Source organism: Lutra lutra, chromosome 5 (genome assembly GCF_902655055.1).
Source record: "Lutra lutra chromosome 5, mLutLut1.2, whole genome shotgun sequence".
Lineage (NCBI taxonomy): Eukaryota > Metazoa > Chordata > Mammalia > Carnivora > Mustelidae > Lutra > Lutra lutra.
In genome coordinates, this window is record NC_062282.1 from 33,009,159 (window position 1) to 33,122,586 (window position 113,428).

A 113,428-nucleotide genomic window follows, 5' to 3' on the forward strand; every position below is an offset into this window, starting at 1 on the left:
CTCACTGTCAAATAAATAAATAAAATCTTAAAAAAATGTGTTCGGTGTTCTTGTCAAGAAAGAATCTTTCTAAGATTAGGGTTTAGACAGATAAAGTTTCAGTGGCTATATGGGTTTCATATGGCTGTTCTACATAGTTTCTTTTATTTTTAAGTTGAAGTACAGTTGACATACAATGGTACTTTAGTTTCAGGTGTGCAACAGTGATTCAACAAGTCTGTATGTTATGCTGTGCTTACTACAAGTGTAGTTCCCATCTCTCACCATGGGACACTATTTAATACTGCATTCTACCTAATTTCTATCAATCAGTGATTAGGAAGGCTCTTAGTTGGATGGTAGGAGGTATGGAGAGTAATAGTGGAGATATATAAATTAGTATCAGACAAGGTTCTGTGTCAGTCGATTTATACTCATTGTTGAGAATGTCCCATAGTTCTGAGGTGCTCAGCTCAAATTCTCTTAGGACTCTTTGCCCCATTTTGGAAACTCTTTTGTGTAATACTGTGGCTACTAGCTACATATGGTTACTTAAACTTAAAATGTTAATTCCTCAGACAGAGTAGCTACATTTCAAGATCTCAGTTACCATATGTGGTTAGTGGCTACCATATTAGTCAGTGCAGATACAGAATGTATCCATCACTGCAGAAAGTTCTAGTGGACAGTGCTATTTTGAAAGTCTTTTTGACTTGAGATAACCTGCCAAAAGAGGCCGACTAAACCCATAGCTTTCACTTTCTTTTTCTTGCTCTGTTTCATATATGTTATGCTTGGGAATAGCTTCGGACTCCATTAAGAATTTAATGAAAGCCATTACCCTGAAAATGCACCTACACAATTATAAAGAAATTTGTGTACAACTTTGGAGGTATCATGGACTCTTTGTGTAATAGTTACCCACTGGGGCACAGAAAATTACCCCAAAACTTAGCAGCTTAAAACAACAAAGACTTATTATCTCATACAGTTTTGTGGTTCAAGAATTCCGTAGTTCCGTTAAGTGATTCCGGCTCAGGACTCCCATTAGATCAAAGTAGGGTTGCCAGACTTAGCAAATAAAAATACAAGATGCTCAGTTAAACTTTAATTTTAGATAAACAATAAATTTTTTTCAGTGTAATAATCTCATACTTAACTAAAAAATATGCATGGTTCACCCAAAATTCAAATTTAATTGGGCCTTCGGTATTTTATCTCATAATCCAGTCATGTATCAAATGATGGCTTTCATCGTTTGAAGACTTTCAGAGTGGGGGTCATGGATCCATTTCCAAGATGAGCACATGAACATACCTAGGAAGTTAGCTCTGGTTGTTTGTAGGAGCATCCGTTCTTTGCCACGCGGAACTCTTTTTGGACTGCTTGAGTGTTTCCCTTACATGACAGTTGGCTTCTCCCAGAGTGATTCAAGAGAATTCGATACCATTTATAACCTTACCTTGGAAGTCCACATTTTGTAATTTCTGAAATATTGTACTGATCACACAGGTCATTTCTATTCATTGCGGGAGAGGATTAGATGAATACCAGAGGCAGGAATCATGGGGGGCCATCCAGGAGACTGGCTTCATCCTCTGCAATTTATACACGGAGTTCGTAGCCTCTAAGTTCCATAACGGTAAGATTTTTGTTTATTTTCATCATAGTCATAGCCCTGGTGGCTATAATAGTGCCCTATAAATTTTAAGCACTCAATTAATATTTGTTAAATGAATGAATAAATGGATTCAGTTCATATTCTCGGACCCAAAAGATTCATCTGGTCCCTAGCAGGTCTTGTAGGAACAAAAGGTGTTCCCCCAAAGAGGTTGAGAATGAGGATGTTAAAATGTAGGTAATAGGAATTTATAAAGGAATGCACCGGATTAATAATGTTGCTAATGAATGATGGTGATGGTGGTGGTATTCAACAAGGGCCAGCCTCTGTGTTGGAAGCTTCTTGTTATGTATATAATTTCATGTATGTGAACTTTCATGTAGGCATTGGGAAAAAGAGTGGGGAGTTATGATTCAAATGTTGTAAGGAAGGTTAACACATCCATGTTCTCTCTCTCTCTCACACACACACACACACACACACACACACACACACTCCCCCCTCCCCAACACACCCATGCACACCTGCCATTCAGAGGAAGGAATGTTCTGGAATAACAATAGAAAGGAAACTATGAGATTTAATACAATGTAGGAGTGGGTTTTTTGTAGAAAAACACCTGACATAGTCTCGACACAGAAATTACAGCCCGAGAAAGAACACACAGGTTAAAGTTTATCATAAGACTGCTTTTTAGAAAGTGAAGAGTGTGGGCAGTAATTCAAGGCTGCAGAGATAATAAAGGACAGGGCTCTGTGTGGAAATAACGGTGGCCCGCTCCTTAATGGCAGAATTGTTTCAGCTTCTGTCATTTTTTGAGATCTGCCTGGACATAAGCTTCCCAAGATAGAGGGGTAACCTTCACAAAGCTGTGTTGTCCGCACCACACGAATCACAGGTTATTGCTCTAGTGAATTTGTGGGATTTACGTTTTACTAATGGAAGTCGGCAGGGAGACCCTGGAGGGTAAGGAATATACCATCACTTCAAGCTCCCCAGGCTAGGCACCATCTCTTTCCTCAAGATGCTGCCAGTTTGTAGGTTGTAAGGATGAAGACAGGAGTCAGTTGTAGAAAAAGCCTAGCTGTTTATTTCTTGATGGTTTACAGAAGGATGCCTAGCTCTTTACACCTTCTCAGGAGGGTCTGCAAGGCAGCTTCAGCTGCTCTCTGGACACTGATGCAGGGGTCTTGCCGAAGAGCTTGGAGCCCTGAAACAGGACGAATGCGGAGTTCAGTGAACGAAGAAAGGCGAGGCTCAAGCTATGTCACGGCGTGAGGCTCCACGTCAAGCTCTATGTGGAGCTGGGGCCCCCAGGCTTATGTTCTATCCCAATGGGTAGGGCTTAACTCTGCAAGTTGGGAATCTATTTTAACAGAGAGCAGGAGAGAAGATCTTGACCTAGTAATCAGTAGGTTTACAGGCAATCAGAAAACAATAGTCTTTTGGGAATGATGCCTGCAAAGGGCTGGGCTTGGGGGTTGCTTTATTCTCGTGAGAAATTCCAGGATCTAGGGAACATCAGAGACAGTCATGAGGTACTAGGATTTTCAGTTTCTGGGCTAACAGGGAACTTGGTGCAGCATTAGCTTTTCTTTCTCAAAGATATGTCTTTAACAACATGCTGATCAGAAACTAGGGTTGGTACTCACGTGTGGTCAGTTGTTCTTTGTCTAATAACTGCACATATTGGTTGGTCAAATTGAGAACAATGGCATCTAAAATCAACAGGGGAAAAAAATACTAATTTCATTATAGAGGAAGAGGCCATGAAAAGCGTGTCCGGTCAGACTCTGCACCTGGTCAGAAGTTAAGTGGTCTGGCTGGTGAGTCTTTTTGTGACCCCAGAACAATGCCAGGGTGATATCTCCTGGGCCTTGAGTGCCATGTCTGAAAGTGGTCCCTCACCAATGTGTACTTGGGAAAGGTCACTCAGTGTCCTCCCAGGGGATGCCAGTTGTAGTCTGGGTTTCAAACGTGAGCAAGATAGGATCATTGTCTTCAGATCATTTACTTCAGAAAGTATAGCTGGAGGGATCAGTCATATGATCCAATAAAAAATCCTTAGGTTTTAACTCAGTCTTAAAGGTGGCCAAAAGAGTAGGTCTGTTCAAGGTAGACTGGATAAGTTGGGATAGGCGTCATGATAAAAATTAGAATTTCATAATAGAAGGATCCTCAGGGATTCACTTACGTTCCTCTTTTATTTCATAGATCAGACAAAGAGACAACACAGAGAGGTTAAGTGAATTGTCCAGAATCATATAGCGGAGCCAAGATCTCCTGGTCTCCTCACCAACACATTTTCCACTTGTGTCATGTAGCTACTAAAGATCTTGGCTTCAACTGAGCCTAGAAGGTTTACTATGGCTTATGTTAAGGGATGATGCAAAGGAAGCATTCAGGCATGGCAGCAGGCTTGGGGTAAAGACTTGGGTATAAGAAGGATTGATGACTTGGAACCAGAAGAGGCACGGAGGGCCCATGAAGAGGGAGTGGCTAATGGGAGGAGAGGAGGAATGGGAAGTCAGAAGATGCTACAAGTTTTCATTTGCACAGGTTCCTTTGTGGGAGGATATTCCAAGACACAAGACAAATTCCTTTCTTGCATTTTTTTGGTTGTTGTCATCCCAGTCATGCCCGTGTTCATGGTGGAATAGTTTCCCGTTGAAGCAAGACTAGATGGGAAGGAGCAGACTCACCTGAGTAGGGAGAGTGGATGTGCCCTCACCTGTGAGTTTGACAGCAGTGCTCCGGATCATCTCCCAGTTGCTGCTGAAGAAGGTAAATGAGTGTGTGTGGAGGATCCACAGGATTTCCTGGTTTTTCTTTGCCTAAAAGAGATATATATTACAAAGAGAACAGCTGGGAAGTGACTCATCATGAAATTTGGCATCTGGTAGGTCCTACAAAAGGAAACTAAAAGGCTATGAACACTCACATAGCCATTAATTATTCTACTGGAAGATGTCTTATGGTTATGGTTATCAGAAAAGCACTGAGGGGCGCCTGGGGGGTGCGGTCGGTTAAACGACTGACTCTTGGTTTCAGCTCAGGTCCTGATATCAGGGTCGAGGGATCAAGCCCCGTGTCAGGTTCTGCACTCAGCACTGGGTCCAAGGTTCTTTCTCCCCCTTCCTCTTTCCCTCCCTTCTGTGCTCTCTCTCTCTCAAATAAATATCAATCTTAAAAAGAAAAGAAGAGGGGCGCCTGGGTGGCTCAGTGGGTTAAGCCGCTGCCTTCGGCTCAGGTCATGATCCCAGGTCCTGGGTTCGAGCCCCACATCGGGCTTTCTGCTCAGCAGGGAGCCTGCTTCCTCCTCTCTCTCTGCCTGCCTCTCTGCTTACTTGTGATTTCTCTCTGTCAAATAAATAAATAAAATCTTAAAAAAAAAAAAAAAAGAAAGAAAAGAAGAAAGAGAAAAGAACAGAACAGAACTGGGCCTTGTGGGACTAATTAACAGGTGTATTTCAGGAATCTCAGAGAACAGATCCTAGTCAGGACTTGGGAAAGAGAGGAGGGTAGTGGGACAGGACACCAAGAATTGTTGGGATCCTTCCAAACCAGCTCTGACTGTGGCCACAGACCCCTTGCTGTGTTGTTTGCCTTTTTGGGATTTGCCCGGATTCTGGGCTGTGCGTTTGCAGGCAGCATTTACAACAACTCACCAGTTTCACGCAGAATTGCCTGTAGAAATCCCTGGCCCTTGGTAGATCCTGACCATCAAGGAGATGATCTAACACCCCATAGAGTTCCTGAAGGCCCAGGAAAGGGATGCAGATGATCAGGACATCACGGCAAGCCTAAGAAACAGGGCGTTCCAAGTCACCGTCTGTAAGGCTGGATCCTCTACGGGAAGGGAAGGATGCCGCCTAGTGGTGGGAGGGGGCAGTGGGCACCAGTGATGCTTGGGGTTTAAAGTCAAGGCTGACACCTTCCCAGTTTCAATCTCTGACAGAGAGAGCAGGCAAGAAAGAACCTAGGGTGGAAGAAGCAGTTTTCAGGTTCGGTTGAGAGAGGTGGCCTCAGATCTGGCTTCCGGAACAGCTAGACCAGACTTACTGGCACTTGTTGGCTATGGGGGGAGGAGGAGGTAAAGCTGTCTGTGCAGAGGCCACTTACAGCTCCGATCTTGGGATTGGGATCCCAGAGGTGGAGAAGGAATGAAATCATGCTCTTTTTTATTTCTTCTGCAAAAAATATCTTCCACCTTCTTCCTGTTAGGGATGCCAGATTCTCAAATAAGAAGATGGCAGTCAGTCTCACATCATCCTGCTCCTGTGGTGACAGAGGCATGTCGTGGGTGAGTCCCCCCTCACAGGCCATTCCCAGAGAGTCCCCCCTCACACCCATCACCCAACCTGCCCTGTCCCACGTCAGCAAAGGGAGACTGCGACGAAGGCGCTGGTATGCTCTTGTCACAACCTCTTTGTGCGCCAAGAATGTTCCTCCATTCCTAGCCGCTGTGCGCTCCCACTGTGAGTTTAAATGGTCACGGGTCTGGGTTTAAGTGATGCTCTAGAGCGGGAGACTTGGGTCCTGTCCTCGAGTAGCTACTAGGGAAACAGATCAGAGGAAGGGTAAACAGGGAGTACTGGCAGCAAGAGGTCGGGGAGGGTTCCTGCTATTGTGTATTTTATGCAAATTAGCATGAAGGCATCACTGACCTATCACTGACCTAGGATTCGTGGCTTCTAATCTAAATTGCCCAAGGCCCAGGGCTCTTGTCTAAGTTCCCAAATACTTTTCAATGGGGTTAAAGGCAGCTCAGAAATTTGGGCTCTGGTTCTCAGACACAGAGAATGAACAAACAAGTGCCTATCCCGATGCTGGCCTATGTGAGATTCTGGAACTTTCTTGCTTGTTGTCCAGGATGGTAGGGGTGATTTTTAAGAACCAAAGGGTGAGGTGGGGGAGAAAGATGGCCGCCTGTTATCCCAGACACTTTGCTGATACCATTCAGAGTTCTAACAAACACTGATGGGTTTGCTGGGGGGTTTTCTTTCTTTCTTTTTTTTTTTTGCTTTTAGGTCTAGCAAACTAGTTTAAAATTCCCATGTAAAGGCTGAGGGATGAAGAGAGAAGTCATCCAGAGTAGCAGAATATTATCTTGGATTAGCAACAAAAAAGGGGCAATGAAAAGCATCCCCAGGAATATGAGGAAAAGAAAAAAGAGAGTCATATTGATTTTGATGACAAGGTAGAATGTGTCAGAAATGGGCACACAAACAGAAATGTCATAAAGAAGGAAGTTAAAGATTTGCCAGAAAAAAATAAAGACGGCAGGTTGGGATAAAGCCAGAAAAGTTAAATGATACACAAGACATGGCCTTATATAATGGAAGCAACGGAAGTAGAAATGTTTAAATGTACTAGGAATGAGGTCAGGATATATTTTTAAAAGGTCCATTTATTTATTTTAAAAGACTATTTATTTATTTATCTGTGAGAGAGAGCATGAATGTTCGAGAGCAAGGTAGGGGCAGAGCAGAAGGGAGAGAGAAATGGAGTGAATCTCAAGCAGACTTCCTGTTGAGCATGAAGCCACATTCAGAGTTCAGTCTCAACGACCCTGAGATCATGACCTGAGCCGAAACCAAGAGCTGGATGATTAACCAACTGAGCCACCCAGGCACCCCATTTATTTATTTATTTAGAAAAGATTTTATTTTTAAGGAATCTCCACATCCAAAGAGTTGCATGCTCTACTGACTAAGCCAGCCAGGTGCCTTGAAATGCCTCTTTTTATTTTATTTTATTTTATTTAAAAAAATGATTATTTATTTAGCAGATAGAGAGAGAGAGAGAGAGAGAAGCAGGCTCTTTACTGAGTAAGGGAGCCCGATACAGAGCTTGATCCCAGGACCCGGGAATCATGACTTGAGGCTGAAGGCAGATGTTTAACTGACTGAGCCCACCCAGGCGCCCCTAAAGGTCTCTTTTTAGAAAAAGAAGACAAACCAATTATAAAACACCAAAAAGGTAGAAAGCTATTTACTTTTTTTCAAACTCTTTTAAATTTTTTGAAATCAAATGATAGGACCTAACGATAGGTCAAGGAATAATAGGAAAAAGCAGAAAAGAAGCAGCGAACCGGTTGTGTGTTCTGGTGGTGATACTCGAGTTTCGTGTCCTTGTTTCGAGTTGAGAAAATGGAGTCACACACAGGAAGATGACTTCGGGGTCAGTGCAGAGACAGGATGGAAGTGGGCCTGGCACGTGGGGTGGCAGCCATATTTTCTGTTCTACCATTTTATTGAAGTGTCACCATGTTTGAGAATTCCAAGAAAGTGCTTAAATATTGAAAGAAAAGGAGGAGGGGAGAAACTTGGCAATTACAGAATTGCATGCTTAATCTATAGAAAACTCTTGGGGCAAAGTTTCATAAAGTATAGTTAAATTTATTTGTGGGAAGAGAGCATTAGCAGAGAATGAATAGCAGCATGTCATTACTAAGTCCTAAGTTTTTACCAAACTTCGCTTTGATACAAATACGATGAAACTGATACCTCCTGAGGATGACAAAGTTCTAACCTACAACCTGGCAAGGCTTCAGTTTTTTTGTCTTCTGCATAAGACTGAGAAACATGATATTGACCACAAAACTCGTAGGTGATTATTGAAGGCTCAGATCCAAAAGATCTCTCGTCACTGGATCCACAAGAACTCCAGGAAGCTAACAGACGGGGCGGGGGGCTCTGTGGGGGGTGACTTCAGCCCTTTGTTGCCATCAATCATCTGTGTAATGAAGAAAAGAACATCTTTGTTATTTTACAGAAGATACTATGTTGAGTGGGAGCCACATAAGCAGTTTTGAGGACCAAATGAGAATTAAAAGGAATGTTGATACTTTTGAGAAAGTAGCTGGAAACCAGCAGAAAGCTGCTTTCAAAGGCTGCGATGAGTTTAGGAATGAAATAACGGAAACTGAAAAATGCACACCTGCAGAATTATTGACTGTGGGCATATATTGCAGATTAAAATCTAGAGGCCTCCATGGAGAAAAAAATTGCCAAGGAGTCAAGAAGAAAGGGCAAGATTAAAAAAAAAAATTGGAGGGTGCCTGGGTGGCTCAGTGGGTTAAGCCGCTGCCTTCGGCTCAGGTCATGATCTCAGGGTCCTGGGATCGAGTCCCACATCGGGCTCTCTGCTAGGCAGGGAGCGTGCTTCCTCCTCTCTCTCTGCCTGCCTCTTTGTCTACTTGTGATCTCTGTCTGTCAAATAAATAAATAAAATCTTTAAAAAAAAAATTGGAGTGGATAAATGGGAAAAAATCAGACCTGAGAGGTAATTTTTCTTTAGGTCGTATTCAGTAGTGTGCAGGCCACATCTAGAGACACAACACAGTGGCTGACTTGTGAAATATTTAAAGAGCTGAAAAATTAGGTTTATGATGAATAATGGAGGAAATGAAGACTTTTCAGTCTGGAGACTGGAAGGTAGGAAGGTAATTTAATCAAGCCTTAATGTTGAAGAGGAGGAAACCAGCAGTTTTCCATCTCCTCTGACAATACAACACGAGGAAACAGGTTTCAGTCACAAAAATAGATAAGTTGGAGGGGAAATAGATTTTTACATTGATGACAATGAGTAAACCAAAAACAAATAATAAAATCTAGTTTTCTGGAAGGCATGAAGGAAAATGACTTTCCTTTGTTGAGGGTCACTGACGGATCTTTTTTTTTTGAAATTGATTTCTAGGTTATTGACTAGATTGGGGCTTTTACAGAAGCTTTTTCTGTAAAAGGCCAGTCAGTAAATAATTTAGACTTTGGGGGCCATATAGTTTCTGTAACAACTGATCAACTCTGAAGATGAAGTGTGAAAGCAGCCATAGACAACACGTCACCAAGGAGCATGGCTGTGTGCATAAAACTTAGTTTACGAAAAGATGCTCTGGGCAGGGTTTGGCCCTCAGGCTGTGGTGTATCCTGACTCCCAGATTAAATGAACCACAGGAACATTTGAAACTTTGAATCTTGGAAATGGAGAAGAGCATTGGAGGTGACAAGGCCCTTATATTGGCCCTGCTCTCTGTTGAGTATTGTCATAATCTGTGGGAATAAGGGAAGAGGGGAAAGCTACAAAAAGGGAATATTAAAGAGTGTATTTCCCTTATGGGCAAGTGGGGCTCAATCTTTCTGTTGGGGGAGGAAGCTGGGGAGTTTATCTGCAAGCTCGCATTTCTTATTTCTTGAGGGTTCTCCCCCAACACATCTGCTCCCCCCTGCTCAGAAGGATCATGATTCCCCAGCCAGAGAGGACCCTCAGGCAGAGGCAGACCCAGGAAGGCAGCATGGGACACCCAAGGGAAGGCCGAGGAATCCAGATGGGACACGACATTGCCTGCTACATGCACTACCTGAACCTTTCTGTTTGCTCACTTCTGGGGAGGGAAGATTCCCGAACAGGCTCACTTACGTCTTCAAAGAAGGTTCTCGTTTGCAGCACTATCTCTTTGAAGTAGAAGCTCACGTCTCGGTCTGTGAGCAGCTCCAGGATCTTTTTTAGAGCCTTCAAGCTTTCACAGACGACTTCGGTGCGGGCCAAGTGGTACAGGCCTCTGATGATAGATTCTAATATTATCTGCTTATGCTTCTTCACCTATTTTGAAATAAGGTCTCTTAATCTAGAAAACCGTTCTACATGCAGGTAGGTGGATGAGGTTAGGGGGCTCTCGGCAAGGAAATTAGAATTCGGTTAGGGTCCTGGGTTTTTCCACCCGAGAAACACCACTGTAACAATATATTAAGATTTTTACTGAATTTCTAGGTAACCACGAGGAGTGAGTTAGTTAATCATTATCTTCAACTCTACTTAAATGTCCCCCAGCCCCATGCTCCTTTCACCTTGTGAGGGGCTCCAGAAGCTGTGTTACCAAGCCCTCGGATGGCCATTTGCCTCAGCGTGGCGTTGGAGTCCCAGGCGCTCTGGTCCATGAGGATCAGCACTTCCCGTAGATTCCCGTGCTTCCAAAGGATGGGCTCCTTCATGAGCTGAAAACAACCACTTCACCCCTTTAGTGGAATGAGTGGCCTCCCTCCAGAACAGTGCCAAGTGCATCACAACTACGATGAAAACGTGGGGTCCACCCACTCATGGAGGGGAGGAGGGAGCCCCCCGGTCAATCAGCAAGTGCTGCAGAAACTTCTCTCTAGATGTGAGCAGCCCATGGGTCAAGGCTACGTGGTGACAAGAACCACGATATCTAGTTAAGAAGAGGTTTTCTAATCTAATGGAAAAATGGGAAAACGGGAGTTAGCGACAGTGTTCCTTCTCTGGGTCGGCTGGGACAACTTTAGTGCCAGGGTAAGAGGTGATGATAATATCCCTATTGAGTACTTTGTGTTTTGTCCCTGGTATAGTTAATTCTCCAGGCTTCTCTGTCCTGGGAGGGTTGGTTTCTGCAGACTTGAGCGATGGAAGAGGTTGCGGGCGGGTTCTTTTTTTTTTTTTTTTTTTCTCTCTCAGTCCCTGCTTGGGTACCATATTTCTGGCAGTGGCTGGATCTCTCGACCCCCAAAGCTTCCCTGAAGGGCCCTCCTCTGTGGTTCAAGCTCCCTCCCACTGAACTCTTGGCCCAGAGAGAACTGCCCCAAGGGGACCCAGAGGGCCTGACGAGCAGGGGCGCGGCTACTCTCTCTTGCCTCAGAGAAGAAAGCTGTGCCGGTGATGCGGTAGTTCTCCGAGGAGGAGGTCAGGGATGAGAACAGTTGCTCTATGATGTCCAGCATGAGCCCACGCTGCCACAGTGCCATGCTCCTAGAAAACACAAGCCTCCAGTTGTAACACTTTTTTCTTTCTAAACAATGGAGGAAATTTGGGTCTATTTCTCTCTCAGGAAAATAAATGATCTAAAAAGGGAGGTTTGATGAAAAAGCACGAATGCTTACATTGCAAATAGCTTATCCAAGTGCCCGATTCAGGTGCAGCTTTCCTAACACTGTTGCTGCATCGCTTTATTTTGGGGGGAGTGGTGGGATCTGAGCTGCTCCCACCATCTCTTCCCACCTCCTTCTGCTTCTTCTTCCCTCTTTTTTCCTCCTGGACTATAAATCCTTAGTGAGTCCTCTGCTCCCAGTGAAGCTGTCTCCACTGCATTTTTACTCAATTCTGAGTGTTCTCCTTCGTGTCCAGTTCTAGAAGGCCCGCCCGTTACCTGGCCAGTGCGCACACTCCCACGTGGTGGGTACTGGGACTGCTGAGGAGGGTCCATAAGTTGTCCCCCTCATCAGATTCCTTGGCAAGACCTTCTTTCATGGCTTGGGCTTGCACACACTTCAGAGTCACCGTCGAGAGCCTGAAGGAGATAGTCGGCCCCACAAAAGTAAGCCAACCCCTCGCAGGGAATTGTGAGTCCCTAAGTTCGCTCTGTCTGTTACCCACAAGGCTCCCTCACTCCTGGATGAAGGGACACTGTGAAAGGGGGAAAACCCACTGCCCGATCTCACACTTGAATTTGGGACACGGAGACGATCTGAATCAGTAAGGAAAATGCCACAGAAACTCATTAATCTCTCATGAGAAAAGAAAGCCCCAAGGGGGAAAGGGCGAACTCTTCTCTCTCTCTCTCTCTCTTTTTTTTAAAAATTAAAATAAATTAAAAATTTTTTTAAAGATTTTATTTATTTATTTGACAGAGAGAGATCACAAGTTGACGGAGAGGCAGGCAGAGAGAGAGAGAGAGGGAAGCAGGCTTCTTGCTGAGCAGAGAGCCCGATGTGGGACTCGATCCCAGGACCCTGAGATCATGACCTGAGCCGAAGGCAGCGGCTTAACCCACTGAGCCACCCAGGCGCCCCAAAAATAAATTAAATTTTTAAAAATTTAATTAAATTATTATTATTATTTTTATAAACATATAATGTATTTTTATCCCCAGGGGTACAGGTCTGTGAATCGCCAGGTTTACACACTTCACAGCACTCACCATAGCACATACCCTCCCCAAACTCCTCTCTTTTGAGGATTCTAAAACAGCCTGCTGGAACTAGGCAGCCTCTTGCCCTGGATGGTGTGTTGCGACTGGAGGGTGGTCGTGCTGGAGTTAGCCGGACCCGCATAGGCACGGTACAGGCGTGGATGGGAGCACGGTCCTTTATCTTACTGTCCCTGTAGTGAAGCGACATCTATTAATGGAACTATGTGTGCTGGGCCTCGATGCTGCTTGGAATGTCTTTCAACAGGTTGATTTGACACCAGGATAAAAAGTTATGCAACAGGACAGGGAAACAGAGCCTTGCAATAGAGGATAAAAATCTATACCTAATCACTCTAAAAGAGCTCTTTGAATAAATATATAGCAAACATTTGAAAGTATAAGAAAGCATGGGTTCGTGGCTTGGTTGGGATTCTTTCTTTTTCAATAATACACAAAATAATTTTGCTTCCTTCCATGGGTGACATCTTCAGTTGGATAAAATGTGGTGTCGATTTTTATTTTTCTCCTTCTCTTGGTGGCCTTGGATATTATGGAATCCCGGCTTTCCTTAAAGGGTCTCCATGAGAGAAAACAAGGGAGACAGAGCTCTAGGGAAGCGCATAGAGCTGCCATTCGTTGTTCTGGGATGGTTCTGGGCAGCTACACGGGGGCCCTGCTCAGGGAAGAAGAGCACGAGGGCTCAAGATCAATGGAGCCTTGTTTCCTCCTGGGTAGTGGAGGCCACAGCAGATGGTATATAGGCCTTGACTTCCAGAGCCCCTTGTCTAGTCTGGGACCCAGGCAGCTGGGGAGGGCCCTCCGGCCTGGCCACGTACCTGCAGGGGTCTGCGGTCTGCTGCCGTTCTCCCTGCTGCATTACCCGCCGCCTGTGGCTCCCGGTGGAAATGGGCATTGTCTGGCCCAGTGTGCAGCTGACCAGCTTCAGGAGAAGAGTGAACAGCTCCGGGTACAAGCTGGTGATGGGGGTGCCTGTTGATACCACTTCATACATAGCACAGGCCACCTGAGGGGAGAGAGGACCCCACGGTCAAGCAGGCTCCTTTCCTCCCGGAACATCTCCCTGGCCTGATCTTCAAGTTTGTTTTCTCCCCAGAGGATTGCTCTCCAGGTTGACCTCATTGTAAAAACAAAGCAAAGCAAGAGCGAAACAAGAATAAAAACAGCCAGAGAGGAGAGGATGTATTTGTCTGGAAACTTCTCAACTCAGAATATGTTTCTCTCTCAGGACTGCCATGTTGGTCAGCTCCAAATTCCAGGGGGCCACAGTCAGGTTAAACGAAACCTTTTCCAACCCTGAGGTCTTTCTAAAGGGTGCTTTTTGGATATCTTGAAGACAAATTTGGAAATAAAGATACATGGATTTTCTTCGGGATGATGAGAAATTTGGTTCCAGAAGGGACAGCCACAGACAAAATTAGGGCCATCCTTGTCCAATTTTAAGATAGAATTGATTTAAAATCAGGGTATGAGAGGGGAAGAAGTATGATTAGTGCTACAATCACTAAGCTCCAGGTGGGGGCAGACCATGGAGCGGAACGCTATACCAGGCGTGTGATGGGTTGTTGTCCGACTCACTGAAATCGCTTCTGTCCCGGCCATGTCATCTTCTAATTCATTCTCAAGTTTGTCTGTTAAGGCTCTCAAGAGTTTACTACTGGAGGCTATGTTCTCAGCCAGAGCCTTCCACAACGTCTTTGTGTCCCTAGGGTGGTAAGGCAGGAAGCTGATAAGAAACAACTCTTTGGAATATGAGCTTTTTCATCTGTTCCCCTCTAAAACCACAGTATGACTAATCAAAATTTCAAGGGACAGATGGAGATGCTAACATGCTTAGAGATAAGAAGGATGTGTTCTTTAACAGTCCAGCATTCTGGACGTGTGTGACTGAGGTTTGTTGATATCTGTTAAAGCAGAAACCTCTCAGCTAGGTGTATTCTAGGTGACCAGAAAGAGGAGAAATACTTATTTTCTAATACTCATTTATTCCTATAGTGTATTTAAAAAAAAACAAAACTCATCATTTAATGAGGATATGTATATGAAAAACACTTGGAAAAAACGTGCTTTGTGATTCAAGCACCATTTTTGAAATGATTATTTAGGTGAGATGTTCTCAACCTTTGTTTTTGCTTTCCTTCTCTTAAACCACAAATTCTTCCTCAATGCAGATTAGCCCTTCCCGGGAGAACAGAGCAACTCAGTTAGTTAGCCTCTACCTGTCAAAGGGCAGTGGTTTCTGTAAAAGGTTGGTGACGACTGCCTCCATGTGAAAGCTGGCGATCTGAGAGACGGCTTCCAGCATGAACTGGAAACTTTCCTCCTTTTGCCTGAGGACTGGCATGTGACGGTAAATCATGATCAAGATCTCCAACAGCTAAAAGAAAAAAAAATCCAAATCAAACAGGAAGTTGCTGTTTTTTCCTCTACATGAGCGGCTTAGGACACATGTAGACAGTGTATGATTCATGGGTGGTTGATGAATTATAAACCAGGTAAAAATAATCATTATTTCTATGCGTGGCCTGTCTCTTACTCAGGGGGCTTGTAGCTATATTGGGTATTTATTCTTAAATTGATGTAGTAAATATTTAGTGAAAGGTTGCATTAGATCAAATATTGTGCTAGGCATCATGGGGAATTTACCAAAGATGAGTAAGATGTGGCCCTTTCTCAGGAGGAATCAGTTTTCTAATAAAGAATGTTAGTGGGGCACCTGGGTGGCTCAGTGGGTTAAAGCCTCTGCCTTTGGCTCAGGTCATGATCACAGGGCCCTGGGACCAAGCCCCACATTGGGCTCTCTGCTCAGCAGGGAGCCTCCTTCCCTTCTCTCTCTGCCTGCCTCTCTGCCTACTTGTGATCTCTGTCTGTCAAATAAATAAATAATCTTAAAAAAAAAAAAAGAATGTTAGCCATATACCCGAAGGTCTGCGCACAAGGCAGCATATGGCCAGTGATCTACGGGAGGTTCACTGGACTGATAGGGGAATCCAGAAGTAACTGAGGTCACTGTGGAGGGACATATGGTCTGAGTCTTGAAGGATAAACAACAATTTCGAAAGGCAAGGTGGACTGGGGCTAATAATACACTATATGTTAATAAAAAATAAAAAAATAATTTAAAAAATGCAAGGTGGAGATGGTAGGGGAAAATCATTCTCATCAGGAAGAAGAATACAGATGAAGATGTAAAATAAAAAAGCATGAGAATAGATGAAGCATAGAAGATTTTTAGAGCAGTGAAACTATTCTGTGTGTTAATGCAATGCTGGATACATGCAATTATATGTTTGTCAAGGCCAACAGTGAACCTTAACGGAAACTATGGACTTGGGGTGATAATGATGTGTCACTGTAGGTTCACTGATTGTAACAAATGGACTACATTTGTAGTGTATTACAAATTACAAATTACATTTGTAATGTAGTACAAATGGACTACATTTGTGGGGTGTTGATAGTGAGGGAGGAGGCATGTGTGTGAGGAGAGGAGGTATATGGCTATCTGCTCAATTTTGCTATGAACCTAAAACTGCTCTTAAAAAAAAATCTAGGTAACAAAATAACAGGAGAGCGTGGGACTGAGCAAATATGGCAAAGACTTCTGGAATAAGAGAATGGTCCAGTTTGAAACGCAAAGAAAATGAGGGTGATAAAAGAAGATAATTTGATAGAAAATATGAAGCCAGATCCTAGAGAACGCTGACAGTCTCCCTTCCAAATTTGCATGTTAATCTGCGGGCAGTAGGAAATGATGTTATGCATTTGTATTTTAGCTGTGGAGGACAGCAAGTCTCTCAGCTAAAGAAACTTTGCTTCTAGCAGATACTTCTCTTATTTATTTTGGATAGACATTTTTAGGATAAACATAACATTTCCCCTGAATTATAATTCCTTAAACAAATATCTGGCAAGTATGATTACCACAGAGTCCCATTTCAATGATGTTAGGAGAGGATTTATGTCCCTATTTTTCCCTTTTTGTGCTGAACACTCAAATACAATGGCATTCCAGATTTATAGGCCTTTGATTCTCTCATGCCTAGCCTAGTGCCTGCCATAGTATGCACTAAAAAAATGTTTCTGGGGGCGCCTGGGTAGCTCAGTCAGTTGGGGGTCCGACTCCTGGTTTCAGCTCAGGTCATGATCTCAGGGTCATGGGATCCAGCCCCACATTGGGCTCTGTGCCTAGAGGGGAATCTGCTTGGGGATTCTCTCCCTCTGCTCTCCCCTGACTTGTGTGCTCTCTCTCTGAAATAAATAAATCTTTAAAAAAATAAATGTTTTTGAAAAAACTGATTGGAGAGTAATTAACACAGAAATTATTTCTAAAGGTCATATGTTAAGAGAATTCTTTAAGGTGACCGACCATGGGATATGGGACCATAACTTTCAACTATTCCCCTTGAGATGATTTCATTGAGTTAAAGATTCTCTTCCTTTTTATTAATCTTTCAATTACTTGAATTCTGCTTCTGACCTCAAGAGAGAGGATAGAGCATCTCCATTTGGAGCTTTTAACCAAGCTTCCTGAACTCAAGTCTTCTTCACACTGCCTAACTCTCCAGTTGGGAGCAAGTATTGAGGACTTTCCCCCAGTCAGCTCTCCAATGACAGCTGTCCTTACCAGAAAACCAACCCTAAAGTTCTGTGGAAGAGCAGCTTGAAGAGTGGCAGTGGGATTAGGAACTCTTCTGACCCTTAGTGGTCAACCCCAAGGGAATCCACACGGTCACCATCCTCCTTAAGATCTAACAATCCAGTTTTCCAGAACCCAAATGTCCTTGTTCAGAGCGGCTGTCTCTGGCCAGAGAGGAGAGTTGGACAAGTTTTTTTCTTTTTTTAAGTCACAGACTAGAGAGACAATTGAAACAGATTGGGGCAGGCACTCAACATGAGCCGGGTTGTTAGTACACAACTTGGGTCTCTGCGGAGGACTCCGAGGCTGTGCGTGCTCTTGCCCGTTATCCAGCAGAGGACAAATTGAGAAGTGACCACCAGCATGGCATTTCAAAAGTGTTAGAGGTCAGTTCTGTGGCCAAACTGGCTGGCAGTTCACCTGTTCTTCCAAAGCGGCTCCCTGCTCCTTCAGGACCGTAATCATCCATATGCCACAAGCCTGGGTACAGGCGGAGTTAAGGCTCTCCAGACCATCCAGGGTTTCCTCCAGGAACAGTAGGATTTCTTCAACTGGGATGAGTTTACTGACAATCTGAGAACGTACCCAGAAAGATTCATGTTATCAACACCTCTACATATACTAATTCAACATGCTGCTACTGTTTTAGGAGATTGGTAGAAACCACTGGAATTTCCAAACAGCTGACCCATGACTAGGACATAGAACCTACAGAAAATACAAAAACAAACAGACATTACCCTGCAACTCTAGGCAGACTTTTTTTCTAGAGTTGCCCTTTTATAATTTTATATTTATTGCATCCCAAGACTACTGAGGTAATTTCTTCTCCAGACTTCGAAGTTATAGAGTACTCCACAAGAGAAAAATAATGTATGTGGTTTATAATCCAATTTATATGATATAAATTTCATATATCACAGAGATATGTCTTGCATCTACCAGAATAGCTAAGCCTTGAGAATTTAGGAAAATAGATCACCATGTACTAAGTGCCATGTTCAATACTAGGCAGATCACAATATCCATGTAAGTATGAATTATTATGAGTTCTGTCTTTTGCTTTTCCATGTTTCAAAATTAAGACTAGTTAACAAAAGGTGCAGAAAATAAAAACTTGGCAATTTTGGTCTCTAAGTATAAGAAACTTACAGAAGGAGTGATAGCAGTGTGTGAGTATGAGTGTGTGTGTGTGTGTGTGTGTGTGTGTGTGTACGTGCTAATGAAAAGGCAGGCAGGTGAAAAGTTGGCCATTTGAATGAATTCCAGGGACATTGTCTGGGGCATTAACTAAGCAAGATGGTTTGTAGTATGAGTTTGTAGGTATGAAAACATTGCTATTCACAACTGACTTCCCTCTGCATTAAGTGGCCCAATGACTGATATTTGGTTGAACAGTTCTTGGAAGGAAATTAATCCCTTTTCACATCTCAACCGGTTTCTGAGTCATTTTGATTCCAAGATCAAGGGACTAGACTGCCACATGTGTTCTATGTAACACCAAATGCTTGCCTGGGCTCCAAACTCAATGGTTATCTGTTTTTTTTGTTTTGTTGTGTTGTTTTTGTTGTTTTCCCCTCACATTGGGATGGATGATGGTTTAGGAAGAAAGGATGGAGGTGGGCTCATGTTTTTGAGAACCTAACACATCAGACACTTTCTTAGGTATTTGACATAGTGTGCATTCTGTTCTCCCCCACCCCACCCCAAGTGGCTTCTCTCCCTTATTCTGGTCACCTTCTTATCATCTCTGCTGCTGCCTCCTTAGTCCAAGCCACCTAATCTCACACCTGGATTCTTGTAGTTTCCTCTAAACTGACCTCATTAATTTCACTCTGGCTGCACCTGTATTGTAGTCTGAACATAATAGCCAGATGACCCTTTGGAAATGCAAGTCTGATCATGTTCCTTCTTGCAGAAACACCATGGGTTCAGAAGGGGCTTTTATAAATTAGTAAGAGACACCCTGTCTTCACGACAGTTCACTTCTCTCTGTAAGTACACAGTCATAATGACTGAGGGCAGGCCTTTTGTCTTTTTCTATTCTTAGAGGCTAAAACAAAGTCTGGCACATGGTAGGTGTATAGGGCATAGTAGGTGAATGAATAGGTGATTAAATAAATGAATGACTTCATTGACCAATCCTCAGAACAACTCTGAGAGGTAGGTTATGCACTTTTTTTTTTTTTGAAATGAGGAGAATGGACTTCAAGCAAGTGCACACAGCATCATCTGATTGACCCCAAAGCCTTTCTTTGTACCTTCCACTCCACCACACTGCCTCCTTCATCCTGAAAACGGATGCTTGGTTCATAGATTTCCTCAGAGTATGAAATGATCCGTAGCAGGTGTAGCCTGGGCACATGACCCCAGGGACAAGCAATGGCTAGACTTCGCTCTCCTTGGTAGTGGAGCGTCCACAGCCTACTCATTTGGAAATCAACCCAGAATAATCTTGCCACCCCTTGGCCAGTACTTCGTATCTATTACCTTCGCTATTTTAGAAGAAATCTTGATCTGGACCTGCCCGTCATCACACTGCAGCCCTTCCTGCAGACTCTGCAGTCTTTCCACCTCCGGGTGGGTGCCTGAAATCCACAAGGGGAGACAGATGCACGAGTTCAAAGACCCCATAGGGTTAAAGAGGTTGGCTCTACTTTGATATGACCCTAATTTAGCTGCTGGATGCTTTTAACCAATGCACGAAAGCCTGTCTGATGAAAGGCTGGGCACAAGAGCAAACACGGATCGAGCAATTTCTGCTTGCTGGTACTGGGCTGAATCCTCTGCATACCATGATCTCGTTTATTACTCATAAACATTATCTGAGGTAGACGCTCCTGATTTTGCAGACAAGAAAGCTGATGCTGAGAGCTATAAAGCCATTTGGCCACAGCTATCCAGAGACTAAAAATAGGAGAGTCCGAATTTGAAGCCTAGTCTGCCTGACACCAAAGCCTAGGCTCTCACTCTTCTGCTTGTACTGCTGTCTCTGTTGGAGTTCCCTTGAGCAGTAAGCGCTTCTGGAAAAATGGAAGTGGGGAGGTAACTATTGCAACAAGAACATCAGCAATGTTGTAACTGATTTTAGAAACCAATTTATAAACTCAGACCTAAACAGTAATAATTTTCTCTTTGTTGTTTGAATGGAGGGTAACCGTGGAAACTAACACCTGAACCCTTCTATGGAAGGCAGCCCAGCCCAGTAGAGCATACATGGACTTGGCAGTCAGACAGACCTGGGTTCACAGCCTTGTTCTACTACATTCTGCAGCTGGTAAATTTCTTACCCTCAGCTCACTCATCTGAAAACCGAGTTTTAAATGGGTATTTAATTTAGCGTCACACTAGTTACTTGCATTCAGCAGGTATTTAATAATCATACCCTCTGCCATGCTATTTGATCCATCAAGGAAAAGAGTTAAAATAAATAATGAAGTATGGGATTTCTTATTAACAAAGAATATTTGAGAACCTGAATTTTGCATGTTTTAGGAAATTTTGCTTGTTTCAGGAAAATAAAGGATGCTAAAGGAAGAGTAGGTAGAGCAATAATAGAATTGAAATTCCTCTCTTCCTCTGAAGTTCCTCCCTGACACATATCTTCTTTTACTAGGATGGCCTTACTCATTTTTTATTTTCTGGCTTGGTGCAAGCATGTATCCTTAATGAATTATCTTCCCATATCCCAAAGGACTTTCATACCCATTTTTACCCTGCTGAATAGTTTTTTTTTTTTCTTTTCTTTTCTTTTCAACCAACTAACCAACCACTCCCACCCCCTAAACCAAATCCCACCTTTTGGCGTTAATATACTTTCCTTTCTTTCCTTTTTTTTTTAAACTTTTTTTTTTTTCAGAGGATTTTATTGATTTGACAGAGAGAGACACAGTGAGAGAGGGAACACAAGCAGAGGGAGTGGGAGAGGCAGAAGTAGGCTTCCCATTGAGCAGGGAGCCCACTGTGATCCCAGGACCCCAGGATCACGACCTGAGCCGAAGGCAGACGCTCTACGACTGAACCACCCTGGTGCCCCTAATATACTTTTCTTATGTGAATTTTACAATTGTAATATCTCTGTGCTTCCAGCATAAGAGAAGTGGTTGACACATGGAAAGAAGTTAATAAGCATCTTCTGAATCCCTAAAAGAAAGAGGAGTGGAACACAGGTGTGAAATGGCACTAAGCCTAGACCAGTGTTCCTGGCAGTGCCTGGGCTGCACAGAAATGCACATGCGCCCTACAGGGACATTTTCCGGGAAGCAGCTTCTGCTTTAACTGGGAGCAAGGCCCTGATTTGTCGGTTTCAGCCTGAGACTGAGGTTTTAAAATTCCTTACATTTCTTGATATTGTCACTCCACATATACTTGGAGAATAGACAAAGTCCTGTTCTGGAAGCTGGAAAAACCTCCACAGGTTTGTCCTTCTTAGAGGACTTTGAGAATCACTTAGCATTGTAATTGTAGTGCGATTTCCTCCTGAAGAAATCCACGTGATAGAGGAAGCATTGCTCTACTCCCAAGTGTTCAATGATTTAAATCACAGCAGTTTTACCTATCTCCATGGACTTTTATGATGTTTTGGTGTTATTATCTTTATTTTTAAAAATAGAAAAACAGAGCCATTGGAGAAAAAAGATCCAAAACAGAGACAAATTCTGTGGCATAATTAAGGCATTGGAACACAGAAATGGCTGAACTGGGGAGAGAGAGGGACAGAGAGAGACAAGGAGTAAAACCGAGAACAAAAGAAAACAGGTATCTTCTCTTCATTTGTGGGTTTCTCATCTTTCCCTCACCTTTTATACAGAACAGACCAATAGTGGAGCTAGCGGCTGCTTGACGGATGGTGGGCAGGGTGTCACAGGAGTGAGGAGCCAGGAGGCCGAGGAGGGAGCCGATTTTAAAGTCCTCTGGTGCCTGCAGGATAAAGAAGACCCCCAAAGTGATGGGGCGGCGTGCCGACATCCCAGGATAGTCCCAACAACACTGGATGTGAAGTCCCTTGTTTTTCCCTGAAAAGTCCTTAGGTTGAAATTGAATTGTGAACCTTCCCTTTAAGGACACTGGAAAAGTGAGCCTGGGAGCTTGTAAAAGCAACCAAATAGTTTAATCCTGGTGTGCTTGCCACCCCCCGGGGTTAGGAGCTTCCTCTTAGGTTCTTTTTTGGGAAGCACCCCATTCTGGGACTAGAGCTTCAGCATGCAGGGACTTTGGATTCCAGAACCCTCGAGATCCCCGTGTTTGCAAGCAATGAAATCTACTCATTCCAGGGGATGGCTTACCTCGATATCGTTTGTCAGCACTTTTGCAGTGATCTGGAAGGCTCTTTCTCTTTCCCAATCTTTTTGTGAGACAAGCCACATTCGGAGAAGCTGTTGGTCAAAGAATAAATGTTCTTTCCTTAGTACTTGTCATAGTCACTCATTCCCATTCTTCTGCCTCTTGTGCTCTCTCTGTCTCTTCTGAAATAGGGCGCTCACCTCCCACAAACAATTCTTAAGTGGACTGGCCCTATGCGATGGGTTAAATGGGTCAGGCTGGACATCTCCCTGTGAAGAGGATGAGGTAGATTCTGGAGGGCTGTTTTGCAGCACAGATGAGGGAATGTGGGAATCAGTTTGAGCAACGGCCCTACTCACATTGAACATTTCTTGGCAGTCCTCCGCTTTCACATTATCCCACATCATGGTCCTCAGCAGCCTTCCTAGGGCATCCATGGATCTTTCATAGAGGAACTGAAATCCAATGTGAGCATGAGCGTCAGGCTGAGGCTGGAGGGTAAAGTCCCACTGTAGCTCTCGAGTCTCCTCAGGCCTCACCCCTACGCACATTGATGTGCTCCTTGTCCTTGTCTGTCTCGCCTTCATCTTTGAGTTTTTCCAGAGGTGGAAGGGGAAGCAGCCTGCGAATATTTTCTTCGAGAATATTTAGGTGGTCATTGAGTGGGAGCTGAGGTTTCAGTTTACTGGAATGAGAACGATGTGGAGGGATAGGTATTAAGATGACAAACAAAACACAGCCCAGAAGAGTTCCCTGCCAACCACATCTAAGTGGTCAGATATGCTTGCTGACATGTTGGAATGTTGAGGGGAGTAGTGACAGAAGTAGGGAGAGGTTGGGGACATAGAATCAAACTGTACTGTTGCGCATAGTCAACACACCTCATTTCTAATTTTTTTAGAGTAATAAACAATCATCATTAGCGTTGTGTTACTTAGTCCTTTATTATATGATCTGTGATAACATTAACCTACTTGTTTTTTCTAGTGCTCATGGGTTTTGTGTGTGTGTGTATGTTTGTGTTGGGGGAGATTCTAAGTTTGGAGCAGTTTTATCAATTTCATATGATTTCTCATGTTATAAGTAGCATCACACATACTGAATGTACCTATAGTAAAGTGGCTAGACTCTTCCTCCACTTCCACTCCCTCCCTCCCTCCCTCCCTCCCTCCCTTTCTTCCTACCTTCTTTCCTCCCTTCATTCCTTCCTTCCTCCCTCCTTTCCCTCCTTCCCTCCCTCCCTTTCCTTCCTTCCTTCCTTCCTTCCTTTTTTCGTTCCTTCTTATCCTTATTCCTTTCTTTCAGTCATTTACTATAAACATCATGAGGATATGAACAAACCTAGACATAACTTGGAAAAATGCAAATGTTTAATAAACATGAAAATCCCCATGTATTATTTAATAAATGTAAATCAGGACAATACACTACCACTTGTCAGCTATCAAATTATTAAAGAAATTTATGAGACTGGCGCACTGCCTAATGCACTAAGGAGGTAGGTAGCAAAGAAATTTAAAATGATGACATGGTGAAGTCCCAAAAGTTCATTTTTGATTTTGTTTCCTTTGCCTTTGGAGACATATCTTGAAAGAAGTTGCTGTGGTCAAGATCAAAAACTTCTGCACAGCGAAGGAAACAGTCAACAAAACAAAGAGGCAACCCACGGAATGGGAGAAGATATTTGCAAATGACACTACAGACAAAGGGCTGATATCCAGTATCTATAAAGAACTCCTCAAACTCAACACACACAAAACAAATAATCACTTCAAAAAATGGGTAGAAGACATGAACAGACACTTCTCCAAAGAAGACTTACAAATGGCTAACAGACACATGAAAAAATGTTCATCATCATTAGCCATCAGGGAGATTCAAATCAAAACCACATTGAGATACCACCTTACACCAGTTAGAATGGCAAAATCAACAAGACAATAAACAACAAGTGTTGGAGAGGATGTGGAGAAAGGGGAACCCTCTTACACTGTTGGTGGGAATGCAAGTTGGTGCAGCCACTTTGGAAAACAGTGTGGAGATTCCTCAAGAAATTAAAAATAGAGCTTCCCTATGACCCTGCAATTGCACTACTGAGTATTTACCCCAAAGATACAGATGTAGTGAAAAGAAGGGCCATTTGTACCCCAATATTCATAGCAGCAGTGGCCACAGTCACCAAACTTTGGAAAGAACCAAGATGCCCTTCAATGGTTGAATGGATAAAGAAGATATGGTCCATATATTCATGTTTCACATATATACAATGAAGTATTATGCCTCCATCAGAAAGGATGAATACCCAACTTTTGTATCAACATGGATGGGACTAGAAGAGATTATGCTGAGTGAAATAAGTCAAGCAGAGAGAGTCATTTACCACATGGTTTCACTTACTTGTGGAGCATAAGGAATAACATGGAGGACATTGGGAGATGGAGAGGAGAAGTGAGTTGGGGGAAAATGGAGGGGGAGACAAACCATGAGAGACTGTGGACTCAGAAATAAACTGAGGGTTTTGGAGGGGAGGGGGTGGGGGGCTGTGAGCCTGGTGATGGGTATTATGGAGGGCACGTATTGCATGGAGCACTGGGTGTGGTGCATAAAAAATGAATTTTGGAACACTGAAAAGAAATAAAATAAAATGAAATGAAAAAAAAATGATGACATGGTCAGAGAAGGGGGAAACTGGTTCTCTCATAGGGGAGTAAAAGTCAGTACCAGCTGGGATAGGTCTATTGAAAGTGTTAAATATGTTGATACAAGCTGGATAGTCTTTTCATCTTTACTGTCTGGCTGACTTTTAAAAAATTAATTTATTGAGGTATAATTTATGCACAACAAGCTGCATCCATTTAAAGTATGCAATTAAATGAGTTTCACACCCATGAAATCACCACTATAATCAACAGAGAACACCCACATTTTTCCTTATGCCCCTTTGCAGCTCATCTCTTCCTTCACACTGGCCCAGGCAAACATTGATTGGTTTTCAGTCATTAGAGATCACTTTGCAAGTTCTATAGGTGTTCTGTCCAAATGAGGGTAGCCACTAGCAACATGTTGTTATCCAACACCTGAGTGTGGCTAGTTTGAATTAAGACATGCTATAGTTCTAAAACATGCTGGATTGTGGAGAATTAGTGTGAAAAATCATGTAAAGTATTTCATTACATTTTAAAATAACAAATACATGTTGAAAAGATGATATACTGAATATATTAAGTATAATCAAGCAAAATAATTATTAAAATTACTTTGTCTCTTTTTTACTCTTTTAAAAGTGACTGCTAGAATATTTTAAATGACATATGTGACTTGCATTCTATTTTTACTTGACAACACTGTTTTAGAGCCTAGTAACTCTTAATTCATCTTCAAGATTTATTTATTTGAGCTTCCTTCAAACTTCATTTATCTTTGTAAACATGGCAATCTGTGCCTTCCCTTAAGTTGCTTCTTACTGCATTTTAGAGAAATTAGGTGGGTATGTTTTGCATCTATTTTACTCGGTAGGCAAGGCCATATTTTGTTAATGATTATCCTTTTTAAATCTAGCTCCACGCCTGATACATGGATGACACTGAATAATATTTATTGAACCAAATTGTCAGCTTTTATAATCAAAAGTTCAGAGAGCACTTTTTGCACAAAAATGTTCACCAAAATATTACTGAAAACTGACAAATATATACAAAATATACAAATATACAAAAACTGACAAATATAACAAGGGGTGGTTGGTTAAGTAATATGAGACATACTATACAATAAGTTATTAAGCAGCCATTAAAAATGGTGTTTGTGGGTGCCTGGGTGGCTCAGTTGGTTAAGCGACTGCCTTAGGCTCAGGTCGTGATCCTGGAGTCACAGGATCGAGTCCCAAGGGTATCCCAAATAGCCAAAATAATCTTGAAAAAGGACATAGTTAGTTTTCATTCAGGTCATGATCTCAGGGTCCTGGGATTTGGCCTCAAGCTGGGCTCTGAGCCTAGTGGGTAGTCAGCTTGAGATTCTCTCTCTCTCTCTCTCCCTCTGCCCCTCACCCTGCTCATGCATTCTCTCTCTAAAATAAAAAAATAAACCTTAAATAAAAAGAACCCAGAAAAAAACAAATGTTGGCAAAAATATGGAAAAATGAGAATCCTTATGCACTGATGATGGGAATGTAAAATGGTGTTACTCTTATAAAAAGCAGTATGGTGGTACCTCAAAAAAATAGAATTTTTGTATAATACAGCAATCCTACTTTTGGGTATACTCAAAAGACTTGAAAGCAAGGTCTAGAAGAGATATTCATGGGGTCCATGTTCATTAGTGTCACTATTCACAGCAGTCAAAACATGAACACAACCCAAGCATCCATTGGATCAATGGATTACCAAAATATGGCATATGCATTAAATGGAATATTATTCAGCCTTAAAAAGGAATGAAATTTTGACACATGTTTTCACATAGATGGACAATAAGAAATACTACATGATTCCATTAATATGAGGTTAACTGAAGTATGTAATTCATAGAGACAGAAGGTAGAATGGTGGTTGCCAGCACTGGTGGGAGGAGGGGATGGGGAGTTTAATGCATGTAGAACTTCAGTTTTGTAAGATGGGAAGAATTCTTGAGGTTGATTGCACAACAATACAATTGTACTTAACACTACCGAAATATACACTTAGAAATGGTTAAGATGATACATTTTGTGGGTACTTTACCATGATGAAAATATATTTTTTAAACAATGGAAAAAACAAAGTTGGTGACGAATTGGTAATAATGGGGGAATATGTAAGACGAAGTGGGGAAAAAACAGGATGTATAGCTCTATGTAGAGTGGCATCTCAGGTCTGTACTTAACATGAAGAATTAGGTATAAAGACTTGAAGGACATATACCAAAATGTTGAAAATAAGGGGTGATTTTTATTATGTTTTTAAAAGTTTTTAGAGTTTCCAAGTTCTAACAATGAGTTTATATTACTTTTACTGCAGGGAGAAAATATTATTTTAAAAATTTAGTTAAAATCATTTCCTCCTGCAGGTTTAGTGCTACTAACCAACTAAAATATGATTAGGGCTTTCATAATTTTTAATGGGAATATTAAAATTTCCTTCTGCACAGAAACTTCAATTCTCATGTATCAATAAATGTGACTCCTCTGAGTAGTTCTTTATCCCTTTTAGTCTTCGAAGGGTCGGCCTCTCAGTCCTGTAAGTTTGAGAAGAGGGAATATTGGAGGGGGAGACAAACCATGAGAGACTGTGAACTCTGAGAGACAATCTGAGGGTTTTGGAGGGAGGGGGTGGGGGGGGTTGGGTGAGCCTGGTGGTGGGTATTAAGGAGGGCACGTATTACATGGAGCACTGGATGTGGTGCATAAACAATGAATTTTGGAACACTGAAAAAAAATAAAATTAAATTAAAAAAAGAGAGAGAGAGAGAAGCCTCTCTTTGGGAAAAACAAAACAAAACAAAACCAACCAACCATTGATGAATTGTGTTCATTTGTGGGGAGGGTACACTGGAGTATCCACTGATTGATAAGTCAGTTGATCAGAAAGAGGATCTTGGGGAGGAAATTGTTTTTTTTTCAATGAAAGCAAGAAAACTTCTCTACCTGAGGTATCTGATGGCGATTAAGGCTTTCCACCGAACTGGGCTAGCTAGGGAGTCCAGGGGCTCATCCCTGATGAAGTCCTGCAACACAAAGGGGTGAAATATTCTAAAAAGGATGTGGGGAGTTTCCAGATGCAGCTGCAGCCCCATTGGACTGTTGGGTGCCCTTGGTCCATATAATGGGAGAGATCTGTTACCTGGGACTGGTGCGTTGTACCCGTTTAAAAAAGACAGCTCTGACTCTCAGTAACAGACTTTTCAAGACCTTGACCATGTCCTCTCTTCACACTTACCAGCATGTAACCCAGCAGCACCTCCTTGTATGAGAACTTGAATCCCTGATCCTCAACATCGTAGACAGCAATACCAATCTCAGTGACAGTTCTTGTGAAACTCATTTGCAGATCCATGTCCTAAAGCAAAATGATTCACAGTGCAAACCAAAGTCCTGGGTTCCACACTTGGTTCTATAAACTCAGTTCTTGACCTAGGGTTGAACTTTGTGCCCAGAGAGAAATGAGAATCTCTCTTCTTTAGCTCTTTCTACCTCAGTCTAGGGTCAAAGTTGCAGGGAAGTTAAAAACCAAGATCAAATTCTACTCTCACCCTCCACCCCTGTCCCCCATAGATTGAGGTTATCTACAGCAGTGGCTTTCAAACTTTTTGAACCATTAAGTACACAAACTGTAAGAAACAATTTACAAGTCCACTCTGTATTTACATGCAGTATATATATATATGTGAACATATATGTATAATAACTGAAATGAAAGTTTTATGATACTTTTTGTTGCTAAATGTAATGTACTCTTCTATTTCTCTTTTATTTCACCACAAAAGTTTGCTGGTTGTGATCTATTCGATCTGTTAGATTGATTTCATGGTCTTCTCGTGGGTCATAGTGCATGGTTCTAAGAACACTGCTCCAGGTTCAGTATAACTCTCAAACCCACCTAGAACCAAATATAGCTCTCTGTTCTGTCTTAGATTAGGCTCAGGGATCCTGGCTTCAGGATCAGATTGATTAGTCATATATCGGGATCCTTTCCTCTGGAATCAAACTAAGAGGACATCTGTGCTACTGCATTTCCAGGAAGCATGTTATGTATTCAAGTATATCAAATATATTGCATACCTTGCTCATCACAGACACGCCCAGAACCTGAAAACCAAAGGCAAAAGCAGATACTAGAGCAGCAGTTAGAGTTCCCTCCTCCAGGAAAAAGACCCACCCCCAACCTGAAAACAACAGCTAAGCAGGACACTGAGTCTTCCTAAAGGGCAGGGGCTGTTTGCATCCTCCCCCACTTCCAAAGAGAGACCCTGTACATTGACAGACTATTCCCCCAGGGGAGTCTAATCTATAGAAAGCAACATAAAGAAATCAAGCCTTTGGGTTTCAAGCCTCATGATTTAAAGAGGTTCTACCAAACTTCGGTAAGAAGAAAAGTAGAGGCTCTTGGCAGAAGGAGCAGTGAAAAGCTGTAAAATGAAAGTTAATAGGGCAGCTGACTTTGGAACTGGGACACAATCAGTTCTGCTGGGATGCTTGCCTTGGAAAAGGAAATTTGTCTCATTGAAATTGATATGTGAATACTTCTAGTATATTCTGAATTTTGTGTTTGCTTATGCACAGTTTTGTCCATGACAGCAGAAGGTGAGCTAGTTGAACTGACTTGTGTAGGAATAGTCACACGAACACCTCAAACATGTCAGTTGATTCAGTTTACCGTGGTATGAGCTGCTTTCCATTCAAATCTGACATTCTAGCTGATTTCAGATGACCTTTCTTCCCATCACCATTTCACAATAACTCATCACTTTCCCAAGTGCACTCAGGTGTTTTTCAAGATAAGTGCCATGTTTTTTTTTGTAGTGTTTCTGAACTTCTTAGATGGTCTTCAAAATTAGATGCCAGGGTCACATGGGTGGCTCAGTCTGTTAAGCATCTGCCTTTGGATCAGGTCATGATTCCAGGGGCCTGGGATCACGCCCTGTGTTGGGCTCCCTGCTCCATGGGGAGCCTGCTTTTCCCTCTGCACCCCCCACCCCCTGCTCATGCTCTCTCTAGCTATCTCTCTCAAATAAATAAGTAAAATATTAAAAAAAATAAAATTATATTCCTATTTTTTATATGTCATTGGTGGGGTTTTTGAATGTTGTGCCCCTCCCTCATTTTCTCCATAATCCCTGTGTTTTTTCTTCTTCTATCTTGTGTATATGTTGTGCTATGGAAGAATTGACTGTACCTTGAAAGTGTACAGTCATCCTTATCTAAAACATCTATATCTCCCTTTCTCTTGTCTTTTTATCATAATTTGCCTCAATGATTGACTAAAATTAACACAAACCATCTTTTTTTCAATTACGTTTTCAATTATGTTTTGCTTATTAAATTTTGGATACATCAGAATCACCTTTTGGGGGGGGCGTGTTAAAAATACAGATTCAGAGATCCATCTCTGAAGACTGGGATTCATTAGGGATCTCTGTCTTTAACAGGGCTCCAGGTCATTTTCAGACAACTGAAGTGTGAGGATCACTGTCCTATTTCCTCCCACTAGCATATACTTTATCTGTGATATCACGAATTCCTTATGATTCCATTCTTATCACATACACACATGAATACATGTCAAGAACAGATTTATCAAACAGGTGGGGTGTGGAGAGCAAGAAGTGGAGATAAGGGAGCATAAGGTACAATCTATAACATCAAGGTGTCGACAATCTAATGTGGGAGCAGATGTGCACATAATCAGTAAAAGCTTCCGGATGGATAAGAATCACTTCTAAATCTCTTAAAAATACAGATGTCAGATTCCAACCCAGACCTACTGAATCAATCTCCCTGAGAAATGGCTCTGGGAAGCTATATTTCGAACTTGAACCCAGAGTGATTTTTAGGTGGCTAACCTGGTACTACTCAGCAAAATGGCCAAGTTGACAATATATCTAAAGCACTTTATTAAAGATATAAGAAGTACTACAGGGGACAGAAATGATCAGATGAATTCCAATTCAGTTGTGGGGTTCTGAGGCAGGAATATTCCTGGCATGTTTGAGGAACATCAAGGACAGTCAGGGTGACTGGTATGAATGTGTGTGTTGGCGGGGGTGTAAAATGGTACAGCATGGGTAGGTTAATTAATGATGTATTTTTATTTGTTTAAAAATACATGTATTGTGGGGTGCCTGGGTGGCTCAGTGGGTTAAAGCCTCTGCCTTCTGCTCAGGTCATGATCCCAGGGTACTGGGATCGAGCCCCGTATCGGGCTCTCTGCTCAGCAGGGAGCCTGCTTCCTCTTCTCTCTCTCTGCCTGCCTCTCTGCCTACTTGTGATCTCTGTCTGTCAAATAAATAAATAAAATATTAAAAAAAATACATGTATTGCACTTCTTATTTGTGAGGCACTGTTTTGGGTGGTTTATCTATACCACGTAAAAAGTTACACAACCACCATTAGTAACATTTCAGAGACTATAACAGGGAAGTAATGAAACAGCTGCTCTAAAGTAGTACTGGAGTAATTATTTTAAGTTCAAACTTGGGGGAGAACACTATGGGTACTTGATCTAGGAAGGTATCATAGGCCATGAACTACCTAAGGCCTTAGAAAAGAAACAAATTACCTGACCCTGTTTCATAATGAATTTTTCTGTTCTCATCTTCCAAACTACCAGGTGCTATCTTGCCTTTGGCCTGTATCCTTTGAGCATGAATATTCCCATGAGGTGAGCCCCTCCAAGGTTTGGGAACCCTAGCCTGGAAATCGAGGCACCTTGTGCTCGCTGTTACCTGAGAGCACTGGCCATAAAGAAAGAGGACTTGGGAAACAATGTCTTGATCAAGCCTGGTGAGGAGTTGACCCTTGGGAGCATGGAGGGCCACGGCTCCATAGATTACCATGACATCAATCTTGGTCAGGCTCTTTTTCCCAGAAAAAATACCCTGAAAGAGAGACATGAAAACTATGACTGAAGGTGTTTCCTTTCCTCCATGTTGCTTCCTAATTCTATGGACCACTACAGGGTTTAAGAAATGGGACTGGGATGATGAAAATTAGTTTAAAACTGATACTCTTGCTTGTCAAATTTAAACACATGGGACTGTGTTGTGGCTCTCTTGGGCTTTAAAAGAGGTCCCTGTGAGAAAGCTTGGGTTATTTTTTATTTATTAAATCCCCTTTCTTCAGGGGAAGGGCAGTGTACACAGTGGAAACTGACCATGAGGCCTGAACGGCTGGTAGAGGGACAAACGGAGGCACACAAAGAAATCATTAGGACCTTCCAGGTCAGCACTAGTGACAGAAACTGGAGGAGACCTGTTAGACAGCTGGTCATTCTACAGGGTCCAGGCTTGGGCAATTCTCACCTGGAATAAAGACCTGGGGACAGGGACAAGTATGATATGGAAAAGGATGTTCACTGAAGGAATCAGTGTGGTTTGCCCTTGCTGTGACCAAAAGCTTTGGAAGAGAAGGTTAGTCTTTTTACCTTACATCGATTCATGAAAAACTTTTCCCGATCTTGGAATGTTTTAAGAACTTTTAAAACAGTATCCAAGTGGCTCTCAGCACAGTATCCTAAAATAGATGTTATTCCCTAAAGTCAGAAAAGATAGGAATTTTGAGTTTAACCATTCATTTATTCAAAAAATATTTATGGAGCACCCGTTATGTGTCAGGCACTCTTCTAGGTGCTTGGGACGCAACAGTGAACACACACCGAACTCCCCATCCTTGTGGTGCACACAACCAGGGGAAGTGACAGGGAAGTGACATTAAATAAACACATAAATTCAGTAAACATGTAAATATCTAGTACTTTGAGGGTGACACATGCTATGGAGATAAGGAAAACAAGGAAAGAGAATAACTGCTGCAGGTTAGGGGGAGTTCTCAATTAAATAGGGCAGATGGAGAAGGCTTCATAAACAGGGGTGACATTGAGCAGTGTTCTGAAATAAAGGAGGGAGCAAGTCATTGGACTGTGTGGGAAGGAGAGTTTCAAACAGGATGGGGAAAATGGTGTTAGAAAAATTGCCAAGAGCAATAAGATAACAGGACATCTGACAAGGAGAAAATAAATAACATAATAAAAAAGCAGTTTCAAAAATTCAGTAAGTCTAGTGGTTTCTGAACATTTAATATGAAAGAAAGGATCGTGTAAACATCTCAAAATTTCTGAGGAGAATGTATAACAAAATATACTACAGGGTTTTTTTTGTTTTGTTTTGTTTTTTGTTTTTTATACTAGGTGGTCTTTATTAGCCCTGGGAGTTTTTCTTTTAATTTATTTTTTATTTTTTAAATACATACACTCTCCTTTCTCCACATTTGCAAACATTGTGCAGCCTAGCCAGGGTAGGGAATGGCAAAACTGCTTTGAAAAATCTCCCCAGGTTAGGCTTATGTTTTCCCTAGGTTGAAAATCCATGGTATGTAAGGTTATTTTCAGGTTGTAAAGTCAATGATTTTGAAGCTTCTGATCATATAAGGTCAAAATATGTCAAAAATATTTATTAAGGATAATTGAAATTCATTTTGCAATATTTTTACAAATCTGGTTAAATAAATGAAATATTAATCTGAGGATGCTGGTTCAATATTCAAAAATTAGTCAACATGATACACCATATCAACAAAGGGGTAAAAACAATATAATCATTTCAATAAATGCAGAAAAAATATTTGACAAAGCACAACATCCATTCATGATAAAAACCCTCAGCAAGGTTGTTTAGAGGGAACGTACCTCAACATATAAGACCATATATGAAAAACTCACAGCTAATAACATACTCAATGGTGAAAAACTAAGAGCTTTCCCCCTAAGATCAGGAACAAGATAGGAATGTTCACTCTCACCACTTTTATTCAACAAAGTACTAGAAATCCTAACCATAGCAAACAGGCAAGAAAAAGAAATAAAATGCACCCAAGTTGATAAGGAAGCAGTGAAACTTTCACTATTTGCAGATGACATGATATTATGTATAGAAAGTCCTAAAGATTACCAAAAACCTAGTAGAACTGATAAATACATTCAGTAAGGTCACAGGATACAAAATTGGTATACAAAAATTGGTTGTATTTTTACACAGTAATAATGAAATAGCAGAAAGAGAAACTAAGGAGGGGATTATGCTAAGTGAAATAAGTCAAGCAGAGAAAGACAATTACCATATAGTTTCATTCATATGTGGAACATAAGGAATAACACAAGGGCCACAGGGGAAGGGAGGGAAAACTGAATGGGAAGAAACCAGAGAAGGAGACAAACCATGACAGATTCTGGACTCTGGGAACTGAACTGAGGGTTACAGAAGGGAAGGGGCTTAGGGGATGAGGTAACTGGGTGATGGATACTAAGGAGGGCAGGGATTGTGATGAGCACTGGGTGTTATATGCAACTAATTAATCGTTGAACACTATATCAAAAACTAATGAGGTACTTTATGTTGGCTAACTGAACATAATAATAAAAAGAAAAAGAAATTAAGAAAATAATCCCATTTATGATTGCACCAGAAATAATAAAATTATTATATTAACTATACTTAATTATTAACTATACTACAGTTATTGACTTAGTTAATATGGTAATTAACTTAGTTAATATAGTAATTAACTTAGTTAAGTATAGTTAATTATATTCAGTCATTAACTATAATTATTAACTATACTTAGTTATTAACTAAAACTTTAGTAAACTTGACTAAGGAGGTGAAAGACTTGTACTCTGAAAACTATAAAACATTGTTGAAATAAGTTGAAGATGACACCAATGGGAAGCTATTCCATGCTCATGGGTTGGAAGAACAAATATTGTTAAAATGTCCATACTACCCAAAGTAATCTACAGACTTAGTGAAATTCCTATCAAAACACCAACAGCATTTTTCACAGAACTAGAACAAATAATCTTAAAATTTGTATGGAACCACAAAACAATTGGCAAGAGCAATCTTAAAAAAGAAGAATAAAACTGGAGGTATCACAACTCCAGATTCAAGTTATACTACAAAGCTGTAGTAATCAAACAGTATGGTATTGGCACAAATATATACAAATAGGGACATAATTATAAGGTCAATTAATCTTTTGACAAAGGAGGCAAGAATGGTGCTGGAACAACTAGAAAGCTACATATAAAAGAATGAAACTGGACCACTTTCTTACACCATACACAAAAATAACCCAAGATGGATTAAAGACTTAAATGTGGGTCTTGAAACTATAAAAATCCTAGAAAAAAAGAGCAAAGGCAATAATTTCTCTGATATTGGCCTTAGCAACATTTTCTGCCTATGCCTCCCGAGGTAAGGGAAACAAATGCAAAAATAAACTATTAGGACTACATAAAAATAAAAATTTCTGCACAACAAAGGAAAGCATCAATAAAACTAAGAGACAAACCACAGAATGGGAGAAGTTATTAGCGAATGACATATCTGATAAGGGGTTATTATTCAAAATATATAAGGAACTTATAAACTCAACAACCAAAAAACAGATATCCAATTAAAAATGGGCAAAAAACAGACATTTCTGCAAAGAAGACATACAGATCGTCAACAGACACATGAAACGATGTTCAACATCACTCATCAATAGTCAGGGAAGTGCAAATCAAAACTACAATGTGATACCACCTCACACCTATCAGATGGCAAAAATCACAACCATAAGAAACAAGAGTTGGCAAGAATGTGGAGAAAGGGGAACCCTCTTACACCGTTGATGGGAATGCAATTGGTGCAGTTACTCTGAAAAACAGTATGGAGTTTCCTCAAAAGGTTAAAAATAGAAGTACCCCATGACCCAGCAATTGCACTACTGGGTATTTACCCAAAGGACACAAAAACATAGATTTGAAGGGACACACCACTCTGATGTTTATAGCAGCATTATCAACAGTAGCTAAGTTATATGGAAAGAGCCCAAATGTCCATTGACTGATGAATGGATAAAGAAGATGTATTATAATATTTACTTAACCACAGAAAGAATGAAATCTTCCCGTTTGCAATGCTGTGGATGGAACTAGAGTGTATTATGCTAAGTGAAATAAGTCCATCAGAAAAAGACAAATACCATATGATTTCACTCATATATGGAATTCAAGAAATAAAACAGATGAACATATGAGAAGGAAGAAAAAGAGAGAGGGAACCAAATCATAAGAGACTCTTAATGATAGAGAACAAACTGAGGGTTGATGGAGGGAGGTAGGTAGGGGATGGGCTAAATGAGTATTGTGATGAGTATTGGGTGTTACATGTAAGTGATTAATCACTAAATTCTACACCTGAAACCAATTTTACCACATGTGTTAACCAACTAGAATTTAAATTAAAAACTTGAAAAGAAAAAAAAGAGAAAAAAATAATAACATACTAAGTAAAAAGTAAGAAGTCAGAACTTCTGCTAAAATCCATCCATCAATGATATCAAAGATAACAAATAGTCCTTTTCTGAATATAGTTTCACAGTAGATACACTCTATTGCACTCTTAGCAAAGAATCATTATCCAATTAGAGTTGGATACAGAAGTTGGTTCCTGAAAACTCTTCACATTAACATCAAACAGAACCCATTGCTTGATAAAAAATGTCTGGAAAGCAAAACATTTTAACTCTTCCCAACTCCTCCCCACCCACATATATTCAGATATAGAATTTGGAAAATATAAATCAAAGAAAATTAATAAAAAACCAAAATCATCCAGAATCTTCCACCCAAACATAATGACTATTTAATATTTTGGCATATTTCCTTCCAGTTTTTATAATTATAAAAATTAGGATCACTTTCTATATTCAGCTTTGTATCTTCATGTTTTTGACTTAATATTAAAAGCACTTTTCCATATTGCTAAATAATTTTCAAAAACATGACTTATGATTGTGTAGTATTTCATGGATGATACACCATATTTATTATAACCATCCCCCCACTGTTGGACACTTCCACCATAATAAATAATGCTGTGATCAATACATGTCTAAATCAATTAAAAAAAAAAGGAAAACAGAACTACCCTATGATCCACTAATTGCACTACTGGGTATTTTTCCAAAGAATACAAAAACACTAATTTGAAAGGATATATGCACCCTTATGTTTATAGCAGCTGTATCTATAATAGCTAAATTATGGAAGCAGCCCAAGTGTCCATTGGTAGGTGAATGGATAAAGAAGTTGTGGGGGGAAAAAATATATATATATATACATACATATATATAATGAAATATTACTCAGCCATAAAAAAGAATGAAATCTTGCAAATTTGCAACAACATGGATGGAGCTAGAAAGTATAATACTAAGTGAAATAAGTCAGTCAGAGAAAGATAAACACCATATCTTTTCACTCATATGTAGAACTTAAGAAGCAAAACAAAACAAATGAACAAATGAACCAAGGGGAAAAAAGAGAGAGGGAGAGAGAGAGAGAGAGGGAGAGAGAGAGACAAACCAAAAAACAGACTCTTCACTATAGAGAACAAACTAAAGGCTACCAGAGGGGAAGCTGGCCATCTCTATGTCCTCTTTGAAAAAATGTCTATTCATGTCTTCTGCCCATTTTGTAACTGGATTATTTGCGTTTTGGGGTGTTGAGTTCTGTAAGTTCTTTATATATTTTGGATACTAATCCTTTACCAGATATGTTATTTGCAAATATCTTCTCCCATTCTGTAGATTGCTTTTTAGTTTTGTTGACTGTTCCCTTCACTGTGCAGAAGCTTTTCATTCTGATGAAGCCCTAAAGTGTATTTTTGCATTTGTTGCCCTTGCCTCAGGAGGCATATCTGGTAAGAAGTTTCTACAGCTGATGTCAAAGCGGTTACTGGTTGTGTTCTCTCCTAGGATTTTAATGGTTTCCTGTCTCACATTTAGGTCTTTAATCCCATTTTGAATTTATTTTGTGTATGGTGTAAAAAAAATGGTCCACTTTTATTCTTTTGCATGTTGCTGTCCAGTTTTCCCAACACCATTTGTTCAAGAAACTGTCTTTTTTCCATTTGATATTTTTTCTTCTTTGTCAAAGATTAATAGATCATATAATTGTGGGTAGTCAATTCTGTTCTATTGATGTGTGTCTGGTCTATTTTTGTGCCAATACCCTACTGTCTTGATCATTACAGCTTTATAATATAACTAAGTCTGAAAATTGTGATACCTCCAGCTTTGCTTTTCTTTTTCAAGATTGCTTTGGCTGTTTGGGGTCTTTTGTGGTTCCATAGGTAAAGGGGTTTAAGAGTACACATCACGATGAGCACTACGTTATACACTTGAAACTAATATAACACTGTATGATAAATATTCTGGAATTAAAATAAAAAGATAATGAAGCATTGATATTTAAACAGGGAAGCACCACTTTTCTGACAAATTCTGTTTGATTATTTTGAATGTATCCATGAATTCTTGGTAAGTAAGACATTGTCATAAGACCTGCCAGTGGCTTTCCAGATGGAATTAATTGCCATTTTCATAAGAGGACATTGAGAGAAAGGGGTCCCACCTGTCGCTGATCCCCCAGTTGGTTGGGAGCAATCAGAAATTCCTTAACCTGTGAGCTTACAAAGTCTATATCTTGGCAGGATGCTAAGGTGGTTCCCAAGGCTTTCCAAAGGAATTTCTAAAAGACAAAAGATAAGCAACAGCATGTTAAAGATTGGAAAGAAAAACTCCAATGAAAAGTGGAAAGTGTTAAAACAGTCATCCAAAGGAAGGAAATTTAGCTACTTAATAAACATGTACTTCTAGTATTCTCTTGCTGAAAGTGTTTTCTCCCCATCCCCCCCTCCCCAGCAAGACTGTCCTTACCAGTGCTCTTTCCTATTCCTCTAGGCCTTGTGCTGAGCCATGATAATACCTTTTACTCTTTATTGTAACATTCAATTTTCTTGTTTGTCTTTGTGCTCAGCATTTCAGTTCTCCATAACAGAGGGTCTTATGGTCACTCTCAGTGTATAGTCCCTGGTAGCTAATAAATGTTCAACAAATGATTTTAGATGCATATATGAATGAAAATAAGATTATTTGAAGATGATGTCATCAGATATTCTCAACCTCCGAAGTATATCAACTTATTTTATTTAGGAAATTTAACCTATAATAGTTTTGAAAATAATACTTTGCCATCTCTACTATTATCTCTCTCTCAGGAGTAGGGTGAGTTGTCCAGAAGTGCTATAGCATGGTGTTCAGGTGAAGGAGAAATGCCATACAGGAACTTTTACATACATGTTGTGTCTTTAGTAAGGGACTCTGAGTGAATCAGGGAAGGAAAACTCTCAATGAAAGAACACTGACAAGAGAGTATGTGGGAAATCATTCTGTGGCTTCCACATCCCTTAGAGTTGGTGAGAATATTGGATTCATTACACAAGCCCTAATATGGTTACCTCTGTAATGTCCAGATGGAGAAAAGGTGAGCAGAACAGACATGGCTTCCTCTTCTCTTTCATTACAAGCCATACAAGATTTAGAAGTAAGGCTGAGGGAACGGGGTAGCATAAGAGTGGCATCTGTTTGAACACCACAACATATGCCTGGATGTGAATACGTGTATGTACATGTGTGTATACATGTGTGTGTTACATATAGAACAGATCTGTAGTCTTGTGGAAGTAAGATACAAGGAAAATATTCACAAGAGAAGATACTTGCCATATGGCTAGAAAAATGAGGTCATGAAGTCCTAATTTGTTTTCTAGGACTCAAATCATTTGTAGCTGTATAATATCAGATTGTCATCTCCTTATTTAAAATGTCCATCTGGTCACACACAGGAGAAAAAACTGGCCAGTTGCAGGTTTATTTCAAGGACTCTGCAGGGCCTGAAGGATTGTAGTGATTGAAGTGGTCATTATGGATCAGAAGGAATCTATGGCACAGGAGGAAAGGAAAACCTGGTAGCAACCAGTAGAGTTCAGTTAGTCCATTCAGGAGAAATTGTACAGATCAGTGCAGCTAGGGGTGAGCGGTGTGCATGAGGTAACAGAATAGGAGGAACAACTGCCCGGGTAAGAACCTGATGAGGCAGCACCCATTGCGCTCTTGGATTTCCAGGCAAAAAGCCCCCATGACAATGTAAACTATGATGAGAAAAACTGTGTACTGCACAGGAGTAAATATTAATTAGGGTTAAAGCTGCTAGAGTCTTGTTTAACTCCACCTTGGAGGAAGTACAAGAGAGAGTCTGGAAAAGTCCTATGTTGCAGGAAAAAAACCCAGTGTTATGAAGGGGAATTTTGTGTAAAGAGTTGGCCTCAGGGCCTCCCCTTCCCCCGTACTGATGAGCTGTTGCTTCTCTGCTGATGGTGGTCAGATTCAGTGTATCGTGCATTCTTCCTTTGAGACTTGGAGAGGAATTCCAGAAATCAGGAACCCAGAACTGGGAAAAAATGTGGTCAATTGCAAAAACAGCCAGAGCCTTTCTATCTCACCTCTATCCATGCCTCCTTACTGTGAGAGTTTGCAGCTCCTCCTATTAGTATAGTCTATTTTGCCACTCCTCCAGTCTGGGTTGGCCTGGTGATTTGCTCTGGCCCACAGGAAGTGGCAGAAGTAACAGTGTGCCTCTTCTGAACCTAGACCTCAAAAGACCTTGTATACTTCACGGCCACAACCATGAGAGCAAGCCTGGGCTGGCCAACTGGAGGAGGAGAGACCACAAGGAACAGAAACAAGTTGACCTAGTTGAGATCATGGCAGACCAGCCAATCCCCAGTATATGCCAGTGGGAGTAGTTGAGACCATATGGCTGCCCAGCTGAGTTCAGCCCACACTGTCAGCCTGTGGACTTAGAAACCAAGTAGGTAGCTATTGCTTTAAGCCCCTAGGGGTAGTTTGCTATGCAGCTAGAGTTAACTGGCATACTCTTACTTTCCCGTTGTTAAGTATAATGACTGAAAATCATTTAAGCAGCTCACTGCTTGAATTGCTCTGCCTATCCATATCAACATGACTTTGGACCCATCTCGGGAATCTGGAAGCTGTTGGACAGATGGTATTACATGAGATGCACGAGTCTAGTTTGTATATGAGACGATGAGGCATTGCTCACCAAATCCTCTTGAAGAGCATGTCTGTAGGCTTGATAGACCATGTGGAGAATCAGTACTCTACCAAATTAGAGAATCAACCAGTGAGAGGAATTTTGAATATTGCATAGGAGAGTTGAAAGTTGATAATAAATAATTTGTTAGAACAGACACTTAATACTAGATCTGATGAGTTAGGAAATATTTTTCCAGGAAAAAAAATGAGAACTGTTAGAACCATACTTATAACATTGATCTACTCCTTATTGAGCACAAGTCTTCAGCCAGGTACTTACTTCACTAGGGACTTTATATACTTTATCTTTTTGAAACCTTATATCACCTCAATCCTCAGAGCCTGGTATAATTTCCATTTTAGATGAATATACTGAGGCTCCAGAGAGGTTAAGTAACTTTCTTACACTTACATACATAGTAAACCGCAGAAGCTGGATTCAAACCCCTTTTAGAATGAATGGCTCCAATGCAGAGGGTTAGGTAGAAGCCATCTGGGGACAGAGGAAGGAGACAGCTGGCCTTTGAGCATTCTTTTAACTCTCAGTTTTTGTTAATTTGTAGTAGATTGTTTCTTGTAGCCAGCATCACAAAACTGGCCCAGTGGAAACCAAGATATAAACTGGCATTAGGGGTGCCTGAGTGGCTCAGTGGGTTAAGCCTCTGCCTTCGGCTCAGGTCATGATCTCAGGGTCCTGGAATCGAGCCCCGAATTAGCTCTCTGCTCAGCTGGGAGCCTGCTTCCTCCTCTCCCTCTCTCTCTCTCTCTCTGCCTGCCTCTCTGCCTACTTGTGATCTCTGTCTGTCAAATAAATAAATAAAATCTTAAAAAAAATAATAAACTGACATTAAACCAGTGCTGTGACAGGTACCACTATTGGTCTTCATTATCTACTTTTCTCCCTTCGCTAAAACAGAACACCTGAATTTCAGCCAGGTACATATCTATCTTAAAGGCACTATATTACTCAGGTTTCCTTGTAGACAGGTGCCGTCCTATGAGTAATTTTTGGTTAAATGCGAGGTGAAGAGAAGGTAGCATTTTTTTTTTCTAGTGATTTCTCCTTCTTTTTGGTGGTAGACAAATTGGAAGTTGAGCAGCTATGTTAGGTGATAAGGTAGAAAGTAAGTCCCTTAGTTGAAAAACCAACCTTCTCAAGGGAGGTGTTGCTGTAACTGCCCATTTGCTCCTTAAAATCTCGACTCAGTTGAATGGTCCAAGCTACATCACTGATCTTCCATAAAGATTCTTTGAGTAACTGTTGCAGGAAGTGGAAGTTAGATATGAATACAACCGCTTAGTGTGCTTTCTTAGTACTTTCCTGTTACCTTAATTTTTTAGGTATAAATATATAGTAAATGAGATTATTCCTTTTCCCATTAAAAAAAAAAAACCTCATTATTTCCCTTCTTATTAAGTAAGAGGGAACTTACCCTCTTATTTTATAAGTTTATTTATTTATTTATTTTTAGTAATCTCTACACACAATGTAGGGCTTGAACTCACAACCCTGAGATCAAGAGTCACATTCTCCTCCAACTGAGCCAGCTAGGCGCCCTTTTCTTTATTTATTTTAATAGCTATATGCTGTTATGTTCTGAATTTCCAGTAAGAACAAGTTATTCAGAAGGTGGAACGAACTCCGTGTAAGTGCCTTCCTTTTTCCTCTTATAAAAAATTACCCAAAGTCTTAAAATAGAAATTAATCCACTTTGAAACTTAAATTGAAGTTAACATTTTTCAAGTTTTAAACAGATTTGGAAAAGCTTTATTTGTCAATGTTAGTTTGTTTTACTACACACTAAAAGAAAAAGAAAGGACATTTTTGGAATAAAAAGTTAAAATGCCTCGAAGAACCAATTAAATGTGCAAGTACATTTTGCTAACTTCGACTCTAGTAACTAAACATTCCTAGTTTCACCAATTGTTCTGAGCCAAGGCCTCAGTCAGCCATCTGAACCTATTTCCTTCTTCACTGAACAATTCATAAAAAGGTGTTTTTGTCTTTTTGGAAGACAAAATCCATTGCAATTTCTGAAGTCCTTTATTTCTCCTGTATTTTCCCAACTTTAAGTTTAGAAAAGGACTTTTGGTGTCAAAGCCCATGAAGATTTCTAGGTATTCTCTTAGGAGCTCATTCAGTGAGTGGGCCCTTTGAAGAGAAGAAATTAAACAGCCTTGGAAGTCTGAGAGAAGGAGGTACATGCAAACAGTTTTGGGAGAAGGCTAAATAGAAATACACTCAAGATTGGAAGAGGGAAAAGAATGTTCTCAAGGCTTCCCTCTAGAGAGAAAACTTTCCTACCTAGTTGGAATAGTTACTTTAAAATGGTAACTGGGGAAAATAAGGTAGGAATTTTGAGGAAGAGAAGGGGGATGATAAAAGAAGCATGAATACAGGAGGAGAGGTAGATCCTAGAATTAAAGACCAGGAAAGTAGAGCAGCTACTTTCAAATCTCATATTGGGTAAGAATCATTTGTGGGAGTCTTTAAAACACACCAGTTCTCAGGAAACCATCTTAGAGACTCTGATTCTAGAAGGGGCAGTAATGGAACATGGAGGTGATGAGGAAAGGTCACTAAAACTTGACATTTTTAAGAAGCCATAGTAAATTTCTATGTAAACAGCTTATGAACTGAGACCATGCTAGGTTAAAAGATCCCTTTCTGTGGGCTCCTTGACCTCCTGTAGTCTCCTGAAATCAAAATCCTCTCTGTAGAGCCAATGCCCAGCTCCTACTTGCACTTTACCATTTTGGGGATTTTGGATCTTTGTAACTGGTTGCAAACTGGTTGCCAAAGTCCAGAAATTTTATGGATTTTTTTCCCAGAAAAATGGTCTAATGTGGCTCTTTGGTTTTTAGAAATCAGGAAAAAACACAGCGAGAAGCAGAAAGGTGAGGAAACAGAGTTGTATTTAGAAGCACAGAAGTGGAAATGATGTCAATTTGTGTTTAAATGGTAAAAGAATGCAATTATAAGGAGAGGAAAAACTGGAAATTAGAGAAGATTTAAGATAGATACAGGGAAAAATATGAGTAAGTGAAATCTTCAATACTATCTTTTTTAAAAAAGATTTTTATTAATTTATTTGACAGAGAGAGAGAGAGAGAGAGAGAGAGATCACAACTAGGCAGAGAGGCAAGCAGAGAGAGAGGGGGAAGCAGGCTCCCTGCTGAGCAGAGAGCCTGATGTGGGGCTCGATCCCAGAACCCTGAGATCATGACCTAAGCAAAGGCAGAGGCTTAATCCACTGAGCCACCCAGGCACCCTAAAATCTTCAATACTATCTTAACTCTTAACCAAATCGAAGACTAAAGATTATTGTTCAAATTATGGTGATGTAGAGACTGTAATTCTTAAGCAATCACTTCTAACATTCTAGTCCTTTTCCTAAGGAAAAGAAACGTTGTTTACTGCCCTTGGGTATCTGGATCTTTTTAGTTAAGATGCATGACTCTAGCTGATTTTTATCTTCCCATCATCAACAATTAGTCTAGACGCTACCCTTACCTGAAGCAGCATGGTTTCCCATAGCACGATGCTAGTGTTCTTTCCTAGAAATAGAAATTAAAAACAGAAAATAGAAATAGAAAATAAAGTCAGGACTCTGTTTCTCCCTTGCCAGGTCCCCAATGAATGCTGAAGCCCCACTTTAAGCTTTACAGAGGATGACTATTTCAGATGAAATTTACTATGTTGCCAACTTCAAGTGCTAATCAGACAGGAAAAAGTCTTCGGTCCATGTTACAAATCTAGGTTTTTTTTTGGTTACTTCAACAGTAACTACTGTAATGAGCATATTTTAATTTTCTAACATAAATAGTAAGACTTTTTAGAACAATACCAAAAGGGAGTTTGTCTAAATAGAAGAAAAAGACCAGAGCAAAAGTAAATGTTTCTGCTAAGAATATTACCCACTGGATCCTCCTGTAGTACAAGTATGTGGTAGAGAATTAGAACATAAGGAATCAAGGAAAAAATATAGCTGTCTACTTTGCACATCAAGTTCATTGTTTTAATCGCCTCAAATGAACGTCAGGCAGAGAAGTGGTGCCTCATTTCTTTATGTTTTTGCCTCTTTCGATAAAGCCCTGATTCCACTCCCTTGTACCTTCCAGAGGCTGCAGGAGCTCAGGAAAGCGTGTTTTCCACAGGTTTACCAACTTGGGGTGAATTATCTCAGGCAGTATCTTCAAAAGTCCTATTGCACCAGCCCCACGTAATTTCCCTGAACTGGCAAGCATAGATATTACCTGAAAAATGGAAGATAAAAAGTTAATCAACTGCAGGGGTATTTAAAAGGTCCACCTGCCTTTTCCTTTTATCACTGTCCTGGATGCCCTTAGATGCCTACATTAGACCATCTTTCAACCAAACATCAGTCTATTTCTTACTTATTTTTTTAAAGGTTTTATTTATTTATTTGACAGACAGAGATCACATGTAGGTGGGCGGGGGGGCGAAGCAGGCTCCCCGCTGAGCAGAGAGCCTGATGCAGGGCTCCATCCCAGGACCCTGAGATCATGACCTGAGCCGAAGGCAGAGGCTTTAACCCACTGAGCCACCCAGGCGCCCCCTATTTCTTATTTTAGAGCAAAGCTAATACTTAAACAACCTCCCCCTCCAATTTGCATCTGAGGATAAAGGGGAAAAATATATAGAAACCATCAACCAAAAATAAATAGAAGGTACCAACACTTAGATACATTTATTGATCAAATAAAGACTCGTGGAAATGGTTATCTGAGCAAATGCTACACATGGGAGGGAAAAGGAAAGAAGGAAATCTAAATAATAAATGTGGAATTTATTTGAATGGTACTTGGAGATCAAATTCAGTCTATGCTTATTTTAAAATAATAAATTAAGTTTAACGAGCATTTCAGAGTGAGAAGATAATTTTGCCAATAATCTTAATGAGTGTCATTAGTGTAGCAGGACATTTATTATGCCATTTTAGTGTTTCTTTTGGTTTGGACTTGCTGTGTAATTTTTATTGATATTTATTTAGAACTGAATGATCTATATTGGCCTAAATTTATCCCATATTAGTTATTCATAACTCACTCACCAGAAGTCTGGCCAAGAGCTGCTGGGGCGAAGGAAGTTTCACTGGAAAGAGAAAGTGATTTCCATTATTGCTGTGGGGGCTAAAGAATTCATATTGGGGTTGGGTATATAAGCAAAGCACTGTAGCCATTCTGGAAATGAGCCTTTCATAAAAGAAGTGTTTTGCTTTGTTTTTGAATGCACACACCAGCTCCGGTGGAGATGACAAGTGCTGTTGACTCCTTGGCATCATTCTTCTTCCTCTCTTCTGCCATAATCAAGCTTCTGATGATATTAAACAGGTAGTCCAGAGTTCCTGTATATTCAGCAGGAATTACAAAAGTCAGGACTCTTGGCCACAGCACCTGGGGAAAACAAGGCAAGATGCAAAGATTTCGGATTTGTCCATGATTTCTCCCTCTGATGAAGAGCATGTTCTCTCACCTGTTATTTTTTTGCTCTTCAGGCCAAATCAAGATGAAATCTCTGCATTCATGTTCACATTCATGTTCAGGTGCTGGTTGTAGTGAGTGTTACTCAGCATGTCTGCATGGGTTTGCTGCTGGAATTTGGGGCAGGACAATTCTTCCTTGTGAAGAAGTGTTCTAGGCAGTGCAGGAAGGAAGTCTAGTACACCTGGGCTCCACTCACCAAGGGTCACCAAGCCCTTTGTCAGTGTGGCAACCCAAAATAAGCCATGTATGTCTCCAAACCCCAAGACTGGAGTGTGTTGCTCAGAGAGAATGACTGGGAATGGATAGTGAATGGGCTGCTCTAGGTGCTGACCTTATTGCTCTGGAGTTCTGGCAACACTTGGTTTCTTTAGTCAGTCCATTTCATATTCTCTGGAAAACTCCCTTGTCTTCGTGGAAACCTTGGGCTCAACATGGACCCTTCCCTTTGTCTTGCCATCCAAATTTAATTACCAAGCCCTGTCTTTTTTTTCATTATAAGATCTTCCATGCCCTTCCATATTTCCTTCCTACTCTCATGACTCTGCTCAGTTCCTGGGAGTTACATCTGATCTCGTGCTCACTCTCTTTGCTTTTAGTCTGCTCCTATGTAAATCCACTGATCTCTCACAGTTATTTTATATTTATATATAGCACTTGCTTAACATTTTGAATGACTCATCAGTCACAAGGTAGGAATTTGGCATTTCAGGCCCACAGGAGTCTGGTCCTACACTTCTTTTCATCATTTGCTTTTACATGGAAATGTTTCAAACTTTAGTACGCAGCAGATATATTGGGACGTGTTTGCATGCAGATCCATGGGCCCTATGCACAGAATGCTGATTCAGTAGATGTGGGATATGGCCTGGACATCTGCATTTTAAATTAATACCTTAGATAATCCAAGAATCACACCTTAAAATGCCCTCCTAGATGAAGCCTCTGATCCACTTAAACTGGTCTGTTGCTTGTCTCTTGTCCATGCCATGCATTTCTGGCCATTTAATCCTTTCTCAGGTTATTTTGCTTAAGAAAAATGCAGATTCCAAGGCTCCTCCCATTAAGGTATAGATTATTTTCAAGTGTCAGCTGTGGCCCGAGAATGTGTGCTTTCAACACCTTCCCAGATGAATGGGGAAAGTTTAGCATTCACTGAATTAGAATCTCCACTCACCACTTGACGATATGTCTAGGTATGCTAGGGGAATAAGAGGTGCTTTTGAGGAACTACTCTATTCTGGGCACTGAGCATTGCAATGTACTTCATTGCATCAGAGCATCAAAAAGCTGATGACAGCACAAGAAGGACAAATTCATGTCTTTACTCCTAAATGGGCAGAGCTTTAGAGAGATGATCAAAGTAACTGTCAGTCGTGACAGAAGACCACTTACCTGGGGCATTCCAATGACCAGTGGGTCTAGGGTTTTTAAGACCTCAAGGCTAGTTTCCCGGACAGATTCCTCTCCCTTTTCAACCTCAAGGGAGTTAGGTTTCATTGGTTTTTCCTTCAAGAAAGATGAAACAGGAGACCTGTTAATAATTCTTCCTGCTGGTTCCCTCTGACCTTACTTGGATGTGCTCTCAGACTCTGGGGAGGACAATACAGCCACTCAAGGGGCTCATGGAATCCAGCAGTTTTGGTCTTCAGTACTTAACTTCTGTTTTAAAGTGCACCTTGGAGGAATTGGTTAGAGCAGACACTGCTGGATAAAGCAGAAAAGCCAAAATTGTGACGGTCCTCGAACTACAGACATTCCCTCTCTCTCTCAGGCCTTTGCTATTGTCTCGGGTGCAAAATTTTCAAAGACACAGCCTCTTAGTGGAGCAGACTGTGATTTCGGCTATCATGGACTTACTAAGATCCCCCATCTTACGTACATGCTTTTTAGAAAGTTAACCCCCATTTGGCAAGTATGGTTGTCTTCTGTTTTCTCTGAAGTAATTCACTTTCTCCACCCCTGTCTCAAGCCTTTGAGGATAGATTGCCTCCTCTGGGAAAAACCATGATTTCACCTACCTCGAATTTATCATAAGCTGTAAGTGATACCAGTGAAAGAGAACTCAGAAGGCTAGAGGCTGAAAAATTTATTGATAAAAGTGATAAGACTGAAATATAACTTCTAAATTAGTCATTGAATTGAGTACTAGTTAACTGCCCTTGTTACAGGGTAGCTTTCAAAGCTGCACCCTCTTCATACCAGGTTCTTGTTGGACATGGCAAACTGGGAGAAGATATAATCAATCAGTGGCCATCCTTCCCGGGCTTCAATGAAGCATTTCTCACACATGGTTTGAATGAGGAGGAGAGTGGAATTCCTCACCTAGAATCAAAAAAATGCATTTGCAGCATTTTATTGCATTGGGCAGAACAATAATTTAGCTTCTCCTATTCTTTAACCTTCATGGATCATTTGTGAGAACCTTCCCAAAAAGGAGTATCCGTTGAATGGTGGGACTCTACATAGATGGAGCAGGAAACCAGCTATAGCTTATGACTTAAGGATTACAGGAAATGCCTTCTTTAACCAAAAATTATTCTCCTTTGCTCCTAAGACATATGTTCTGTTACGGTACGTTATGAAATGTTGGTATTATGGACTAAAACACTGTCTTGCTTTTAAAATTCTCAATGAACAATAGCACAATGAACTGCACATCTATAATCCGTTATCTACAATTTCAAAACCCAAAAAACTCTGGATGCTGGAATTTTGTTTCTTGAGTCTGGCCCTAACTCATTAGGTGGCAAAACCCAACTCAACTATTTTAAAACTGTTTGTAGTCTTTACTTAATCTATGTAGTGTAGATCTGCACGTATTTTCTTGCAGAGATATTAATGAGTTTGATTGTGGCTACAGTCACAGTAATGTCTTTCTAAAATCAGGAAGGTTGTGAATTCTGAAATATACCTGGCTCCAGGGTTTAGAACAAGGGATTATGAACCTGTACTATAATTTTTAAATAATTAAATTTGTTTATTGGAGGATAGAAAACTCAGATCTAATTCTTTTTTTTTTAAGATTTTATTTATTTATTTGACAGATAGAGATCACAAGTAGACAGAGAGGCAGGCAGAGAGAGAGAGAGGAGGAGGCAGGCTCCCCGCCGAGCAGAAAGCCCGACACGGGGCTCGATCCCAGGACACTGGGACCACGACCCGAGCCGAAGGCAGAGGCTCTAACCCACTGAGCCACCCAGGCGCCCCTCTTTTTTTTTTTTTTTTTAAGATTTTATTTATTTATTTGACAGAGATCACAAGCAGGCAGAAAGGCAGGTGGAGGTGGGGTGGGGGTGGGAAGCAGGCTCCCTGTTGAGCAGAGAGCCTGATGCGGGGCTCAATCCCAGGACCCTGAGATCATGACCTGAGCCGAAGGCAGAGCCTAACCCACTGAGCCACCCAGGTGCCCCTCAGATCTAATTCTTTACTGAAAGGGTCTTATAATGGAGAGTTAGAAAAAAAGAATAATTTTGAATAGGGAGGTAGGGCCACAAGGTAGTAAATAGCATAAATACACCAGTAGTCTACCTAAATGAGGGGGAAAAAAAGTTATAATTCTCTATTTTTGCTTGGGGAGTTAGACTTCCTTAAAGTTTCTGTCCTCTTTCATTTTACCCTAAACTCTTAGTCATTTTTTGATTGGCTTGGCCACTTCCTGGGCTGAGCTTTTATCTATAATTACATCATTGTTTTAAAAATTTTTAATTTAAAAAATTTATTATGTCTTATATATTTATTTTTGTTTCAATTTTTAATTTAAATTCTAGTTAGTTAACATATAGTATAATATTAGTGTCAGGAGTAGAATTTAGTGATTCATCACTTACATATAATGCCTCGTGCCCTTCTTAATGACCATCACCTATTTAACCCATCCCCCACCCACCTGTCTGCCAGCAACCCTCAGTTTGTTCTCTATCCTTAAGAGTCTGTTTTATGGTTTGCTTCTCTCTCTTTTCTTTCCCCTGTGTTCACCTGTTTTGTTTCTCAAATTCCACATATGAGTGAAATCATATATTTGTCTTTCTCTGGCTGATTTATTCCACTTAGCATAATTATTGTTATTTATTGCTTAACTTTTGTTATAGTCATTACAGATAAAAGTCTCTTAGGGGAATTTTCTTCTTTTCATTGGTTTCTGTATAGGGCTTTGATCCAAACAAAATATGATTTTAATTAAAAAATGCAGTAATTTCTATTTTTTTGTTCACTCTAGTACAAGTTATATATCTTTTCTAATATGGACTACTTTAATCAAATAATCAGGAAATATAGTGCAATATATGTGCAAGATTTGCTCTAGACTTCCCTAGTTGGAAAATAAGATATCTAAGCTAAAACAAAAACAAAAACAAAACAGACTTAGGGGTTATTATTTTTTGTAGGAAGATACGTTATTTTTATAATTAGCAATTTTTAAACTATTTGAAGAGAGTAGCAGTGTGATGCTCTGGGCAAAAATCTTTTTTTCTACTGAGAAGCCCTTGAACTGAATGTACTTTAGAACTTTACCTTGACGGGCGCCTGGGTAGCTCAGTGGGTTAAGCCTCTGCCTTCGGCTCAGGTCATGATCTCAGGGTTCTGGGATCGAGTTCCGCATCGGGCTCTCTGCTCAGCAGGGAGCCTGTTTCCCTTCCTCTCTCTCTGCCTGCCTCTCTGCCTACTTGTGATCTCTGTCTGTCAAATAAATAAATAAAATCTTAAAAAAAAAAAAGAACTTTACCTTGATATACTTTATCTTTTGGGGAAAGATTGATTTCTATTAAAATTAGAATTCATCCCTGAGCTCTTTATAAAGCAATCTTAAAGTAGATTCTTTTTTTAAAAAAAATTTTCATTAACATATAATGTATTATTTGTTTCAGGGGTACAGGCCTGTGATTCATCATTAAAGTAGACTCCTAAAGAATCAAAACCATTTCATTAATTCCTAAAACTACCATCAACAAAATCAAAGTCCCCATTATTTCTCTTACTTTTATATTGAGGTCACCCATGACAACTTTGACTGTTCTTTCAATTGAAGTGATGTGATCCCGCAACTTGGGCTCTGAAGGACAGGGAGAGAAATTAAGAGGTCAGGTTCAGTAGGAGTACAGTCTGTTCTAGGATTGATGAAAACCCATTAGAGTTATGGCACATAATTGCAAAGTCTTTTGTCCAAAACATTTCATGCTATTCAATTTCCTCTTACCCTCTTCTCCATTTTTTAGAAGACTTTGTTAATTTATTTGAGAGAGAGTGTGAGAGAGAGCATGAGCAGGGGGGCCGGTGCAGAAGAGGAGGGAGAAGCAGACTCCCCACTGAGTAGGGACCCCCAAAATGGCGCTTGATCCAAGGACCCTGGGATCATGACCTGAGCTGAAGGCAGACCTTAACCCACTGAGCCACTCAGGCACCTCTCTTCTTTTTCAATTTTTGAAAGATATTTATTGCTCTCTTTGCTCCATATTATATTAGGCTTCATCTTGTTTAAAATGTTAGGTTCAAAAGTGGACTCAACACATCACGCCCATGGATTAGTTTTAAATTTTGTGAGACTATTTCATATTTCTTGTCTGCTGATTCTTCAGTAAATCTCAGGGATAACTGAATTTTTTAATTTTTTGAACTATTATAATATAGGATAAAAATGAATTCTCATAATTTATTGAATCCAAGATACCATCAATCTTATGAGATACCACTATTTTATATTGTACCAAAAAAAGCTAATAGTGGCTGATTATAATTAAAGATGCTATCAATTATGAGATGCATTCCAATATCATGAAAATATGTCCTTCTTGGAATTAATGAAATATGCTATTTCATTAAATTCTGCTGTTTTCTAAATGCACTAATCTCTAGAATATTGTGCATTCCTCCCACCTACCCCCTATTTATTGGGCCACTTGGCCAGCCTACTAGATCTTCTAAATTCTAAATTTGATTTTCAAAAATTCTACTTCTTCTCACCTACATATATCCATAAATATCATGAAAGAAGAGGTAACTGAAAAGAAGAGAGGAAACTGAAAATGTAGTAGATTATAGGGGCACCGAGTGCCTCAATCAGTTAAGCATCTCCCTTCAGCTCAGGTCAAGAGCTCAGAGTCTTGGGATCGAGTTCCTCATCAGGCTCCCTGCTCAGTGGGGAGTCTGCTTCTCCCTCTCCCTCTGCCCCCCCATGCTTTCACACTCTCTTTTCCGCTCCCTCTCAAATAAAATAAAATCTTAAAGTAGTAGATTGTAGATGACCAAAAAGACAGAGCTTTACTTGAATATGATCTTCTACAAACACCCCAAAGACATAGATAAAGTTAGCAAATGCAAAGGCTTCAGTTTGCTTCTTGGGACAAAATAAACCACTCTGACTTCATTTCTTTGCTTACCCTCAGCATTGATAGCCGATCTTAGCAAAGTCAAAATTCCCATTCGAGTGGTTTCATTATTACTCCTCATTTCTTCATCAAAAAATTCCATCAGGTCTGCAGGGTTGGAATGGGCTGCAGGTTTAAGAAATACTGGAGTCATAAGAACTCATTTTCATCTTTGATAAAACACTTGTGAATGGGAAAAGCAGAATTCCATGGAGATTTTCAAAGTCACTCTTTGGTTGGTAACTAGATTTTATTACATCACTGCATCTTTAGTATCACAAAATTAAGCAGTTTGGTCACTCAGAGAGATTTATATACCTAGGTCCACATCTGTTCATATGTATAAATATGACTTTATTTGGAAGTTAGTTTTTTTTTTAAACAGATGGAATCAAATTAAGATGAGGTTATTAGGGTGGGCCCTAATTTAGTATGAGATGAGTAAAGGAGAGGAGACAGGGAGGACAACTTGTGAACATGGAGGTGGAGACTGGAGTGATGCTTCACCAGCTGGGAAGCTGGGGAGCTACAAGGTAAGGCAGGAAGCAGGGAAGAAAGAGAAAAGGCCTGATTGGGGGAAAGTGGTTTGGTTTTGAACTATTAGAGGTTGAGTGAAGCAGGTAATAGGTTGGGCATAGAACAGAGGATAGAATAGAAATGTAGGAAAAACTAGAACATAATAGGGAATAACTAGAACATAATAGAAAGGTAATGCAGTGAAGTAGTAGAAATGACATATTTTGGGGAGGGTGGAGGTAGAGGTATGGGAAGTATGGGATTGCTCTGGTCCTTACTTTTCAGGGTCTATGTTGGAACATAATTTGTATGCTGACTCCGAGAACTTGGTCCTTCCTTTATGACCTGCACCAGGTATTTTAACCAGACAGTGGGTGGGATGGTGATGTGAGAACAAGAAGGAAGGGGAAAGAATGAAGAAGAGAGTGAGAAGGAGACAAGGAATAGATATTAAGAGATGATGAGGGAGAAATGGCGTGACTTTGGGTTTGATACAGTTTGAAATAGGCTCAAATACCAAGGAAAAAAGCATTTCCTATCCCTAGGATTGCCAACTCACAAATCCCTAGGATTTGCCCAGAAATAATTTCATGCATATGTAGTCCATTAATTTTTGACAAAGGAGTCAAAAATACATAACAGTGCAAGGATAGTCTCTTCAATAAATGATGCTGGGAAATGGACAGCCACATGCAAAAGAGTGAAACTAGATCCCTACCTTATACCATATACAAAAATCAAATCAGAATAAAGACATGAGAGTAAGACCTGAAACCATTACACCCCTGTAAGAAAACAGGTGGTGAGCTCCTTGACATCGGTCTTGGCAATGACTTTTTGGATTTGACACTAAAAGCAGAAGCACCAAAGACAAAAATAAACAAGCAAGACTATATCAAACCAAAAATCTTCTGCTCGGCAGAAAAAAAACCCCACAAAAACCATTAACCAAATGAAAAAGCAACATATGGGATGGGGAAAATATTTACCAACCATGTATTTGATAAAGGGGTTAATTCTCAAAATGTGTATGGAAATTTTCTGGTTTTAGAACTGAATGTTCTATCCCTGGAAGTCCATTAGTTCCAGGCAAACCAGGGTGATTGGTTACCTATCTGTTGTGCTTCTCTTGGGACTGGGAGGATAGGGAGAGGCACACGATACCATGAGTTGAAGGAATTGTGTGTGTGTGTGTAATAACTAATGCGACAGTTTGCACATCCTTCATCACTGTTGTCATCATCACTGCAAGACATTTTTATTAAAAACCCTCTGGTTGCTAGGTCCTACCTAGAATGAGGAAACAGCTTGAAGCTTCAATTTCATTTTCCTTTACAGGAGGCTCTGGAGCTCTGCACACCTGAGTGAGAAAGAAGAATCAGGCGGCAGATGTTAAAAACAGAGAACCAGAGGAAATGAAACAATCAGATCTGACAGCAGGGTTTTCTTACCTGGTGGAGTAAACTGATAAAGATGGTCTTTCTCAAGCCCTTTGGAAGGGCAGTGTCATAAAGGACCACCGCGGTCAGTATTTGTTTTAGACTCTAGAATGGAAGCTCTCAAAGGTTAGTTGGAGGCTGCCCATGAAGCAGCAGCACAGGATGTGGAAGACAAATAATTACGTTTTTTGTGAGGAGAACAAACCCATAACCTTCCTGCGGTCACCAGTTTTCTTTAGTGATTCTGAACTCCCTGCGTTAGTCAGTGCCTCAGCAACTTGAAAAGAAAATTCTTAATCCCTTTTTTGGATATTCCATCATCCAGCTATGCCCACCTCTTCTCTACCTCATGTTTCTCAAAAAGTATTTAAGTTAACTGCCCAAACCGGTATCTCAGTTCCTTAGGACCTCTGGAGACTTACTGTCTTCCAGGATGGTTGTGGATAGACTCTCTGAATAGGTTCCTTGAGGGTGTGGCTCTTACCTGAGTGACGTGGAAATCAATCTCTTTGTCTTTATACTGGTTCAGGAGCCAGGGTACCTGGTCAAGGGCATAGTCACAGAGGTCTTCCCGATGAAGCAGCAGGCTCACTGTGGGGCCATGTGCCTTAACGATGGCCAAAGTCTGCAGAGACAGCCAACGAATACCACGTCTAAGACTTCACTGAGCTTTTTGTACAGTTCTCAGAATACCTGGAGCTTTAGACAGCCCCACACAACTTTCCTCACTGCTTCCAACCAAGAAAGAATTCTTTAAAAAATGTTTAGGTTAAGATCATTGCATGAAGCAGTTACAGTTATGTTTGTATTTTTAGCTCTGTCTACATCTGTATCTCCACTGAAACTCATTTCCATATTTGTCCCCTTCCTATTTCTTTAACCTTTCTCCACTAGTCACTTTCTTTCAATATACTAGTAAGTTGAAAATTTCCCTTATATTAAAAAATTCTTCAATTCCAAATCACTCTGACCCCAATTCTGTTTCTTTCTTTTCTCCAAAAAATTATGTGATTAATCACTAAATTCTACCTATGAAATCAATATTATACTATATGTTAACTAACTTGAATTTATTTTATTTTATTTTATTTTTTTAAAGATTTTATTTATTTATTTGACAGAGAGAGATCACAAGTAGGCAGAGAGGCAGGCAGAGAGAGTGGAGGAAGCAGGCTCCCCGCCGAGCAGAGAGCCCGACGCGGGGCTCAATCCCAGGAGCCGGGACTATGACCCGAGCCGAAGGCAGAGGCTTTAACCCACCGAGCCACCCAGGTGCCCCAACTAACTTAAATTTAAATAAAAATTTGAAACAAACAGGGGCGCCTGGGTGGCTCAGGGGGTTAAGCCGCTGCCTTCGGCTCAGGTCATGATCTCAGGGTCCTGGGATCGAGTCCCGCATCGGGCTCTCTGCTCAGCAAGAAGCCTGCTTCCCTCTCTCTCTCTCTCTGCCTGCCTCTCCGTCTACTTGTGATCTCTCTCTGTCAAATAAATAAATAAAATCTTTAAAAAAAAAACTTGAAACAAACAAACAAAAAGCAAAGTTTTCTGAAAGAGAGGTCTACGTTTGCTATCTCTACTTCCCACCTCTCATTTACTCTTCAGTCCACTCTGGCTTCTGCTGATATAAAAAACAAATAAGTGTAAAATATAAATGTAAATAGGTTGACTGGAAAAATTTAGAAAGCATAAAAGTTATGAAGAAGGAAACACAATATTCACATTGCTGACAGTATCCATAGATAATCACTCTTTGGTGTACTTTAATATTTTTTTATTAATTTGACTTATTCTTCCCTACGTTTCCTCTATACACTTTAATTTTTAAAAAACTGACACCGTTCTTTAATATATAGTTCTATATTCTGCTTTTCTACCTAATATTAGGTGATGAATTTTTTTTTTTTTCTGTCAACTAAGTTTTGTTGTCTAGCAAACCATCTCAAAACTTAGTGGCTCAGAATAACAACCATTTATTTCACTCAACTGTATGTCAGCTGGATGTTTCTTCTGAGCAGTTGGACATTTCCAAGCAATGGATGCCTTTCAGGATTATTCTCGCTTGAGCACCGTAACAATAGACTTCATACATCTCCTTTTGCTTCTTGAAAATTATTCCTTTCTTAGTTTCTAAGATCTCATTCTCCTTGCTTAGAACCCTCCAAAGGTTTCTTATTTCTTATATAAAAAAAAAAAGTCCAAACTCCTGTGTAGCATTCAAGACTCAACATATGTGACTAAGACCAAAATCTTTCCTGGTTTTATTTGTTTCTGCTTCTTTATATCTCCCTTCTCTTCTCCCCTTCCCTCTCTTCTATTGGACTCACTCAAGTGTGCATGTTATCCTGTCCCCAGCCTCTGCTTCAGCAACTTTTATGGCCTCTTTAGGGAATGCCTTTTGCTTGGGTGAACGTCTTTATAGGCTGCGAGCTCAGTTTCAAAGTCACGGCCTTTGCAGTACTCATCACAGGATTTAAGTGCTTCTCTCTCTCTCTGTTCCCTCATTACTGTGTGCACCTTCTTGTCACTTGTCTAACTCTTTCTGTGGGAAGCTAGGAAAGTACTTGGCGAATTTGTATTGAATTGTGTTTTTCAGGTGCCTTAAAGAAAAGACTTCTACAGGATATTTTAAAAGTTCCAAGTTTGCTAATGATTTAACTACTTCAGCATGTTAAAAAAAAATGCTTTGGTAGCTTAAAGTATAGAAAAGAAACTGAGCTAGAGAAGACAAATGCTACGTCTTTAAAATATAGGAATAAATGACCTAAATAGGATGTAATTTACTCTCCATTTAAAAATTATACTGATTAAGCAAGATAGGCATGGGATTCCATGCGCACGCCCTTTGTAATCTCTTCTGCACAATCTTTTGAAATAGTCACGCACATCCTTTAGATATTTCATTCATAGACATGGGAAATTTTTGTTGGCTGTTGTTTTTCCTAAAGGGTGACTCAGCCCAAATATGGGTTATAAAGACATGAAATACTGAATTTCTCTATATTTTACTCATCTCCAGTTAGTCATTGTTGTTTCCACACACTGGAATGTCAGTTCCACAAGAGTGGGGATTTTGGTCTGTTCAATTCCTGCTGTCTCCCCAGCATGGGGGAACAGTGCCTGGCATGTCATGGGGACTCAATAAATATTAGCTCAAGAATGAATAAATAGTGATTTGAAACAGGAAAAACAAAAGTGTTGATAAACCTCAAGAAACCACAACTCATAGCTTTCCAAACAACTGAGATTAATGATCATGTCAGAAAGGGGAGGAAGTTCAAGCAGCATGGAAGGAGAGCTCTCTTGGGGCATGCTGAGGTCCCCACTCACTTGCATGGGTGAGGTAATGGGGGCCCACTTCTCCATTATATACCGGAACAGCATGAAGATCTTGTCAGATAGTCGGTTGGCATCCAATCTTGGATAGGGAAAGTCTCTCCAGTGGTTGACGTATTTGTAAATGGCCTTGCTGAACTTCTCAAGGGCTGCATTTTAAAAACAACCACAGACTGAGAAAAATATAAAGATGGGAGGGCCCATAAAATACTTTGAGAAGAGCGTACTGATAATTAACAAATGTGTGATAGTTTCTATAAAATATTATATAACTGTACCAAATAAACATATAAAAAGTATTCCGCCACATTAGTGAAATGTAAGTTAAAACGATAATGAGATAATACAACAAACCATCTAGAATTCCTAAAATTTCAGACAATGTCAATGTTGGTAAGACTAAGGTGCAGCTGGTGTTTTCATGTATGGCTGGGGGGAGTGTGAATTGATACAAACACTTTAGAAAACATTGAATATATATTCCTTATGACCCAGAAATTCCACTCCTAAGTATGCAGTTGGTTAGATACACAAACATATAGGCACTAAAAAACTTGTACTAGAATGTTCATATTCACTTTGTGGGGTGGGTCATAGTCTCAAACAGAAAACAGAAAAATGTCTGTCAGCAAGCAGAATGGACAAACTGTAGTATAGGCATGTAATAGTACACAGAAGTGAACACAGACATCTTTACACAACAATATGAATGAATTTCACAATAGGTGACACTAAGCTATGGTGTTAGAAGTCAGGCTTGTGGTTACTCTTGGACAGAATAGAGATCATGATGATTGGCAGGAAAGATGAGGTGGGCTTCTGGGTTATTAGTAATGTCCCACTTTTTGATCTGAGTGGTGATCATAAGAGTAAGTTCATTTTGTGACCACTCATCAACCTGTACACTTCTGATTGGTATGTTTTTTCATAGGTCTGTTTCACTTCAATAAAATAAAAAAATGTTGGGCTTGCAAAAATATCATTTGGACCAAAAACCCATATATATTTGCATCAAATGTATTAAATAATATTATTTGTTCCTTCAGCTCTCTCGTTTCACTAGATGATGAAGAAAAGTCATAGTTTACTCCTCAATGATAGTTCACATGCAAAGAATACTCTGGAAAGACCCCAAGTACCTTAGAGCTGGCCATGTATTGACTCATTCACTTTCCTTTCAAACTGATAATCTCCTGCTCTACATTGTCATAATCTTGTGTGTGTGTGTGTGTGTGTGTGTGTGTGTGTGTGTGTGTGTGTGCTCGTCTTGTACTGGCCAAAATCAACATGAGGGAAAAGATGTCTCATCTCTTGACGGTATCTGAAGCAATGAGCACAATGTCTGCTTATTACCTGATTAAATGAATAGCTACATAGACGGATGGATGACTATGAAATTTTATACCTATTCTTTAGCGGCAGCCAGGCAAAAGTTGCTTTAAGACCAAAGGGCAGGGACGCCTGGGTGGCTCAGTTGGTTAAGCAGCTGCCTTGGGCTCAGGTCATGATCCCAGTGTCCTGGGATCGAGTCCCACATCGGGCTCCTTGCTTGGCGGGGAGCCTGCTTCTCCCTCTGCCTCTGCCTGCCATTCTGTCTGCCTGTGCTCGCTCGCTCTCCTCTCTCTCTCTGACAAGTAAATAAAATCTTAAAAAAAAAAAAAAGACCAAAGGGCACTAGATAACTTTATAACACAAAGGCAGAGAATCCCTTTTTCATTGCTGTGATGATTTCTAATTTTATTTCCTTTTCCCTGTTGGGTTGTTGATATTGCAGGTAGAAATGCTATTACAAGCACCAAAGTTTATTTGCAAGAACACAGTGTTAGCTGTGATAGTACGTAGGAAAAATAAAAGGTATTGAAAAGTGGGCTAATCTAGTGTAATTGCTCAAGTTCTTGAGCCAGACTGTCATAGTTCAAATCCTAGCTCTGCCACGCACTAGCTGTATGACTGCAGGCAAGCTCTTAAATTTCTATGCCTCAATTTTCTCATCTGTAAAACGAGGGAAAAATATTACTTACCTAATGGGGTTGCTGTGAGGTTAAAGGAGATAATAATCTTAAAATACCCAAGGCAGTATTCAGGCACATAGTACATTCTCAGGATATACCAGATACAAATATTGCTTCCATAAAGGGCAGAAAAGAAGAAATGGCCAAAACAGAACAGACAAGTCTTGGTTGAGAGGTAAAGATGACATTCCTGACAGCACAGGCTTTTAAATATTACAAAATCATAGTGTTGGGGGGTTTTAGAGGGGAGAGGGATCCTAGCAATCCCTTTATATAATGTGTTTAGAGGTGAAAATGAGATTGAGAGAGGATGGTTCAGAGGATGATCAAGGAGAGGAGCCCAGGTCTCCAGACTCAACCAAGAAGCCTCTCACTGTGCTGTACATGTTTTTTTTCCTGCAAATTCCAGGGCCATTTTCTTTTCTGCAGACTCTTCATTACTCCGGATGTATTTCAGTTTTGGGGTAGAGGGAATTTGTGACCCATGGTTTGCTTACCTATTTTCCTTAATTTTATGAGTGTTTGTACTTTGATTAGATTGATTACTTATCTTTATTACAACATTGCATTATACAGCGATGCCAACATTTAGCCTACTGCTAAGAACTGGTGAGCTCCCAGAACCATTGTGGGGAAAGTGTGATCCAGTTAAAGAAGGAGGCTAGTAGAAGTGGAGGCTATTTAAGGCAGTGGAAAGTGTATAGATCTCAGTCACATAGACTTGACCGCCACCTCTCCATTTCACTGACTGTCACCACTTTAAGGAAATTGCTTAATTTCCACGACTCTCTGTTTCTCATCTGTAAAATCATCTGTAAAATGATCTGTAAAATGATCCCCCCATCAAGTGATAGTACTTACCTTGCTTTGAGGATTGAGACAGAGAGAATTATAATTGCTTTGAGGACTGAGAGAGACAAGTCCCTGCAGAGAAACTTCCATGTGGTAGGCACTCAGTAAATGGTAGCTATTATTATTAGCAAATAGAACAAAACTAGAGTAAAAGGAAAAATAAAACATTTGCTCAATTCATAGTCTGGTCATAACAAAGAGGAAACCATAGGAATACCCACCAATACAGAAAACTCCCTTCATCTTCTCCTCTTCAGCCAGCCTGAGCATGGTTTGCATGGTTAGCAGGGTCATCATCATGAAGGGGATACTCTGGGACACTGCCAAGAGGGGCACAAGAGGAGAAAATCATTATCCTCTCACACTGGAGAGTTCTGCGGTTCTCCACGTCAGGAGAAGGAGCATGTCAAAGCTGTGTCGGGGAGACAGATGAGGTGCTGCAGGAAGATATTCCTCTCGACCCTTTCTTTGGCCGTAAGGGCTGGCCATAGTTAGAAATCAAGGAATGGTTGATTTAAAAGAAGGTTCTAGCTGTACCTGTTGTTTGTAGCAATTGCCTGTTTGGATAATTGTTGGATTAATGTCCATCTCTCCCACCAGAACTTGGCTGCATTCCCAGGGCCTAGCTCAGGTAATAGATACTCAATAAAAATAACTAACTAACTAAATACATACATAAATAAATAAAAATCTGTTAAATAAAGTGGTATAGAAAAATAATCCTAATAAACTCTTACATACTTCATGTAAATGTTCAGTGGTTTGCAGAAGAGGCCTTGTGGAAAAAGGGCTTTTGCAAACACAAAGCCAGATCAAAGGGACGGTGAGGGTGGGAGGGTCCAGCCAAATAGAGAGCAGCATAGACTAATGGTGCATCAGCAGGCTCATCTGTGCTCAGAAACAACCACCTAAATCCCACCGTCGATGCTCTTGAGCATGGCAGAAGGGAAGAGTGCTCTCCTTTCTGCTGTTTGCACCCATCTGGTTTTAGACAGTTAGTCAGGGTGGATACTTCCCAGGAAAATGTGGAGAGTCTTCCCTCCGTACCATAGCTGGTCGCCAGTTCAGCCAGAGCAAGCACGATGAATTCATCTGGTAGCTCCAGGATCCTGAAGTTACTCTGTACTTCATACATCACAGAGTTGAAATCATGCGCAGCAAGAGACACCAACACCTCACCAGCTAGCATTCTGGTTTCTCTGAGGATCTGAGGAGGAAAAAGGAGGAATAACAACTGGAGGAAGAGGGGAGAGGTGATGGTCTAGATAATATTCTAAGTTCCCCCGGCTTTGGGACAGGGACCAAACAGGCTGTTCCAAACCCAGGGGGGGAAGTCTCTAGGGTGAGGGCCAGTAGCTGTCTAGCAGAGGTAACTTTAGTGAACTTTAAAACCAGGTTTTACTGCCTCTGCCTGCCATTCTGTCTGCCTGTGCTTGCTCTCTCTCCCTCTCTCTCTGACAAATAAATAAAAAATCTTAAAAAAAAATAAAACCAGGTTTTACTAAGGTTCTTGTAAACGTGAGGTCAAAATACATTTTCTTGCAAATTGATCGGGCACTATGAACACAGGATCTATGTTTTATGTGTTAATGACGAATCACTATGGCTGGAGGCCTGAAGGGTATGGTGAAAGGGAAATGGGACGGGGTGGGGTGGACTTTGGGTTTTCATATTGTCCTGATCCAGTTATCTCGGATAGTGGAGATATTTGGAGTTCTGCTTTTGGTAATGCTGAACTAGGTAAATTTGATCGATTCTCCTGCTGAAGACAATAAAAAGACCTTGACAAGCTGTTAGAAAATGTACTCACAAAACATCACAATATAGAGTGGAATGAATTACTAAGTTAAGATCTAGAAAAGATTGGAAATCCATGGAAGTAAGTCCTATATTTGAGGCTCCTGTGCAGTATTTTGGGAGAACAGACTGAATTTGAGACCAACAAATGGTGAGACCCTGGTCATCCCACTTCTTATCTTTTAGCCTAAGGCTCCAAAAGGCTTCATTTAAATGAAAGGTTTGCTTGGCCCTCCATGTACTGTAGTCCAACTTGGAATCACAGAAGTGCCCCCCTCCTCCAAATCTCAAGGCCTGAAATTAATCATAGATTGTTAGTACCCTTGGCAGGTAAACATCCTTTCTGGAAGAAAACACCTTAAAACTCAACTATGTCTACAAATAATTTTTCTGATACAATTCCTAGCATAGATAGCTAAGTAGGCACATGAGAGATAATAATTTATATACAGAAAGTGAGAAAACTGGGTTCTAGTTACTTTGAAAAAAATCTCTCCAAACATCAACATGCTCATCTAAAACTGGAATGGATAATATTATCTCTAAAGTCTTTTTTTTTTTTTAACTTTGTCGCAGTTTCCTTATCTGTGGAGGGATAAATAATAAGTATTGTAATAGTATCCAAGTTATCATGAAGAAACAAATGAAAGTGATTTGCAAATCAGGCAGTAAAGTAGGAAAAGCTTGTAAATGTCTACACGGGTGCATCTGGGTCACTTAAAGACCAGTTGCGACCCTGGTATTGATTTATCATTAAGAATCAAACTTACATTGTTGTCTCTCATGTCCTTAGAAGCATAATAAATCAACCGTTGGACGATTGCATCATCCAAGATGTCACTATTCTGAATAACGGAAGTGAGATGACTATAAATGTCTTCCTGTGAACATACAAGTGTATACACAGAATCTGAGTTGCAAAACTAAAGGAATCATACGAAGTACATGATTAACACCATCAAAGTAAGCAATGTGTTTCTACTTCACAATAGATTTTATACATCTTTTTAAAATTTAAATTCAGTCAGCCAACTAACATACCGTCATTCATTTTATATGTAGCGTCCAATCATTTATCAGTTTTGTATAACACCCGGTGCTCATCACAGCATGTGCTCTCCTGATTGGGGGATTTTAATGCATCTTAATCAGGGCTTCCTGAACATAATATGCAGCTTTAGGACACAAAAGCTTATACATAAAGCAAATTTCTTTCTGAAAACTATTTTAACCTGACTGCATTACTATGACGAAATCTAACTGAAGTTGGAAGCAGGCTACCTAACGTATCAGTCTTGAAAGTCGCTGTAGTAGGGCACTCAGGGGAATGGAAATGCTCATTACCCAGACCGCTGCTCCTACCACTGGGAAGCGACTATGTTATTAAGAAACACACTGTGATTCCCAAAGAGGCTGATAAGCTGTGAAACTGGATCCTAAGGGAGGTTTATAAGTCCTTGGCTGCTTCATGCCTTGTAGAAAGAAACTTGTGAATTCTTTTGGACAGGACTGCAGTGTCGGAATCATGGGGCTGGACCAGATGTTGTGTGAGAGGACTCTTTGCAATCTCTTAGGTGGCTACATGGTCTCGGGTAGATGAGAGACTGGGGTCCTGGAATGCCCTACAGCCTCAAGCATGTTGCCTTCAAGATACTATGCCCATGCTGAAGATGGGACGTAACTCCCTTTGCATAAGGGGTTCTAGTAGGCAGTCAGGGTTGAGGTCCACCAGATTAGGAGATGAAGGGGTAGACCCTGTCCTTCATAGGGAGGCTGCCTTGGATCATGATTGGGAGCATTGTTTTGAAGTCAGACGGCCTTGTGTTCTAGTCATGTACCTGTTGTGGGTCTTACTCCTCTTCGCTGTGAAATGGAAACACCCATGCCTACCTCGTGAAGGTGCGAGGGGTGAACATAATACAAGTCACTGTGTTTGGAAAGCTTCTTGGGTGCTGCTTTCTAGATAAGTGTCCCTTGGAGGTAGCTGTTGTTATTTTACAAAAGGTTGTTGGGGCCAGAAAAGCCTTCACATCCCAGAGAAATAAATCTCTAATCATGGACTAGCATCACAGATGAGTAGTGGAGATCTCTGGGGCTTGTCATAGGAACCCTCAGCTTCTACAGGAGGAGACTCTTATGGTTATAAGTGTGGCCTCCCCCTCTTTCCACATCTTTCTGTATCAGGTTATAGAAAGTATTCTTGAGCTAACTTCCAGAACTGGATACTATGATTCCTCAAATGCCAAATATCATTGTTTAAACATGACAATGACTTCCATTATAACTACTTTTGAAAGATTGAATGCTGTGTATGAAGCCAGAGAGAAAAGAAGTCAAGGCAAAGAAAGAGGTATATGAAATGTTGCAATAATTGCACTAGGAAAAGTAAATGGAGAACAGATTTTTCCTCTATTTTCCTTACCTTGCTAATATTATCTTCCATGTTCAGCATGCCTAGAGTGAGGTTAATATCTCCAAAAGTCTCTAAAATGTACAGAAAAAGAAGAATTAAGTCTCTCCTATAATTCCTATGCAAGAGTTACAGAAATTTTTTTTCTCTTGCTTCTCTGTTTATCTTTTGTCCCAGACCCTCCTTCTTCTTGACTGTCAGCTCTCTGATGACAGGAGCTAAGTTTTATTCATATTTTATATGCTTGACATACTTGCAAATAACAGATACTTAGTATTTTTTTTTTCAAAACCTGAATTAAAGGGGAAGGGGAAGATAAAAGATGCTACATTCTGGTGCACCTGGGTAGCTTAGTCAGTAAGGCATTTGCCTTCGGGTCAGGTCATGATCCCAGGGTCCTGAGATGGAGCCCCACATTGGGCTCCGTGCTCAGCAGAGAGTCTGCTTCTCTCTCTCCCCCTGGCCCCCAACTCTCACTTGTGCTCTTTCTCTCTCTCAAACAAATAAATAAATCTTAAAAAAAAAAAAGATGTTACATTCTTATTTATCCCTCCTGTCATGTAGGTATCACCCTATATATCCTCTCTACCAAGGTGCAGCTCTCAGATGTCATGAGTTGAAACCCTTCCACCCTACCTGAGCATGAGAAGACAATGGTGTGATATAGCTGTTTACTTTCATTTCCTCCTCAGCACCTCCTCTGTGTACTTTTCCACAGTCTGTCTACTCTGTTTCTCTCTGTCTAACCTTCTGGCTTTGCCAGGTCCCTCTTCTGGTCCCAAGCTAATGGAACCTTCTGTTTTCTGATAAATGATCTAAATTAGTTTGACTTGCACTTTCCAGGCATATTTGTATTTGAATAACTCTCATCAGAAAACTGAAAAAAAACATGTGAGTCAAAGGAATTGAGCAATTCAGGCCACATGGCAAATTGGTAAGAGAGAAACCCTTGGAGGTGAGTCTCCAAATCAAGCCACAGATCCCTTTAGCAAGGTCTTTTTTTGGCAAAGCAGATAGGCAACCATGCTTGAAAATTAGGGGAAAATATTTCCATCCCAATATTTAAGAGTAAATAAAAGACTGTCTTTCTTTGTGTTGTAGGTACTTTCTCTTCAGGTAGACAATATATTTTTAAAGAAAGTAAGGCACCATCATCTCTCAGGCTCCTAGTCTATCACTGCCCCTTTACAATCAATACGATTTATTATTTTGGAATAAAAGGGGAGTAGAGAGAAATAATCTTACTTTAGCATAACTTTTTATAACACTTTAAGTTGTACAGACCCTCCACAATGACTCACACCATCCCCCATCCCACATAAACATGTGATCGTATAGACACAAAACACTTAGCTCCTTAGGATCCCGTGATGCTCACCTACAGTTTCCTCCATGTCTTGAGTCATGTCTTGGCTGTTTCAGACTCTCTAAGAGACAGCACCTAAGTATCAGAAATAGTATGGCTAAAAAATTGAACAAGCAAGTTGACAAGTTTCTCACAAAATGTTCACATAAGGCTCTCTAAAGGAAAGTCCCTCCTCCACTTGATTGGCACAACGATCTGGAAGCTTCCAGCGATGGGCTGCTACTGAGAAGGATGATGCTGTATTCTACCACTATGACATTTTCTTGCTTCTGAGCTCCTGCTGACCAACAAAATGGCTGCATCTCACCGAATATTGTTCCTTGGGTGGAGACCAGAGTATCTGAGAAGGAAGAAATTAGAGACTGGGACTCAAAGCATTTTTGTAGACCAAAGAAGTTCCTCTCCCTAAACTTGGGTCCATTGATCACAAATTTGGGAATGGTTTTCAGTGGTCACTTTACTGGCCTGGTGTTGGTAAAGCCTTTATGGTGAGCTTGTTGATTGTTCTACTTGGTGAAAGTCAGTCACACAAATTGGGCATGCTCAGTGGACCGGAATGCCCACCAAGGGGCAGTTGAATAGAATGTCCAACTGACAGCAGCAAAGCAAAAGCCTTCTCTGCCACCCCTTCCTGTTCCCCACTTTCCCTCCACTATTCACTCGGTCTGGGTCTTGGCCTCACTCCAGGCTCAGGTTTTTTCTTTGATTCCATTCTCTCTTGTTTTCAAATCATTTTCTATCCACACCTCTTTGACATAATGTTTTCAGCATAACTAGTATGGACCTAAATCTGGTCCCAATGCCCCCAACTCTAAATCTATATGACCACAATTTTCAATGTATGCCCGGACTGACTGGATCTTAATGTGGCAGGTGTTAGGGAAGGGAGTGCTAGGAGTCTATAGGTCTAGGTGTGAAAGGGGCCAAGGGAAGGGACTCGTGACAATTCTCATCTGTGACTCCTTCTCCAGTTATCTTCCCCTCCTTTGGTGAAGCTTATTTCAGATTCATAGGTCAAATACTTCCAACTAAATCTTTGAATTCATTATTGTTTTTACAGACAGATTATTTTGCATTGTATTTATTATAGAGGACCTCAGCAGGCTGCTGGTTTAGAACATTCTCAAGTCAGCATTACTATTTTCCAGATTGTGTCCATTAGTGCCTGGTGACAGGAATCACTTGGTGTCTTTATTTAAAATGTCCACTCCCAGGTCCACCTCAGGCCTAGTAAATTAGAATGAGGGGCAGAAATCTGTATTTTTAATGAGCACCCTAGTGATTCCAGGGCTCACTAAAGTCTGAGAAACACTGTCTAAGCTCATTGCCCAATAACCCACTAGGGGATAATTGAAAATTTAGCAGTTATTTGAAGGATGTTCATTGTGGTTGGGCAAGAAGAGGAGCTTCTCATCTCCAGTGCCGTGATTTGCTCACCTTTGAAGAATAGGGTGAGAACTGGTGGATCCAAGAGGTATTGAGGTAGGCTGAAACTCTTAACGTCTTGTAGGAAAAATGACATTGCAAATTACATGCTCTTAGAATCTTAAAGAACAATGTGCAATAGAAGCAATAATAAGAAAGCTAGCTATTCAGGTAATTGCTATAATCAATTTCTAACTCTTTTTGTGAATGGTAGCAAATGATTTTCCTGAATGTCTGTATATCAGGTTTTCCTTGATTTCGTAGACATTAGGGAGGTTAGGAGATGATTGATTTATAATGATTTTGTAATTTATTGGGGCAATCAAAACACATTTTTTTGCCAAATATTCCTTCAGATAAAGCAAATTCACCTGTCGATCTCTCTTTTCATAAAGCAATATTGCAGATAGATTTTAAAAAGTCAAACTTCAAAACAACAGATTTACTATCATTTCTATTCCATCTCGGATATTATCTTTCTGTGTTCTGGAGCTCATTTAGCCTTTCTCAGAGCTTTTATTTATTTTTTTTTAAATTTTTTTTAAAAGATTTTATTTATTTATCTGACAGACAGAGATCACAAGTAGGCAGAGAGGCAGGCGGAGAGAGAGGAGGAAGCAGGCTCCGAGCAGAGAGCCCAATGCGGGGCTCGATCCCAGGACCCTGGAATCATGACCTGAGCTGAAGGCAGAGGCTTTAACCCACTGAGCCACCCAGGTCCCCCTTCTCGGAGCTTTTAGAAGGTCTAGCTTTTAACTGTCAATTACCTCTTAGATGTTCAGGTCATGCTACTGTGAACGTCATTCTTTTGATCGAGGAATTCAGCTTTAGTGGCTGATAGGTTATACAAAGTAGGATACATTCATTCTCTCAGCTTTTCATAATAAATTACTTGGGCCCCATAAGTGCCTGAATAAATAAATCTTAGAAGAAATAGCCATTAGTATTATATTTTTAAGGATTAAAAAGAAATTTATTAACTTTAGGTGATTATCTTACATTTAGAAAGAAAAATCTCTTACCTTTTTTTTTTTTAAAGAAAGAAATGCTTCTCTGTTGTCTTTTGATTACCTTCATAAGATTAAAAATGCATTTCTAATTCATGATTTTGGTGGTTTTGACAGCCTCTAGATGTGCCATAAATTGTGAGTATTTTCATGTTACTCTTAGAGATTTTTAGAATCCTCCATGTTCAATGAGTTTTATAAAAACACATTAAATGAAACTGTTCAACAACATTTTAGTCAAGAAGTGATGGTAAACTGTTAGGTGAAGTTTCGAATAATAAAATTTTTGGTTACCAGTAGCACTCAAATATGAATAGGGATTTTTGTTGGAATCAACAAAAGGAGGCAAATCGTAAGACTACAATTGGATCAAGGATTGAAAAACAAAACATGATTTGATCCCTGCTCCTAGTGTTAATATATGTAATTCTTGGGGCGCCTGGATGGCTCTGGTCATGATCCCAGGGTCCTGGGATCAAGCCCCACATTGGGCTCTCTGCTCAGCCAGAAGCCTGCTTCCCCCTCTCTCTCTGCCTGCCTCTTTGCCTGCTTGTGATCTCTCTCTCTCTGTGTCAAATAAATAAATAAAATCTTTAAAAAATATATATATGTAATTCTTCATCTGCTTCCATAGTGCAAAGAGAAGAGCCCAGAAGTTCCAGGAGATGAACCTGGAGCCCATGTCAGCATTTTGTGCTCACTAAAGCAGACAAGTAGATATAAGTACTAGAGATGCTTAGCAATTAAGTTACTTCCTCTAAGCCTCTGTTCCATCTTGCCTTCTGTAAAAGGGACATGAGAGGGGAAGTTGTACTGAGTTTGCACTATATTATTGCACTAAATTTGCACTAAATTATTATTATTTGTTGTTTTGTTTGCATCACTCCTGTTCTTCTTTCATTTACAGCTTAACCAAAAAAAAAACCAGACTAAATTATTCCAGCTGCATTCTGTCTATCATGGTCTTAAGAGCATGGTTTCTGGTGTGCCTAGGTGGCTCATTTGGTTAATCATCTGACTTTGGCTCAGGTCATGATCCTGGGGTCCTGGGATTGAGCCCTGCTCAGGCTCACAGTTCAGCGGAGGGCCTGCTTCTCCGTCTTCCTCTGCTGCTTCCCCTGCGAGTGTTCTCTCTCTTAAATAAATTAAAAAAAAAAAAAACCTTAAAAAAAAAAAAAAGAAGATCATGGTTTCTGATTTTAAGAGAAAGTGTTCTTCCAGGACTCCCCCCACTTTTTAAAAAAGATTTTATATATTTATTTGAGAGAGAGAGAGTGAGAGAGCACAAGCTGGGGGAGAGGCAGAGGGACAAGCCGTGTCCCCACTGAGCAGGGAGGTGGTCTCAGGTCTCCATCCTAGGACCTGAAATAGTGACCTGGAAGGCAGACACTTAACTGACTGAGCTACCCAGGCACCCCTTCCAGGACTCTTTATGAAATAATCATACTGGTGATATAATCAGTCTAATTGTTAGTTGCTGAATTGTTAATTACTCACATGTTAATTACTTCTTAAGCATTTCTGTCTTCTGTATTGTATTTCGTAAAATGATATTCTCTAAATCCTGCTTCTTGGTAGTGTATTAATTTTATAAAAGCAAATATACTGATTGTGTTCTCTGGTGTTGACAACGTAAAGTATGTAATGTCTACATCTGTTTCTATTTATTGATTCTTTTTATTCCTCTCATTGATTATATTTTCCTGGTTTGCATTTTTTTTCATTGGATGTCAGACGTTGTGAATTACATTTTATTGGGTGCTGAATATTTTTGAGCTTTGTTCTGGGACACATCTAAGTTACTGGAGAACATCTTGATCCTTTCTGAGCTCGCTTTTATGTCTTGTAAGTATGAGGACCAAAAAACCTTAATGAAGGTCTACTTGGGCCCTACTACTGAAGTGATAGTCTTTTTTTTTTTTTTAATATTTTATTTATTTGAGAGAGAGACAGTGAGAGAGAGCATGAGCGAGGAGAAGTTCAGAGAGAGAAGCAGACTCCCGCGGAGCTGGGAGCCCGATGCGGGACTCGATCCCGGGACTCCAGGATCATGACCGGAGCCGAAGGCAGTCGTCCAACCAACTGAGCCACCCAGGCATCCCGAAGTGATAGTCTTTTGAGTACTATCTGCTGTCCCACAAGTTGTGAAGTTTACCACTCTGGCTGGTGGTACAGACTATCCCTAGTCCTGGGTGGGCTTTGGGGATCATTGCTTTGATTCTTTTGCATGGTTTGTTCCCCAGTCTCTGCTCCCCCCGCATGTATGCCTTTTTCAGCACTCAGCTGCAGACTGGAGGTCAATACTCTGCAGATCCCAAGAGCTTTTTCTATTGTCAGCTTGCCCCCTCCCTACCCTTCACCCCTAATGGCCAACCACCCCCTCACCCCACCTGGTGGTCTGCCATAATGACTCTATCCACTTTGCCCTGCCTGGACGTCTAGCTCCATATCTAGAAACTTTCTCCAGGAGCTAAATCTGGGCAGTCACTGGAGCCAACTTCCTATTTCCCCCCCTCTTAGAGACCAGTGTCCTGCATGAACAGGTGTTCAGTGTCTGAAAACTGTTCTGTCTTATATTATGTCTGTTCTTTTACTTAATTTAGGTGGAAAGGTAAATCCAATCCCTGTCACTACATCTTTGCCAGAAGCAGAAGTCTGCCAATGTTCTTACATGTATTTATGTTGTTTCTGTGTTGTGAATGGCTGCCACGCACTTCCTCCCAGGAGCACGAGGGTATAAGTTAGGAATATGTTTCCTTGCAAAACAAACAAATAAACAACAGAGCAGAAACCCAGAAAACCCTCTTAACATTAGCTTTAATACATAATGTTCTGTTGTTCGTATATGAAAATCCGTTTGGAGACAGGAAGCCAGAACTAAAGCAGCTGTTCAGCAGTGTCGTTCTGGGTCTAAGTTCTTTCTTTCCTGCTTTACTATCTTTAGCATGTGTTTTTGATCTCTTAAGAGCACGATGGCCTTGTTCTACCTCTAGACCTCATGTTTGCCTTCCAGGAACGAAAAAGGTAGAAGAGTACAAAGCTTTCTGCATGTAAGACTTTACATTTTAAATTTGAGAAGAGAAGGCATTCACAGTGACTCCTAATCATATTTAATTGGTAAGAATTTGGCCATTCTCCACTTCAGTGGAGTCTGGGAAGTTATGTATTTTAGCTTCCATGCCCTCTCAGTAGAGGAAGACAGATAAGAAAGGTGTTATGAGGATTTTTTTTATGTTAGTCATTATGCTATACATCGTTAGTTTTTAATGTAGTGTTCCATGATTCATTGTTTGCGTATAACACCCAGTGCTCCATACAATACGTGCCCTCCTTAATACCCATCACCAGGCTCACCCATCCTCCCCGCCACCCCCCCCGCCGGTTTTAAAACCCTCAGTCAGTTTCTTTGAGTCTCCAATATCCTCCCCTTCATTTTTCTTCTCCTAATGTCTTCCATGCTATTCCTTATACTCCATAAATAAGTGAAACCATATGATAATTGACTTTCTTTTCTTTACTTATTTCACGTATCATAATTATAAGGATCTTTTGAATAGATAGTCCCGAGTGTCTGCCACAACAAAAATCAACAACAAAAAATTATGTTCCCAATATTTAAGGGTAGACAATATTGCCATGAACTCCAATATGACTGGAGATCTGTGGGAGCCCAATAGAGCTACTTATTTCCTATGTTTGATAACATTTTCCTTCTGTGTTTGTGAGCTGGCTTTATGTAAATCATAAATAGTGAATAAAAGTGAAGGCAAGATGATAAAATTAGATAAATTAGATAAAAACAGATAAATTCACATGGAGACTATACCTCATATCATTGTCCTCATTTGTTTGGTTTAGTCCACTTTTACTTGTCTATTATTTAATTTAATTTATTTCAGAAGCTCTCGAAATCATTAATTTTTCCACTCGCACTGACTTAGGCTTTGTGCATCTTGAGCACACATGAAGAGATAAACGTGGCACCCATGCACGCACACATGCACGCACACGCACATGGACACACGCACGCACATGCGTGTAAATTGTAATGCTGTTGAGATGACAACCCTTATGGTAATATAGTTTCTTTGTTTAAAAAATTCCAGTGTGATGATACACAAGGAGAATTGCAATTAGATTAGATGATTAAACAGATGTTTTGGCTTGAATCCAAGATCTCAAGGGATAGACTCTGAGCGTAATTAATAATCTTTAATGTGTTCTTTAAAGGGCTGGGTGTGGTTAGCTTCAAGGCTTTTGTTTTTCTGTTTGAGAGTTGAATTGCTTAAGAGAATACAGGAGTTAGAAAATGAAGTAAAACAGGAAAATATGATAGCTGGAAGTTGAAGAAGGACTTTGTAGAGAAAAGAGAAATGTCTAAATAAGATTTGTTTTTATTTTAAAAATACGGAAAATAAACCTCATTGGCTACGATACTGATGAAGGATCTCAATGTGAGAAAGGAATCCATCAAAATCCTTGAGGAGAACACAGGCAGCAACCTCTTCGACCTCAGCTGCAGCAACATCTTCCTAGGAACATCACCAAAGGCAAGGGAAGCAAGGGCAAAAATGAACTATTGGGATTTTATCAAGATCAAAAGCTTTTGCACAGCAAAGGAAACAGTGAACAAAACCAAAAGACAACTGACAGAATGGGAGAAGATATTTGCAAATGACATATCAGATAAAGGGCTAGTGTCCAAAATCTATAAAGAACTTAGCAAACTCAACATCCAAAGAACAAATAATCCAATCAAGAAATGGGCAGAAGACATGAACAGACATTTCTGCAAAGAAGACATCCAGATGGCCAACAGACACATGAAAAAGTGCTCCACATCACTCGGCATCAGGGAAATACAAATCAAAACCACAATGAGATATCACCTCACACCAGTCAGAATGGCTAAAATGAACAAGTCAGGAAATGACAGATGCTGGCGAGGATGCGGAGAAAGGGGAACCCTCCTACACTGTTGGTGGGAATGCAAGCTGGTGCAACCACTCTGGAAAACAGCATGGAGGTTCCTCAAAATGTTGAAAATAGAACTACCCTATGACCCAGCAATTGCACTACTGGGTATTTACCCTAAAGATACAAACGTAGTGATCCGAAGGGGCACGTGCACCCGAATGTTTATAGCAGCAATGTCTACAATAGCCAAACTATGGAAAGAACCTAGATGTCCATCTACAGACGAATGGATAAAGAAGATGTGGTATATATACACAATGGAATACTATGCAGCCATCAAAAGAAATGAAATCTTGCCATTTGCGACGACGTGGATGGAACTAGAGGGTATCATGCTTAGCGAAATAAGCCAATCGGAGAAAGACAACTATCATATGATCTCCCTGATATGAGGGAGAGGAGATGCAACATGGGGGGTTGAGGGGGTAGGAGAAGAGTAAATGAAACAAGATGGGATTGGGAGGGAGACAAACCATAAGTGACTCTTAATCTCACAAAACAAACTGAGGGTTGATGGGGGGAGGGGGTTGGGAGAGGGGGGGTGGGGTTATGGATATTGGGGAGGGTATGTGCTATGGTGAGTGCTGTGAAGTGTGTAAACCTGGCGATTCACAGACCTGTACCCCTGGGGATAAAAATATATGTTTATAAAAAATAAAAAATAAAAAAAAATACGGAAAATACCAGGCATTTATAAAAGTAGAGATGATTGTATAATGAATGCTCATGTATGTTTTCATCAACAGTTTCAATAATTATCAAGTCAGACTTCATCATCTTTCTTCTATATCCCCTTCTGTTTCCCCATTTGTAGATTGTTTAAAAGCAAATCCCAGACATTGCATGATTTCATTCACAAATATTTTAGAACGATTTTCTAAAAACTAAAGATTCAGGAGTCTTTAAAGAAAAAGTAAGCACAGTACCATCATTATACTTAAAAATTAACAATAATTTCCTGATATCATCAAATATTCAGAGTTTAATTTCCTCATGGTATCATTTTATTTTTTTAGTTCATTTGCTTTAGTGTGAACCAGTCATGGTCTATCCATTGCAATTAGTTGATATTCTCTTAGGTTTCTTTTAATCTCCAGGTTTTAATTGGGATTTTATAAATTTGATTTCTGTATAAAGAATGATGTATCCTAACTAAATCTTTTCTGTATCCTAACTGAACAGTCAATAACATCTGCATAACTGACTCGTGCTATTAGGGATATATTTGCTTTTGGTGGAATGAAATAAATGCTAAATATTGTCTTTTGTTCTGATGTGTGTGTGTGTGTGTGTGTGTGTGTGTGTGTGCGTGAGTGTATGTTGTTGAGTGGGGTGCTTGCCCAAACCAGCAAGCAGTTCTTGGACACTAACAGAGTCCAAGAATTCAAGTCAATTCTTGAACTATCCATACATAACATCCGATTTCATAGAGAAAGGGCTCAGTCGCACAAGACCCTGCTCCCCAACCCCCAACTTCAGATGTCAGTCAGAAGCTGGAGTTTTGCATGGAGCACTGGATGGGGTGCAAAAACAATGAATACTGTTACGCTGGGAAAAAAAAAAAGAAGCTGGAGTTTTATCACCTGTGTTTCTGACCAACTGGCTACAGATCAGCTCTAGATCAGAGGTTTCCACAAGCTCCTTCTCAGGTTCTATTAATTTCCTAAAGTGGTTCACAGAACTCAGAGAAACATTTTACTTACTATATCACTGTTTTCTTACAAAAGGCTATAACTCAGGAACAGCCAGATGGAAGAGATGCAAATAGGGTAGGACATGGGGAAAGAACACAGAACTTCCACGTCCTTTTCAGGAACACCAATCCTGCAGCATCTCCATGTGAGCACCAACCCAGAAGCTCTTCTAGCCCTAGCTTTTTAGATTTCTATGAATTTTCATGACATTGGCACGGTTGATTAAATCATTTATCACTGGTGATTGGACTCAATCTCCAGCCCCTCTCCCCTCTCTGGAGACCTTTCGAGTGGACTGAGAATTCCAGCCCTCTAATCACATGGTGGACTGTAATGGCAACCAGCATCCCCCACACCAAGTCATCCCATTAACATAGCAAAAGTCACTTTTATCACTCTCAACACCTAGGAAATTCCAAGGGTTTTGGGAGCTGTGAACTAAGAACCATGGATGAAGACCAGATGTAGATGACAAATATATTTGGTCATCTGAGTGGTCATGCAATCACTATATTGCATATGGTTTTGCACAAAGCAAAGTCTACTATCCACCATGACTTAACAACACGTGGGCTCTATTAAAGTAATTAATTTACTCCTATTTATAAAACATTGATGTAGTAGGAAAAAAATTGTACTAAGGAAAAGAAAAAAAGTATGGTTAAAAACAGCAATACCATGCGATTTCAGCTATAAACACTTGCCTTAGGAAGGCAAACTTCCACATGATAAGGAAGAATATTTTAAAAAGTGTGTGTGTGTGCGTGTGTGTGTGTGTGATATTTGCTTTATATATTGGCAAAGTATCTCATTTACAAGTTATAGTATTTAGACAGATTTGTGGTTCTGAAGTTGGCACCCAAATATTTCCCTTGCCTGTCAGGAAGTGTCACTTTTAAAGATTTATTAAATGAGTACCATATGCACGCTTAGACAGTTTTATTTAAGCGATTGAATAATTTTCACAAGGGCTATTTTGTCTCAATTTGTGCTGACTGCACTGTTCTAGGTACAGATTTCTCCACTGCAGGAGGAGTATCAGGCTTATCTGAATCGTTTTCTAATGCCTGTGAAATCTCTGTCTTTCTTTTGGTAAGTGGTGGAATAGTATGGATGGATGACAGAATCTTATAATTGAAGGCACTGTTAGGTGGTCCTACAGGTTGATACATTCTCTACTATAGACACCCCCTACCCTCCAGTTCTTAGCAGGTGGCAACTCAGCCTCTGCCAGAAAACTACCAGGGGCAGGGATTCTACTGCCTCCACATAGATTCTTCCATTTTGACACAACTCAGATTGTTAGAAATTAGGTAATTAGGTCAGGGATGGAATTAGTGGCCTTATAAAAGAGACTCCAGAGAGTTCTCTCTTCCTACTTCTGCCATGTGAGGATACAACAAGAAGTTGGCCATCTGCAACCTGGAAGAGTGTCCTCACCAAAACCTGATCATGCTGACACCTTGATGTCAGATTTCCCAGCTTCCAGAATTGTGAGAAATAAAATTTCTTTTGTCTGTAAGCTCTCCAGCCTATTGTACTTTGTGAGAGCAGCCTGAACTAAGACAGTGAGTAAAAGAATCATTTTCCCCAGGATTTGAGACTAAGGAAGTGCTCTCTGGGGAGTAGCACTAGAATTTCCACTCAATTCCAAGTCCCTATATTCTGGGGAAGGAAAGTTTTCTGTGTATCCTTTGCTTCAAGATTGGCTTGGGAACGGGGACTGGTTCAAGGTGGCATACTGGGAGGATATGGAAAGTCAATTTCTCAGGGTGGGATAGACAAGGGCAAAAAAGATCAAGCAGGGTTTAAAATCCGTAGGCATGCCCTAGATTATTCTGTCCTTATTCTCACTGAGGAACCAGCTATTTGAGCACTGATCCTCAATAAGTATAGAGATTTTTCTGTAAGTAACCTCACATGATGCTCTCTCTTGACTACACCACTGAAAGGGTTTTTGTTAAGTGCTCAGTCAAAATAAAAGCATACCCTTTATGTATTCTTAATGAGTCTAAGAATCATATCAATCAAGGCTATTCAGAGAGATTCAGAAGGATTCTTGGCAATCATATCTTTCTTTTCCAAGAGCTTATTAATTATATATTTACCAACCCACCTTAACTATTTTGGGGACATTAAATTATAGTTCTCAAGATCCACCTCTCTCTCCTTTTTGAAAATTAAGACTTTTTCTTTCTGCAATATTTGTGGTGTTTTGCATTTCTCTCATTCTTTCAAAATTCTTAAATATTGAGGGTAGGTTCAGGACCACAGCTGCAATTTCTCCCAGTGCACTGAAATGGGTCATCCTGACTTATCCCTTTTGCTTGATAACCTTGAACCTTCCACCAGTAGTTGGATCACTTTCCTGTATCTGCTTCCTCCCTTCCAGCATAGCCCTGAAAGTCCTGTGTTCTTTCAGGCATGCTTGTCTTATCACCCGCGAGTTCTGAATATTTCTACACAATGTTTAGGGTCCCTTGCTGCTTCTTCTCTTTGGTTTCTCTTTTATTACATGAACCATGTACATGAACTTTCTAGGCCTTCTAGTTCCCAGAGAAGGGGGGGGGGAAATCCCACCAAAGGGAGAATTTAAAATTGCTTTCTTCCCTTTATGCTAATTCTTCCTTCTACACCCCTGATAAAACCCTCAAACAGTAAACTTTCACAGGTAGTACAAGTGAAAGAAGGTATTTATTGAGTATGTGCTCAATAAAATTCAAGATTCTGTATCTTATTGCTTTTTATTATTTTAGAATCTAATCCTCAACAGAACTATAAGGTGAGCATTACTTCTCATTTCCCAAATAAGGAAACTGAGCCTCACAGAGGATATGATGAAAGGGTTGTGGAAAGGAAGGTAGTTTTTATATACAAACTTGGTTCTTATCTAGTTTAAGTCATGTGGTATAAGAGATGGAATTTCTCTAAACTACTTGCCTCCACATTTCCCGTCTGGAACCAATCCTAATTTCTATCCTCCTGTGTTCTACCCAAGCACATAAATAGTTCTGTTTCAGTTCAAACTTGAATTTCTTCTCTTCAGTCCAAATTTACTCATGTTGTATTTCTTTCTCTAAGGTATTTCATCCATTTGACAAGAACAGAATGGAATATCCTGATAACCTTCTGCCTGGGTCTACCCTTGAGGTTCAGTTGTTACCAATACTGCATAGATCCGTGTAATGTCAGAGGGACTTTTGGAGACCCAACACTCAATCTAAAAGAACAACAATGAAAGTGCAAACTTCTTGATCATGATAAACTAGGTTATATTGAGATTTGAGGGAGGAGTAAAGTTAAGAATACAAGATTTTCAGAGTCTAAGACATCTCACATCCAAAGACATTCCTATTCTCTCATGTTTGGCTCATAGATAGAATGTTGTCTTCTCCAAAATGTTTTCCTATACTTCGTCTCATCCAAAGCCCACAAGGTAAATAAGGACAGCTGTTCTCAACTCTACTTTACTGTTGATGAGGCCAAGTCTTCCACGGACCTGACCATTTCATCTCCTGACTTGAGGAATAATCCCCTTTGCTATTTTTCTTATTAAAACCAGCAGTTTTGGGGTGCCTGGGTGGCTCAGTGGGTTAAAGCCTCTGCCTTCAGCTCAGGTCATGATCTCAGGGACCTGGGATCGAGCCCTGTATCGGGTTCTCTGCTCGGCAGGGAGCCTGCTTCCTCCTCTCTCTCTGCCTGCCTCTCTGCCTACTTGTGATCTCTGTCTGTCAAATAAATAAATAAAATCTTAAAAAAAACCCAGCAGTTTTGTGCCTGTATTAGAAAATGGAATTAATTGAGTATTTAAAAATTGTGTTATTTTTGCTGAACAATGGGGAGTAGAATAAGAACAGGGTACTTCTGGAGCTTGAAGGCTGAGATGAGAGTTGAGTGAATGCTATCCTGGGGCATCTGGATGTGGTGGAAGAGGCAGCAGTGAGCAAAGGGGGGCAATCAGAAGGCAGGGGACCTTGAGTGGGACGTTGTAAAAGGAGTAGTCACAGTATAGTAATGATAAAATTTCAAAAATCTGTGTGTATAATGAAAATAAAAACCACAGCTCTCTCAAAAATCCTGGATAATAGATAATCCAGAGGTTTACTTTATTTTGTACCTCAGTCTCCTATCAGGGAAAACCTGCCTTTTTAAATTTAGACCTAGCATCTTGGCACAGCAATGGCAATTTCCCAGAACCCTCCTCAATTTCTGCTGAGCCCTGACTGTTGGGATGCTTTTAATGAGATCAGTTATCGTTTTGGCAACTCAACAAGACTTCCACGAGACAAGCAGAGAGTATGATTTGAGACAAATGCATCTCTGAACTATTTTTTATTATTTACACAGGCTATATGGATTCTTTGGTAGAAAACTAGACTAGAATAAAAGTTAATTGCTGTATCAACAGAGTTCTATGAGAGGTGTAGCTTTGGTGCCTGGAAGCTAATAAGCTACCTTTCTGGGTAGCATGTTCTCGGGGGAATCCCTTGGGTCTCTCCTTAAAATGAAAGATACACAAAGAGAAATGGAGTTGGGGCGAGAGTGTGAAAGAAGTCTCTTGTGTGCCCCAATGGCTTGTTTATGTTCATATCCCCATGGCCAGGGTACTGCCCTGCGCTCTGTGTCCACTTTGACTGCATGTCCATCCCTTTATAATCGCACTTCTATTTGTGTAATTGTGACTGATGTCTGTCTTCTCTCCATGGAGACGAGGACCATGCGTGCTTCCCTATCCATTTCCATCCTCCGTGCCTTGCTATGGCCCCTCACTAGATAACCACTAACCACTTATTGAATAAATACAGATCATCTGCCTGAGTCTCACATGTGAAGTTCACCCCCTTTCATTTCAAAATGAAGTTTACCCAATACTAATCATGTGGTAAGCAAGGAAAAGGCTGGGTCAAATCCTTTGGCCATTTCAGGTAGTCTAAAACTATGGTCTTGTTTTGAATTTTTTTCTCCAAATACCTTTCTTCAATATTTACTTAATGGAAGTAAGGGGGGGGGAGTGGTTTTTATTAAAAAAAAAAAAAGAAAAAACTACATAGAGACAGATTTACTTATAAGCTCACATGCACTGACAAAAGTGGATCAATGTTTTAAAACTTGTCGAAATGTTTCCCTCTCGCTCTATATTACAGAGACTCTGAGTTGTCTCTTAAATACATTTTATCTTCTGCTGTAGTATTTGAAGCTTTAGCTGAGTAGCAATAGATCTTTAAAGAATACATTCCCCAGGGGCACCTAGGTGGCTCAGTGGGTTAAACCTCTGCCTTCGGCTCAGGTCATGATCTCAGGGTCCTGGGATCGAGCCCCGTGTCGGGCTCTCTGCTCAGCAGGGAGCCTGCTTCCCCCCTCTCTCTCTGCCTGCCTCTCTGCCTACTTGTGATCTCTCTGTCAAATAATAAATAAAATATTAAAAAAAAAAAGTATCTGCCCTGAGCTCAGGTCATGATCCCAGGGTCCTGGGATCGAGTCCTGCATTAGGCTCCCTGCTCAGCAGGGAGTCTGCTACTCCCCCTGCTTGTGTGCTCTCTCTCTCTCTCTCTCTGTGTCAAATAAATAAATAAATAAATAAATAAATAAATAAATCTTTTTTTAAAAAAGGGGTACATTCCTCAGCTTTCTTTTCCACTAAGGAAACATGTGACAATACTCTGGAGAGTAGGATGTGAGCAGAGGGGCTGATAAAGGAAGTTTTCAACTTTTAATGTCTGTGGGTCCTGCTCCTAGGCTCCCTGGGAAGTTCTACTTTTATCAAGGTCAGAGTGACCTATTGAACCTCAAAGCAAGGACTCCATTCCTGCCCTCATGTAACACACATTTTATATCTGCTTCATTAGCAAATAAACTAAAAGAAATATTTCAAACTAAAGATCAAAGTCTCCCTAAGTTCTGTTCTCATAACCTGCAACCTGGCACATACCAAAAGCACAAGATAAAGTTCATAATTTTGTAAAATGTCCCTAGTAGTGGTGATTCTAACTCTTCATCTAGCAAAAAGCCTATACAACCTTGTATTGATCATTCCTTCTCTGGAGCTCTGGGGAGCTCTCTGTGAAGATTGTATGTCCTTGGCAGTTGTCCTTGCCTGGGCTCTTCCTTTTTTTTTTTTTTTTTTTTTAGAAATTCTAAAAGGTTTATTTTGTAACAACAGTGTTCTGTAGAGCTTCTTGGTCATGCCTTTTGAAGGAAAGGAGGCTGACCTCTGTTTCCGTTCTCCTCCCTGGGAGCTGGAATGTGGGGATGGGGGGTGACTCATGTTTGTCTTGAGAAGAAGAGTCTCATCTAGGGATGGCAGAAGAGCTTTGGAGAAGAGCCTGTCATAGATACCAGCAAGTCTTCGTACCAACCAGGAAAGCCAAACAAAACCCACATGGAAAGAAATAAACTCTGGGCATAACAATCTGGATCAATTTTTTGCCCAATGAGACCGCTCCAGTTTAGTCCAGACAACTCCAAAGAGTTAAGTCTGTTCTCGGAGGAATGTTTTCAAAATTCTCCTCAAGTGTGCTGTCTACTTTTGTAGGGTTGAAATGAGGAAGGAGATGTGGCAACATGAGTTAATTTATCTTAGTGATGACAAAGCAGACCTTGTAGACTGACCTCCCCATAATCTGACTCTGGACAAGAGGTTTTTATTTTTAAGAAGAAGAGATTTAATGTAAAATGACAGATTATTGTCAAGTAAAAAATTAGTTTTTGTTTGTTTGTTTGTTTTTTTACTCGGCAATGGATAATATTGGATGTCGTCATTATGGGGGACAGGAAATTTAAATGTGCACTCACTATGAATGACCCTCAAAAAATGCCCAGTAAGGGAAGTTGTAGCCTACAGACCTGTGAGCCAAACTTAGTTATCAGAGTGTTTTGTGCTTTAATTTTTTTTAAAAAGATTTTATTTATTTGTCAGAGAGAGAGAGAGAGTGAGAACAAGCAGGAGGAGTGGCAGGTAGGGGGAGAAGCAGGCTCCCCACTGAACTAGGAGCCTGATGTGGAACTCGATCTCAGGACCTTGGGATCATGACCTGAGCTGAAGGCAGATGCTTAACCGACTGAGCCACCCAGGCTTCCCCATGCTTTAATTTTTTCTTTAAATTTATGGTCAAATTTTTTATTCAGATTTCAGAGACAATAATGCTATATAAAATGCAACTCCAGAAATCTTAGGGACATGCAACCACAAATACGTATTTTTCTTGCTCACGGATCCATAGGTCGGCTGGGGTGGCTCTGCTTCAGGCTGCAGGTTAGGGTAGGGGTCTGCTCTGTATATCTGTCATTCGGGGATCGGAGGCTCTAGTGACACATTGAAAGCTCTGGTTAGACAGGAAGTACAACCACCCCTTACTGAAGCAAGTCACATAGCTAAGCCCTTCCCAGTGCGTGGGGGATGGTATTCTGCCTCAGTGCAGTGGGTATGTGCTTCAGAACAGTAATGAAATCTCTGTCACAGCAGGATTTTAAAAGGGGCTTTCATATAAAGTTGGAAAACTTTACATAAGAATCTAGATTCTCAAATCTTAAAAACTGGAAGACTTACCCCTTCTGAGCCTATATTCCTCTACTGGAAAACCGTTAGGTGGATCCGATACAGCTTTCTTTATTCAGATGGGAAACGCCCTTTCAGTTAGCCAGATTCTCCATTACCCATGGTCACCATTTGTCAGCCCTCTTTCCTCAGCCTTACCCTTCTGACATTTGTTTTTTGTTAAGATGTTATTTGTCAGAGAGAGAGAACACAAGCAGGGGGAGTGACAGGCAGAGGGAGAAGCAGGCTTCCCACTGAGCAAGGAGCCCGATGTGGGACTCGATCCCAAAACCCCGGGATCAAGACCTGAGACGAAGGCAGACAGATGCTTACTTAGCTGACTGAACCACCCAGGCGTCACCCCTCCCTGACCTGTGGAGGCAGTTCAGTTTATGACTTGTTGCTTACCAGAGGGGTCAAAATGCATAAAAACCCTCAAAACCCAACTGCAAAGTGTTGAGAGCTATTTTTTTTAAGTGCAAATAAATTTCCAGGAGAGAACTGTGGGGCAGAGATCATTTTTGGCTGGTGGCAAGTCATTAGGTTAGAAAGAATAGTTTATGGAGCTTTTTATTGAAGAGTGAGAATTGGAGCTGAGCCTCCCAGTGTGGGTAAAAGTTTGTTATATAGTAAAAAATTCTTATTCAAACAAGTGGACTGGAGGCTCTCAGGAACAGGTGAGACAGAAGCATGCCCTGAGTGGTAGGACAAGGTCATATCAAGCAACACAGGAAGATGAACTTATAACTGATCTGTTTATTTTCATGCTGTCTTTTTTTCCCTCTTCTGTAAGTAAGAATTAAGTAAGTTTTTTGGGGGAAAAGAGATTCTCTATGAAGTTGTAGGAATAAAAGATAAAACTAGTCAAACTTTATCTGTTTGTTTTTTTTTTTTTTTTTTTTGCGTCTATCAGTTATGTTAGAGTGTAATTTTCATAGATTGACATTTTTATATGTCTCTCCCTTCGGAGTGTCAGCTTGCCTGTGTCTCTTAAAACCATGTCCCCTTTAACTCTCCTACACTGTTGGTGGGAATGCAAGCTGGTGCAACCACTCTGGAAAACGGCATGGAGGTTCCTCAAAAAGTTGAAAATAGAGCTACCTTATGACCCAGCAATTGCACTATTGGGTATTTACCCTAAAGATACAAAAGTAGTGATCCGAAGGGGCACATGCACCGAATGTTTATAGCAGCAATGTCCACAATAGCCAAACTATGTAAAGAACCTAGATGTCCATCAACAGATGAATGGATAAAGAAGATGTGGTATATATGCAATGGAATACTATGCAGCCATCAAAAGAAATGAAATCTTGCCATTTGTGATGATGTGGATGGAACTAGAGGGTATTATGCTTAGCGAAATAAGTCAATCAGAGAAAGACAACTATCATATGATTTCCCTGGTATGAGGAAGTGGAGATGCAATGTAGGGGGTTAGGAGGATAGGAGAAGAATAAATAAAACAAGATGGGATCGGAAGGGAGACAAACCACAAGAGACTTTTAATGTCACAAAACAAACTGAGGGTGGCCAGGGGGAGGAGGTAGGGAGAGGGTGGCTGGGTTATGGACATTGGGGAGGGTATGTGCTATGGTGAGTGCTGTGAAGTGTGTAAACCTGGCGATTCACAGACATGTACCCCTGGGGCTAATAATACATTATATGTTTATAAAAAAAAAAACAAAAACAAAAAACCATGTCCCCTTTGTCCCTGGAATGTGGTTATATTCTCTGAAGTCAACCAGCTGGTGATCTTGGGACTTAGATGTTGCTTCCATGTGTACTGTGGCTGACATTTTAATATTTCAAGAGCTCTTACAGAATATTTCTAGGATTAATTCTTTGACCAAAAGGTTTTCCTTCATTGTGCATAGAAGCAACATTCAATCTTTTGTAGGTTTCACAATTGTAGGATTAAAAAGAAAAACACAACCCATTTCCTGCTCCATGCTGGAATAGGGTATGGGGGGTAGATCGGTCAGCTATTGTCACAAAACTGTTGTGTAACAAATCATCCCATAGATCAGTGTTTTAAAACAACAGGATTTGCTTGCACAGATCTGCGGATTGGCTTGGGGTAGCTGAATTTGGCAGGGAGTGACTGGACTTGGCAGGGCATTCTGCCATTCTTGGCTATATTCATTCCTATGCCGGCAACTTGCTGGGTTCAGCTGATCCCAGTGGGGTGGATTTGTTTTGTAGGTTTCTCCTCCTCCCCCTGGGCTGGTGGTGGTGAGAGAGGCCAAGCCCAATCAAGCAAATAATTTCAAGTAAACACTTTCCATCTCTTGCTTTACTCCATCTATTAATATCCCATTGGCCAAAGCAAGTCATGTGGTTGGGACTAGATTCGAGATGGAGCCTTCTTCTGCCTGCAGTGAGAGGGTCTTAGAAGGTTACGTGGCAAAGAGCATGTATGCAGGAAGCAGTGACAAACTGGGGATCTTAATGCAATCTACCACTAGAAGGTCGATCATACGCTCATTCAGGATGCGCACTACAAAAATCAATGGTTTTTGAAATTTAAACAGACTTGGATTCACATCCTGGCTGTGCTCTTTATTTTCTCAGTTTTGTCAACTCTAAAATGGGGATAGTGGGGCTGCCTGGGTAGCTCAGTCAGTGAAGCCTCTGCCTTCAGCTCAGGTCACGTTCTTGGGGTCCGGGGATGGAACCCCACATGGGGCTCCCTGCTCAGCTGAGAATTAGCTTCTCCCACTGCCTCTGCCCGTCTCCCTACTCTTGCTCTCTCTTTCTCTTTCTCTCAAATGAATAAATAAAATCTTTTAAAAAATAAAAATAAAATAAAATAGGACAGTCACAATACCTACTTCCTGTGTCACAGAAAGTACTTGGAACCTGGCGGGCACTTAATGAATGTTAGTCCTTTTCTCTTCAAACATGCTTTCTTTCCAATATCTTTTCATTTGGTTTTATGTGGCTGTGGTTTATTTATCAGAGCATTTTGGAATCTCTATCTTTAAAGAAACCCTCACTTGATATTGTTTGGTGGCATAAATCAAATACCTCGAAGGGTTCTTTTAATCCCGCATGAGGGAGACCCATGAACACATTCCACCATCATCAAACCTCCCCAGGAAGAGCTCCTTCAATTATTTTTCAAAGCCTCCTCATTGAAACTCTCCTGGCATGAACATTTTTGTCAGAACAAGAGTCTAAACCGGGTTAAGATAGATTTGTGATTTCTAATGAAAGTCGCATAACTCTAAAAATAAACATGAATTACAGACACACCAGGGCGAGCTCTGAGCCTGCAGCAGACTGAAGTCTAAAATAACAGGGAGATGCTGCCCGCTGAGGGTACATGAGGTGATGTGTTTGAAACCAAATTGACATCACAAAACTGGATGGAAATAAATTTGTTGTCAGGGCAGAATTGTCAAAGCTGCATCAGATTCCCCTCAAACAAACAAACAAACAAACAAACAAACAAATACCATTTTCTAGAGGGGATAGTCTCGGTGCTAAGGAATATAGGCTTTGGCTAGGAAAGGATGCCACTTTGTGTTGGCGAGGCAGAATGGAAGGATGAGCCCAAATGGAAGTTCTATTCAAACTGAAAAAAATAACTCTGGGAATATATCTCCTCTCTACCAGGGTCATTAAGCCCGTTTATCACATTTTCCTTTCTTAAGGCACTGAAATTTTTATTTCCTCCTAACTGAGTAGAAGCGATATAATCACTTTTATTATATTAGAGAGGAAAATTATCCATGACATTTTGTTTAATCTCATCAGCCATTGGAGTATATTTATGAGCATGGAATGGAGGTCACCTGACTTTGAGCAGAGTATAGCCATTATCTGGTTAAAGTCAGAATGAGATCTGAACGGCGCTTTTTTTTTTTTTTTTGTAAAACAAAGTTATGCACAAAGATAAAAGTAGAATTTCAGTAACATCCAATAAGAGGGATTAGTATTAATTAGTGTGCATATACAATATTATATAAAATTGAAAGCTGAGGAATACAGAGAGTGCATTTGCATCCACAGGTCTGTTTTAGTCTTAACTCTATAAATTAATAACTAACTGGCTTTGGAGAAGTTACTAATGGGAATATCTGTCCTATCACTCCTATGGAGTTGTTTTGAGTATCAAAGGAAACAATACATGAGAAAGTTCTTTTAAAATGTTCAAGTGCTGTACCTATGCCTTTTAGCAGCCATCAAAATCCTCATTCTGGTGTGCTCTTACATTTTTAGGACCTTTGGGTCTTTGGGGTTCCTTGTTTATTTCTTTCAAGTCAACTCAGTTTAAAAAGTTACCAAGATTAGGCACTGTATACTGAGGGCTTTAGCATTATTCATCCTTGTATAACCTAGTCCAGATTTCATAAATAAGCAATAAAACAAAGTTATCATCACAGTGATATTTATAAAATAAAAATATTTTTGAATATTTTATTTTAAAGCCCCCAATTTTGGGGGGCACCTGGGTGGCTCAGTTGGTTAAGCATCCAACTCTTGATTTTGACTCAGGTCATGACCTTGGGGTGGTGAGATTGAGCCCCACTTCGGGCTCTTGGCTCAGCGGGGAATCTGCTTGAGATTCTCTCCTGCTTCCTCTGCTCCTTCCCATGCTCACACACTCTCTCTCTCACTCTCAAATAAATAAATAAAATCTTCTAAAAAAAGTTTTTCAATAAGGAGATAATTGAATGAATTATGGCATCATCACAACATGGACATTATAATTATTTAAAAAATTAATGACATGGCATAATAGAAGTATTTAACTGGTATCGCACTAGCGCTAATATGTACAATTGGGTGCACTAAGGTAGCATAGAGTTTCTGGAAACCTCTGACAGTGTCACCCATATTCCTTTAGTTTCAGAATGTGAGGGAATCTAAGGGTTCTAGGGGTGGAAGCCAAGGCAAACTCAGGATGGGTATGTGGAAGGCTTGGGACAGCAACCATTTCTAGCCACTATGGAAATATTTCAGTATTTTAGTAACTGAAGTGGTTGAACTGTGCATTCCAACTTAATATCAGCTCATATGTGAAGTCAAAAGGATGGAATGAAAAAGTGTATGCATAGTATTATTGTATTATATTGTATTTATATAAAGGAAAAACACTGAGGATAATGTAATTATAGTTTATTCTTTAGTTTGTCATATTATCCAAATTTTCTACAATGAATTTTTTTTCACACTCTGGCTATTTCCATTTTTTTGCCATGATAACCTAGAAATGATGTGAACTTTTCCCATGACCTCATGCAAAATGTGCAAGAATCTGTATTGGTTATACTCTTAGAAGTAGACTTGCTAGATAGTAGGGTATCTGGCTGCTCAACTATACAATATAATTCCAAAGTATTTCCTCAAGTGTCTTAATTACAGCTGCATATAAATGATCCCAATGATAACTGTTCCTTACAGTCAGTATTGTCAGATTTAATTTTTTCTAACAATATGTGGTAAGTTTGTTTTTCATTGTGCTCTTGATTTGCATTTTCTCATACATTTATGAATGTCCCTTTTTATAACCTGATACAGGCAGCTGTGGAAAGGGGGGAGGCCACACTTACAACCATGTAGACAAGAGTCTCCTCCTGTAGAAGCTGAGGGTTCCTATGACAAGCCCCAGAGATCTCCACTACTCATCTGTGATGCTAGTCCACGATTAGAGATTTATTTCTCTGGGATGTGAAGGCTTTTCTGGCCCCAACAACCTTTTGTAAAATAACAACAGCTACCTCCAAGGGACACTTATCTAGAAAGCAGCACCCAAGAAGCTTTCCAAACACAGTGACTTGTATTATGTTCACCCCTCGCACCCTTACGAGGTAGGCATGGCTGTTTCCATTTCACAGCGAAGAGGAGTGAGACCCACAACAGGTACATGACCAGAACACAAGGCCGTCTGACTCCAAAACAATGCTCCCAATCATGATCCAAGGCAGCCTCCCTGTGAAGGACAGGGTCTACACCTTCATCTCCTAATCTGGTGCACCTCAATCCTGACTGCCTGTTAGAACCCCTTATGCAAAGGGAGTTACGTCCCATCTTCAGCATGGGCACGGTACCTTGAAGGCAACGTGCTTGAGGCTGCTGGGCATTTCAGGACCCCAGTCTCTCATCTACCCGAGACCATGTAGCCACCTAAGAGATTGCCAAGAGTCCTCTCACATAACATCTGGTCCAGCACCATGATTCTGACACTGCGGCCCTGTCCAAAAGGAAATGTTGGTTGGGTGGGGTGTAAGTGACAGTTAAGTCTTGATCCCCACCACCCCTATTCTAGTAAGGTACCCCTTCTTGCCTCTTTCCTTCTTCCCCCCTCTTTCTCCTCCTCCTTCTCTTCTCTTCCTTTGCTTTCTCCTTTCATGTTTTCCAACCCTATTACATTTAAACGTTCCTTTCTATCTTGCATAAAATATCTAAATATGTTGTCTCCTTGAAACTCCAAGGGAAAATAAGAGATCTGGCGTTCTCTAATTTCCTTTTGGTGTTTATCTTTTTTATTGAAATTTTCAAATATACACAAAGAAGAGAATATGTAATAAGAAACACACACATACCCTTGTGAGTCTATCAACCAGCTTCATTTCTCGTGTTGTTGTTGTTGTTGTTTAAGTAATCTCTACAACCAACATGGGCTCAAACCTGGCAACCCTGAGATCAAGAGTCGTATGCTCTACCTATTGAGCCAGCCAGATGCCCTCAGCTTTGGTTCTTACCAACATCCTGGCATTCTAATTTTATTTAGCCTTCTCCATGCATAACACTTGATTTTCCTTTTTTCTTTGAATATTTAAAGAAAATCAATGATATCATATTATTTCAGTTGTAAGTATTTTAGTTTGTAGGTGAAATCTTTTCAGTCTTCAAGGGTTTTTCCTTAGGGTATTGTTCTAGTGGTTGGAATGTGAGACAACCGGAGCAAGAAGTCAGTGGTTTAGGAGAGCTTTAACACCCTGGCAAAGGACCCCAGGGAATGGGGCAATTAACTGTTGAGTTGTTAGAAGCCTGGAGAAAGTAGTAGCCCACACTGAATGAAACTGAAATGCCTGAGTTGCTGAGGCAGTTTCTAGAGAAAGCAAAAAGATTGAGGAAATTAAGCATATCAGAATAGATATATTATGTGAGGTCAGCAGCCCCCTGGAAAATTGTATTATGTGGGACACTCCATTCATTAAGGCCACCAATTATGGCCAAGAAGGGCAGCCACTGAGAATGTTGTTTACAGCCACCATCAGAAGAGGGCAAGAGTACAGGAGCAAGAGGCTGGGGACAGTGGCCCAATAAAATGTCATCATGATCCCTTGCTCAGCCAATTTTCAGATCTGGAATTCAATGAGTCACAGGATGGCCAGGTCAAAAGGAAGGAGCTTACAATGCCACAGCAAATTTATCCTGTGAAAAATACCTCCAGTCCTTCCCTAGTGGGACTGAGAGCCATTCACCCAGGTTACTGTACACTGGAGAAATAAGGATGTCAAAATATTTTGAGGGTTATAGGACACAGGGTCTGAGTTGACATAGAACCTCATTGGAGCCCCTCTGTGAGAGTAGAGACACATAGGAGCTAGGTAATAATTGAGTCCTGGCCCAAACCTACCCTACAATGGGTCTTTTCCTTGTCACTGAGTATATTGTTGGAGTTGGTTGACACCCTTGGCAGCTGGAGTAATCCTCACATCGGGTTTTTGGCCTGTGGGTTAAGAGCTACAATGATGGGGAAGGACAAATGTTAGACTCTGAAGCTGTGTTAAGCTGCAGATGAGATATTAAATATAAGACAATCCTGGGGAATGGGGTATAAATATTTGTATCAAATTTAAAGATCTAAATATCCATGGGGAGGGGTGCTTGGGTGGCTTAGTCCGTTAGTGTTTGCGTTCAGCTCAGATCATGATCTCAGGTCCCGGGACTGAGTCTCAAATCAGGCTCCTTGCTCAGCAGGGAGTGTGCTTCTCCCTCTGCCTCTCCCCCCATTCATTCTCTCTCCCAAATAAATAAATAAAGTCTCTAAATACATAAATAAATACTCACAGATAGTGGTTCCTCTCATATCCCTCTAATTAGTTAGCCTGACCTTTGTAGAAACCTAATGGATGCTAGTGAATGTGGACTTGCTCACTCTCATCCAGGGAGCGGTCCCAGTTGCAACTGCCAACCAGATGTGGTATCTTTGGGAGGGCAGAGTAATAATGTCTCAGGTATATACTATGTGGCCTTTTATTTGGCAAATGTGTTCTCTTCCATTCTCAATAAGATAGAAATAATTTGCATCCATGTGGACAGCAATTCATTCCAAGTTTTGCCCCAGGGCCATGTTAACTCTCCTGCCTCCTATCATCACCTAGTTCAGAGATCTTGAGCTCCTGGACCATGGGCTGTCACCAGGACACCACACTGATCCATGACCCTGATGATACATGGCTTGGGCAGGATGAGCAAGAGGTAACTGTCACGTGAGAGACTCAGGTTCTCCAGCAGGTAAGAGAGAAACACATGTTTGCAGAGATCTGACACCTCAGTGAAGTTCGTAAAGGATATAGTCAGGGATATGTCAGAATATCCCCAAGTCAAAGACAGATTGCTGCCCAAGGCCAACGGCCCTCCTCAGCATTGGGAGGCAGTGTATTTGATACCTTGCAATTGTGCTTCAGCCCTTATACACTAACACGGAAAGCTGTCAACTTTGACACAAGCACTCTTGCCCCTTGGCCATATAATCCAGCCAACACCATGTCCTTGAAATGTGTGTCTGAGGTGAAAAAAAATTCATCATGAAGTTTGCAAGCCTCACTGGAAGAATTAGAACAGGTGCCTTTGGTATGGTGGAGCAAGACCGAGCCATGCGTGGTGGAGAATTATACATTTTTTGAGAAAAATCTCTTGGAGAGTGCCTGAGTCCTGGTGGAAGAATTGAGCATGGGGACCAAGTGACTGTGCACCCCTCATTTCCTACGATGACCTGGGTTCTGTGAGACCTGCTACATCGGAAGCCGGAGGGGCCAGAATGCCGTCCAGCATTGAGACAGTAGAGCTCGAAGTGAACCCTCCAAGACCGATTAAATGGGGCTGCTTTTATATACCCTAGGGGCAGGAGAAACAGGTGGAGGGTGTCAGGGATCCAACTGGATCTGGTTTTTACTCCCTTACCCAATTACAGCTGTGAGTGAACAAATGCAGCAACATTGTCCATAAGTCCTTAGAGTATAATGTAAATTAATACATTTACCTGTGGAGGAGGGCCTGATTACCAGGGTCTCAGGCCTCTCAGGAATGGGTCCTATTAGCAGGTAAGAACTAAAACCTGCAGATGATTGCTGAGGGGGAGAGGAATTGAAAATGGATGGCGAGGGGAGCCTTGGGCTCCATTAAGCCTCTGACTCTTGATCTCAGCTCAGGTGTTGATCTTGGGGTTGTGAGTTCAAGCCCCACTTTTGGCTCCATGCTGGGTGTGGAGTTTACTCATGGGGGAAAAAATGATGGTGAAGGAGGAAGGCAACGAGCACAAGATGTGGCCCTAGATTAATGCTAAGGACAGAGGCTGCTCCGAGTTTACCTCAGGAATGAAGCCACACGGGAGCTGCTCTTTGAACCTGTGAGAAGATGTATATTGAAGCAGGATGAATGGCGAACTGTGATATCTCACATGTACGTTGTTCAGATCTTTCTTTAAGAGAGAAGCTGCTGCAAGGATCGTCATTAGCAGATAGCCTCCACCCCTTTGGGATGAGTCACCGCACTTAGCCTAAGGTCATTCTTTGGCTGGTCCACTCCCAGGCATGGATAAGTGAGGCAGGGGTACCAGAGCCGAGCCTCTTCTGTCCACGGTGTGACTCGGGAACTGGGCAGAGGGTTCTGGGCCCCATCTCAGCCCGGCTGAGACCTTCTCAGTAGGTCTTCACAGGTGTCAGATTCCCTCCACACTCTCCTTTCTTCTCCCCTTTTATTTTTTGCCATGGAGTCTTATGTACCTCTCATTCTTCTTGGCGCCTGCTTTCTGGGGGACCCAAACTGACACAATATAGTTATTTTGTATTCAATGAAATTCTTGATAGGCTTTTAAATCTATCTTGCGATTAGCCTTTTGTTGTCCTTGTCTTTTTTTCTTGATTCATTTTTGCCCCTTTTGATTGTCTCTACATTATATTTTTATTCATTGCACCTCCATTGCCTTGTTAGCTATATGCCTTTTTTTTTTTACTATTAATTAGTATAGATTTAGAGGTTACAATCTGTATCCTGAAATCATTTAATATAAAAATTAATACCTTTACCACTCTCTGGACCTTAGGACATTTTAACCTCATTGATCCTCCTCTCAAAGTATGTAATGGTATTTTCATGTTTTCTCTTCATTTTTCTTCATATTTTATTTTAATCCTCATGCACATGATTATGTAGTCCATATTCGTTTACCCACATATTAGCCTTGTCACCTCAATCATGTTCTTTCTAGCTAAAGAAAACATTTGTTATTTCTTTCAAGGCACATCTGCTAATGCTGAATTCTTGGAAAATATTTTTATATCACCTTTATTTTCAGAAGATATTTTTGCTGTAGAATTCTAGATTAGCAGGTGTTCTCTTCCTGTCCTTTACGACTCTAAGTCTTACATCATTGGCTTCCCTTATTTCTGTTTAGGAGTCAACTTGAAGGTTAATTGATGCTCCTGAGGGATTTTTTTTTCTTCTTAACAGCATTCAAGATTTTTTCCTGTTTTTTGCTTTTTAGCCTCTTGACCACGATGGATCTCCATGTGCTCTAATTCAGCATTATTCTTAGGGTGTAGCTCTTAAAAGCTCAACCAAAAGCTTGGGGGTATTTATCAGGGTCCCTGTTCTCATATGGTCTGGGAACTCAACTTGTGGAAACTTCCCTGTTATAAGGTTTTGCTCAGCTTCTCAACCTGTCTGCTGCCATTTTACTGAGCTGGCAAGTACCTTACAAAAAGGCACTCATTTCTCCATGTCTCTCTCCTCTGCCTGGATCTGGGTATGAGAGATCCTTGTTCCCTTTCGGAGCTCCCTGATGCTTTTCTACAAACTCTGTGAACAAATCATCCAGATGTCCTAGCTGTTCTCAGTTGGAAGTTTAGTTTGAGAAAAACCGCATCGCCATTGCCAGAAGCAGACCTCCCACATGAGAACCTCAGAGCCGTGTGCGGAGCTGTGGAAATAGCAGTCTTAAAAGCTTCTAGGTGTGGGCTTGTTTGGATTTGTTCTGTCGTGGCATCACAGGTCTGCTTTCTGATAATTCCCATCTTCCTTTAATTCGGGGAAATCATTAGCCATGTTCTCTATTCTTTGATTTTAGAACAATTATTAGGTACATGTCAGAGCTTCTTATCTGTTAATATTGTGTCAGGAGCTATTCTCTGTATACAATATTTTTAAGGTTTTTATTTTTTGTTATGCTCCACATTTTGTTCTAGGTAAATTCTTAACTCCTGTCTTCTGATTTGCCAATTCTCTCACCAGTTTGATACTTATTCTGTATTTTCTTATTTGTGATTGTATTTTTCATTTTTGTAAGTTTTCCTCTAGCCCTATTTACTCTGATTCACGTCTTCCTGTTTTTGCTACCTAATTATTTATTATTTATTGATTTTGCCTTATAGATATGAGAGCAAGCCTCAGGGGAGAAAGTAGGAGTTCACAGAAGAATGTTCAGCATTTGATATCATCTTTTTTTTTTTCTCCCTCTTGAGGTGTTTGATGATTCTGAAGTCAAGAGGTTGAGAAGTTAAGCAGACCTTTTATTGGGTTAATGGGGGTCAGGTAAAAATGGCAATTTCCCCCTTTATTTTTCTTATTGATTTGCTGTAGTAAAGTCCACTTTACAATAGTAACAGAAGTGCTCAATATTTCTGAGAAGCTATTATTTTGTTGTTGATATTGTTACTAATATTACTATCCTCCTGCTTCTTCTTCTCTTCCTCCTCCTCCTCATCTCTATGGAGATTTTATTTTTTCTATGGAGATTTTAAAGTCCTTAGAAGAATGTTTTAATATTTGATATTATTTTGGATAATATCAAAGTAATGCCTCCTGTTTTGTGAGCTTTGTGATGTTTATTTTTCTTATGTATGCTTTTTATTTTATTTTATTTTATTTTTTACCAAGGATGTATTTACATTTATGTTTAATCACCCAAATCTACCCAGTTTACCTTAGAGTCACCTTGGTGTTGCATATTCTATGGGTTTGGACAAATGTGTGATAGTATGGGCCTATCATTATAATACCATACAGAGTATTTTTACTTCTCTAAAAATGTGCTCTGCCTGTTCATCTACCTTCCCACTCCCCCCATCCCAGCAGCCACTGATCCTTCCATTGTGTCTATAGTTTTGTCCTTTCCAGAATGTCATGTTGTTGGAAAATATACAGTGTGGAGTCTTTTCAGATTGGCTTCTTTCACTGTTTCCACTTCTTTTATTTGTCAATTTGCCTACTGAAGGACATCTCGGTTGCTTCCAGGTTTTGGCAGTTATGCATAAAGCTGCTATAAACACCTGTGTGCAGAATTTTGCATGGACATAAATTTTTAACTCCTTTGAGATTGCTGGATTGTGTATAGGAAGCATATGTTTAGCTTTGTAATAAACTGCCAAACCATCTTCCCAAGTGGCTGTGCCAATTTGTATTCCCACCAGCAATGAATGAGAGTTTCTCTTGCTCTATATCCTTGCCAGCATTTGGTGTCATCAGTGTTCTGGATTTGGGCCATTCTAATAGGTGTGTAGTGCTATTTTGTTTTAATTTGCATTTCGTTGATGATACATTATGTGGAGCATCTTTTCATATGCTTATTTGCCATCTGTATATCTTCTTTTTTTTTTTGTACTAGTTTTTCCAGATTTTTATTTAAATTCATGTTACTTAACATATAGCATAGTATCGGTTCCAGGAGCAGAATTTAGTGGTTCCTGACTTACATATAGCACCCAGTGCTCATCACAAGTACCCTCCTTAATGCCCATCCACCATTTGGCTCATCCCCCCACCCACCTCCCCTCCAACAACCCTCAGTTCATTCTCTCTAGTTAAGAGTCTCTTATCATTTGCCTCACTCTCTGTTTTTAATCTTATTTTCTTTCCCTTTCCCTATGTTCATCTGTTTTTTTTCTTAAATTCCACATGAGTGAAATCATATGGTATTTGTTTTTCTCTGACTTATTTCACTTAGCATAATATCCTCTAGTTCCATCCATGTCATTGTAAATGACAAGATATCACTCTTTTTGATGGTTAATTAATATTCCATTACACACCACACACACACACACACACACACACACACACCTTCTTTATTCATTTATCAGTTGGTGGACATTTGGGCTCTTTCCAAAATTTGGCTATTGTTGATAATGCTGTTATAAACATCGGGGTGCATATCCCCCTTTGAAAACATCGGGGTGCATATCCCCCTTTGAATCAGTATTTTTGTATCCTTTGGATAAATCCTTAGTAGTGCAATTGCTGGGTCATGAGGTAGTTCTATTTTTAATGTTTTGAGGATCCTCCATACTGTTTTCCAGAATGGCTGCACCAGTTTGCATTCCCAATCAACAGTGTAAGATGGTTCCCCTTGCTTCACATCTTCTCATGTGTTTTGGAATTTTTATTTGAAAGTTTCTCTTGTGTAGGATTTATGTGTATGAGTACATGCATTTGTCTGTATTTTCTTTCTCTTTTGCTATGCACATGTCTCTTTCTTAGTATTTCACACTTGGCTTTACCCAGTATGCTGGAATCCTCATTGTGGAACCAGACCTTATTTTGAAAACATGGATCTACTATGCTGGGAGAATATCAAAGATTTATTTTCTAAGCCAGCAGGTTAGCTTGACCCAAGTTTGGAATCTCAAATGTAGTTGCTTTCTCCAGATAGAATGAGTTTTTTAAAAAAAGACTTTGCTCATGGCAAGACTTCTCTGCTCATCTCTGTATTCATTTAGACTCTAGTTGTCTAAAATGTATGTGGTATTATAGTTTCTAATCAGCCACCTAGAAATTGATCTAGGTATTTGTTCTGGTTCTATCCTGAAGTTCAGTAGGTGTTCAGGCCTAATCCAAACTTAATTCTTTTTCTGGTTCATGAATATCTGGCTAAGATCATTTTAAGCACAAATACAACTTTAAAAATATATGCAAATAATTTATCACTGTTATGCATTTATAATGAAGTTTTTATTTAATGGGTAATCTTATAATACTACTTTGATTAGAAGAAGTGTAATTATTATCAGTGGTAACAATGGTAACTGCAGAAATGGCGTAATGATTACAGTGTTGGCTCACATTAAGATTGCCATCACCTAAAAGCCTCAGATTTTTTCATATGAACTGTTGTAAAGTCAACAATTGATATTCTACATGCACAACAATATTTTTGATGTCCATTTTTTTGTCAGCAGGTGGAAAGAAACAGTCATGTTCACGTAGTCTCATTAAAGTGTTGTTTATAACAAAATAGGGGAAGAAATAGATTAACCAAATTGTCTACCTTTATTAAGAAGTGGGGAAGTAAATAAATTAAGTTACAACAGATACTTTGATAGCCAAAAGTAAATAAATAAATGAAATGTTACAAAAACCGTAGATAAAAAAATGATAGTAAAATATCTGAGATGTTAACTTGATATGATTGTCCTATGGGTCATATGTTTTCAAGATATTTCATTCTTATTTAATTATTTTGTTTTGTGGGTTACATAATGGATGGATCTTTATCCTTTCATTAAATACATTTTCAAAAATTAAGCATATAAAAGACTATCAGGAAATTTGTCAAAAGTACACTATACTGATATCCTGCCAAATTTGGTTCTATATTAATGCATTTATAAATTACAAAACTGCCAAGAAATATTTAAGCTGAATGGCTTCCCAGATGAAACATAAACAAAATAAATATTTTCTTTAGGCATTAAGCAATTTCTGGAAACAGAAACAAAATAGTTCTTTCTATGAAACCATTTTTTTCCCATTGGTTTTTTGTTGAATACCCACATGTTCATACATCACTGGAGGCTTCTACTTTGTGGTCAACCTTTTCTTCCTCTTTCTGTTGTCTGTTCCTTGGGTAATGAGGTTGAGGGTTCCTGACATGGATCTTAAGGGAACAATAAATGTATCAGTCAAGATAATCCAATTAATTTATTTGGATTTTAGTTGTGAAAGGTTGGATTAACTATAATTCCTGGATCACAATATTTCATCATGATTGGCCTTCCTGTTTTGTTTTGCATTTTTAAAGAGAATGCACAAGTGAGTGGGGGGAGGTGAATATGGGGGAGGGGCAGAGGGAGAGAAGGAGACAGAGAATCGTAAGCGGGCTCCATGCTCAGCATGTAGGGCTCTACTTCATGACCCTGAGACCATAACCATGAGATCATGACCGGAGCTAAAATCAAGACTCCGAGCTTAACCGACCAAGCAGCCCAGGAGTCCCTAAGCATGGCATTCTTTTGGCCCTTTTTTTTTTTTTTCTTGTTTATGGAATAAAATTTTGACTTCTATTTCACATATAAATATTTTTGCAATTAGAAACACATTGCCACTTCCACTAAGTGGCTGAACCACAGTAGAGTCCTTGAACAAACTTACTTATCTTTTGGTTATGCTCAAAGGCAAAATAAGGTATGTTAAAGAAAAAATTTCAACAAGTATATTTAAAGATCTAATTGGTTTTATTCAAAGCTTCGTGGATCAGGCAGCATCCCATCTGACAAATAAGAATGTTGTGCAAAATTATAGGCAGAAGTGGTACAGGACAAGGAAGTTATTAGCAGAAGAAAAATGACTCTATTTTCGGCCTGTTGTTTCTTTTTAATGGGTGTTAGCAAACATATTTGCATCTCATTAGCAGGATTTGGTACACTGCATATCAATGTGTCCTAATTGGCAGGAAAGCGATTAAAAATATTTTAAAATCAACTCTGAATGCATTTAGGGGTGATGAACCCTGTGAGTGCATGAAAAGGGCCCTCCTTCCCATTCTCTTGATCGTAAAGCTTGATCTTCACCCATCTTTCACTTCCTGGCTTTGAAGGCATTTGCATTTGCTGTCCTTGTTTAAAGCCTCAAAATTAATATTTGACTGCTCCTGAAAATTGGGCTCCTAAGCACGAAATATGTCTATGTAGTGTCTGTGGGATGCAGACGTAATACTATTGACAGGAATTCCTAAAGGAAAGTTAACTTAGTATGGTATAGAGTACTGGAATGAGCAGCAGGAAACTTGGATTCTAGTCCTTGTTTTGCTACCAATGAGTTGGTAACCTCAGGAAAGCCTCTTAACTTCCCTCAACATCCTAACCCATTCTGCTATCATTCCATGCAATTTTGCTCAAGTCAGAACCTGTGTGTCTTTCTCTGATTGATTATATTCAAACTATCAGCAAGTCCTAATGATTTGACCTTGAGTCCAGCTACTTCTCTCCATATTTCCTACCACAATCCCAGTCTGTGCTTTGAGAGAGGAAGTGGTCATGTGCCTGAGACCATTTATTTCTCCAGTTTTAACACCAGCATCCTGCCCAAACAAAAGATCCCACTGGTTTCTCTGTCCCCCAACAGTGAGCCCTGCCTGTGCCCAGTCCTGACTGTTGGCCTCTCTCTAGCTGATGTACAAGGTCAGCATGTGCCCCCAGGGACAGAGGAGAGCCTCGTAAGATTGCCTTCTCTAAAATGTTATCCCCTTTGGTCATTGTTGTTCTAAAGCCCTTTTATGCCTTAATATATGATTTTTATTTATTTATTTATTTATTTATTTATTTTTTTAAAGATTTTATTTATTTATTTGACAGACAGAGATTACAAGTAGGCAGAGAGGCAGGCAGAGAGAGAGGAAGGGAAGCAGGCTCCCCGCCGAGCGGAGAGCCCGATGTGAGGCTCGATCCCAGGACCCTGGAATCATGACCTGAGCTGAAGGCAGAGGCTTTAACCCACTGAGCCACCCAGGCGCCCCAATATATGATTTTTAAATGTGTTTGCTTTTTACTTTGGTTTTCAGCAGTGTGTTGGTCTCCAACCTCCCTGAAAGTAGAAGTCAAATGAGCCTCATTTTTTGGAGAAGCTCCAGAATCTTTCTCAGTTTCCCTCCAGACTCTCACCCCACCTCTTTACATGGGCTATTCACACTTCCTGCTCCTTTTCCCCTAAGACTTCACATGTCCTTGACCTCTTACAGCTCCTCAGTTCTCGTTGTGGTCTGTAATAACTTATTTATTAGTAATTCATAACTTAGCTTTTGTCCCTTTCATAATAATTTATGCTCCATGAGAATCAGAATCATGTTTGTCCCTAATAGTGCTTTTAGGACGCTCTCAATTGAATGAATAAATAAGTACTGAAATGAATGAGTGAATGAATAATTCAGAAAAAGAAAATTGGGCTTTGTTCTCTGAGGGAAATTATTTACTTAGATAGTTTTTTGGTAGATAACTCCCAAATTTATGCCTCTAATCCAATAATTCCTTATTTCTCTTATGTTTTTATTTTAAACAATTAATTATATTTTGATCACTTGCTGTACAAATAGCTTTGTGCCAGTTATTTTAAGGTATACTGAGATTTTTCTCATAGCTCTTTTCCTCATGTATATTGTGATCAATTTTAGTAGACATAATGAGTAAAGCTTATAATATCCTTTAGATAAGATGTTTAAGCATACAGCAAATGCTTAAGAAATGTTAAATATATTATTTACCTCTGCTGTTGTTGTCATTTAAACAAGTACTCCAGGTCAAGAATACTTAAAACACCTTCTGGGAACTGATTTTGGGTGGGTTTCATGGGACAAGGAGCCTATGACAGAAAGTGTATTAACTTTGCCATTAATTTCATTGCTTAGTTTAGCCTACTTTTGTTGCTGTTGTAGCAAGACTTTGTGGCTGAAGAGGGCAATGTGTTGATTTACACTCTGGACCCAGCTCCTTTTCTTGGAAACCACAGGAAATAATTTGCAAACACTGAGCATGGCGCCATGGGAAGCGATTTTGGTACAGGTGGCGGAGGCATCATCTCTGGGATTACGGGATCTGCTGCCCACCCTTTCACGTGGCACATTCTTCTCTGTTTCTCACGTCAGTCTGTCAGTACTCCTGTTTTTCTCTCTTTGTTTTTCCTCCGATTCTCACTGTCCAAGAGCAGCAAACAGTTTCGAAACACTTCACTTAACCAGGGGATGTGGATATCTGCAATTCCTGAGCTCGCGGATAAAGTGCGGTCCACCACGCTGGAGGGCATGGGCAGGATGTCCAAAGGAGCAAACATGCAGCTGAAGGGGCAGGTGGCCATGTGGTCTGATTGTAGCGGCAGGAGCCTGGGAATGGTACGGAGGCCTTCAAGCCTGTAGAAGGATAGCCGTGAGGGACAGGGTCCAGACTAGGGTTAGTGTTCACAGACTCAGAGTGGACAGAATGATTCCTGATTTCAATTGCTTGCCTAAGCTCTGATTTGAAACAGTTCTCCTGATTGGATTTTGTTTGTTTGTTTGTTTTGTTTTGTTTTTCTTTTTTTTTAAGTAATTTTTATTATCATATAATGTATTATTTGCCCCAGGGGTACAGGTCTGTGAATCATCAGGCTTACACATTTCACAGCACTCACCATAGCATATACCCTCCCCACTGTCCATACTGATTGGGTTTTTATTGAGTGTGTGCTATCATCTAAGTTCTGGAGTGGGTAGGTCTGCTGAGATTTGGGAATTAATATTTTATTTTACTAAATGTTTTAAAGTTTGAGTATAGTTGACACACAAAGTTTTATTACTTTCAAGTGTGTAACATAGTGACTCAACATCTCTATCCATTATGCTGTCTTCCCCACAAGTATACCTATTACAATATCTGGGAATCAATACTTTTAATAATATTTTGAATATTTTGATGATATCCAAATGATTTTGATGATATCCAAATGATTTTGATGATTCCCAGGTTTGGGAATCACTACCAGGGAATCTCTTATTGTTCCAGCAATGTCTCCACGTTTGTGGAGGTGTCTGAAGGAGGTGTCATTACTTTATTCCTACATGTTTCCATGTGTATTTCCTGAGAACTGAGACATTCCCTCCCATAACTACTTTGGTTGTTGATTGCTGTGTAACCAACCAGCCCCAACTTCATGGTATAAAACAACCACTATTGCATATTGCTTATGGCTTCTGTGGGTTAGGAATTTGGAGCGAGAACAGTGGAGATGGTTTCCCTCTGTTTTATGCTGTCTGAAGCCTCAAGTGGAAGGACGCAACATTCTTCATTCATGTCTGGTGTCTGGATGGGGACATCTCAAAATTTGGGCTAAGTTGTAACTGTTGCTCAGGGCCCCTCTACATGGACTCTTCATGGTCATGGGTTTCTTCACAGGATGGGGACCTTAGCGTCATCGGCTTCTATTATGGCAGGTCAGGGCACTAGGAGAAACTGTTTCTGTGGATCAAGTAAAAACTTCAAGCTTTCTTTTGGGGGAAGTCTCAGAAGGCACATAATGTCACTTTTGGTCTACTTCAATAGTGGAAGCAGTCAGAAACCTGCCAGAATTCAGGGGTATGAAATTAGAACTGACATCTCAATGGAAGAATGTCAAATAATATGCAGCCATCTTTATAATCACGACAATAACCACAGTAAAATTAGAAAATCAATGAATCTAGTATCTATACTGTTCTGCCTGCTCCTGAGTTCTTAAGTTAGTCTGGCCAGGTGTGACATCTGTCTGCCTTTCACAAGGTGTATGAAATTTGGCATGTAGTTCTGGTCTCTGATCCTTAATTTCCTCATTTCTAAATGAGGCCAGTAACACCTATGTCTCTTAAAGTTTCTGGAAGGACTAAATAAAAGTAGTTATGTGGTGAGCCTGGCACCTACTTGTGGCTTAATAAGCTTTAGGTCTCCCTTTCCCCTCGGAGAATTAAGCATGACATTGAGTGCTTAATAAGTCTACAATTAATTTTTGTTACTTGGGAAGCTTTAGAGGTTATCTTGGCTTTCTAAGAAATAACAAAGAGATTCATTATGAAGTGAAATTGTTGTCTTACTAGGTTCCATTTCTGAAGGTTCATCTTTCCTTTGTTAGATGCACAATAAGTATATTCAACCAAGAGAGGAAAGTTTATTTAAAAAAAAAAAACAAGTTTTAATCATTTTAAAATAAAAACCCATGCTACCAATCCATCAATATCGCTAAAGTACAAACCTCAAGAACATGATTAATTTCTGAATCAGGATACCTTTGGCGAAAGGTAGCAGAAAACTCAACTCACAAAACAGCTTAAACAATAGAGAAAATTTATTAGTTTGTAACAAGACCAGAAGAATGGACACTCCTTAGTTAGGTAATTCAGGGACTCAATGATTTCACAGGGAATCCACAAATGTTTCTTTCTGTGTCTCTACTGGAGCCTTTTCCATATGTTGGCCTAGACTACAAGTGAAAATCCACTCACAGTGCCAGGATGGCTACAGTAGTTCCAAGCATTAGGTTTACACATGGCAACATTCAGAAGAGACCATTACTTTCTGTGAACTCCTGCAGAGTGAGCCACTCCTTCTCTCAGACCCTGTGGAAGATGCTTCTCACCACTCATTCATCAATCTGGTATCAATGGCACGTGTCTACACCACATGGGATGAGAAAGGGAGCCACGGTGATGGACTTACACCAACTGTGGTACACTTTCTGGGTCTGGTGTTAGGACTAGAACCAGCCTTTTCTGAAATGCCGGCTGTTGGCAGGGGGCTGGGTAGATTTTCGTGGGGAGAGGGACAATAAATAACACCTGCTTCTATATACTAGTTAGATTTCAAGTTATGTCCAAGCACTGGAAATTGGAATGAAGGATCCATTTTTGTATATCTGTGTCGTTAGCAAGTGCCTGAGGTTATTTGGAATGCAGTTTTTGATAAGCAATTGGTGTGAAATATAATAGGAATGATTTGGTAATCAAGAAATATAAAGCAGATTTAATTAACTTTAAGCAGCTGTTTAAAATAGTAAATGTTTAAAAAACTAATTGCCATTTCTGAGAGTCTAAAAAATTTCCCAAATATAGTAAGGAGTTTTTTATAAGGGTGTTCACCGTTTTTGCATTTATATTTCTTTTTAGTCCTAGCAGGTGAACTCTCTATATAAAAATGGAGTTTCTAATGTGATAGAACAAATTAATAAGAGAAGAGAGAAGAACGACATGGTCCTCTCAATTGATGCAGAAAAAGCATTTGACAAAATCCAGCATCCTTTCCTGATTAAAACGCTTCAAAGTATAGGGATAGAGGGAACATTCCTGAACTTCATAAAATCTATCTACGAAAGACCCACAGCAAATATTATACTCAATGGGAAAATGCTTGCAGCCTTCCCGTTGAGATCAGGAACACGACAAGGATGCCCACTTTCACCACTCTTGTTCAACATAGTATTAGAAGTCCTAGCAACAGCAATCAGACAACAAAGAGAAATAAAATGTATCCAAATTGGCAATGAAGAAGTCAAACTCTCTCTCTTCACAGATGCCATGCATGATTCTTTATATGGAAAACCCAAAGACTCCACCCCCAAACTACTAGAACTCATACAGCAATTCAGTAACGTGGCAGGATACAAAGTCAATGTACAGAAATCAGTGGCTTTCTTATACACTAACAATGAAAATACAGAAAGGGAAATTAGAGAATTGATTCCATTTACTATAGCACCAAGAACCATAAGATACCTGGGAATAAACCTAACCAAAGAGGTAAAGGATCTGTACTCGAGGAACTATAGAATATTCATGAAAGAAATTGAAGAAGACACAAAAAGATGGAAGACCATTCCATGCTCTTGGATCGGAAGAATAAACATTGTTAAAATGTCTATACTGCCTAGAGCAATCTATACTTTTAATGCCATTCTGATCAAAATTCCACCGGTATTTTTTCAAAGAGCTGGAGCAAATAATCCTAAAATTTGTATGGAATCAGAAGAGACCCAGAATCGCTAAGGAAATGTTGAAAAACAAAAACGAAACTGGGGGCATCACGTTACCTGATTTCAAGCTTTACTACAAAGCTGTGATCACCAAGACAGCATGGTACTGGCATAAAAACAGACACATAGACCAGTGGAACAGAGTAGAGAGCCCAGATATGGACCCTCAACTCTATGGGAAAATAATCTTCGACAAAGCAGGAAAAAATATACAGTGGAAAAAAGTCTCTTCAATAAATCGTGCTGGGAAAACTGGACAGCTATATGTAGAAGAATGAAACTCTACCATTCTCTTACACTATGCACAAAGATAAACTCAAAATGGATAAAAGACCTCAATGTGAGACAGGAATCCATCAGAACATAGGCAGTAACCTCTTCGATATCAGCCACAGCAACTTCTTTCAAGAAACGTCTCCAAAGGTAAAGGAAACAAAAGCGAAAATGAACTTTTGGTACTTCATCAAGATCAAAGGCTTCTGCACAGCAAAGGAAACAGTCAACAAAACAAAGAGGCAACCCATGGAATGGGAGAAGATATTTGCAAATGACAGTACAGACAAAAGGTTGATATCCAGGATCTATAAAGAACTCCTCAAACTCAACACACACAAAACAGACAATCATATAAAAAAATGGGCAGAAGATATGAACAGACACTTCTCCATGAAGACATACAAATAGCTATCAGACACATGATAAAATGTTAATCATCACTAGCCATCAGGGAGAGTCAAATTAAAACCACATTGAGATACCACCTTACACCAGTTAGAATGGCCAAAATTAGCAAGACAGGAAACAACATGTGTTGGAGAGGATGTGGAGAAAGGGGAACCCACTTACACTGTTGGTGGAAATGCAAGTTGGTGCAGCCACTTTGGAGAACAGTGTGGAGATTCCTCAAGAAATTAAAAATAGAGCTTCCCTATGACCCTGCAATTGCACTCCTGGGTATTTACCCCAAAGATACAGATGTAGTGATAAGAAGGGCCATCTGTACCCCAATATTCATAGCAGCAACGGCCACAGTCACCAAACTGTGGAAAGAACCAAGATGCCCTTCAACAGACGGATGGATAAGGAAGATGTGGTCCATATACACTATGGAGTATTATGCCTCCAACAGAAAGGATGAATACCCAACTTTTGTAGCAACATGGATGGGACTAGAAGAGATTATGCTGAGTGAAATAAGTCAAGCAGAGAGAGTCAATTATCATATGGTTTCACTTATTTGTGGAGCATAAGGAATAACATGGAGGACTAGGGGAGATGGAGAGGAGAAGGGAGTTGAGGGAAATTGGAAGGGGAGGTGAACCATGAGAGACTATGGACTCTGAAAAACAATCTGAGGGTTTTGAAGGGGTGGGGGTGGGAACTTGGGGGAACCAGGTGGTGGGTATTAGAGAGGGCACGGACTGCATGGAGCACTGGGTGTGGTGCAAAAACAATGAATACTGTTACGCTGAAAAGAAATAAAAACTTAAAAACAAAAACAAAAAAATGGAGTTTCTTTGTAACTTTTTCTACTCATCAGTTTCTCTATAAAATGATGTTTGCAATTAAGAATGTATTTAAGAGGAGCACCGGAGTGGCTCAGTGGGTTAAACCTCTGCCTTCAGCTCAGGTCATGATCTCAGGGTCCTGGGATGGAACCCCGCATCAGTCTCTCTGCTCAGCAGGAAGCATCTTCCCCCTCTCTCTCTGCCTGCTGCTCTGACTACTTGTGATCTCTCTCTCTCTCTCTCTGTCAAATAAATAAATAAAATATTTAAAAAAAAGAATGTATTTAAGAACTAAATATCATCACTCCCCTTTCCTAATTTTAGTTTGTTTCTGTATTTCTCCCCAAGCATGGAGTAATAATGGCTATGTTCCAAGCCTTAGCAATTCCTATTTGCCTACGTATTTACTACTAATTACCATAGTGATTTCTATTTGCCTTCTATGGCATGTAGAGAACGGAGTGTTCTGGAATGCAATTCAGGGAGTGAAAGAAAGAGATCAGCTTCTAATGTCATCAAGTCATTTGTTACAGTTAATATCAGACATGTAGACTGGGTAATGAAGTAACAAATACCCCCACCCTCCCATCTCAGATAAGTTTATATTTTCCTCATGCCACATAGCCATAGAAGTTTGATTTTGTATAGAAGACGCTGCTCATGTTAATGATTCAGGGACTTAGGCTGATGGAGCGTCCACCATTTCAATGTGCCACAAGGAAAGGGGAGCTCTGAGGGGGAATGCCGGCAATGACATGTTTTGTCCAGAAGCTACATATGGCACCAATTACATGGCATCCTAGTCCATGGGGATCAGGTAGTATGATCCTACCAGGTCCCCAGGAGATGGAGAGCTAGTAACACTGGTGAGCAGTAATTCTGACAACTGCAAAGATGTACCAGTGTGTATCACTGCTTTTCATGAGAAAGGGAGATATGCCCCAAGGGAACAATTAGTTTTCAGTTATAAACAAAATGGAAATGCTTCGGTTATGGTGGTGCTCTACCTCTTGGCTTTATTACAAATACAGCTTCATGGAAGACAACAGATTCTGGTCTCATGTTAAGGATCATGTTTCAGGTTTTCCAACTCTACTATGTCACAGCAGATTAGGAGAGTGGTTTAAGTGAGGTATCCTTGGAGTGTGCTTCCAGCTACCCAGTCTGATTCCCTCTTCACGTTCTAGTCCTGGGTATTCTGCTCACATTGCTTTGATATCATAGACTGTTAGGTTTTCAGCTGCAAACACCGGGCCATCTCCATTTGTTTGGCATGAAGGGTAATTCATTCTGAAGAGAAATAAAACTTTTATCGCTGATGTTGATGACCATAGTCATGCCTGAGTGAGTACTGTGAACAAGCACCTATCATCAACTTAGTCAGACAGTAAGTCTGGATCCTCCAGCCATTTCTCTTTTCTGAGCTCTCTAAGGAAGCCAATGGCTCCTTAATAAATCAAGCTTCATGGCAAGATTGGCAGCAGAAGAAATGCCTCATATGATAGGAAATAAAGAGTGAAGACCAGCCACTCTTTCCCATTGGTGTTCAGTAATAAAATAATAATAATAATAATAATAATAGTAATAATCACAACAACATCACCCAAGTAGTTAAACATACATTTCAGTCTGGACTTCAGTAGTTGTTTTATGTGTGTGTGTGTGTGTGTGTGTGTGTGTAAGCTATAGTCAGTTGGCTGGTATTGCCCCATTTTCACATAAAGAAACCGAGTCTCAAAAGTTTGTCCAAGTTTAAGTAGCTGCTCAGTGTCTCCAACTGTTACCAGACTTTGACTTTATTTTATTAACTGTCCAGTTTTTTAATTCTGTAAAGATGTTATCTATACCTGTAACTTTTTAGTACTAACTCATTGCTTTCTATTTTGTATAATACTGGTGTAAGTACACCTTTAAAATCTTCCCATTCTACTGTAAGTACCTCCAAAATCTCTGCTTGATAACTGACCTAACTTGTGAGACTTATCAACTACTCAGAAAATGCTTGTGAATGAATGAATGAATGAATGAATGCACATGAGGCTCACATGTCTAGTTGAAAGCTACCACTCACTTCATGCGGGCAAGTCCAGACCCATGGGGCTGGCTCGAACCTCAAAGCCAATTTGCCACCAGTATATCTATACAAACAGAACTAACTGTCTTTTCACCTAAGTAGAAGAGAAAATTTTAAGAATGACTTTTATGCCCAATTATAAAAGAAAATGCATGCTGGCTGTAGAAGATCTAGAAAATGGAGAAAAATGTAAAAAAGAAAATAAAAATGACTCCATATTCTAGAGATCTGTTTTTCCAATTGTTGTTTTTAAAGACATCTATACACACACGATTTATGGAGCTGGAATCATATGTAGTATTGTAGCCCTGTTTTTCACTTTTTATTATGTCTTTTAAAATCTTTTTCCAAAGATACTTGTCCATGGTCTCAGGCTGTTCCATCCCAGGAAGGGGCCATAATTTATTATTAGACATTTAGGTGCTGTCATTTTTTGCCATTATAAATAATGTTGTTATGAACATCTTTCTATATAAATCTTTGTAAGCATGACCATCTGTCCGTTGGAGTCCCTTGATTGGTGACACATACCTGTGCTAACTGACATTTGACATGGGGAACTGAAGCTGTACCTCTATAACTTGTCAAGAAGACAAATAGGCTAACAGTGGCCTGTCTTGCTTTTATAAAATGACATGGATACAACTATGATTTTACAGGCCATTTGTTTGGTTAGAAGCTTGACGCCTCATTGATTCCATACACAATGTATTCCAAAAGAATGAAGGTGACCTTAGAGACAGCCAGCCATTTAGAATCTAATTAACCAAACTTCAGGATATTTGGTGCCCAACACCAACCAGAGACATCATGATCCATCAGATTCTTGTGACTCAGAATTAGAATTTAGCAAGGGATGTGGATTAGGTCTAGCTTGTGGGTGTTCTTCTGGAAAGAACAGAAGAGCTCAGTCTTTAAAGGAATGTCCACTGCGGGAGGCTTTTGTAAAAAAAAGAAAAAAAAACAGTAACATATTCTCAAATTTAGTGAACTTTACTGGAGACTGTCAAAACAGGAAATCTTTACTTAAGCTTGAATGTCACCCCATGAGAGGACGAGAGTTTTTAAAATCACAGACTTAGAATTCTGCTTCCAGGACATAGGAGAGGTACAGTAGTCAATTTATAAGATTCTTTAAACTGGGGTTTCATTTGTCAGTTTCTTGCAAAATCAACAAAAATCAAAATCCATATATATAACAAAAGGACCCAGTTCAGTTTCCAGTTACAGAAGCTACAAGCATGAATGCTTAGTATTCATCTCCAATAGCTTAAGAGGATAAGCTTTTACCTTTGATCAGGAATTTATTTAATCTTCTAGGACAGCATTGGACATTCTAGGTCCAAATTCCAGGTATTTAATATGTCTCAGTTTTGCTCTCTGCTTCATGATGACAATTTAATCTCTAGCTCTTAACACTTATTGTACTAAATTGCTGTATTAATATTAATATGGGAGTGTGAAAAATTCCAACTGGTAAATGGCATGCAAATTAAGCCTGATGCAAACTTTAGTGCACTCAAAAAATCCTTTCAAACAAAGGTAACTAAGTGGTAAAAAGACCAACTAATCACCATTAAAAGGGAAGATGGTTACAAGTGAAAAAGTAACATACTTCAAAGCAAACATGACTGATTTTAATCAAGCAACATGAATATAATAACTGGTATCAAGCTTTAATTACATTATGGTGTGTAAATAGGAAAACTTTTCTCCCCAATCACAGTGCTATGGGTTGAATTGTATCTGCAAAAAAAAGATATGTTGAAATCTGAACTTCTGGTAACTGTTAATGTGGCCATGTTTAGAGAGAAGGTCTTTGCAGACATAATCCTATGAAGATGAGGTTGTGAGAGTGGGCCTCATCCAACATGATTGCTGTCCTCACAAAACCATACAAATTAGGGCAGACGGACATGCCCAGAAGGAAAACATTGAAGACAGCCATGTCCTGATGGAGACGGATGCTGGAGTGATGGTCCTTCAAGCCAAGGAACACTTGAGGATTTCTGGCAAATACCAACAGCCAGAAGAGGCAAGGAAGAACTCTCTCCTCTAGGTTTCAGAGGAAACATGGCCCTACTGACGCAGTGATTTCAGGTTTCTGGCCTCCAGAACTGTGAGACAATACATTTCTCTTGTTTTATGTGACCTGGTTTGTGGTCCTTTGTCACAACAGCCCTAGCAAACTAATACTCTTAGCTTTCACTTCGCTCTGCCAAATTCCGTTTTTCTTTTTCTCTTGCCTTAATTAAATCTGGGAAAGATCACATAGATTTCTGGTCAGTTTCTATTTTTCAAAGTTAGTCCAGTTTAAGTCTCCAATCTCCTACCCAGTTGACATCTCACCTTCTTCCCTGCCTCCAGTCAGCCAGGCTCATGAATCAGTGAGCTTAGGGCAGGGAAGGCAGGCGGGTTGCTCTGGCACCTTTCCAACCCCTCCCAGGGATAATGGGGAGAGGCAGGTCTCATTCTAGGACACCTGCATCTCTTGCATTTGCTGGATGTTGGTCTTTGGTGCTGGAAGCAAGGAAATGGGCTAGGATAAATGGCAAGGTCAATGATGGTGTGTCACCTTTGACTCATTCTTTCTAAATCTGGTTCTGTGTTATTGGTAACCTCTATGTTTCCTTGGTTTGGTGTTTTGCTTTACTCCTACACACTCAGGCCCTCAGAACTTCCTGTGAGAAAGGCCACTGTGTCTTCTCATGTCCAAGATGCAGGATCCTCCGAGTGCCTGCTTTTCCTCTTCACTGTGTCCTTCCTCAGGAGCCATGAGAACCACCAACATACTTCACTCTCTGTCTTGGGACTCTGATGGAGAAAGTGTTGCACCCATCTTTTCCTACTCAAGACAACCCCCTTCTGTGAAAATGGTGAGGGCCACTCTTGTAGCATCCCGTCCTCAGCACCCTCTAGGCAGAAAGTGGTCTCAGGCTCAGGAAGGGAGAATGCCTCCATATCTGCCCTCATCAGGATCCATACCTCCCAGAAAGACGACTCCTGCAACCTGCTCACAGGCGTCAGCTTGAAGACTGCACAGCATCCCACCAGCCAGTGGGGGGCAGCACCTGTATCCTTACTGCCGGTTCCCCTTTGCCTTAGAGAAGAGTCTCTGGGCTTCGGTTGCCTGGCTTTGGTGGATACTTTCAGCATCTCTACCTCTTCACTCAGGGTAGGAAAAGTACTTGGGCGGGGAGTAGGACTCTCTATGAACACTGTATTTACTCGGATATGGATTCCCCTGGCCTCCCTCTCTCTTCCCCTGACCCCTCAGAAAGATGGGAGGTAGGCCTGAGATCTGGGGAGAGCAGCTCCAGCTCAGTTTTGAGGAAAAGTTCTTGATTCAGTTGTTAGTGCCTCTCCTGAGAACATGGGAGTATTGAATGCCCCTTTGCCCTCATGTTGAATTACTGATTTCAAAATATTAACCAGCCAATCCCCAAGCCTGTGAGTGGAAGGAGATTTCCTTCCTCTAAAACTCAATGGGATTCCCACCTAGTGGAAGGCAGCCATGCCTCTTTGCCTTCCCCTCTTTGTCTTGGGAGTGCTGAAGGCATGGGTACTGACAAGGTGGCACCACTTCTGTGAGATGGGAGGGGATGGCATGACTGGAAAAGATGGGTTACTAACTCCTGGGAAAATAAAAATTCCCACTCAATGGCTGTTACACCGGGAAAATGTTTCTGTTCCCAAGTTTTTTCCCTTCCTTGTACTTCTCCTTTGATGTTGCAAGATGTTTCAGATTTTGCTAACATGTTATGATGAAAGAGATTGGGGAGGAGCGACATTTAATGTGTCAAGTCTGATGAGGGTGTTGCAGGTGGCCGTGCCTCATGGCCTCCTTCCACTAGGTAGGAGTCCCACTGAGTTTTAGAGGAAGGAAATCTTCTTCCACTCACAGGCTTGGAGATTGGCTGGCTAAGTAAGGCTTTGAGATCAGTTAGTAAATCAAACAGAATGAACTGTTGGATGACTCCATTTCTAAACTGTTTTCAAAATGTCGCACTCCTGATGGTCAGTCTACCTGGAAAGTTGTTAAGAATTCTCAGGCCCCACCCCAGACCTGCTGAAACAGAAACTGGGGGTGGGGGGGACTGTTGCAGGCACGTGTATCAATTAGCAGGCACTCTAGGTGACTGACGCACATCAGTATCGAGAACTGTTGTTCTAAAGATGCTCCTCTTTCCCAATAGAATGACACCCTAGCCTGTCTAAGAAATGGGTATCTTCTTGGTATGGCCCAATGCAGAAGACATAATTTAATTTAAAAATTATTCTTTCACAATTCTCTAACGATTTTATTTTCCACCCATCACATGCTTCAGCTCAAAAGCTTCAGGATGCACTTTAGCTGAGGCAAGGAGACTTGTTTTTCCTAAGAGTATGGAACTCCAGAAGTTTACTAACTGCCTTACACGAGCCAATTTCCACTTCTTTCCAATCATCCTTACTGTGATGCTTATTACTGTGGTGTGTTTCCT

General features: G+C 40.3%; 1 protein-coding gene across 4 annotated transcripts; it reads right to left on the reverse strand.

Annotated features, from left to right (window-relative positions):
• Nucleotides 1-2,173: 2,173 nt before the first annotated feature.
• On the reverse strand, nucleotides 2,174-67,297 carry MROH2B (maestro heat like repeat family member 2B). 4 transcript variants are annotated; one of them, XM_047731657.1, is made up of 44 exons: nucleotides 66,763-67,297; nucleotides 66,021-66,261; nucleotides 65,397-65,458; nucleotides 63,745-63,855; nucleotides 62,225-62,384; nucleotides 61,399-61,497; nucleotides 58,308-58,462; nucleotides 55,465-55,605; nucleotides 54,993-55,085; nucleotides 54,832-54,901; nucleotides 53,038-53,151; nucleotides 51,640-51,713; nucleotides 48,863-48,985; nucleotides 48,056-48,169; nucleotides 46,417-46,573; nucleotides 46,231-46,271; nucleotides 45,271-45,412; nucleotides 44,670-44,713; nucleotides 42,306-42,413; nucleotides 38,613-38,729; nucleotides 32,577-32,684; nucleotides 31,879-32,031; nucleotides 29,216-29,242; nucleotides 28,374-28,493; nucleotides 28,082-28,161; nucleotides 23,011-23,146; nucleotides 22,821-22,916; nucleotides 22,662-22,730; nucleotides 22,464-22,553; nucleotides 21,978-22,098; nucleotides 19,669-19,766; nucleotides 17,599-17,751; nucleotides 14,759-14,916; nucleotides 14,118-14,244; nucleotides 13,358-13,545; nucleotides 11,760-11,900; nucleotides 11,248-11,362; nucleotides 10,450-10,596; nucleotides 10,022-10,204; nucleotides 5,723-5,878; nucleotides 5,269-5,403; nucleotides 4,332-4,434; nucleotides 3,253-3,318; nucleotides 2,174-2,810 (listed from the first exon to the last, which is right to left on the reverse strand). In XM_047731657.1, exons 3-44 carry the CDS (start codon nucleotides 65,424-65,426, stop codon nucleotides 2,704-2,706), a joined length of 4,770 nt encoding a protein of 1,589 aa, XP_047587613.1. In that variant the 5' UTR covers nucleotides 65,427-65,458; nucleotides 66,021-66,261; nucleotides 66,763-67,297; the 3' UTR covers nucleotides 2,174-2,703. The 4 variants fall into 4 exon arrangements, 3 of the variants coding, with proteins under 3 accessions (XP_047587613.1, XP_047587612.1, XP_047587614.1); XM_047731656.1 differs by lacking the exon at nucleotides 66,021-66,261; XM_047731658.1 differs by lacking the exons at nucleotides 22,662-22,730; nucleotides 66,021-66,261 and having other exon boundaries at nucleotides 2,175-2,810.
• Nucleotides 67,298-113,428: the final 46,131 nt, after the last annotated feature.

Bases quoted from the DNA above. Each gene is read 5' to 3' on its own strand.
- MROH2B (XM_047731656.1), bottom strand. From the start codon at position 66,790: ATGACTCAAGACATGGAGGAAACTGTAG. The intron at 54,902-54,992 runs GTAAGAAAACCC...TTTCTCACTCAG, and splicing joins TTATCAGTTTACTCCACCAG to GTGTGCAGAGCTCCAGAGCC. The intron at 14,245-14,758 runs GTAGAGGCTAAC...TTACCACCCTAG, and splicing joins AAACCACTGCCCTTTGACAG to GGACACAAAGACGTTGTGGA.